Source organism: Pteropus medius, unplaced genomic scaffold, assembly GCF_902729225.1.
Source record: "Pteropus medius unplaced genomic scaffold, Ma_sr-lr_union100, whole genome shotgun sequence".
NCBI classification, from domain to species: Eukaryota; Metazoa; Chordata; class Mammalia; order Chiroptera; family Pteropodidae; genus Pteropus; species Pteropus medius.
The window spans coordinates 21,414,285-21,555,013 of record NW_024349803.1 but is presented as its reverse complement, the minus strand read 5'-3'; the positions used below and the strand labels follow the sequence as shown (position 1 = coordinate 21,555,013).

Below are 140,729 nucleotides of genomic sequence, written 5' to 3'. Positions count from 1 at the left end.
TTACAGAGAATTGTTTCTGCCTGGAAGTACAAAACATCTGATTAAAAATAAGAAAAAAAACCTAGCAACCATACACTGAGATCTGAAATATGATAGTTTAAGACTATTGATGGTAAGTCACAAACCCTGAAAAATTAACACAAACCAGACTGATTAGGCACAGTAGGTGAACTGAAAACAAGTAATAAAAACATAGTACTTTATTCAAGTCTGGGAAAAACCCTACCATTTTGTGATTTGGAAACAGTTCCTCACTGTAACTGACTGCATCAAAGGCCAACACTGATAAAATGCTGGGATGGAAAGGGTGGATCTAATCTTCATCTATTATAGAAAGCAGAATAAAGACCCTAAATCACTTCACTTAAAAACCTAACTTCACGCTTCAAGCAGAGAAAACTTGTCCAAGAATTTAATGAAAGCTATGGCCACTCTGAGAAACATGCATATAAATTCACTGACACCTATGGAAAACAGCCATTGATTTCTTTTTATTAAATGTACTAGGGTGACACTGGTTAATAAAATTATAAAGGTTTCAAGTGGACAGTTCGATAATACATCATGTGTATATCGCATTGTGTGTTCAGTGCCCAAAGTCAAATCCCCTTCCGTCACCACATATTTGACTGCCTTTACCCTTACCTCCCTCCCTCCTTTCCCCCTTCCCTCTGGTAACCATTAAACTGTTGTCCGTGTCCATGAGCCTCTGTTTGGTCTTTGGTGGTTGCTTTCAGTTTTACATCCCACGTATGAGTGAAACAATATGGTTCTCGACTTTTTCTGTCTGACTTCTTTCACTTAGCACGATAATCTCAAGATCCATCCATGTTGTCACAAATGGCAGTATTTCATCTTTTCTTATGGCTGAGTGATATTTCACTGTATATGTACACCACATCTTTAGCCAGTCAGCTATCAGAGGGCACTTCGATTGTCTCCACGTCTTGGCCACTGTGAATAATGCAGCTGTGAACATCAAGGCACATACAGCTTTACATGTAAATGTTTTCGAATTTGGGGCACAGATACCCAGAAGAGAAATTGCTGAGTCATATGGTAATTCTAGTCTTAAGTTTTTGAAGACTCTCCATATCGTTTTCCGTAGTGGTTGTACCGATTTGCATTCCCACCAGCAGTGTATGAGGGTGGTTCTTCCCGCACAACCTCTCCAACACTTGTTATTGCTTGTCCTGTTGATGACAGCCATTCCTACAGGCGTGAGGCGGTTATCCCGTTGTGGTTTTAATTCGCATTTCCCTGAGAGCTAGTGAAGCTGAGCGTCTTTTCATATGTCTGTTGGCTGTTTGTATGTCTTCTTGGAAGAAGTGTCTGTTTGGGTCCTTTGCCCATTTTTAATTGGATTGTTTGGTTTTTTTATTGTTGAGTTGTATGAGTTCTTTATATATTTTGGCTATTAGCCCCTCATCGGAGGTGTCGTTTGCAAATATCTTCTCCCATTCAGTTGGCTGCCTCTGTCTTGTTGAAGGTTTCTTTTGCTGCACAGAGGCTTTTTAGTTTGATATAGTCCCATTCATTTATTTTTGCTATTACTTCCCTTGCCTTTGAGGTCAAATTCATAAAATCCTCTCTAAAATTAAGGTCCATGAGTTTAGTACCTATGTTTTTTTCTAAACAATTTATTGTTTCAGGTCTTATAGGTCTCTGATCCATTTTGAGTTAATTCTGGTGTATGGTGACAAACAGCAGTCTAGTTTCATTCTTTTGCATGTGGCTTTCCAATTTTATCAGCACCATTTACTGAAGCTTTCTTTTTTCCACTGTATGCTTTTCGTTCCTCTGTCAAAAATTCTTTGCCCGTATATATGGGGGTTTATTTCTGGGCTCTCAATTCTGTTGCATTTGCCTGTGTGTCTGTTTTCTGCCAATACCATGCTGTTTTGATTATTGTTGCTTTATAGTACAATTTGAAGTCAGGATTGCTTTGGCTACTCAGAGTCTTTTGTGATTCCATACAAATCTGATGAGTTTTTGTTCGTTTCTTTAAAAAATACCATTGGGATTTTGATGGAGATTACATTAAGTCTGTGTATTGCTTCGGATAACATGGCCATTTTAACTGTGTTGATTTTTTTCAGTCCATGAACACAGAATATCTTTCCATTTCTTTGTATCTTCTTCAATTTCTTTTAATAAAGTCTTATAATTTTCAGTATATAGGTCCTTCACATCTTTTGTTAAGTTTATTTCTAGGTATTTTATTCTTTTTATTGCAATTACAAAAGGAATTGTTTTTGTTCATTTCCTTTTCTGAATTTTCATTGTTAGTATGTATAGGAACACAATGGACTTTTGTACACTGATTTTTGTATCCTGAAACTTTACTGTATTTGAGTGATTTCTTAAAAGACTGCAAGCATCTAGCCCTCTCGATCTTAAATTCCTGGGTCAAGCATTCAAAAACTAGGTCTTCGTGATTTATGGGGTAAACCTCTTCAGACCCTACACTCCACTATTAGTATGGAGCGTCCCAATACCTGAGAACAAATTCCTTGATGAATTACTGGGCTTTTTAAGTTGGGGAAATTAAAAATCATTGCTTCCTCTTTTCTAGCATACAGTTGGGCCATAAATTTTTTAAATTCAAATTCCAAAGAAAACTAGCCAAATACAAGCATATAATTTCCCTCTCTCCTAAAAAAAATTTAAGCCTATAACCCATAGGAGGAAGAAAATGAGAAAAGAAACAAAACCTAAATCATTTTAAAAGTGGAAAAACAGGCATGTCTAAGAAAACCAAACTCATACCAATAGTAGAATCAACCAATTTACACCTCAAAATCAAGAACTGGCAGTAATGATAACTCCAAAGTGGCGAGAAGGAGAGACGGAAGAGTTCAGGGAGGTGCTAAATTAGAAAGGACTGGTTTCAAATTGTCTAGACTGCATTTATATCATTAAATTCACCCCCTCCAACCAATATTTCAGTGTTTCCCCTTTCTTCCACTCAAGAAAATGACTGGAAGTTTATTCTCTGGAAAAGTAAATGGATTTTTACTCTGCACTGAGTGACATAAGGCACATCTGAGGACTGAGGATAAGTATAAAAATAAGAGGACCATGTGAACATACACAGAAAAAAGACTCCAGCCCTCTTCTATGTGGGCTCTCAGAATGCCGGTATCCAAAACTTTTTACCCTTCGGGCATTCTCATGTTATTCATTTAGAGTTAATAAAAAGGGCCCCAAAGACCCAACATATTGAATAAAAATAAACCCACATAAAATAACATACTGTGAAACTTGTGAACATATTGTGAAATCTCAGAACCCTGGGAGTAGAACTGTGTTTCTACTAATAAGTTTCCAAACAAAAAAATATTCTACCCAAAAGATCAGGAATCACAGACTTTTTAATACTAACACAATAAGCCAAAGGACCATGGAACAATGCTTTGAAAATGCTGAAGGAAAATGATTTCTAAAGACTTAAGATAAAATTAAGACATCCTTAGACATGCAAATGTCTTATAACCAGGACTTGTAATTTCAAAACTCAGTAATAACAAAAAAGAATGGGCAAAAGATTTGAACAGAGCCTTCACAAAAGGAGACATACCGGTGTCTTTTTTTGAAATTACAAATTACAAATTACAGGAGGAAAAAATGTAAACTAAAACAACTCTGAAAAACAATTTGACATTATCTCCTCAAACCGGACCATGCACGTGCTACAACCGGGCAATTCCTCTCCTCGTCGCAGACCCTAAGAAAAACACACATGTATGCCAGGAAGCAACACAACCAGTTAGTAACAAAAGAAAGAAAAAATAAACAAACATCGACTGACAGAGAACAGATTAATGAAGTACAATATATTAAAGCTACTCATAACTGTTTAATCTTGGACACATTAATTTTTTATTTTTCAAATTATCAAATGAAATTTTTCTTTCCGTGTATAGTTCTGTGCATTTTAGCACATGCATTGATTTGTGTTACCATCACCACAAACACTCCATCACCTCCCCTCAAAAAACTCCCTGCTACGCCTACCTTCCCCCATCTCTACCCATGGCAATTGCTGACCTGTTTTTCCATCACTATAGTTTTGTCTTTTGGGAAATGTCATAAAAATGAAATCATAAGTATCTAAAATCTTTATGAATGACTTCTTTCACTCAGCATAACCCCTCTGAAACTCATTCAAGTTGCTGCATGTGTCAACAGTCCACTCCTTTTCAGTGCTGGGTAGTACTCCATTCTATGGGCATACAACTTTGTTTATTAACTCAAGTCCCAAAGTGACCATCGGGTAATGCAGATATGGACAGATTCAATACCAATGGCTCAGCTCACTGACCACCGGTATGTCTTCTTTTGTGAAGGTTCTGTTCAAATCTTTTGCCCATTCTTTTTTGTTATTACTGAGTTTTGAAATTACAAGTCATTTGCCATACAAATGTTTTACAAATATCTTCTCTAGGACCGTGGTTGCCTTTTCATTTTCTTTACTGTTTTTCGAAAGTGAATGTTTTTAATTTTGATTAAGTGCATTTAACTGATTTGTTTTCCTTTTATAGTTTGTGCCTTTTGTGTACTATTCAGGAAATCTTTGTCCAATCCAATGTCAAAAGGATATTTACCTTCTAGAAATTTAATAATTTTAGCTCTTATTTCTCTGACACATTAGAAGTTAATTTTTCCTTAAGCAAAAGGCTGTTATATCCACCAAGTTAATGTTTTGTGTTTTCAATACTGGATTTTTCACTTATAGAATTTCTATTTTATTGTATTTTACTCATCTTAACTCTGGTGAAACACCATTTTACTCATTTAAGCATATTTTGTACTACTTCAGTGAAGACAGTTTTAGTTTCACTTTAAAATCTTTATTTGCTAGTTCCAACATCCGACTCATCTAAGGCCGCATTTGGTTGATTTTCTCTTCCATTTCTTCACATGTCGGGTAATCATGGGATTCTATCCTGGTCATTATGAATTTTAACTTGTGACGATTAGAGATTCTGTTATTTAACTGTCGCTTCTTTTGCTTCAGCAGGCAATCTATGGATGGATGATTTAAACTGTGAACTCGTTTCTTGGGCTACAGCTCCAGGCTCAGCTCAGATCTCTGTTAGCTGAGCTGCAATCAGTCTGTTCGGTTCTGGGATCAGTGAGAATTCTGGACAGAAAGAATTTCCAGGATCCTCTCTCTGGATCTTCCCCTTTCACAATTTCTGCAATCTGTTGATGGCCATGATTATCATTACTCTGGTTTCCCCAGCCAGTAAGACTCATTTCTCCACTGTCACCCCCAATATCTTATTAAAAGCCATGAAAACAGAAACGTACTTCACACAGTTCTCTCTTCAGAGTGTGTACCCCACACCAAAGTCTACAGGCTTCTGTTCACTCTCCAGTCACTTTAAGTAGCTGGCGTTTTCTTTATTATGTTGAAATATTATAGATTTCTTTTAGGGTAATCATCTGGAAGAGTCGTACTCTGTCATTACTGAAAACAGAAGCTCTGGACTGCCAATAGTCTGGTTTTTAATGTGAATTCATGGATGTTTGTTTCACTACCATGCCTCATTATCTATATATACATTACATATATTTTTGTGTTTACATTTTAAGAATTATACTTTTTTTAAAAATGCGGTTATTGTGGGAAATGTTTTAAAATACTTTGTAGTATGAGATCAGAAAGAGTGTAATGAAACTAAACAGACAGGCAAAGTTGGTTTCTCTTCTCACTTGGGAAACTGGTAAAATATTTCATCTACCATGAGAGAAATGTAAGGTAAAAAGTCTTTCAAATTTTATATACAAATTGACATACTAAAAATTACCTTTACAACTGACCCTCTGAAACTGCAGGTTTTATATCTGAGGATTCAACCAACCACAGATCAAAAATATTCTAAGAAAAAAAAAAATCTCAGAAAGGTTCAAAAAGCAAAACTTGAACATGCCACGTGCTGAGCACTATGCTGAATCCACATGAATGCAGTGATGTTTAAGCATACCCTGCTGTAGCCTATCTGCGAATACTACACCATTTTATCTAAGGAACTTAAGCATCATCAGATTTTGGTATCCACGCAAAGGGCGAGAGAGAGTGGGGCTAGAACCCATGCCCTACAGATACCAAGAGACAGCTGTAGTTAAGTTTTTGGGGAGTCGAAAGTTATACATGCAGCTCTTCAACCGCAAACACAAGGGTCAGCGCTCCTAACCCCCACACTTAAGGATCAACTGTATATAAATCAATATATGGAATCAACAGAAATATAACAATAGGAAAGAGCTTATTATAACAGCAACCAAAAGAGTAAATATCTAGAAACAAACTTAGGAAATATGCAAGTTCTATTCAGGAAAAAAAAAAATTTAAACCACCCCTGCAAGTAAAATGCATATGCAAAAGAATGCACATTCACATTTGCTTGTACCATGTACACATATAGAAACTCTGGGTGAATACGTAACAACTGTGGAAAGAGTAAAAGACTGAGTGGGCAAGGGAAACATCACAGTTTACATTTCAGGATTTTTAAGCCATCTATTAGCTTAATTCAAATATATGAATTAAAAGAAATCCAAATAAGTAAGTTAAGCATTAGGAGCTAAACCCAACAGAATGAAGTTTAATAGGAATAAAGATAAAAACCCCTAAGTTAGGCTCCAAAAGATCAACTAAACAAATACAAAAGGTCTTAAGTAGCTCACATGAAAAGCTTGGTTACCTCTGGTGATTTAATTTAAAAAAAAAAAAAAAGGGCATGAAATGATCACCAAAATGTTAGTCACTGTCAATTTCATTAACAAAAGCTCAGGCCCAGAACACAGACAGTATAAATTCTATTCTACTCTGAAATGAATAATCAGGATACCTCCTGTATGCTGTGCTCAGCTGGGGAGGCATTTTATAAGAAGCGCTGATAAGAATATGCCAAAAACTGGAGGAACAGATAAAACTATACCAACACTGACCTAAATTCTCTTTGAGACAGAGAGAAGTATAATACATAAAACATGACTTCAAAGAATGATGATTCTGCTTAGGATATAATTATAAACACCAAGTATGTCAGAATAAATAAGATAACCAGCCTTTACTCAGCTCGGATGAAATTCAGTTGCCATGGAAAGATTGTTATGCGCCTTAAATGGGATGATAATATATTTTAAGAAAAAACCAAGACACAGTAACAGTTTAATAGATGTTAAAATTCCCTACTTAATATGAGTGGTTCCCCATGCCAACGAGATGAATATGACCCCGTTCTCATCTTCATTCTCTAGACTCACCTCTCAACAATTCCTCAAATCCGCACCCTTCCCGGCTGGAACTATGAGCAGTTGGCACCCTTATGCCCAAGCTTTTTTATGCCTTTGTAGATGGTGTTCTGCAAAATGCCCTTCCTCTCATCGCTCTCACCCCACTCCAATCTTCTGAAAACTTCTACTCATCTTTCAAGCCGCAACCCATCCATTTCCTTCTCTTTGAAACATTAGAATGACCTACCCCCAAGCAAAGTTAATTTTGCCATTCTTTGGTCAACAGTCAACAAACATGCACTGGTCATTTTCCATGTATCTAGCAAGATGCCAGGTGCTGGGGATACAGTAGTAAACAAAACTAAACACTGCCCTTGCAGAGCTCAGTTAAGTGGAGAAGAAACACAAGTAATCTCTACGAAATGTGTTCAGTGCTGCGTTGAAGTTCATTAAAGGTGCAATGGGTGCATAGAGCAGAGGAATCAAACCTGGTCTAGCAGTCAGAAAAGGCCTCGTTGAGCAAACAAGCTGAAAACTAAAGGATGAATATGAATAATATGAAATGGGTGAAAAAGAGTAAAAGTGTAAGAACAGAATGTGCAAAGAGGCAAGAGAAAGCATAACTCTTAGGGACTAAAAGATTAGATTGGTAGATAACACAGCTGAAGAGAGGGAGGCTTGCAATTATGCAGTGAGAGACATAAACCAGGGTCAGATCTCCAAAGAGCCAGAGGCCAAAGAGAACATGCCACATTTTAAACAACTTAAAGGTTAATTAATCAGATTAATAAGTTGGTGACAAAAATAAATCATTTTAAGAAATTTGGACTTTACCCCAAAAAGCAGCAATAAAAAGGTTTTAAACAAGAGAGTACCAATTTTATTTTAGTAAAATCACCAGAGAAGCTGCAGTGTAGAAAAGGAAATAGGGGAGAGTATCAAAACTGAATGGAAGCAGAACAATTAAAAGACTGAAGAGCAATCCAAAGAGGTCATGGTGGGCTGCCATCCTTACTTCAAGAGATATTTAGAAGCATTAGTACTTGGTGACTACTGAATACAGACTGGCAAAATTCTAGCTTCATACGACTGATACCATTTACTTAGACAAAAAAAAATGCTAAAGCAAGAACCGATTGGAGTTCTATCTAGACAAGTAGTTAAGGTGCCCATAAGACACCCAAATGGAAATACCTAGTAGAGAATGGGATATCTGCATTTGGAGCTTAAAATACATACCTGAAATAAAGAATATTATTTATCAGACTGGAGATGGTAATACTTTCTTTGTGCCACCCATCATATCTAGGACACACCATTCTTACTAAACATTACCATAAATTTTTGAAGAAGAGCTCAACTTTCATGCCTAACACAAAATGTTCAACAAGGTTTTCATGCCTTGAAAGTGAATTTCTTTCTGCATAAACTCAAAATAAGCTCCAAAACTCATCTCTTGTTCCCACTATTCGTTCTACAAATTTACTTCACAAAAACGTTTATTCTCTAGATTTCAGCAGTTTACCAAAAAATACAAAAGCAAATAATAAACCTTAACACTTTACTTCAAGTTCTCAACCTCAGATGAAGTCCTACTAAAAGATACAGAGCCACAGATGATTTAAAAAAAAATAATAATACCTTTCTACCATAAGGAACTGGAAAAAGATTAGAAAAACATAAACCTAAAACGAGGAAGAAAATGATAAAGATTAAAACTGAAGTAAATGAAATTTAAAAGAGAAAATCGACAAAACCAAAAGTTAATGCTTTGAAAGTATCAATAAAATTGACAAATCTTTAGCTAAACTGACTGAGGCAAGAGAGACAGGCAGGCAGGCAGGCAGACAGACAGACACGGACGGATGGATAGATGGAGAGGAAAGGAGGGAGGGAGACTCAAATTACTAAAATCAAGAATTAAATATGGGATATCACTACCAACCCTATAAAAATAAAAAGCATTATAAGAAGACACTATGAACTATACACCAACAAATTAGATAACTTATATAAACTAAACAAATTCCTAGAAAGGTACAAATTACTAAAGAAACAGAACATCTGAATATGCCTAAAAAAGTGAAAAAATCAAATTAGTCATTTTAAAACTTCTCACAAAGAAAGCATAGTCCAGGAAAGCAGAGGACAGATGGCTTCTCTGGAGGATTGTACCAAACATTCCAAGTGGAATTAATAACCATCTTTCATAAACTCTTGTAAAAAATGAAAAATTAAAGAACACTTTCCAACTAATCCTATGAGACCAGTATTACCCTGACACTAAAATGTGACAAAGACACTATGAGAAAGCTGAAGACCAGTATCTTTTCATTAATACAATCAAAAGAATCCTCAACAAAATGTTACCAAACCAAACTCAGCAACATTTTTTAATTGATTATACAACATTACCAACTAGTATTTATCCCCAGAAAAGCAAAGTTGGTTCAACATATGAAAATCAATTAATGTAATATACGATATAAAAAAAGAACTAAAACCACACAATAATCAGTATATACAGAAAAAGCAACTGACAATATCCAGCATCCTTTTCTGACAAAAACAATCAACAAACTAAAAATAGAAGTGAACTTCTTCAACCTGATAAAGGGCACTGTGAAAAACTCATCGTCATAAGCTAATATGATATCATGATATGAAAGACTGAATGCTTTCCCCCCAAATCAGGAACAAGACAAAGGCATTCATTATCGCCACTTCTATTTAACAATGTAGTAGAGGTGCTAGCCAGGGCAATTTGGCAAAATGATGATAAATAGATAAATAGATAGGTAGACAGATAGACAGACACACAGATAAAATGGATGGATGGATGAACAGATAGATGAATGAATGAATGAACAGCAGCCAGATTGGAAAGTAAAAAGTAAAACTATCTGTTTGCAGATGATATATTTTATATAGAAAATCCTAACAAGTCCACTAAAAAAGTACTAGAATGAAAAAAACAAGTTCGGCAATACTGAGGGCATGTGATCAATATATAAAATCAATTGTATATCTGTGGACTAGCAATGAACAATCAAAAAATGAAATGAACAATACAATTCCCATTATAAACTGAATTTTATTAACAACTCTATAATAACATCAGGAAAATAAAATACTTAGGATTAAATTTTTAAAAGAAGTGCAAGACAATACACTGAAAACTATAAAGCATTGCTGAAAGAAATCAAAGAACTAAATAACTGAGAAGACATCCTATGTTCATGGTTCAGAAAACTTAAATTGTTAAGATGGCAATACCCTAGATTGATCTATGGATGCAACACCATTCCTATCAAAATTACATCTGATCGGTCTTCTTGCAGAAACTGACAAGCTGGTCTTAACATTCATAGAGAAACGCAAGGACCCAGAAGAGCCTAAATAACTTTGAAAAAGAAGACGACAGTTGGAGAACTCACACTTTCCTATTTCAAAGCTTACTACAAAGTAATCAAGACAATGTGATACGAAATTATAATAATTAAGATAGTATGATACTGGCATAATTCTCAATAAAAAGAAAATAATCCCACTTACAATTACATCAAAAGAATTAAATACCTAGGAATAAATTTAATCAAGGAGGTTAAAGACCTGTACACTGAAAACTATAAGACATTGATGAAAGAAAGTGAAGACGACAACAAAAGGAAAAATATTCTACACTCATGGATTAAAGGATTTATTATTGTTAAAATGTCCATTCTGGCCAAAGAAATCTACAGAGCCAATATAATATCTATCAAAATTCTAATGGCATTTTTCACAGAAAAGAGAACAGATAATCCTAAATTTGTATGAAACTACAAAAGACCCTGAATAGCCAAAGTAATCTTGACAAAGAAGAAAACTGAAAGCATCACACTTTCTGATTTCAAACTATATTACAAAGCTATAGTAATCAAAACGGTACTGTATTGGAATAAAACAAACACATAGATCAATGGAACAGAATAGAGAGCCCAGAAATAGGCCCGTGCATAAATAACTAACTTACAACAAAGGCGTTAACATTATACAACGGGGAAAGAAGAGTCTCCTCAATAAATGTTGGGAAAACAGCCACACACAAAGAATGAAACAGAGGTCCTATCCTATACCATACACAAAAATCAACACAAAGTAGATTAAAGACCTGACCTTAAACAATAAAACTCCTAGATGAAAACACAAGGGGTAGGCAATGAATTTTTGGATTTGACACCAAAAGCAAAAGCAACAAAAGCAAAAACAAACAAACGAGACTGAATCAAACTAAAAACCTTCTGCACAACAAAAGAAACCATCAATAAAATGTAAAGACAATCTATCAAATGGGAAAAAATATCTGCAAGTCATATATCTGAAAAGAGGTTAATATCCGAAATGTCTATAAAGAACTCATGCATCTCAATAGAAAAAAAAAATACAAACAATCCGATTGAAAAATAGGCAGAGGATCTGAACAGGCATTTTTCTGAAGCAGACATACAAATAGCCAACAAGTACATGAAAGGGTGCTCAGCATCACTAATCATGAGGTAAATGTAAATCAAAACCACAATGAGATATGACCTCACACCCACCAGAATTGCAATAATCAGAAAAACAGAAAATAATAAGTGTTGACAAAAAGTAGAGAAACTGGAATCCTTGTGCACTGTTAGTGGACGTGTAAAATGGTGCAGGTACTCTAGAACAGGGGTCCCCAACCCGCAGGCCATGGCCCCCCACCCCATGGATCCCTCCGTGGCCAATTAGGAACTCGGCCGCACAGCAGGAAGTGAGCATCAGGCAAGTGAGCAAACCTTCAACTGTATCTGTATTTGCAGACACTCCCCAGCATCACCACCTCAGCTCTACCTCAGATTATCAAGCATTAGATTCTCATAAGAGCACAAACCCTAGTGTGAACTGCGCATGCAAGTATCTAGGGTACCCGCTTCTTATGAGAATCTAAAGCCTGGTGATCTCAGGTGGAGCTGAGGCAGTGATGCTAGCACTGGGGAGTGGCTGCAAATACAGATTAATGTTAGCAGAGAGGTCTGACTCCACAGAGACTATAATAAATCAACTGCTTGCAGACTCATATCAAAATCCTATCGCTGAGTGGCAAAATACAAGCTGCATCTGGTAGCAGGCTTTAACAGTGGTAGGTGAGTTGATGTACTTTACTGGTACAGCCACATCTGGTGGCATCTAACTCTGCATTATAGTGAGTTGTATAATTATTTCATTATATGTTACAATGTAATAACGATAGAAATAAAGTGCACAATAAATATAATGCACTTGAATCATCTCGAAACTATCTCTCCCCAACCCCCGGTCCATGGAAAAATTGTCTTCCACAAAACCGGTCCCTGGTGCCAAAAAAGTTAGGGACCGCTGCTGTAGAAAACAGTATGGCAGTTCTTCAAAAAATTAAAAATTACCATATGACCCAGCAATTCCACTCTGGGTGCCTGTCCAAAAGAACTGAAAACAAACATTCACACAAAAACTAATACATGAATGTTCATAGCAGAATTATCCATAATAGCCAAAAACTGGAAACAATTCAAGTATCCATCAACTGATGAATAAACAAATTGTGGTACATATCCATACGACGGAACATTATCAGCCATAAAAAGGAACGAAGTGCTCATACATGCTACAACATAGGTGAACCTTGAAAATCTTATGCTCGGTGAAAGAAAGCAGATGCAAAAGGCCACAGAATTTTATGATTCCATTTCTAAGAAATGCCCAGCATAAGCAAATCCTTAAAGACAAAAAGTTGATTGGTAATTGCCAGGCGTGAAGACGAGGGAATAGGAAGTGACTGCTAATGGGTATAGGGTTTCTTCTGGGGGTGATAAAAATGTTTTGGAGGTAGATACTGGTGATGAATGCACAACTTTAGTAGTATATTTTAGTAAATACACTAAAAAGTGATATGAACTATGTGGTATGTGAATTATATCTCAATAAGGCTATTTTTTAAAAAGACAAAAATAGAAAAGAGAATAGCATTCAAAAGATGATAAACATCATGGAAGAAAACTGCAAAAAACAGAAGGAAATTTTATATAACTGATTTTTATGTCCAAAAAATAAAAACAGCACAAACTTTAAAACCTAAGACCAAATATAGTCAATTATCAGAACAAAACAGGTGAAAGCAGGTGTCAGAAGAAATCTTCACAGGAGAACTTTAAAATCATTAGAACAATGTGAGAATTACAGTCAGAACGACTGATCATATATGGAATAAATAAAAATCCATGAGTCTGTAAGGATACTAAAAGAAAAAAAAAAAGAAAAGAAAACCGCAAGAAAGTAGAAACAACTCTGTAAAAAAGTAAACCAGTAACATAAAGGGCAGGCCAAAAAGAAAAGTACATACAATGTAGAGAAAAAAAAAAAAGTTGAAATGTTTAAGGAAGTTCTTAACACCTCAGTTCAAAGCTGAACTTCAAGAAGTCCATAAATACTCTGAAATGCCTAGTTTTTTGCATATGTGGATTTTCCTGAAGAGATGGTCCGTAACTTTTGTCAGATTCCCAAAACAGAATTTGACACTCACCCCTCTCCCAACAAAAAAGCACCACTAGATTAAAGTAACAGTTGTAAAGACAAATGATACATAATAAAATTTTTACTTAAATGGTTTAATAAGCAAAACCAAAACTAGGTTTCTCAAGTCCATGCTCCCGGACAACGGCAGGTTTGTTTCAACTTGGTGGGCACAGATATGTAGGCATCTTCCCAGCAGAGCTAGTGGGTGAAGACACAGACCCCAAAAGCAGAATGCCTGGTCTGAATCTTGGGCTCCACCACATACTGATTGTGTGACCTTGGGCAAGGTGCTTAGCCTTCCTGTGTCTGTTTCCTCATCTTTAAAAATGATTATAATAGTAATATATACGTCAAAGGATTACAATGAGGATTAAAGAGTTAACATATGTAAAGTACTTAGAATAGTACCTGGTACAAAGTAAGAACTATATAAGTGTTCGAAATTATTATTCAATTATTTACTTTTTTAAAGTATGCATGTACATACATTTTCATAAATACAGAGAATCTGAAATATCAAACAATTAACAGCAGTTGCTTGAGCTGGGTGAGGGGAGAAGGAGGGATACACTTGGTGGGGAGGTACATAAATGAGTTAAGAGGAGGCTTAAACGGGTGTTACTTTCATAATTTTTTAAGAGCCCTAAGGATCTTTAAAAATTAAGGACACCATATCTGCCTATACCGTGTATAAGCAAACTGCATCTCCATAAGCATTCCATGGCATCGCTAAAGTAGTACTCTTTCAGCAAAACTAGAACAGCAATACAAAAACATCACAGGATTCAATACTAAAGTTCACTTTCCTCTGTGTGAAATAAAAGAAAGCACCATTGCTAAATCTTTTAACACAAACACTAGTCCTCAGAAAAGAATTCTGAGTCTCTGCTTTAAGATGAAAACCAGCTATTTATAAATTAAGAGCTACTGGGTTATCTTTTTACATTTCTAGATAACGGCACTTCAAGTTAGAGACGATCATTTCAAAGGTGTTTCATACACACAACAGGCAAAGAGAAATTTTCAAAGGGGTGAATGTGCCTTAATATAAACTAGGTACACCCCAACTGAGTCCCAAACAGGTTTTAGTCATGAGGTGATGAGGGGAGCACATAATGTCTGCTGAGTCAGGAGAAGAACAAAGATTTCAAAGAGCTGGTTTGTGGAGTGGGCGAAGGGAAGCCAAGGGTGAAGGCATGAAGAATAGATGGGAGAAGACAGCTCGGGCTCTATGTCCCATCATGGCCACAGAGACAGTGAATTATCAGAGACAGACAGACAGAAGAGGTGAAGTAGCTTTCTCTCCAAGAATTTGAGACCCAGGAGCACAAGCAGTGCACACAGCAGTTCCAGCACTGTTTTGGGGCACAGGTGTAAAATCCCAGTTACAAAGACCATTTGAGAATTCTTAGTAATAAAAAATCATGACTAGAAGGGAAAAGAATATCAACGCACAGCACTGAAGTTTAGTTTCAGAACTTGTTTCTGTCATTTAACTTACTGAAATAGAGTTTAAAAGAAAATGCAGCCCAAGGTATTAATTCCATTTGCTTCATGAACTAATAAAATGTATTTGTCATTCCCTCAATCAATAATCTATTTCCAACCTACAATCTCCAAATACCACAGAGAAAAACACCATCTCATATGTATCAAAGTTAATAAAGTCATTTAGAAAGCAGCGATGCCTACCACAACACAACATCCTTACTAGAATTACACGTAAGTTCTGATCTCATGTGAGGAATAATGAGTGCATTCATTTTACTGGAGAGACAGGAAGACAGTGGTTAAGTGATTTGTTCACAATCCTTACAGGATTTCCATGTTAGGAACAGTGATGCCTAGTTCTTGGAAATAAATTCCATTATCCTTTTATCTAGTTTTTCTAAATCTAAAATCACTCTTATGCTCTTCCATTTACCTTCCTAAAATATCTTTGTCCCTTGATCAAAATGTTTCAATGGCTCCGCACGGCCCAGAGAATAAGGGTCAAATGTCTTACTCTGACATTCAAGGCCCTTCACACTTCCAGCCAAACCTATCTTCCCAGTCTTCTCCCAATGTCACAGGACTTGGTCTATTCACAGTTCTCCAAAAACATCTTGCACAAGTCTCTAATTCATACACCACCATTTCCTACTGCCTGGATCTCCTCACACTTCCGCTTCGCCCACAAAAATCCTATTCACACATCAAGACCCAGTTCTTTCACCCTTAGGAATCTTCCTGGTGCCCCCAGGCTCTGAAGGCCTATGGCACATTCTACCGCTACCACACTGACACCTACTACAGCTTTGGGTACAAGGTGCATATGTGCATCAGGTAGTCTTATCTCTTTGCTATTCTGTGTGCCCAGCACTCCTAATCCTCATCTTTTATAGAAATTTTCCCACTCTCTGTGATTACAGTGGGGCTGTCAGTCAAATACCCTCAACCACTGGAGGGCACGTGAAGCAGACTGGGCCACTCTGTTCATTTCCTTAAGTCTTCCCAACAAGAAATAGCTCTTCCCTATCCCATCATGCACTGTAAAGACATAACCCCATAGCTGCCAGGAGCTGTTCCCCAAGAGTGAAAAGAGTAAATTTAAAATTATTGACTGCAAAAAACAACCCAACACATAGACAGATGCGGAAATATAAAATGGAGACCCAGAGCTCCTGATGTCCTGAGGCTCTGATCCCAGTCTAACATGAATTCTTCGGATAAACTCAAGTACAGGAATATGTCTGTTTCCACATGGTAGGTATCTGTCAAATATTTCTAAACCGATTCCTATCTTCTGATGGTTCTAAAATTAAATGATACAGAAGAAAAAGCCCTGTACAGGGAATCAGGATCTGAATTCAAGACCCCAACAGCCTACCTGGCTATTGAGTGACCTTGAGCAAGGCACTACACCTTGATAATCTCATGTGAAAAACAAGATGGTTGAGCTACAACATTATGGTAACTTCTAGATCTAAAATTCAATGAACATATAATTCTTAGCTAAAAATTCTTGTCTACTGGCTCTGTTTTAACAACTATCATCATAAAACTTCCCAAATCTAATTTTCACTATTCTCTAGATTAAGGGTCTCGAAAGTAGGCAGACCTATACTTTCTTCCTTCACTGTTTCTGAGCCCAGCACATACCCGATCTTCAATAAATGTCTACTGAAGCAATAAAAGAATTCAATGAGGTATCATAACTTTCCAGTTAAATTTATATTTTTTTCACTTCATGTTACTACCCATGCTTTTAATTACCTCAAAAAAACTTCAACTTCTCCTACTCTTGCCAAGAAACAAAGTTTAACTTTCCTTTCCCTCTGTGGTCAATATAACAACTATAGTTGATATTATCTTGCCAATCTTGTAGTATATAATCAAAGTACCATCTTTATCCTCCAACTCCTAATCATAACTAAAAATCATTTCAAATTCTAGATTTTCAGGACTGCACTTTTCTTCAATGATTTCTACCAATTTCTATCTTCATATTAAATCTGCTTGAACTGTTTCCACCAATCCTCAACCACTACAACTGCATGAGTTTCTCCCAACACTGAAATTTATTTTAAACTACAGTCTCTATGAAGTGAACAATTAGAGAATACCCAACTAGAACATCCCTAAGTGAAAGTGAGAATCACTCCAATGTGTTGATGCAAGAAGATTAGACTGACTTAGAATGACTTACGTTGGCATTTAACTTTCAAATCATTCTCATTTGATGAGGGGATTCGAGGAAGAACCATAAAATAAATATCTCAGACGTGAGATCTGGGTTAAGTAAATTTTTTATTTTTATTCATCTCTACTTGCTATTTTTCCAACAGTAACATGTTGTTAACTTGTGTAATTTTAAATTATTCTTTAAAATTATATAAGTATATAAGTAAGTTTTTAGTATCTTGACTTTGAGTATTAACTAATATGATAAGAAAGAATGAAAGAGGGCTGGGGAAGAACACAGAACTACCAGCAAAATGGGGTATGAATAATGAAAGGAAGAAAAAGATAAAATGCCAAGATTCACATGATACAATACACATTTCCACAAATACATATAAAACACACATAAGGCTATGAACGAGTAGTAGGACGGGCTAAGTGAAATGGAAACTAATCATGCTATGAAAGAAAAAAAAGAGTGAATATGAAAAATCCACAGCTAGCATCAGACCCAATGGTGAAATACTGAAAGCTTCTCCTCAGAGATCAGGAACAAGACGTGAATGACTGCTTCCACCTATTCGACATAGTGCTAGAAGTTCCTTCCAGAGCAAGGGGGCAGGGAAAAGAAAAGGCATACAAATTGGAAAGGCAGAAGTAAAATTCTCTCTCTTCGCACATGACATGATCTTATATGTATAAAACCTTAAGAATCCATAACCCCTCCCCTCAAAAAACCATCAGAGCTAACAGAGGAACTTGGCAGTCACGGACTATAAAATTAACACGCAAAAATCATTTGTATTTCTATACACTAACAATAAAATGTGAATAATTAAGGAAACCATTTCATTTACAATATCATAAAAACAAAATACTTAGGTATAAATTTAACCAAAAAGGTGAAAGACATACATGAAAAACTACAAGACACTGTTGAAAGAAATTGTAAAAAAAAAAAAGAAGAAGAAGAAGAAACAGACACCTCATTTAAAGTAGGGAGGCCAGAGAGCGGGGAGCCTGTGTCAACCGGGAAGCACAAGAGGGAAACTATTTGTAATAGCCCTTCCAACTTCCTTTCCCCTCTACAAAACGGCTTCCTGTTTTAGTGGACTTGCACATGGCCCACATGGCTGCACACGTTCTGGATTGCGATTCCTTGTTGTTCTCGAATAAACCCATTTTACTGACTTTTGGTTTAAGGTCAACATATTCTAAAGATTCAAATAGATCCCTAAGAATCCCATCCTAGAATCAATCAGTACCCCATAAGAAAAGAGGCCCTTCAAGGTATAAAGCCCATAACAGAAGATTACAAAACTCAGAGTCTCATTACCCGCTAACACTAGTCCCTGGAACACTCCCATTTTACTTGTGAGAAAACCCATTAACCCTGATACTCTTCTCCCCTCCATTAAAGCCTCTCATGACTGCTTAACACTGACAGATCATCTCCTGATCCCTAATGATGATCTGCAGAAAACTCTTTTGGGTAACTAACACATATTTTTCATGGTTTACTGATTGTTCGTATTTAAAGAGTGAAATGGTAAGTACTATGTTGGGTATGCTATTGCAATTCCTTTTGAAGTCATTGAGGTAGCACCTTTACCTGAGGGTACTTTAGCCCTACAGGGTGAATTATATGCTTACTTTAGCTTGTACTTTAGCCAAGAGAAAAAGTGCAATAGTAGATATGCTTTTGGAGTAGTTCATGATTTTGGAAAATGGTGGGAGCAACATGACTTCCTTACTTCCAGCAGAAATAAAATTTTAAATGGCCCATACATTCAGTAACTATGGAATACTATAGTTTTGCTTGCTGCTTTAGCTATCACTAAGATCCCCATGAATTCCAAACTTGTCTCTCTGGAAGCTAACAGTCATCATCTTGCTGACATTTCCTCAAGGAACCAGCAGCAATAAAACCTCTACTATGTATGGTCCAAAGGGATATTTCCCCAATTGATAACTTAGAAAAACTAGCTAGAGAAGCCCAACTGTCCTCAGAAAAAGAAAACAAGATTTGAAATCCAAGAACTGTTGATCTGATATGCAATCATAACAACATTTCTGTCAACAATAGATCGCGTATTATCACAATGGTCGGATGAGAACATAATGGAGCTGAAAAATTCCTATCACTCTGTGATGTTCACACAACGACAAAATCATCTAACGATGCACTTCTCAGAATATATTCCTGTTGTTCAGCACAGCATGACTGTAAAGAGAAAGCTCTGGTTTGGGCCAAATAATAATGCATACTCTAAAATTCCCACCCCCAACTATTGTACCTGCATTAAACCACTGGTCTACTGACAAAGAGACAGCATTCATGAATCAATATCGGTGGGAAAATAATAATAAGCCTGCAAAAAAAAGTGCCTATTTCAGCGTCCCACTTGTCCAAAGTACAACTCTAGAAAGCCTGTTTGCACCACTCGTGGACATTTTAAATTGCCTAATGGACCATTTAAGGGTCCACAGATTTCATACAGCTTCCCCCATGGATATAAATAAATACATTTTAGTCATGGTCTTTATGTATTCTCACTGACTGATGCTTCTCCTTCAAGACAGGCTACTGCCTCTTCTATAGCTAAAGTCCTTTTAGAAAAGATTTTCCCTACCTGGAGATTATCCCTTCCTGTCAGGTGTTGTTTGGCCGGTTTTACATTTCCACTGCACTTACCACCCTCAACCTTCAGTTTAGTCAAGTGCACTAACGGCATTGTTCAGACAACTGTTAAAATTCATAGAGACTCTCCAAATACCCTGGCCAAAAGCAATGCTGTTAGTCCTTTTAAATCTCAGGTCCATCCCTTTTGGAGCTCATAACTTTGATATAGTCACAGGATATCCCATGTACTTGGCGCCTACCTCTTTCCAGTTGATACAAGAAATACTTCGATATTGTAAAGGCCTAACTGCTTCTATTTAAAATAACCCTATTTTGGCAGAATAACCTTTTCACAGTGCACTCTTGGAGATAAAGACTTTGGGCACTACACTTTGCAACCTGGAGATTTCATCTACTGGAAAAGACATCTCCAGAAGGACCCTCTCCAACCTCACTTGAAAAGCCCCTATCAGGTGCTGCAAAGCAACCCTTGTACTGCCAAACTCCAAGGTTCACGTGACACATCTGGAGAAAGCACTTAAGACGGGACTGGCACAACATCTGCTGACCTGAAGGTAAAGTTTTGAAGCAGACGACATCTGAAAGACAGCTTTCTCAGATGTCCAGGACAGGGCTGCATACCTTTTCTCACTGTTGCCTCTTCCTTCTCTTTCATAGAAAAGAAAAATGCCCTTGCCCACATTTCCTAGTCCCTTGCAAAAAAAGGAAACCTCTTGTAAAAGGGAAATCTTCCCTTGATTTTATGGTCTTTCAGAAACAGTCTCATAATGATCCTTTTCACTTGCTCTTTTGATGAGTTAAAAGGCTTAAAATTCACAGAAGTTGTTTTCATCTAGATTATTAACTGACTCCAGACTCTTATCCAAAATTCACAGTCTCTGAATTTACAACCTACAGGCTATATTACAGATAAGACATTATATTCCAAAGTTTTCTTTTGCGATAACAATACTGTTTAGTTGCTTCATGTCTTATTCCCACATTATGTCTTCCCAAAGTGTTAATTCTTTCTGTTCTGAATATGCCTTAGCCATATTCACTATTTTAAGATACAGAATTTAAGAAATACCTGAGAGATCTCCCTTCTACCTCTCCTTATTACTCAAGTGTGACCACAACAGTTCCTAATCCATGAACTTTCCCTCCAATGCGGGACATGTCACCCAAGGAAGGTCCTTCCTGGCATTTAGGGACAAAAGGCTGCTGAAGCAGGAAACACCTGACTCTTAATTAGCAATGCTTTAAGAGAAAGGTCTGATCAAAATGGAGAAATGTAAAAAAATTAATAAAAAGAAAACTCATTTAAATTGAAATAGGGAAGCCAGAGGGGGAGCGCTCATGCCCTATGTTGACTGCAAAGAACAATAGGGGAAACTGTCTGTAATAGCCCTTCCCAACTTCCTTTCCTTCCATAAAAAGCTTCCACTTCTTTGTTTTAGCAGACTTGCACATGGCCTATCAGGCTGCATGTTCTGGATTACAATTCCTTGTTGTTCCCAAATAAACCCATTTTGCTAGAGAATGTGTGACTTTCTGTTAATGGTCAACAAAACTAAAGAAAACCTAAATAAATGGAAAGACACCCCATAGTCATTGACTAAAAGACTTAATATTAAGATGAGAATACTACCCAACAATCTACAAATTCAATGCAATCCCTATCAAAATCAAAAAGTCTTTTTTATAGAAAAAGAAAATTTTATCCTAAAATTCGTATGGAAACTCAAGAGACCCTGAAGAGTCAAAACAATCTTGAAAAAGAAAAACAAAGTTGGAGGCCTCACACCTCCTGACTTCAAAACCTACTACAAAGTTACAGTAATCAAAACAGTGTGGTAATGGAAGACATATATATCAGAAAACGGAATAGAGAGCTCAGAAATAAATGTTTACATAGATGGTCAAATGATTTTCAAATAGAAGTGCTGAGACTACTCAATGAGGAAGTACAGTCTCTTCAACAAATGGAGCTGGGAAAACCAGATATCCACATACGAAAGAATGAAATTGGACCCTTACCTTATACTATACATAAAAATTAACTCATGGGAGGTGAACACACAATGTGTATATATACATATGCCTTACTGTTAAAATGTACAGCTGAAACTTACTGGATTTCGTTAACCGATGTCAACATAAAAAACAATTAATTAATTAATTTTTTAAAAAAACCTCGACATGGATCAAAGACCTAAATGTAAAAGCTAAACTCTTAGAAGAAAACAGGAAAAGCTTCATGATAGATTTAACCATGATTTCTTGGCTATAATACCAAAATCACAGGCAACAAAGAAAATATAGATACAGTAGTATCCCTTTATCTGTTGTTTTACTCTCCATGGTTCTAGTTACCCACCATCAACTGCGATCCAAAAAAATTAAATGAAAAATTCCAGAAATAAACAATTCAAAAGTTTTAAATTGCATGTCATTCTGAGTAGCATGATGAAATGTTGCTCCATCCTATTCAGGAGGTAAATCGTCCCTTTACCCAGTATCTCCACACTGTATGCACTACCCACCCATTAGTCACTTACTAGCCATCTCAGTTATGGACTGTCACAGTATCGCAGTGCTTATGTTAAAGTAACCATTATCTTACCTAATAATGGCCACAAAGCCCAAGAGTAGTGATGCTGGCAATTTGGATATGACAAAGAAAATCCATTAAGTGCTTCCTTTAAGTAAAAAAGTGTGTATAGAAAAATTATAGTGTATATAGGGTTTGGTACTGTCTGTGGTTTCGGGCATCCACTGGTTATCTTGTAACATATCTCCATGGATAAAGGGGAAAATACTGTAAATGAGACTATAAGACTGCTGTAAAAAAGAACACTATGACAGAGTGAAAAAGCAAACCATGAAATTGGAGAAAACATTTACAAACCATGTATCTGATAAGGGTTTAACATCCAGAACTTAAGAACTACAATTTAATGACAAAAAAATTACTAAAAATGGGCAAAGTATTTGAACAGACATTTCTCCAAAGAAACATGCAAATAGCAAATCAGTACATGAAAAAATGCTTAACATCACTAATTATTAGGGAAATGAAAATCAAAACCACAATGAGATACCAATTCACAGCCATTTTAGATAGCTATTATGAACAAAATTTTTTTAACGGAAACAAAGAGACTTCCAGTCATGATGGCAGAGTAGGTAAATGATCTGTTCACCTCCTCCCACGACCACATCAAAATTGCAACTAAACTACAGAATCACCTTCACTGAAAACTGCCTGAAGACAAGCTAAACAGAAGTCCTATAACTAAGGACACAGAAGAAGCCACATTGAGACTGGCAGGAGAGGTAGAGACATGGAACGGATGGCAATGTGGTGTGGCAGTTAAGAGGAGGACATCTTGGCTGTGAAGGTCCCAGCCCCAATGGGATCCCTAGCCCAGGATTAGAGTGCTGGGAAGAGAGGTCCTCATAACTTCTGGCTGAGAAAACCAGTTAAGATTGTGACTGAGTGAGACAGAGGGCTGATGAAGTCCAAAGCATTCCCCTTAAAGGGTCAACACACAAACTCATTCATTTTGAGCTCCAGAGCTGGGGCGGCAACCCGAGAAGTGCCTGGGACAAACAGGGAGGATGTGAACTGTCTGGCTTCAGGACAAGGGCTGGAGGGGCAGCATTCTCCCAGATAGAAGTGCTGGAAGACACCATTGTTCCTTTGCTGAGCCCTCCCCCAACACAGCCTGCAGGCACAAGTGGACACCAAGTCTGAATTTCCATAACACCCTTCGCCCCAATCTGGTGATTCCCTGAGACCCTACCTCATCCAACTTGTGAGCCCAATCGAGATGCTTCCAGCAGCTTTTCCATACAAACAGCCTGTCTCAGTTCACACTATGGCCTTTCCTAAAGTCTCTCAAAGATTCACAAACCCCAGAGAAGCAGTATCTAGCCCAGGCATGCTCTGTAGCTCTTGCTAAGTGGACCCAAGCCCAGTACTTAGTGGTGGTGGGCCTTGGCTTGCAGCTTAGCCTCTCCTAGGCACCTCCAAGCCCAGCACAAGCAGCAACCACCCAAAGATCATTTTGTAGCTTATACCAGATGATCCCAAGCCAGGCACAGGCAGTGACTAAACTTGGCCTGCACTGGAGCCCCTCCCAAGAGGCCCCAGAACCAATACACCCAGTGATCAACTTCAGACCATACCAGAATACGACCAACCACCTCCACAAACAACATACCCAAAGGGCAGACTGAGCAGGAACCAGAGTACTGCTAAAGTGAATCCTGATCCAGCACACAGCTCTTCTGCTGTAGTTACAGCCATTCCTCACAGCCAGTCAGCCTGAGTGAGGTTCAATCCCTTCCACTGACATGCCAAGAGCAATCAAGGGTCAGGTATGATAGGAGAGCACACACAACCCACACAAGGGACACATCTAGAGGCATGTGACAGGGAAACTGTGCCACTGGGCACCACTTGGAAGACAAGGTAGCAGAAAACAATCACAACAGCAAGGCCACTCTACCAAGACCAAGAGATGTAGATCTACCTAATACACAGAAACAAAGGGAGTCAGCCAAAATGAGAAGACAAAGAAACATGTCTCAAATGAAAGAACACACTAAAACTCCAGAAAAATGACAATAAAATGGTTGTAAGCAATGTACCAGATGCAGACTTTATAACACTGGTTATAAGGATGCTCAATGAACTTAATGGAAGACTACTCCCCTAAGTACTCAGTGAGATGAATTCAGTGAGAACTTTAACAAAGAGATAAGAAACATAAAAAATGGATATATAAAACATAAAAAAGAACCAGTCAGAAATGAAGAATACAATAACTGAAATGAATAATAGAGGGAATCAATAGATTTGATGAAGCAGAGGATCGAATTAGCGATTTGGAAGACAAGGTAGCAAAAAACACCCAATCACAACAGCAAAAAGAGGAAAGAATCAAAGCAAATGAGGATAGTTTAAGGGGCCTCTGGGACATCAAGCATACCAACATTCGCATCATAGGGGTACCAGAAGGCAAAGAGAGAGAACAAGGAATTGAAACCTATTTGAAAAAATAATGATGGAAAACTTCCCTAACATGGCAAAAGAAATAGACATATAAGTCCAGGAAATGCAGAGTCCCAAACAAGATGAACCCAAAGAGGCCCACACCAAGACATGCCATAGGTAAAATGCCAAAGGTTAAAGACAAAAAGGGAATCTGAAAAGCAGCAAAAGAAAAGCAGTTAGTTACCTACAAAGGAAATCCTATAAGACTGTCAGTCGATTTCTCAAAAGAAACTTTACAGGCCAGAAGGGACTGGCATGAAATATTCAAAGTAATGAGAGGCGGGACTTAAACCAAGATTATCCAGCAAGGCTATCATTTAGAATAAAGAGCTTCCCAGATAAGTAAAAGCTAAAGGAGTTCACTGCCACCAAACCAATAAGAAATGTTAAAGGGACTGCTTTAAAAAGAAAAAAAGATCGGAAATATGAATAAAATGGCAATACTTACTTTAAGTGTAAATGAATTAAATGCTCCAATCAAAAGACAAAGGGTGGTTGAATGGATAAGAAAACAAGACCCATACATATGCAGCATACAAGAGACTCACTTCAGACTAAAATACACACACAGACTAAAAGTAAAGGGATGGAAAAAGATATTTCATGATGGACCTAAAGGGTATTGTGCTGAGTAGAGTAAGTCAGATGGAGGAAAACAAATGCCACATGACTGCACATATATGTGGAATCTAAAAAACAAAACAAACAAACAAAAAACAGAAACAAAATCATAAATACAGAGAACACTTTGAGGGTTACCAGATGAGAGGGGCCTGGAGGGGTCAGGGAAAAAGGGGGTAGGAGGAAGGGATTAAGAAGTACAAATGGGTAGTTACAAAACAGTCATGGAGATATAAAGTGTAGCATAAGGAATAGAACCAATAATATTGTAATAACTATATACAGTATCAGATGGGCACTAGATTTATTGAAGTGATCACTTTGTGAGCTATACAGATGTCTAATCATTATGTTGTACGCCTGAAACTAATATATCATATGCCATCTACAACTGAAAAGTAAAAAATATTATTTTTAAAAGGCAAAGGAACCTTAAAAATAAAAATAAAAAACAGAAACTAAGTATTGGCAAGGATGTAGAGAAATTGCAATTCTGTGCATTGCTGGTGGGAACGTAAAATGGTGCAGGCACTATGGAAAACAGTATGGCAGTTTCTCAGAAAACTAAACAGAATTACCATATAACTCTATTTCTAGGTATGTACCCAAAGTATTTAAAAACAGAGGGTCAAACATATACTTGTATGCCAGTGTTCACTGCAGCATTATTCACAATAGCCAAAAGGTAGAAACAGCCCAAGCATCCATCGACAGAGACTAAATAAACAAAATCATGGTATATACAATGGAATATTTTTCCAAAGAAGTATACAAATGGCCACTAAGCACATAAAGATGCTCAATATCACTAATCATTAGAGAAATGCAAGTCAAAACCACAATGAAATACCACTTCACATCCACTGCAATGGCTACTCTCAAAAAAAGGAAAATAAAAAGTGTTGGCAAGGATATGGAACCTTCACAGATTGCTGGTGGTAATATAAAATGGCACAGCTGATGTGATGTGTAAAATAGTTTGGCAATGACTCAAAAAGTTAAACATGAAATTACCATTTAATCCGGTAATTTCAATCCTACACATACACCCAGAATTGAAAATAGGGACACAAACAAGCACACCAATGTTCATAGCAGCTTTATTCATAAGAGTCAAGAGGCAGAAACCACTCAAGTGTACCTCAACAGATGAATGAATAAACAAATGTGATGTATACACATACAGTGAAATATTATTCAGTTATAAAAAGGAATGAAATTCTGATACGTGCTACAACATGGAAGAACCTTGAAAACATTATGCTAAATAACATAAGCCAGAAACAAAAGGACAAATATTGTGACTCCATTCATATGACGTATCTAGAATAGGATTATTCACAGGGACAGAAAGTAAAATAGAGGTTACCAGAAGCTGGAGGAAGGAGTATCAAGTTTCTGTTTGGGAAGATGAAAAAACAACTCTGGAAGTAATGGTTAGCAGTGATAGTTATTCAACAATTTCAAATTGTTGAATAACTGTACACTTAAAATGGGTAAAGTGTACATTTCATGTATTTTTCCCATAATAAAAATAATTTTAAATATTGAGCTGATGAATTACCCAGTTGAAACAGATTATTCTGCATACCCGACACAAATCTGCTAGCTTCTGAGAAGGCAAATCAATAAAAACAATGAGTGCTTTATGGGACAACCACAGTGTCATTACCTACAGTCCTATAACACTGTCTTATTAGAGCTTAAATATTTCAGTATGTTGAAATGTATGAAAGATTTCTTTTCGAAAGTTTCCTCCCCTCCATTCACAGTGCTCCAAGCATCTCTACATGCTCCTTCTCATTCCCAGATCAAAAAGCAAAACAATACCCCTCTTTCTTGGCTTTCCTCATGACAAGATAGTTGCAACAGTACCAGATGTCATGCCTACATGCAGCCACCCAGAAGGGACATTGCCCTCTGCACAGAACAATGCTGCCTGAGGCTCCATCATTCCCAGAGCACTGCCTCTGTTCCAAAGACAGGCATTCCTACAGAGCCAACCTTGACCATGAGTCAGGAAGTTCTTTTAACAGGACCGAGTCTATCATAAAGGCACTGAATCTCACTTCAAAGGAGAGGAAAGAAGCCACTTTCGTTTTGCACACAGCTGATTACCCAGGTTCCCTTGAACAGGTTCAATTAAGGTCTAGCTTGCAAATGTATGGCTGCGGAGGGAGAGAAGCAAACAGAAGTGGGAGCTGGCAAATGGGAAAAAGAAAAGGATGATATTCAAAGTAGGTACAGAGAACAGAAATGTACAGAGATAGAAAGAATACACACACACACACACCCCATTTCAAGTCACTGACAGTGAACTAGAGTCCCACATATCCCCCGAAAATTCCCTGAGAGCGTTAACAGATGAAAAAAGAAACAAACAAAAGCACCACTAATAGAATTAGTGACCCTTCTAGGGATTTCAGTGAGGAAGGAAATAAGTATCACTGTGTTAACATCATAATCACTTATTTGTTTTAGAAGTATCAAATCATCAGAAAGTTGTTAAATGACGCTCAAGAATTTGAACTGGTGCTTGGGGATTTATTCCTCTCAAGCAATTTCAATTTTGAAATTTTTTTAATTAAATTTATTGGGGCAACATTGGTTAATAAAATTATATAGGTTTAAAGTACAATTCAATAATATATGTATATTTCCCTCTTCTGGATATCTAACCAAAAAAATTGAAAAGATCAATTTTGAAATTTCTGAAAATGCAAATCTGTGGAGGAAATAATGCCCTATGCTGACAAGGGTACAGAAAAACAAGTACCCTCACTGTCCTGGCAATAGTTCATTTCCAAAAACAAACTGCTCAGGAGATTAGGTAAATTATATTACATCCATATTGTAGAACAGCTGTCATTAAAACAATGAACCTTCTAGACATAAGAAAATGTTCACAGTATAATATATTTAAAATTTTTAAAAAAAAGAAAATATATATAGTATGATCGTAAATTTTAAATGCTTACTTAAATGCATATACAGAAAAAAAGACTGGAAATATATACTAATATGTTGAGAGAAGGTATGTCTGGGTAACAAAAATAAGATACACCCTTTCTTGTGTATATTTCTATATTTACCAACATTTCTATAATGAATGCATATCTTATATAATCGGAGGGCAAATGTTACACAGAAAAAGAAAAGGCTCAAATGTATTTAACAGACTGAATCCACAGCACAGGGAAAAACAGAATACATTAGAAAAAATTCCAACAAAATCTTTTCTTGGTGCTTTTAAAGGTTTAACCTTGAGTTCTCTGGAAAAGTCACTCATCCAAAACACAGCTTCCCCAAAGATGTCAAATGAAAAAGGTACTGTTGGGGTAAACTCAAACTACATCCCAATTACCTGCTATAAGATTTCTGAATCACTATTGTAATAACTGGAACTCGAAGTGAAATGAATTCATACTGGACCCCCAAGGCTCCCACCCAAAATCAGTCATCGGAACTCAGCAGTAAACCTTCCTAACAGGCTCAAGAAAGAAAGGTCACTGGGAAAAAAAAAAAGTTTATTCATGATGTCACAATTTTCTAACAACTAAATATTAGATTTACAGCCTGCCTTTTAAATGCTATCAGGATTAACAAAGCAAAATAAAACTCCTTACTAGGTTGGACTCCTAATTAAACGTTTATTGATCATTCACTATGTCAAGGTCCTAGGGTTACAAACATGAAGAGAAAGTTCTTGTCCTGGAGAAGCTCAATCCCCTGAGGCAAAGACATGCAATTAAGCATGATCTAAAAGGATAAGTGCCATACTAGAGATTGGTCCACCTGCAGCGCTTCTTAATATAGGGCAGAACTGTGGAAGGCATCAAAGGATGACACTTGAGCGTTTTAAGCTGGCTTTCTTCAGGCAAAGAAAGGCCTTCACTGCACTCTTGTCATATTATAACAACCTGAGCAAAGTGACAAAGGAAAGTTCTAGGCTTGTCTGGAAAAGGGTGACTTGTCTAGCATATCTAGAGTGTAGGAAATGTGGAGAAAGTCAGAAGCAAAACCCAAGAAAAACGTGGTGCCAGCCTTCCTCCTGTACATGAAGATTAAAATGGACTTTATCTTTTCAATGCTAAAATTTCTTTGTTACTTTCCACACCTAAAAGTAATTCCACCCAGACCTCGTAGCAGCATCTTTCCTCCTTGGCTATAGACCACAGTCTGGCCAGGAGCCCATCCTAACTTCAAACACTATTAGGTTCACAAAGGTAGCCAGCTGGCATTGTCATGAAATGTTCAATGAGTCATCCAGATAATTTGCATTCAAAACATGACATAACAAACAAAACCTATTTGTTTATAAACTGGACACTTCCCTCTAGATGATAAAATTTTTTCTGATTCAGTTTAACATTTTTATCAGCCATTTGGAAAAGGCAGAAGACAGGTTTATCAATTGTACAGATAAAGGTTCAAAGAAAAGAATACTATGTGGGATCACAAACTCAAGCTTCAAAAAGACTTGAGAGCCAAATACATCCAGCCCCACCCACGATGTAGGACAAACGGGGACAAGCCAAAAATACTCCCCCTCAATGAAATATAATGTAACATAATGTAATATCTTTTAAAAATCAAACTAAAATTTTACATTCATGTTTATTATCAATCATACAAGGTCAGGATGGAGGCGATCTAGCTTGATTTTAGCTCATATGAAATGAAACCCGTAGTCTAGCTGTTACGGATTCAATGAGTAATTAGTGTGAAATGACAACCTCAAGTCTCCAAAAATCAGGCTTTATGCTACGTAAGTCTCCAAAAATCCAATTCAATGCTACAAATATGTGTATGAAACCTTCATGACTGATACTGAGTTATATCTGTTATATTTATACAAAGATAAATATGGCACAATCCCTAGTTTTAAGAGTTTATAGCCTAAAGCAGTGTTTTTTAAAACCATGGGTCACAAAATCAATTGAGTGAGTTGCCATCAATATGTTTTTAATGAAACAGAAGTGAATAGAAAATGTCAGAGTACACTGTGCAAAATGAGTACATCATGAAACTTAACTTTTTCATATATATGTATATGCACGTGTATGTACACACAAGAGATAACAATTTTAAATGTATTTCTATAAGACTCTATTTAAAAAAATTGAGGAAGATAACAAAGAAATGGAAAGATATTCCATGTTCTTGGATTGGAAGAATCAACACAGTTAAAATGATCTTATTATCTAAAAGCATTATACAGATTTAATGCAATCTCCATCAAAATCCCATCGGCATTTTTTAAAGAAATAGAACAAAAAATCATCAGATTTGTATGAAAGCACAAAAGACCTCGAATTGCCAAAGCCATCCTGAGAAAAAATAACGAGACTGGAGGCATCACTCTGCCCAACTTCAAATTATACTACAAAGTGACAATAATCAAAACAGCATGGTATTGGCAGAAAAAAAGAACAGAATCGAGAGTCCATAAGTCAATCCATGTTTACATGGGCAAATAATTTTCAACAAAAGAGCCAAAAACATACAGTGGAGAAAGGAAAGCCTCTTCAATAAATAATGCTAGGAAAACTAAAAAGCCACCTGCAAAAGAATGAAATTAGACTGTTGTCTATCACCACACACCAAAATTAACTCAAAATGGATTAAGGACCTGAATATAAGACCTGAAACAATAAATTGCATAGAAGAAAGCATAGGAACTAAACTCATGGACCTTGGACTAAAAGACATTTTATGAATTTGGCCTCAAAGGCAAAGGAAGTTAAAACAAAAATAAATAAACAGGACTACATCAAACTAAAAAGCATTTGCACAGCAAAAGAAACCATAAACAAGGTAGAGATATTTCCAAATGGGAAAATACATTTGCAAGCAATGTCTTCAATAAAGGCCTACTATCCAAAAAATACAAAGAACTCATACAACTCAGTAAAAAAAAAAATCCAATTAAAAAATGGACAGAGGACCTGAACAGACACTTCTCCCAAGAAGACAAATGGCCAACAAACATATGAAAAGATGCTCAACATCGCTAGCTATTAGAGAAATGCAAATCAAAGCCACAATGAGGTATCATCTCACACCTGTTAGAATAGCTGTTAACAACAGTACAAGTAATAACAAGTGTTGGAGAGGATGTGGAGAAAAAGGAACCTTCATACAATGCTGACGGGACTGCAAACTGATATATGCCACTATGAAAAACAATGTGGAGGTTCCTCAAAAAACTAAGAATTGATCTACCATATGATCCAGCAATCCCTCTACTGGGTATTTACCCCAAAGACTTGAAAACCCATATCCAAAAAGATATTTGCACACTGATGTTCATAGCAGCATTATTCATGGTGGCCAGGGCATGGAAGCAACAGAAGTATCCTACAACAGATGATTGGATAAAGAAGCTGTGGTACATAAATACAATGTGGTACATATATACTCAAGCCATGAGATGAAATATTGCCATTTGTGACAACATGGATGGACTTTGAGATAATCCTAAGTGAAATAAGCTAGACAGAATAAGTTGAAAACCACAAGATATTACTTATGTGTGGGATATAAACCTAAAAGCAACAAACAGGACAAACAAACTCATGGACATAGACTAGTGGTTACTAGAGGGTGGGGGGGAAGGAGGAGGAGGAAGATGGGGTAAAGGGGTCAAATACATGATGACAGAAAGAAATCTAACTATGGACAGTGAACACACAATGCAATGTATATATATGCCTTACTGTTGAATTGTACACCTGAGACTTAATGGATTTCATTAACCAATGTCACCGTAATAAAAATTTAAAAATAAATAAATGTATTTCTTATTGTAGATCGTAGTCAAAAGTTGGAAAGACATTAGCCTAATGCAAGAAGATAGTCTACGGCCATGCCACCCTGAACAAGCCCAATCCTGTCTGATCTCAGAAGCTAAGCAGGGCCAGACCTAGTTAGTACTTGGATGGGAGACCGCCTAGGAAGACCAGGTGCTGTAGGCGTAAAAAATAATAAAAAATAAGGGATTGTAAGCTGACAAGGTTGCCTCACCCTGAAAAAAATAAAATAAAATAAAATAAAATAAAATAAAATATAAAATAAAATATAAAATAAAATAAATAAAATAAAATAAAATAAATAAAATAAAATAAAATAAAAATACCACTCTAAGGTACAAAGTATCATAGACTATAAAAGTATAAAATCTATCTGGTTGGGGGAAGAGAGGGGCGTGGTCAAGGGTCTAGAAAAGATTTACCAAGATAGCAATACCTGAAAGGACCCTTGACAGATAGGAAAGAATATGAGAGATGAACACTGCGGGGGGAGCACCCCACATAAAAGAAACAACATGAATGAAGACATAATGCTGCAAATAACAAGTGTTTAATAGGTGGCAAACAGTCCTAGCACATGGCAGCACTAGTATAATTAAGTCCAGACAGAAGGACTTAGGAAAAGTTCGGTTTGGCTAAAGTGTAAAGTACAAGTAGGTCAACAGATGAAGCTGAAAAAGGAAATCTGAGCCATAACATGAAATTGCTGAGAACCGAGTAAATATTTAATGAATGTTAGCTATTTCAACAAATCTTAGTTCTGGAGCTAAGTTCTGGATCTTATCTCTAAGATCCCTTACAATTCTAAAATTTTATGAATTGCTGAAGGGCTATGATGCAAATTATATGTAAGTACAGAATATAAACTTGTAAGAAATTACAGAGTCTATTCTATTCAGTAAGAATATTCTAACCGCAGCTGTCTAGCAATAAAATCGACTGTCCCAAAAAGTGGTGAGGGTACTATAACTAGATGTATTTGAATAAAGACTAAATGCACTTATGTTTGAGGTATGATACAAGTCTACAATATAAAGTTCTGCATTTATCATACACTAATTATTCCATCAATTTTGGTTCTCACTCATCAATCAGCAAGAGCTCATGAATGAATTTTGAAGGGAGAGAGAGAAACAGATGGAAGGAGGAGGTTGGGATTGTATTCCATTGTAGATAAGTAGGAAAACAGGAAGCTTCTGAATGACATTTCCCGACATAGTAATTATCTTTACTAGGGTATCGTAATGGTGATAAAGCAAATCAACTGCAAGTACCTGGGCCACAGCTAAAATAATTTCTCAATGTATTTACAAAGTTTTTTTTAAGTTCCCAGAGCCTTTATGTGGAAAAAAAATCTTTCTTTTCCACACAAAATCTGTCAAAAGCGGTTATGCAAGTCTTGAGAGCATAATCATATACAGGTTTGTTCATTACAGTAAAAGCATAACATCAGAATTAAAACCCTAATATAGCATATCCAATAACTGCTTACACAGTGGGAATAATTTCAGATCAAATGTCTTTATAATCAAGAATAAAGACACAATATTTCAAAAAAATGATTCAAAATACAAACTTAAAAATTAAAATTCAGCACCAATGCAAAAATATGGTATGAATATATGGTACTTTCGACCTGAATGACCATACTCTTGAGACTGTCATGCTGCAGAATGTCTAAAAATACTAGAGAGACAATAGTGTTATGTTTACAATTTAGCTTAAAGTTTCTAAAGCACATTCTAACACTGCATGATAAAATGAACTGTAACATTTTAATAGTCTACAGAATATTGCTGTATATCTTTTAAATTACAAATGTTGATAACATCCAGTTGATGATTTCCTGTTTGCTTTACAGAATGGCAGACCAAAACAAAGACCTCTTGGTTTGGGAAGGCACTCAATAAACGTTTGCTAAATTCGACTCCTTTGCTCCCTACTAATAATGTCTTAGAAAGAGGGCAACAGAATCCAACATACTCCGCTAGGCTGTTTAAAAACCTGCCTTCTGACATGTCATGTCCTGAAACTATACTCATTTTCAATGCAAATCATTACCTTCAGAAGCAGAACACTAAATATGATGTAGTCTTATAAAAATGTTTAATATAGAAATAAAACTCCTTAAATATAACCACCCGATTGACTGAAAAGTCTGTAGAGAATCTCTCTTTTGTGACCGGAGACACACTACTGACAAATTCCTTTCAGAGACAACACCGTTCTAATAAAAGAAGCTGTGGCTGATAATTCCAAAGTCCTAGGTTCAAATCTCAACTCAGGACTTCCTGGCTTAAGTACCTTAGATCACACTCACTTAACTTCTCTCAGCTGAAGTTCCTCTCATCTGTTTGAAAAAGAGGGGAGAGGCGATGTTACGGTGTAAGGCTCGGGTAGAATTATGATGTGGAAGTTCCCTGTAAACACTAACTCGTAACACGTTGAGCACATCCTCACTTTTCAGAACAAAATAATGGATATATATGTAACACCTTCTCTCCCCCTAGAGGATGTCTTTACCTCCAAGAGGTATGGGGCCCTTTCAGAGTCTGCAAAGGCTGGGACTGCTTCATGGAGCAAATAACTAAAGAGCCCCTGCCTGCACCCTATTTCAGTGAGTTGCACCCCACTTACCAACAGATTTAGTGAAATTCTGTGAACACTGGTTCGTTCAGATCTGGTTTCATGAACCTGTTCCCTCCCCCAAAAGATCTTTATAAGGTAAATTTCTTTTAAGGTCTTAAAGCTTTTAACAGTGGGTTTTTTTCCCTATCTGAGGAAAATAAAGCAAAAGGAAATCAGGTAAAAGTAAGGCAGAAAATATGCATTACTTTTTAAATTAGAAAAAAATAAACATAACATTACAAAATTAAAATAAGGTATTCTAGTTGGTGATGAGGAAATTCTTCACCATCTACTAAGCAAGAATTAGGAAAGGATATACAACAAATGCCCTGAATTATTTAAAAATTTACCTCATGACAGAAGAAGAAGAAACAAGATGACCTCCTGAAGCTGCTTCCACCTCTAAGATGCCAAAGTCATATGCATGTACTCAAATGTTTACTGCTTTTCTATTTTAGGGGTTCAATTACAAACACTTTTATTTGTTGTTGGTGTTTGCTGCTGCTGTTAGAGGATGCGAAAAGTATTTTCTTTGTCTTTGGTTTCCATATTTGGTAGCTCAAGGGCAATCACTATGGGAAAAGACAGATGTTTCACAAAAATATTTGGATTTTTCTCACCTAATGCATTTTGTGGAACAGGAAGCTCCTTGGAAAGGTAAAGTAAATAATGAAAGGACGTAGGGCTTTCCAAGTATTCATGGCAACAGAAAGGGAAGCAGAGACTCTCTAGATGGAAAAGAGACATAAGGAGTCAGAATATGGATCAAAGGGTTCAATAAAGAACAGACCCTTGTAACAAAAGGACAGCAAGAGAGTCAAGAGTATCATGAAATACTGCCCACTGCCAGGAAGAAACTTAAGGAGAATATTCAATTGTCGAAGGACAAAGAAAGGACTAACAGCCTCTGAGATCCAGCTTCTTCATCTCTATCATGAAGGTAACATTAGGGATGCTCTGGGACGCTAAGGGGCGTAACATAAGGGAGAATCCCCAGCACAATGACTGACTGACTTTTTTGATCCTCAGAAAAGATTAGTTTCCTCCCCTCTCTCTGATGTTAATCAGATTAAACTGAAAGGTAAGCTTAGCTATCACCTTGTCCTAAGCAATAAATCAAATAATTTGAAAATTTTGTAACCTATACAGAATTCCTATTAAAAAAAATAAAAAACCTAAAAGGCAGTAAGATATTACTACTACACAATCTCAAAAACCTTACCAATATCAAACCTCACCAGTGCAGTGGAAAAACTCCTTGCACTGCTATACCAGAGACTCCTTCCCTCACCAACATCCGAGCGATTCCTCCAAATTGGTGGGAAGTGGGTATAAGTTCTCCCTCCTTGGTGTAAGGATTATGAGTTAGCAAACAGAGAGAAATCTGTGCTCCAAGTTGGTGATAAGAATCAAAGCTGAAACTCAAAACATTTTCTCACAGGAATGATGATAATGGTTAGATTTTTAAGCTAGCAATTAAACAAATAATGCAGCTAACATACCATTTTTAATTGATTATTTTTCTCCTCTTAGTACAATATTTAAGCTACTTTATAGATTGAAATGGATTTTGTGAACAGGCCTAGGAGTGTACCTCTAATATGCTTAGGGGGAAAAAAAACCCATATCCTGAGGTCCAAACAATTTCTACAAGAACTTTCAGACCGTAATTAAGGAAGAAACAGTACAAGAAAGCTAGCTGTGAGAGAAGTAGAGAGAGTTGCCTTGTTTCGCAGAAAAGGAAGCTGAATTACACTAAATCACAGCTGCTAACGACTTCAGAATAACTGCCTCTCTCATTTAACGAGCATTTAAGTCCTGCCCTGTGCCCAAGGCCGTGCCCTTCCACAGGAAATAAGATTTTTCTAAAACTAAACCCAGTCGTAGTAATGCAAGAATTTCACTGCATCTTCCTGAGTAAATCACACACCAAGTCCTAGTGTTTTGAGATTTACATATGCCTATCTTGATTACCTTGCACTGCCTCCTTCTCAGAACTAACACACCTGAGGAAATACCTACCTGGTGTTATTACTCTAAGTACTAAGAGGAAAAGAAGAAATTAACATTTATTAAACATTTGGTAGGCTCTCATTTGATTTTCACAACCCTGTAAATAATACCCAATTTACACATTAAGAAAATGTTGCCCACAACACTAGTAAAATGAAGCCAAGATTCAGAACTCTGCCAACTCCACTGCTCAAGGGCTGCCCCCACAAAGGAAAGAAATTATCCATTAGATGCCACTGGATGTCTGACCACTTTCACATCAATTACTTGTTATTCTAGTTAAGCAGTTCTCGGAGCAAGTTATGGAGAAGACTCTCCATTTCACAAAATCTATTTCGTATTTAGGGAAAGCTCTAACAGAAAGGGTAAAGCGTCCCCAGAGGTGAATCCCGGCTCTTCGCATCATTTCCCCATTCCGGCTCAACAGAGACTCATGCACTTTCCTCCCCTGCATCCGAGCGAATGTTATGTCAGTACTGCATCGCTAATTAAAAACTCCCGCAAGTTACCTTTCAAAATAAGACTTTCTCCCAGCACAGATCTCACTGCAGGTCCTTAAACTTAAATAAATTCAGTTTTCACATAACTTGCCTGATGGCATTCCTAAACATTTGTTAGCACTGTCGGTTTAAAAAGTGATTTTGTACTAAATTGTGAACTAAATCTTGATTTGGCTGCCATAAAAATGCGAAACAAAAACCTATGTTTAGACAGATTACCCAGCTATACTTTCGCATTACAACTTGGGCGGGGGGACTGTACACTCAGTATTTTGAATGTTTCTAACTGAATAAGATGACAGGTGACTTACAATAATGCAATGTGACTGAACTCTATCATGCAATTGCCACGAAACACTAACATAAAACTAACGTTCAATCCCTTAAATTGTTAAATATTCTTTTTAAAGAAGCTAAATGTTATAAGAATTATTTAGCTTCTGGAGTTTAACACTCGTAAGAGAATTTTTTTTTTTAAAGAGGATTCTGAGAGAAATAACGGTGTCGTCTAAAAACAGATTTCTTTTTAACAAAACCTGGGCTATAATATACACTAAACTGAACACTGAGACATGTCCAAAATCACTTCTCATCATAAGGTAATTGTTTCTAATAATGAAGGCAAAACAAATTAAAACCGATACACATTTGAAGTCGAATGTCTGCAAAATTCTGAATTGGGAAAATGTCAACGTGTTTTATCCTCTTTTTGGGGGTGCTTGGGGGGAGTAAGGTTCCAGTCCAAAAATAAACATTGGGCTCATCGACCCAGGTGCGGAAACTCCTTAAAACTGAGATTTGGGAGCAAAGAAAACAGATTCCCAGAATTTGGAAGTGCCCAGAGCCCCACACCCGAAATCTCCAACCTCGGACGGCCGCTGGGCCCGGCCCACCCCTCGCGCGGGCCGCACCTGCCGAGGCCGGGCCGCGAGCGCCCCCTGCCGCCCTGCCCGCGCCCGGAGCCCCAATCCCACCCCCGCGTCCCGCGCCCGCGCCGCCCCCACTCCGCGCTCGCCCCGGGCCGAGGCCGCGCAGCCTGCGGGCAGGGGCGGGGGCGCGCGGGCACGGATCGAGGCGGGGTCCGCCCCGGGCCGAGCGCACGGGCGCGTCCCCGAACCCTCGCGGCGGCCAGGCCGGAGCCTCACCTACCTACGCCGTATTTCTCCTCCTCCGTGGGGGTCCACATGGCCGGGCCGGGCGCGGCCCCGCGGGCGCGGCGGCCAGGCGACAGCGCGGCGGGGACGGCCGCGGGCCCGGCTGTGGCGCACCGCGAGCCGAGGCGGGGGCGGTCAGGCGGCGCGGGGCAGTGGGCGGCGCATCCCTCCCAGGCCGCCCGGGATGCCGCCGCCGCCACGTCCGGACCGCGAGGCTCAGCGGGCGGCCCAGGGGTCCCGGGCGGCGCGGGCGAGGGCTCGCCACCTGTCCGCCGCCGCCGTTCCCGCGCCGCCGCTCGGCTCCTCACAGCTCCGCCGCTCGGCTCCCGGCGCCGCCGCGGTTCGGCTCGCCTCAGCGGGCTCGCAGGACGCCCGCGCATGCGCCACTCCCCGGCGCGCGGGGGCTCGCGCCGCCCGGGCTCGCGCCGCCCGAACCCGCGCGCGAGCTCACGCGCCGCCGCCGCGCGCCGGCGGAGGGAAATCCGCGAGACGCGATTGGTCCGCCCGGCGCAGCTCCGCGCCGACTCCTCCGCGGACCCGGCCCCGGGACGCCCCGAGCGCCGGCGGGGAGACGGCCCCGCACGCCTTCCACGGCCCGTGCCCCCCGCCAGGCACGCCGAGATCGCCGCGGGGCCCGTGGCCCGAGGGGCACAGCCCAGAAGGGAGAGAACGAAACCTTTTTCAGACCCATCATCGTGTCACCCAAGGCCCTCTCACGGCCGCATCCGCAGAAAGGTCCGGGGAGCCACCAGGTGCTTGGTGGGGACCCGCGGGGTAGGTTCGCCGCCAGAGAACCAGCTGGGACATACTCGTGTCCCCGCCCTTGGGTCTCTGGGACGCCTTCTACGCGGAAGCCGCTGATGCCTCTTTGGTCTTTGTTTCAGTGAGTTGGCCTGCGTGCTAAAAGTTTGGAGCCTGAACAATCACAGTAGGAAGCATTTCCTCCTTGGGCACCGCCTCTGCTGCTCCGAGGTCTGTGCCTTCCAGGCCATTCCGAATTTCTATCTGGGTCCCCAAACTTTCCTCCTTTCTCTCCGCCCTCAAAATCCATTCACTCATGCCTACAAATATCACCTTGTGATCGTAGGGCATCCACAGGCGGAAGACCAGGATAGCCCTGGCAACTACAGGACTTCTTTCAATCTACGTCTGGACCACGCGGTGTTCCCAGCCCTAATACCAACAGATCTAGCCATCTGTGTCACCAGCAATACCAAGTCAAAACCCTGGTGTCACCCCTCACTATCGCTCTTAGACAACCCCCCACTCTTCCTCTCTTCAAACCCCAGTTTAGCACCTCACCTCCAGGAGACCTTACCTGATCCTGCAGCTAGCAGAATGGAGCCGTCCTTCCCTCTGTCGCCTGGGGTTCCAGCTGTGTGCAATTGTGTCTTTTTTCTCCTGTAAGACTGTCAGCTCCCAAAAGGCAAACTCCAGGCTAATGTCACCTTTCTGGTCCCTCAGCACCCAGCCTAGCACCTGACACACACTTGTTGAGTAGGAAGCAAGACTAATACAAGAATATCTTCGTAATTGATAAATCTTATTGATTCTTTCTTCACAATGTCCTTTATGATTGGTTACCCCTCCTGCTCACCTGGATTACAGCAGTCCCCCATCATTCCCATTATTTGTGGGAGACACAGCCCAAGGCCCCCAGTAGATGGCTGAAACCGCAGGTGGTGTCAAACCCTATGTTTTTTCCTATACATACATATGTTTTCACTTAAAAGAAGCGCTTTCCGCCTTCTCTTTTGCATACTCAAATTCCAGCATCACTGCTCTTGCACTTATTAAGTAAAATAAAGGTTATTGGAACACAAGCACTGTGATACCGCAACAGTCGACCTGAGAAACGAGATGGCTACTAAGTGACTAACAGGCAGAGAGCGTTACCAGCTGTCCCCAACCTGTTTGGCACCAGGGACCAGTGAGCATCTAATGCCTGATAATGAGCATCTAATGATGAGCATCTAATGCCTGATAATCTGAGGCGGAGCTGAGGTGGTGATGCTGGCACGGCAGAGCGGCTGCAAATACAGATGAAGCTTTGCTTGCTTGCCCGCCACTCACCTCCTGCTGCGCAGCCCAGTTCCTAATGGGCCATGGACCAATACCTGTCCATAGCCTGAGGGGTGGGGACCCCGGTGTATACAGTGTGGATACTGGGCGAAGGGATGATTCACATCCCAGACGGAATTTCATCATGCTACTTAGAACAGCACACAATTTAAAAAATGTGAATTATTTATTTCTCGATTTTTCCATTTGATATTTTCCTACCACAGTCGATGATGGGTAACTGAAACTGCAGAAAACAAAACCATGGGCAAGGGGGGACCACAGACTCCCAGCTCCTGACCTGCAGACTCCTCCTTTCACCCGTGAAGCCTGCCCACTACTGCCCCCAGAAAATGTTCCAAAAATGACTTTCTCGATAGCTACAGACTTTTTTTCTTTTGGTCCAAGAACATAATAAAAGAGATATTCTTATTTACGTATCTAAATGAAGATGATAGATGTCTTGACCAATGGCCACCATGGAATGTGTACCATGGAATGAAGCCACATTCCCACAAAGCTTTCTCCAAGGAGCTGTCCAGCAAGTGAGGCCAAGTTACACAGACCAGAACAGCCTAAAGCTTTCACTTCATCCTCTAATTTCACTCCATTAGCCGATGTATGTGATGACAGTCTCAGAGCCTAAGGACTGGTTTCCCCAAAGTTTCCTCTCTTCCCAGTCTGAATCTATCATAGATGACAGCTTCCTCAGATGAAAACAGTCCCAATCCACGACAGCACACCTCAGCTCAGAGGTGGGAAGACATCTAATAAGTCCCAGACTCCTAAAATCTCGCCATTTGTTCTAAATGTAGATTGTTTCCTTGAATTGAAGTAAAAGGGCATGGCACGCGTTGTGGAGAATCGGCCCTCAGCAGAACTGCACCTGCTCTCCTACACCTCCAGCATCTGCTCTGAGCCTCTCCTCAGGCTCTCAGCGCACTTGACTGAGTGAGGCTCTCGGTCGGCTCTCACCCCACACATACACACCACATCCCAGCATGTGAGCTGACCTCCGGCTTGCCTCTGAAAATCGGGACCCTCCCCTCCTTTCCACCCCTTCTTCCTTATGTTCTCACCACCACCCAGGGGCACTGTCTGCTCCTTCTCAGTATCCCCAGGACCTCACTACACCATTGTTATTCCTTTTCCCCATTTTTACTCTGTTCTGCTCCACAGCCTCCTTCTGTGGTCCCAGGAATACCTGCCCTGTTGGTACCCTCATCCCCCATCCATCCCCTCTCTCTTCTTCCTTTCTCTATCCGCCTTCAAAGGAGAATCATCCACTCGAGATCCTTTTATTTCAACACAATTTTTTTGACTTTCCGTTTCCAAAGGTCTGCTTTCTGACCCTGTCACCTCCTGGAAACTGCTCTCCCAGAAGTTCCTAGGGCCATCCCAATTCCAGATACACACGTTGGCTATTCCCTGGCTCTGGCTGGGCCTTTGCATATAGTATTCCTCAGCCCATGTACTCTCCTCTCTTGAAACATGGATCCTCCTCACCTCCAAGGTCCACTTGCCCCAGGAAAGCTTCCCCACTGTCTTTAGCTAAAGGGGTTTCGCTCTGCTATGAGGGCCTCGCCTACAGCACATACTTGTCCTGCCCTCATCCCAGAGAGCGAATGTGTCCACCTTGCACATTGACAAACATCCATTTCCTTCTTCAATGGCAAAAATTGCTCTTCATTTATTTTTAGCCCACACAGAGACTAACATAGAACCTTCTATCTAATAGGAATTCAACATATACTCTTGAGCGAATGGTGTGCTTGTGTGTTTCTTGAGACCATAATTAAATGGTTGGAAAAGAGAACTAAGAAGTTTACTTTAGCAAGCCACAAATCTCCAAATTCAGAAACTTGAGTTAATTGGAGTAAATTTCCTTGATACAGTCACATTGGCTTTCATTAAAAATCCATTGAGACATCCTATTGAGTAGCCATATAAATTATGGAGCCATTTATCTAAGAAACATAAAAGTTTGCAAATACTTTGACTAACATGTCACTATTACTTTGGGGTTGAATTCGTTACCTCAGACAATAAATTGCAATTAATGATTGAGGAAGGAATCAAGTTTTCAGCAGGAAATTCTTTAAGATTAGTGGCTATTAAAAATAACCCATAACCAAACAGATTTTGTACATAATGCAGACAGCATCATCGTTTTCTCTTAAATGGAACTTAAGTTAATGAACAGTATTTTAACATAAGCAAACTCCATAATGTTAAATCCCCCATCACCACTGGCGAATGAGACTAGCCCTCCACAAAGCTGGGTGAGCTACCTTTCACATCTTTTCTCCTTGTTTTTTGCTGCCTGGAGAATCAGACAGCAGCATTTAAGGAGCCAGCCAGTCTAATGACTCAGCTCATAAAACAATGTGTGGACACAAAGATGATGTTTATTCAGGAGCATTCTGGAGGCTCTTGCTACCAAAAGTCGGCAAGCGGTAGGCAAGTGGCACATGATGCTCATTCTCCCAGGAGTTTCTGGCCACGGTGCCAGGGCAACGCTCACTTCCCTCTCCCAGCAGTTGATCTTATCTGATGCTCTGTCCAAGCAGAATAGTGGGGAAACTTCAGAGACATGCAGTGGGGATAGAGGCAGGTCCAGGTGAAGTGCAAGTGGTAATGGCGACCTTTTGCCTTCTCTTGATCAGGAGCCGCCTGCAGCTAGATCTTATGCTCATAGCCACTCAAGGGCAGGTGGATAGGCAGCTTGGGGACATGTGTTACTCAATTCATCTCTGCCCTGCTGGATCCTTCTAGCAGTGGATTTGCTCTTGTTAGTAAAGTATCTACAGAGCCAGTTTCCTTCACGGTGGAGAGACACCCAAGCTAGTCTCACTCCTCCACCACCCTTATGTTCCCCCAAAGCAACACCTTTTAGAAAACCTCCTCTCGGGAGGCATCATTGGAATAAAGGGCTAACAGAGTCGGTTAACACAGAGATGGCTGACAATGTTAAGGTCCTTTCAGGTAAAGAGACCTAAATGACTAAGAAGCTATTATTAGTATTTTGCTTTAAATTTTGTTGCATCTGAAAATCTTTGCAGTGGGAAGGGGGATAGAGAAGAGTGTGAAAAAAGAGACAGATTAAGCAGCGCAATATTTCATTATTTTCCCTAAAATGACAAACTTTAGCCATCTGTTCCTTTTTCACCAACCCATTCAAAATATTAAAATGCAGATTCCTTGCAGTTGGCCAGGGTCTTTTCAAATGAGAAATGACCAAAGCTTCCCTGATTTCAACCACTGGACTGATGTGCACTTCTGGACGGGCCATAGCTGTCAGGCCCCAGCATGAGAAGCATCCCAGATGTGTCACAGACTCCTCAGCACTTCCTTCCTGCCCATTTGAGACTGTGAGCCACGTGGAGACAATGCCACGCTCTATCCTTTTTGGCACCCTCAGTGCCTAGCACACCGGAACTGACATATAGCAGGTGCTCAGTAAATATTGCTTGAAAGAATATCGGCAAATGAGTGGGTGTCTTTTTCCCAGAAATGTACACCTTTGCTCCAATACAGTTTTTGTTTGTTGTTTGTTTCTGTCTAGGAGAATGAGAGGAGATAGAATCAAAAACAAGATACCCCTGGCAGGAAGGGCAAGTAAATAGAAACTTGGCATTACTTAGTTCTCCTTTCCCTTGGAGAAAATAACTATGCCCTTGAATTTCTGCACTAAGTCACCAAGGAGGAGTTGAAATTAAAAACCTTGGAGAGTAATTAGCAACAAAACATTCTAATGTCAAGAAGTGAATTTTATGAGAACATATTTGTAATATTAATTGGGCCTCTGAGTAGCCAAATGGTGAAATTATTGCTCCAATACAAATAGACCCAAAAGAGAAAAACAGCCCAAAATAGCACAGATATTGCAAATCAGGACAGAGGTAATTTCTCTACCCATAAAAAGCAACCAAGTGCAATGTCTTCACCAATTCACTTGAGTTAAGCGCAGAACAAAGCTTGTTCATTTGGCATAGCACCACCTACCCCATCTCTGAATCGTTCTGGGGCCGGGGCTAGAAAGGCAAGTGAGACTTTGTTCCCACCAGCTCCGTATAGTTTTTACCTCGAAGTGTGGGAAGTTTTAATCATTCGTTCACCACATATTTATTGAGCACCTATTGTGGACCAGGTCCAGAACAGAAAATGTTCTCTCCCATCACAGAGTTCACCGTCAAGTTGAAGGGAAGAGACATTGAACCAATTATCACACAAGCGAATCTCTAATTAAAGACATAAGTACTAGGACAGGAGAGTACAGTGTACAAAGGGAGCATCCGCCAAGGGGCCTGACCTAGTTTGGTAAGTCAGGGAAGACTTCTTGGAGGAAACAATGTTTAAACTGGAACCTGACAATGCAGATGAATCAGCCAGGTAAAGAAGGAGAGGAAGTGTCCCAGGTGGTGGGAGCAGCGTTTGGGGAGGTAGGCCTGGTGAGGAAGGAGCTTGCTGTATCTGAGATATGAAAAGGCAGTTGCAACCAAGACGTGATGAGTGAGCAAACAGGTAAGTAAGCAGAGGGGAGAGACGTGGCTGGAATTAGAGGCAGGACCAAGTCTTGGGGCTTTGCTGTGTCCCCTGGCATTGGGGCAGAAATCATTACCAAGCCTTGAGTCAGAAGCAGAGATGAGAGACGTAAGACCAGGCCCCTCAAAGAGATCCTGGGCTTCTTGCTGGAACAGCCTCGGCAAAGGCTAGATCTGAGTGCTGCACTCAGAGGCCCCACTGCTCGTGCCCTAATTCTCCAAGCACCCAACTAAGGCTGTGCGGAGCCACTCCTCACCCAGGACCACTCCTGGGCTTCCCTCTTCATCTTAAGCCAATCCTTCCTTGATTCTCAAGATAGCACATGTGAGCATGGGCTGAACCCTCATCTTCCAGTCTCAATGGGGAAGAGAGCTTACCTCCTGACAGAGTTAACTCTCCAGAGCCTAGGAGGTGTTCTGGGACTTTTGCTTCAAGTGCCATCTCAACACTGCTCGTCATCCACAGCCCTGCCCATGTTAAGGGTCTAGGGAAAATAGCACCAAGCATGCCAAGAAACAACTGGCCCCGGGGCCACCCACCGCTAATTTCTTCCTTCAGGAACATTTCATAGAGGATGAAAAAAAAAAAATCCTTATAGAACTGTTTCCTGAGAGCACACCTTAGATGCGTACTCAGAAGATGCAGGACCTTGACCTAGGAGCGGCAGGAGCAGTACTCACCCTGCTGCCACTGAGGAAGAGTAACTCTAAGAAATGGGGACTATTTTGTTATCTAATTAGCACTGAGGGTGATGGATGAGCATTTACAATATGCGGTCATAAATTATGGAATGATCGGGGACATGATCTCCATCTTGAAACCTGACATACCAGGAGCCCTGGTGATTTTTCATGAGAACTTGTCACCAGGTGGCCCCTGCAGGAACCACAACCGGCACTCAGTCTTCCCCAACCCCAACTCAACCTGTCAGTCTAGACCACGGGTCCCTAAATCCCGGGGCCAGGAACCACGCAGCAGGAAGTGAGTAGCAGGAGAGCGAGTCAAACTAGCCAGTGAAGCTTCATCTGTATCTGCAGCCGCTCCCCAGCGCTGGCATCACCGCCTCAGCTCCACCTCAGATCATCAGGCATTAGATTCTCATAGGGGCACCGGTTCCCGGTGTGAAAAAAGGTTGGGGATCATGGCTTTAGTGGACTCACTAAGGAATGATTGGATCATCCAGGGCCAAGAGGATTAGTTATTTTCAGCTGGGCAAGGGATTCCATGGACAGAGCCAGGTTACGAACTCCACTGTGCCACTGGCTGATGCTTTCTAGAGGAATCTGAGCCCTCACACAGTTTGGAGCCCACCTAGTAATGCCTGGATTCCAGAGCTGTGGGCGCACACACATCATTGCACCACGTGGAGTTAGAAAAAGATTTCTCTAAAAATAACCACTGAGGAATATTTAATTTGATAGCAAGACTGTGACTAATGCATGAAACAGAGTCTGTGTGACAAGACACAGTACAATAATGGGGAGAAATTCATGTTTGACCTTTAAACCAGTGCAAAATGAAACAGAGCAAAGTAAGCCTTGGCAGCTGAAGACCCCACAGCTCTATGAGGAAACAGGCTATGAGCGGAGGATGCGATGGTCATGGAGAACTCATGCAATATGCACTTCTCAAGGAATCATGGAAATAGCTGAGGAAAATCAATTCCTTTTGGTGTTAAGTAGAGAGAAGGGGCTGGTACTGAGCTAAGCGCTGGCTGGTAGATGGCCAGCCCAGCTGTAATGGGGTGACCACATCAGCTCTCACTGGCTGGCTTCGAGGAGAAGCAGATTCCCCAAATGCTAGGCGACCCAGCATTTCTGATTTCTGGGAAGCAGTCTGAGCTGGTGGGGAGGGGAGCGAGGTTCCAGTGTTGAGTGAACGTTTACCCATGCTAGCTCTGTGTTGACAGCTCCTCAGGCATTATCCTCATAAGCATCTCCGATGTCGAAGCTGTTATTATTTCCACTTGTCAGAGAAGAAAACTGTGGTCAGAGAGGTTAAGCTACTTGCCTGGGGTCACCCAGCTGGAAAGTGTCTGGAGCTGGATGTGAACTCAGACTTTAAGCTCTATTCACGGTTGCTAGGTCACTTAAAACTTGAAAAAGTTCAAGGGCTGGCAGTAGCCTAGACCAGCGGTCCCCAACCTTTTTGGCACCAGGGACCCGGTGCTCTTATGAGAATCTAATGCTTGATGATCTGAGGTGGAGCTGAGGCGGTGATGCCAGGGCTGGGGAGCGGCTACAGATACAGATGAAGCTTCGCTGGCTAGCGTGCCGCTCACCTCCTGCTGTGCTGCCCAGTTCCTAATGAGCCACAGACCGGTACCGATCTGCAGCCCAGGGGTTAGGGACCCCTGCACTAAAGGCCCCAAAGGGGCACTTGGCACAATTCTGAGCTAAGCAAAGCATGCTTGTGCCATCCCAACCACTCGTGGAACTTGCTTCTCACTTCCAGTACAAGGGCACCAAGCGTAATTGCACCCCCATTCCCTGTACCCCCATGAAAGCCTGCTCTCAGGAAAGGGCCTATAGCCCTCCTGACTAAGACCTGAGTAAGTGACAGAGGTTACATCCCTGCCTGGTCCCATAGAGTCACCACCTCCACAGGTGGGCACTGACAGAGAAATGAGGCCCTCAGAATAGAGTTTCAGGCTCGCCTGGGGTGGCCGTGCATGTCAGAGGAGAGGCTTGCTAAGGGCAAGTCCTGTCCACCCACCTGGAGGCAATGTGCGGAGGAGGTGCTGTGGGTGCCTTATCCCTGAGGACAAGCAACAAAACCCACAGAAAGTGGGTAGGTAAGAATTTTGGGCAGGATTCAGCACTTCTCCCTTGGGTATGGACTGTGGAGGAAGGGGTTGGCTTCTCTCTCCTGATGCTCCCTTCCATGTGCTGGTGTCCACTGGCTGGGCTACCCCGGGCCTCATTCACCCAGAGCCGGTGAAACTGGGGGTGCAGGGAGGAGGTCAGAGTAATTCTGGGCTCAGTTCACAGGCCCATTTGACCTCACACTAAGCTGCTTCACGCGCCCCCCTCCCCACCTCCCCTCGCCAGCCTCCATCTGTTAAGAAGGTGGTGCTTTGGCCTGCACTGGCTTTTAATTCCTAAGTTTGTTCAGAAGTTGGATGGGGAGAAGGGGCCTACTTACTGAGTGCCCTCTCAGAGAGCCCCCGTAAGCTGTAGATGCTACAGACATTCAGAGTCAGGGAGGTCAGGTGGACTGGAAACATCCAGAAAGGCTTAGCTGAGGAGGTGAGGTCTCAGAGGATGGATCTGGTTGAACGTGGCTCATGAGGTCAAGGGGGGGAGGAAGGCGGGGAAGGGCGGGGGTGGCATTCTAGTGGTGGTCTGATAAACCAAAACACAGAGAGAAGCAGAGGTGTATAGAAAGCAGCGACAAGGCCAGCACGACCAGAGCCCGAGATTTCCTTGAGAGAGGTGGCAGATGGATGAAGGGAGATGACAGGGAATCCCTAGTGCTCAGGAGAGACTAGATTGGCCCATCACTCAAGGCGTGTTTTCTACAAGCTCTGCCAGGTCTGGGGGAAGTAACGGGGGCAGGGTCAATGATGGCTTAGAGGAGAGTCTTCAGGACAGGCCAAGAGGCTATATGACCGTCCCATGGTTCCCTAACGTCAGGATGTGGGTCTGGCCTGCAGAAGTGACATCGAAAACTAGGCAGAAGGGACCGCGTGAAGCCTTCAAGAGGAAAGATGTGGGCATGGACACTGGCTGGCAGGGGAGGAAGAGACAGTCCAGGAAGACACAAAAGTATGACCTTGGATTGCTGCAGTGAGTGAGGACAGCCCTGGCAGGGGCTGGTGAGCCACTGGGAGAGCCCATGGAAAAGGTCCAAGTGCGGATGACTTGATACGATCTGCTCCCTGCCACGAGGGGAAATAGAACCAAATAATGAACAAATGAGAAAGTGAGCAGCTTCTCTAACCATCAAAGAAAGACAGGTTGAAGCTACAGTGAGACCCCCTTCTTTGGCCCAGCAAATAAATAGAAAAATTTAAATGACAGTGTACAGGCAATTAGGATTATGAGAATAGGCTACTTCATATAATGTTTCTCAGTGGGGTGGGTCTAGTTGACCCGCACCCAAGCTATATGGCAAATGGGTATCACACACCCCATAGATCTGTGAAAATGGATTGAAGGAAAGCTCTATCCACATACATATCAATGCAATATTGTCTATAAATATTGGAAGTAACCCAAATACTACCAGTAGGGGATAAGTTAATTGAACTAGGGCATTACCCCATGCAATTTTATGCAACCAATAACAACAATGAAAGCCATTATCAACATGGAGAATGTTTATTATGTAACATTCAGTTTAAATAATCAGGCCCAAAACTCTGTTCGCAGCATAGTTATAATTATGCAAGAACAATTGCATGTAGAAACAAACCAGAGGATACCAAGAAATGAAGCTTTCCCTCTTTTCTGTAATTTCCCAATGAGTGTTGCTTTTATAACAAACTTACGTGTATAAAGCAGTGCAGCTTTCTCAGGAAAATAGCACACGTAGGCAGGACGTGGAGCTGGGCAGCAAGCACCACACTCCGCTGCCCCACACTCTGAGTCTACCCTCCCACCTTCCTGGAGCTCATCCCTCCTGGTGATGAGCGTGGAGGATTATTTAAAGCTGGGTTCTCATGATAGAGATCCAGGGACAGCACTGGGCATGGCTCCTGTGTCTTCTCCATCCTCCCCTCTCTCCCCAGCCTGTCTTGTCTACACTGGCTGACTCAGGCCTGACTTCCAGAGAGCCCAGGGCCCATTTTCTCTTTCTCCTAATGAGGCTAATGAGGGCTTCAGTCTCTCAGCAGGTGCCTAGAGCTCCTCAAGACTCCTCACTGGGTCCTTGGAGAAGGGCTGCCACTCCTCACTGAGCTCACTGCCTCACTTCCATACCTCCGGTTCCCACCCCTCCAGCTGAGCTTTCGGCCCCATCGTTCCACTGCAACGCCCACGTGAAGGCCATCAAGGTTGTCTGTGACAGAAAATATGGCGGTTATTTCTCTGCCTTTGACCTACTTTTCCTGCTTAGTGACATCCAACACAATGCCCATCCCTTTCTTGGAACCCTCGCTTTAAGAGACTTCCAAAAAAAGATACTTTTGGTTTGCCTCCTACCCCACTGTGCCCTCTCAGACTCCTTTCCTGGCTCCTTCATGTCTCCCCAACCTCCGATCCAGGATGAAGTCCCCTTCTCATCCCTTTTCACTCTCTCTTCTCTCTTGTCTGGTCTCGTGGCTTTGGATTCCATCTAAATCATGATGTCTCCCAAAAGCCGTGCCTCAAACTCCATCACTCCAGCTGCCCTCCTGACACCTTGGATCTCTAATAGTATCTTGAAATAAAAGTGGCCAAAACTGCATCCCCCCGACACCTCCGAAAATCTCCTCATCTTAAGAGACAGTACCTCCATTTCCCAGGCAGCTCAAGGTGACCCTCTGTGTCCCTCTCCTTCCCCCCAACACCTATTCCACAGTGAGTCCCACAACTCTGACTTGAAAAACATCCCAGGCCAAACCACCTCCCTCTCTCAACGGAACTCTGCAGTCTTCTCGTTGGTCTCCCTGCTTCCACTTTTGTCCCTACAATTCTTCCCAGGCAGCCAGAGGAATTTCTTTTTTAAATGTAAATCACAGCATGTCATTCCTCAAGAAAGAATGGCCTTCCAAGAAACAAAACTTCAGCTACTCACCCTGTCTCATTCTGCTGTCTACATTGTATCGGACAGTCCCAGCCAGGGCGCAGGCAAGAAAAATAAAGGCACGAAGATCGGAAAGGAAGAAATCAAGCTGTCTTTATTCATGGATAACATTATGGTGACTGTAGAAGTCTACCAGAACTGATAAGTAAATTTAGCAATGTCACAGAATATAAGATTAATACATAAAAATTAATTGCATTTTCGTAAACTAGTAAAAGCTATTGGGAAATTTAAAATGCTCCCTAAAGAGTATCCAAAAACCAAAAATACTAACGATATAATGTAAGATGTGCAAGACCATAAAATATTGCTGAGGAAAGTAAAGAAGACCGAAATAAATAGAAAGATATGCCACATTCATGGATAGAATGTAATCAATACAGTATAGTATTGGCAAATATACTGATGACCAGGTGATCAACGTAAGAGAATCGAGTCCACACACATACCGTCTTGACCCACACATATATAATCAAGTGATTTTTGATGAGCGCCATAGCAATTCAACAGGGAAAGAAATATTTTTTTTCAAGAATGACTGTCTAGATAGTCATATGGAAAACTATAAACCTCAATCTGAGTTCCCACCAGGCTCAAAAATCAATTACAGATGGATCATGACCTCAAATGTAAAAACTAAAACTATATAGATTCTAGGAGAGGGGAAGAAAAAAACATAAAAGGATATATTTGTGACCTTGGGATAAGTAACGATTTCTTAGAGAAAACGTGAAAGCACTAATCATAAAAGAAAAAAATGATAAATTAATTTTGACAAAACTGAAAACTCCTGCTCATCAAAACACCATTAAGAAAATGAGGCGGTAAGCCATAATGTAGGAGAAAACATTCCCAACATATATAAATGACAATGGACATGTATCTAGAATATATAAAAAGCACCCGCAACTCAATAATAAAAAGGCGAACGACCCAGTGTTGGAAAATAGTCAAAAAACTTGAACAGATATATGAATGGCCAATAAGGACACGAAGAAGTTCCCAACCTCATCAATTATTAGGGAAATGCAAACTAAAACTACAATGAAATACCACTACATATCCATCGGAATAGCCAAGATAAAAAAAGACTAATAACAGCAAATGCTGATGAGGATGTGGAGTAACTGGAAGTCTCGTAAATTGCTGATGGAAATGTAAAATGATACAACCACTTTTGAATTGGGCAGCTTCTCAAAAAGTTCATCGTACACTTAATGTATGTTCAGAAATTTCACCTCTAGGTATTTATCAGCCATTTCAGTCCTAAATATTTACCCAAAAGAAATGAAAGCAAATATCCACACAAAGACGTGTATGTGAGTGTTGCTAGTAGTTTTTTCATGATAGCCGCAAACTCGAACAACCTAATAACCACCAAATCGTGGTATATTCATAAAATGGAATCCTACTGAAAATAAAAAAGGAACAATAAAAAAGAAAGCACTACTAATTATATAACACAGATGAATCTCCAAAAGAAGCAAAAGCCAGACACCAAAAGCTACATCCATCCATACTATATCATTCCATTTATATCAGCTTCTTAGAAGGCGAGACGTATCGGGGTCTGTGGTGGAGGGTTACTGGGGACCTTCTGGGGTGATGGACATGGTCTGCATCCTGACGAGGATCCTGCTTACGTGAGTAGATACATTAGTTTAAAGTTTTCTAACTTTACACTCAAGATTTCACTTTTCTAAATTATACCTTAAAAACAAATTTTGGAAGCTATTAGTTTGGCCAAAACAGTGGCCGACTGACAAACCCGTGGGCTGCTCTTAGAGCCTGTCACAGACCCGATGCTATTCCTTGTGGGAACAGAGACGTGGATATCTCCATAGCTCCCCCTCGGATGTGGTCTGAGAGGGTTGGATAAACCAGGCCTGGGAACATACTGCCTGTATTTGACTTGATTCACTCATCAGGCTCAAGCCAGCCTTTGGCTGCTGGCCTCAGAAATCCAGCCTTGGACAGCAGGAAGGGGTGTAGATCTGTGCTCAGGCAGATAAACCAAGACTGTCAGGGACAAGCCTGGAACGAGGGGCTAAAGCCTTTTCCTCCTTGGGCCTAGAACCAGGCGGTACCTTCAGGGTTTGTCTTATGCTTGGAAGGTGGTCCTTGGCCCTCCCCAAATCTGAAGCTTTAATATACCTGTCAACTGGTCCTGGGGGCAGGAGATGACCTGAGGGATGACTCAAGTTCAGGAGCACATGTGTGGCCTTTAGAGAAAAGGAACCGTCCCCAGCTCTCTCTACCAGCTTTCTCTTTCCTCCAGGATGGCTGTCGGCTCCCCAATACCATTTTCTCCTGGACCCCAGGCTTTTGACTATTAGAAAATCTTCTGTGTAGATGGCAGACCACCTTCGATGTTGGCACTGCAGAGGCCTTGGCAAGGTCTTTTTAGTCCCAGGGCGTTTACATTTGCTATTCGCTCTGCTTGGGGTCCCCTTCCTCCTGCTCCTCTAACAGCCAGTTTCTTGTCATTCATCCTCAGCTGAGTGTGTCCTTCTCAGAGACCTTCCCTGATCCTCCTGTCCCTGTCTGTCACTCCACTTTAGGGATGGGCTCTGTCATTATACAAGGAGTCCCAACTATTTAACTTGCCCCAGCCTATTGCCCAGGGAGGCCTGCCCCCAGCAGATACTCTGGGCCAGTCTATCTCCTCATCTGACTTGTGCAGTGATCCACCTTGTGCCTCACAGTCCCTGGATCCCTTCATGACCCCGAGGAGGGGTTCTCTCAGCCTGTCTGGTTGCCATTGGACAGAGTCTCCTCTGCCTCACCTGTCTCCCCCAGCAGCCCTGGCCAGCCCTGCCAGGGACCTTCAGAGAGAGAGAGGCCCCAAGGGAGCTGAGCAGCTCAATCAGACAGGAGCTCTGACTGCAGCTGGAATGCCCTTTTCCCAAATCTTTGTCTATCCAAATCTGGCTTGCCCTTCAAATTCATGTCACCACCACTGGGAAGCCTTCTATGATTACCTCCAGTGAAAAGAAGCATTCCTTCTTCTGACCTCCTTCAGCAGAGAGGGCAGTGGCTAAGGGCTGGGGGCTCAGTTTCTCCATGTGTAAGATGGGAATTTGAGGACTAAGTGAGGTGATACAGGTGAAACCCAAGCACCATCCTGGTACATGGTAGGCGCTCAATAAACACCTGCTCTTCATTATGATGTTGTGGTCTCCCCCTCCACCCAGACAGGACCACAGCTCCCTCAAGCTCGGGCACACAGTAGGCATCTACTGATTGCTCACTCAGGTGACCAGCAGGTGGCTCCACACCCCAATTAACTTGCCTTGACAGGCTGCTCTGAGCCCCAGGAAACCAGTTCACTGGAGTCACTGGCTCCTCCTGGTCAGGGGGAACAGAGAGGGCAGAATTGGCAGCCCTGGCAGCTCGGTGTCACCCAGCAGACACTTGGACTGCACTTGGGCTGCCTTTAAACTTGGCCATCGCAGCCCTGCCCAACCTTGTGAGGATTACTCCCATTAAAGAGATAAGAAAACGAAGTCCAGCAAAGTGCATGATGTGCCTGAGACCATGGAGCATTCCCACAATCCATCGACTGGGGGCAGCTTGTCTGTCAAGGGTGCTGGAAGGATTTGGCCCTGATTAATCAATGTCTCATTTTACCGACAGGGAACCTCAAAAATTGGAGCAGCTTTGCCCGAGGCTTCCTGTAAACCAAAGCTCGGGTCTCCTGGCGGTAAATGAAATAACCTCACCCACCCCACATACAGGGTGGGAGGTGGGCTTCCCAGACCTTTCCCTGCCTTTTGGCCTCCATTCCAAGGGGTGAACAGGCAGGCTGCCCAGAGGGACGAGGGGCAGAATTACCCTGATGGATTTGGTGGCAGCTGTGATGAAAACGCTCAGCCCAAGGCAGCCAGGTCTCGAGAAAGCTACCCTCCACCCACCTGTGCCTCTCTCCGTGCCTGCCTGAGAGCTTCAGACAGGCCTGGAAGCATTGAGACCCCTGCGGGGGTTGTGACGCTGCCGTGGAGGGGTCGAATCAAGGGTGGGGAGGGGCTGGTGTGAATAGCAATGAGCCCAGCAGGCTGGAAGCCAGCCAGTGCCAGGTTTGCGAGACAGAGAACTCTGCTGTTGGCTGGGTTGGGGGAGTATCACTGGGAAGAAACGTCACACACACACACGCACGCACACGCACACACAGCACTCACACATGCACACGTGCGAATACACCTCTTATGGATTCTTCACTGAAAGTTCCCAGGGAAGCCACGTGGAGCCATGCAAGACCTGTGTCTGAACAGGCTGATGTGAACGTGTAGCCACCTGGCTTCTTAGCTCACCTGATACCAGCGGACAGGAATTTGCTCCCACTTCGCAGACAGCCACACTGAGGCCCAAATAGGGGGTGACTTGGCCAGGCATCCAGCCTCCCAGCCCTGGCTGTGACAGCTGCACTCGATGCCTAAGATGAGGGGGTCCTGGGCTGGGCTTGCTGTTGGGCCAGATTCCCCATGGGGCTTCGAAGTGGTGAATTGGAGGCAATCCTTCCATCCGCTCCTCTGCTAACTAGCCCCCCCACCTGGTCACGGGAGGGGGAATGCTCTCTTCCCCACAACGATGGGCCAAGTATGGCCAGTGCAAATCCTTCCTTGGGACTGGCAGGCAGACACCGAGAAGAGGCTGGGACTGTTGAAGTCGGTCTTGCATGTAAAGGCCATGCAGGCGGAAGATCGAGGCCAGCCCTAGGGAGAGGCAGAGCTGAGGGGTACACAGAGTCCCTCTGTCCCTAAGGCCCTGGTCCCTAAAGTTCTGCCTTCAACCCTGTAATCTCTCAGGCACCCTTCCCAGCTACTGAGGTGCATAAATTCTCTTGGACTTAAACTGGCCCAAGCTACAGCCTTCCCTCATGGACTATATCAAGCCTGTGATTCAACACACATTCGTGTGATATTCTATCCTTCTCCCTCACGAGTGTAAACTCATGAGACTCCTGTCCACAGCATTCCCTGCTGCCTTCCTTGCACCCAGCATGGGGTCTCAGGCACAGCGGGTGTCTTTACCTCTGCGGCTTTGTGACGGGACACACTCTATCTGCCTTCGCATCTGGGCCAGCATTTCACTGGACAAAGTACACAATGAGGGTTGGTCTGAACCACAGGTTCCACGAGGCCCTCAGACTTTATGTGAGAAGCCAGAGGCCCTTCAGAAGGGTGGGTCACCCTCCTTGAAGCCTAGGGCTGGAACCGAGGTCCAGGAAGAAGCTCATGTGATACTGCTCTGGGGAGGAGGCCCCTTGGGAGTGAGACCCCGAAGGTGGAGAAAGCCTGATTTTCTGCTTGGAAAGTCTCAGGGGTAAATTTAGGACTGGACTGCTTTTCCCTCGAGCAACTGCAGGCACTTCTCTCCCTCCTGATGGCTAATGGGTAGCAAATAGGCGCTGGACACGAGCCATGCACCAGGCACCCCCCTCGGGACTTCACATGCATCATTAGCCGGAGCCCCCAGATGACTCCCAGGGTCAGCACCGTTGCCCCCACTACACACTGGGGGAAACTGAGGTGGAAACGCTGGGGATGCCAGGCTGGGAAGCGGCCTGTCCCTGCCTTCCAGCCTCTCCACATCTCCCCCACACCCCGATGGGAAGGGAGGTGGCGGGGTGCTGCTGAGGGAGCTGGATGAGCTCTCGGAAATCTGGGAGGTTTCAAGATAGGAGCTGGAAGAATATGCCACAGCCAGGGCCCCCCTCAGGGCTGCCCACGAGGGCCCCTGAGGGCTGAGGGTGCTCTGTTGCTGGAGTAGTCAAAAGACAGTCTCCAGCGTCCCGCCCCCTCCCCTCCCCAACATTCCTGCTGCCAAATGAAATCTGGCAGCTTCTGAAAATAGCTCAGCGCTGCAGCAGGCACTTTGCCCGCCCTTCAGCAGGCTGGCACGCAGCTGGAGGTGGCCACTGTGGGCAGACGCTGGCACACGCGGGGCCGGGGGTGGGTGTCACACACACAGTGCACCGGGGTGGCACAGAGCTGGGGGCATGAGGCAGCTGCCATCCCTCAGCTCTTCTGACCTTTCCATGCCTGGCGAGGAGTCGGCCTGGCACGTCCGCCAGACCTGAGGCTCCCGCTCCAGTAGGGTGAAACCACGAGTGGGTGTGAGTAGCTGCCCTTGGGCCACTTCTGTCCACTCATAGACAAAGAGAAACCCGCGGACCAGGGGAAAATGCCGAAATGGTGTTTATTGATATCTGAATGTAAAACCCAGCAGTGTTGTCCTGTGTGATGTGGTTCCAGCCAGTAAAAGGATCAGGAACCAGAAAACAGGCTAGGTGTCAGGCACTTGTTGGGCCCATACCAGGCACTCGGCACCCCCGGGCTACCGTGGGCAATGTGGGGCTGGGTAAGCCTGGACTGGCAGAGAAGGGATGCTCTCTGCTCTGACTCAGGCTAAAGCCATGACCAGACCTTCCGAGCGACACTCAGCTGCCCTCCACTGCCTCGGGTTGAACCCAGAGTATAAAATGAGACCCCTGATTAACGAGGAGCCTCTGGGCCCTGCCTCCCGCCATCCACTCTCACAAAAGACAGCTCCTGCCATCAACCAGGACAGGGCGGAGGACAAACCGTTAAGGAGAGAGGCTTTCCTGCCCAGGATCTGATGGGCAGGTAGGGGCAGGGGAACCGTACTTGCTTCTGTCATAGTGACATTTTCCAAAGTAGAAAAGGGTTAAAAATACCTCCACCCTCAGTTGAGATAAGAGGCCACGCTTAGGGAGGGCTGGGCCCAGGGACTGTGGAGAGAGAGCACTGCCACCGCCCTGCGGGATGGGGTTGCAGCAAGACAGGGCTAGACCATCCAGCGAGGCAGGCGGACTGACCCTGTGGCCTCAAGGAGACCAACGAGGGCTGAGAGGGGCAGCAATGGGAGAAAGACCAGGCTCCCGAGAAGGCCGAGGCGGACCGTCCACTTCCCCTTCTCCCGAGCTTGCTCAATCGGCATTCACAGACAGCAGCTCCGTCCCTGGTCACCATGGTGACCAATGGCTGAATGACTTTCCCAAGGCCAGACCCATCTGCCCACCCGATGGGGAGGGTCTCTATGGAAGGAGGGAAGCCCAGCCACAACTCCAGTGGCCCAGAAGTCTAATGCCATGGCCAAGGGCAGACACAGCCATGGCTCCCAGGCTACTCTAGGCAAAGGCCCTGCAGCTGCAGCAGGTGGCCCCCTAGCCCGAGGCCCTGGCCCCTCTCTAAGGCCTGAGCCTGAACCGGGGCTCCGAAGGTTTGGGGTCACGGTCCCCCGTCCTGAAGTTCCAAGTGACAAATTAAAACACAACAGAATAGTCCCTTGGTTAAAAAATGACACTGGGTCAGGGCCTCAGCCCACTTCAGTCTGTCTCTGGGCTGAAGGGCCTGGCTTCTCTGAGGCCCCACAAGCTACTGGTTGCTGCAGCCCTGTGAGGCCGAGGAGCCGCCTGCCTGCTTCTTCCTCCGCTTGTTGAGGAGCCGGTTGTTGGAGGTCTTCAGGTCCTTGATCTTCACCTGGTCGTAGTCTACCCGCATGGTTGCCAGGGCACTGGTCATCTCCTCCTGGGGACAGATGTCCAGATGCACTGACCTCAAGAGCCATCACCCACCTGGCTGGGCAGCCCCTTAATAATGTCGGTGACGGCAATGACAAGCTTTGCTGCCCGAGTACCTTCTGTGTTCCCAGCACTGTGCCTGTCTGTTTGCCTCAGATAACCCTCGCTACGGTCCTTTGGGGCAGACCCCGCACCTATCTGCTAGGGTGTAGAAAGTGCCTTAATGACTCTCTGGGACCACAGCAGGGTAAGCAGGACAGGGACCTGGACCACTGTCACCTACTCAGAGCCACAAGGCCTGCAGGGAATGTCATCTTACTGGGCACCCAGGCCCTAAGGCCTGAAGATGGTGCCATGTGTGTTCTGGGGCTCTGAGCTGCTGCCCCATGTGCTCAAACCTGGCCTCTGCTGAGTCTAAAACCAGGCTGAGCACCCTCCCAAATGCTGTAGGTCATAAGATGAATTATGGCCAAAGCTTGGGGCCAAAGCCCCTTCACTGAGCCCCTGGCCCGAAGCCCGTCTTTGCGGAGGGAGCCAGGAGCATCCCACGAAGTGGGGTGCAGCCCACTGCTCTGTATGCCACGATGGGACCTCTGGTGCAGTCACTGGCACCCTCTGCTCCAGACACGGGGCATGGGCCGAAGACCCAGGCTCTGAGTAGGGACACCACCCTCGAGTCCCTTTTCCAAAACCTGGGAGCCTGCAGGGAAACTGAGGCCGAGTCCACCCACCTTGACTTCGTCCCAGTGGTCTCTGTCCTCCTGCAGGACGCGGGCCGTGTGGAGTGGGGTCTGTGGCACCACCATGGATTGCTGAAAGGAGCCCCAAGTCCATGGATTAGAACCTGGGACAGAACCGGCTCCGCGCCCCACCCCCTTCCTTCCAATCTCAGGGGAACCGAGGCCCAGGGAGGTGGGGAGCCTGACTGGCACGGTGGCAATGTTAGATTGTAGATCTAACTTTGGCCCACGCCGGGGCCTCCAGAGCCGCCGTCGTCCTGCCTGGCAGCCCCACTCGCCACCCTGCCGGCCACAGGGCGCGATGGCGCTCACATTGATCCAGGGATGGTTCATGAACTGTGTGATGGTCAGCCGCTCCGTGGGGTCCGTCTTCAGCAGGAGGCGAATCAGCTGCTTGGCTAGGGATGAGGGACGGGGTGAGGCTGCAGAGCTCCTCAGAGCCAGTCCCCCCGCCGTTCCCCAGAGACCACAAGCTCTGTGTGTGCCCCAAATTCCTAGCCCACAGAAACAGTGAGCTCCTGTTTCTTGTTACGAGCCTCTGGGTGTTTGGGGTCCTTTGTTCAACAGCAATAGATAACTGATATAGGGCAGGCTTGTTTGTTGTTCCCCAAAGGGACAAAATGAATGAGGGACAGGAGCTGGAGAAAGTTTCAAGGAGGCAAATTTTGAGCCCATTTGGCGGATACAGAAACCGAGGTTCAAAAAAGTTAGGTGACTTGCCTAGGGTCACACAGCTGGGACGTGGGGAGCCGGGACTTGAACACAGGTCGGTTTGACACCGAAGTGGTGTCTCCTAGAATGAAGGCTGATGGGGTCCGGTGCAGAGGTCACTCACCATCCTCCGAGACCTCGGACCACTCAGGGTTGGGGAAGCCATACTGGCCCAGGCGGATCCTCCTCTTCATCCCTGGGGAGATGGCCTGGCCCGTGTTGGAGTAGAAGGGCGGGAAGCCGCACAGGCTGGGGGAGGGCGGAGGTCTCTCGGCTCAGGCGTGGGGGCAGCGCCAGAGCGGACCCTTGCTCCTCCCTGAGTCCCTGACTGGGGAGACAGGCGGCCAGGCACCATGGCAGCATTACCAGCCCTCTGGCCTGCTAGGCTCGTCCCAGGAACAGCCTCTGCCCTTGGCATGGGGAGGCCTGCACGCAGCCTGAAGGGTGGCCCATGACAACAAAGGAAGCACGGGCTGCGCGATCAGTCTCAAGGACTCGCCAAGCGCACGGGGGTGGGGGAGCAGAAGGGGTACCGAAGGTACAAGCCGGGTGGCGGTGCGGCAGGTGGAGGTGGAGGTACTCACAGGATGTACATGATGACGCCCAGGGACCACATGTCACACGACTTGTCATACTTCTCTGGACCCAGGACCTCAGGAGCTACCAGGGCAGAGGGCACAGGAGGGTACTCAGTTCTAAGAGTCCTGGAGCCCAGGTAGGCGCCTGAAGCCTCGGCAAGGTGGGGGAGCAGGTGCCTGGGCTGGGGGGCAGGGCAGAGCAGACTGGTGTCTGGCACCTTCTGGGAGGCAGCATATGTGTGAAGTTAGGGGAGGAAAAACAGCTCCCAGAAAAAATAAACCTGCTTTTAAGCTGGGAAGGAATGATAGCCTCCTAGCAACTTTGGGCCAGTCTCAGCCTCAGGGAGGGAGGAGAAGGAGAGAAGGCCGTCTGGAACTTGCTGGGGTCCTGCCTTAGGGGAAAGGGCTCCAGCCCACCAGCTACCCTGTGACCCCTGCTGTCCTGAATGCACAGGCGAGGTCAAGGGCAAGGAGGGACCAGTCAGCATGGCTACCATCCCATGAGGCCCTGGTCTTCCCCTCTGGGCAATAAGATGGGCAGGCCAGAAGATTTCTAAGTTAAAATACTGCAAACACATCCTGATAAACAGAGGGCCATTTCATCCGTCTCAGGGGGCTTCCTACCCCGTAAGCAGCTCTTTCTCATTTTTAATCTCGTATTAGTTTCAAGTGTAGAGCACAATGGTTAGGCACTCGTATAATTTACGCAGCGATCCCCCCAATTAGTCTAGTACCCATCCAGCACTACACGCAGCCATCACGGTATTATCGACTATATTTTCTGGCCTCTGCTGGGAGCAGAGCCATCACCCCACTCTCAGGTAAGAGGCACTTTCAGCAAGGACTTTTCTAGATCTAGGGGCTGCCTACCTACAGGGGAGTGAGAAGCTTTTCCAGGAAACATGAGTGTGTGCCCACCCCTGGGTCTCGCCCATGCCTTGGCCTAAGGGACCCTCTCCCACAAGGCAGGTAGCTGGCGCTCTGTGTCCCTCTCATGTCTGCCCACTTTCTGAATACGAATCCCAGGAAGATAAGAACCGGAGAAAAACAACCACGGTTGGGTTCCGTCCAGAGCTGATGGCAGCCTTTTATCACATATATATTTAGAGCTGCTGTGATGTCATTCAGCTCACAGGCCATAGCCAGAATTTTCCTGGATCTATTTTCAAAAGCAAAAGCTGAAGTTTGGAAGAATATTTTTGCAGCCTCTGGCCCCCCACATCACCACCTCCACATGGATAGAATCCCACTCCGCTCCTTGCTGGGCGTTAACGCTTTGACTTCCGCAACCCACCGGCTGTCCCACACCGCCGCAGGGGCCAGTGAGGGTAGGGAGGTACACGCCACGTCCCGAGGACTCACCCACATAATAGGGAGTGTAGCAGGGTGTCTGCAGGGCATTCTGGGTGGTCTCCTTGGCAAAGCCAAAGTCCGTGAGCTTGAGCACTGAGTCCTTCTCCTTGGACGTGTAGAGCAGGTTTTCAGGCTGGGCCAGGAAGAGAAAACATTGATCTGGAGTTAGGCACCAGGTGAGGGCAGAGTCCCAAGGTGCTATCCAGCCACACTCCTCCCCATCTCCCCGATCGATGGAGGAGGAGCCAGGCACATCTTGTTAAAAGGAACTGGCCACCGACAACATGGACCAAACATGGCAAAGACTGAGGTGGCTGGGAGGTGACACCTCCTTCCACAGAGGGGAAACAGAGGCAGGTGTTCAGCTAAAGCTGTGAACAACCAAGTGCCATAGAGAGCCCAGGGGCAGGAACTTCTGAGCCTGGGTTGGGGATGCTGCCATGAAATGCTAAAACGAGGGCTCCAGGGGAGGGCAGGCTGCTCATGAGCCAGTGCGGCCAAGCACACGTCCTGCACCCAGCCCAGAATGCGCCGGCAGGGCAGCCCCGCTGAGGCTGCGCGGGGAGGCGGGCCCACTTCTTGGGCCCCAGGAGCTACAGAAACAGTTCCTCCCAGTTGCAGAGCAGAGTGCCCGAGGGATGAGGGCAGTAGGGAGGTCGGCATGGAGGAGACGGCTGTGAAGCTGGTTTCTAATAAATGGGTAGGACCTAGGCCCATGGAGAAAAACCGGAGGGATCCCCAACCAGATCAGGGGTAGAAAGACGGGGTGTTGGACAAAGTTCCAGTTTAGAGCCAATGAAAGCTATTTTTCAGGTTCTATTGAGATGATCCGACCTTGAATTGGGATAAAAACAGGGAAGCAGTTTCATCTGTACAAGGGGACCTCCTCTACAGAAGGCTGTCCCTGCCTTGGGAATAAAGGAAGCCAGGGCCAAAATAAAGCAAGGGTTCAGAAGTGTCTGTCATGGCTACACATGCATCCAGAATCCAAGGATAGAGCGCAGCAGAGGAAGGCCCTGGAGCAGCAGCTGGACCCACAGCTCGCCTTGGACCAGTCGCGGGAGGGAACAAGCCTGGGTGGCGAGGGCCCAGGACTTACAGATTCCGCTCTGAGGGTGGCCGGCACGTGTGTGCGTGGCTGTGTGTGTGCATGCATGCGTGTGCAGGGCTGCCTCAGTCTGCATTTCATCTGGCTTATCCTGATGACCTCTAAGACCCATCCCTCACTGGATAGGAAATTGGGAGATCTGAGCCTGCAGCACATCTCTGAAGCCCATCCACGGAAAGGGCCAGCAGGCCCGGCAAACTGGGCCAGCCGTGGCTTCTTCCTCCTTACCTCCCAGCAAATGGCTTCTTGCCCTTAAAAGGCTGGAGTTAGAGGGTCTAATGTATCAAAACCGTGGCTGTTACTTCACAGAAGCCCCAACAGTGTCAGGCAGGCCCTGTGAGGCTCCGCACATTATGTGCTCACAAAAATCCTTGCTGCATGAACAAGAGAATGAGTGAATCCCAGTGTGGCAACTGCGTGGCCTTGGACAAAGCACCTAATCTCTCTCTGAGCCTCAGTCTTCTCATCTGTCAAATGGGCAACGGCATTCAGCTCACAGGGTTAGGTGAGGGTTAAATGAGATGCTTGCCAGGGCCTACTGGCTTGAGGTAGGCACTCAGTTATTCTTACAGCTATTGGGGTTACACAGTTTAGAAGACTCAAGGAAACCATCTGACTAGAGCGGAATGAGAATGCTGGAGCCAGGTGAGAAGACGCTGAGAAGACCAGTCTGGGCCAGAGCAGAGGCCTTGAAGGAATTTGACCTCCATCTAGCGGGTACTAGGAGCCATCTTGGGTTGCGGATGGTACGCCCTCTCCTAGTCCCCCAACCTGGGTCCTAGAGTGTCACCTTGACGTCTCGGTGGGCGATATTCTGGCTATGCAGGAACTGGATGGCCGTGCCAATATCGCGCATGATCTCTGCAGCTTCTGCAGACACAGAAGAGGGGTGAGTGATGCCAGTCAGAGGTCAGTTAGCCTGGGGGCCACCACCCTATTATTCCTCTTGGACAGCACAGCTGGTGTCAGCACTCCTGCCAAGCAGGACCCCCATTCCACATACCCCCAGTCACCCTAATTTCCTCTGGGGATGCCCCAGCCTACCAGAACCTCTTTCCTTAGGCCTGGGCTACCACTCCTCAGGTCAGCTTTGCGGCCTCCATCTCAAAGCCACAGAGAGCCCGTGTGCAACAAGGCGTTACAGACTCACGGAACTCCTTGGGGTAGGGACACTCTGTCTCACCCTCTCTTGTTCAGCTGGGGAGAGGGAGGCACAGAGAGGAGCCGGGCCTCGCCCAGCATCACAGAGCTGCTCTGTGATCCACCTCAGTGCGGACCCCGCACCGGTCCAGCTGCACACACGTACCTCTCTCGGTGAAAGCCTGGTCGCCACGCTCCTGAATCCGGCTGAACAACTCGCCGCCTTCCATGCTGCAAGAGAAGGCGACTGTAAGCAGGGAGGGGGAGAACTGGGTGTCAGCTGCCCTTCCCCGAATTATCGACCCCGGGCCCTGCGGCCCTTCCCCTGGGGAACTGGCACTGTCTGCCTCCCACGCCTTGACGGCTTAGAGTGTGGTGGGCTGTCAGCTTCGGTGGGTTGAACTGAACTCTCAGAACGAGGGGAGGGTGGTGGACTCAGATTCTCCCCAGGGAGCCCTTGTATTTCCAGTGGCACTGCCCACACCCGGCTGAGACCTCGGCAGCCCCGCCCCCATCCAAGTCTCAGTTTTTCCCCAAATGAGGGATGAGAGATGTCAATTATCATCTTGAGCACTGTTTTCTGAGCACCTACTGTTGTGCTGTGCCCAGGACAGACGCTTTGTGTGCATCGCTGTGTGACCCTGGGCCAGTCCCTTCACCTCTCTGCCTCAGCTTCCTCTTATAAAACAGGGATTATAGCACCAAGCTCACAGAGCCGTAAAGACTCAATCAGCAACACACACGGAGCACTTGGAGTGGAGTAAAGCACAGGGTGAACGCTACATTGAGATCTTCCTCCACACGTTACATGGGAGTTACAGAGATTCAGAGAGGCTAACAGCTACCCAGGGTCACACAGCCGCTGGGTGGCTGAGCCAGGGTCTGAACCCCAAATCTGACTCAAGAGATGCTAACCTGTAGGGCGAGGGGAGACCCAAAAGGCAGATGGGGAGGAACCGGAGGCCCAGACACGGGCCCAGGGCCTGCGGGAGGCTGGGGCCAGGCCACGGTGTCAGTGGGAGCAGCCCTGGGTGGCAGAGGCAGCTGGCTCCTGGGTCTGGGCCCTGGTCACCCAGCATCTGGTGGGAGCATGGGAAGGAGAAAGCTGAAGGGACTATGTTGGGTGTCCTGCTCGTCCCCAAACCTCCCCCCACCCACGTTCAGGCTCGGTGGCCTTCTCTGACTAATCTTCCAGGTCCCCTTCACAGAGGTGGGTGGGGGGGTCACGCCCCAGGAGGCCATCTTAGACCTCCTGCATTTTTCTCCCACCCCGTGAGCATGGCCGTGTGGCCGCCGCTGTCCCCTCCACTACGCCTCAGGGGCGGGGGTGCCTCCCAGAGCTACTCTCCCAAGGACAGACAGGGCCTCTGGAAGAATGGCAGAGCCTGGGGGCCGAGGCGGGCGGGCCGGCCTACCATTCCATGATGATGAGGAGACAGCGCCTGCCGTGGTGCATGTTCTCGTACACGTCCAGGATGCGCACGATGTGGGGGCCGCCCGAGGCCTGCCAGTGGTGGTCCACCTCCTGCCGGGCCTTGGGGCTGTCATACAGGAGCTGGGGGCCGGTCGTCATAGAAAGTGTCAGGCTCACAGCAGCCACCCAGATAGTGCCACTGCCCTCACTTTGCAGAGAAAGACATGTAAACTCAGAGAGCCCTGTGACTTGCCGAGGTCACCCACATCGCAAAGGGCAGAATGAGGCTTCGAATCCAGGTTTCCCTGATTTGTGGTCCAGTGAGCCTCGGGACTTGATCGAAGGTCAGCCTTAAACAGCCTGACTGGCAGCTCGGGGAAGGCCCTGGGAGGTGGCTGACAGCTGGGAGGGGCTCAGAGGCCAGAGAAGCCCCTGCCTCCCTTCTTGGGGCAGCAAGTGAAGCGGAAATTGGGTGGGTTTTGTAGTCCAATCACCCATCAGCTGTGGGACTCCGGGCCGGGGGACACACGCTCCCTGGGCCTCATTTTTACAATGGAATGGCACAAGGGTTGTGGATCCAGAAATAGAGTCTGGGGCAGGGCGGGCCCTAGTTGAGAGAGGTAGTAGCTTGGTGTGGGGAGGTCTGGGTTTGGGGCTGAACTCCTCCAAAGACTCAGTGTGACCTCAGGCAAACATTCGCAGCTCCAAGCCACAGCCCACAACTCTATGAAATGCAGTAATAACAGAGTCATCCCCACAGATGCATCACAGCAAGGCGGGCAGCAGGTGCGCAACACCAGATCCCTGCTCGGGATAACTCAGCCCTGGGCTATGGCTGCCAGCCGCAAGGCCAAGGCCAGTCACCAGGAATGAGCAAGGCCCTAGGGGGTCCTGCTCAGAGGAGGTATGGGGGAGGAGTCGGCATGCAGGGGGAGGTGGCCTAGAATGGGGAGAGCAGGGACGAGCTGTCCCCTGGCAGGGCCGCTCACCAGAGGCCCAGCCACATTCGTTTTGCAGCTGAGCAGGGCTGAGGACCAGGGAGGGATCAGCTCCATTTTGCTCCGCATCAACAGGACCCCGGGCCGCCCGTGGCCTTGGTTTCCCCCTCTGCCAGGCTCTGGGCCCGAGCCCTCTAGGCAAAGGCGAACCGGGGCAGGGAGGAAGGCAGCGGGTTCTCTGCCACTATCCTGGGAGTGCAGAGCTGGGCAGGCCCACCACCAGCTCTGGGGTCCCCACTCCATCATCAGTACAGGATGGGGGTGTGCGCGGAGGCTGCTGTGGGCAGACACCCCCAGCCAGGAAAGCGTGGACCCCTTGCTCCTGCTGCCTTTGGCCCCCACAGCACCCCTCGGTTCCGTGCTCAGAGTGCTGGGGGCTGGGGGCAGAGGCTCAGCTACCCCACTTGCCACATCAGCTTGTCTTCGCTTTTTCCTGAGGTGGCTCTAGCAAGGGGTACCCCAGTCTTTAGGCACAGGACCCCAGGCTCTGTCTCTCTCTGCTCTGTCCCCTCCGCTCCCCTTTTCTGCTTGGCCTCCTAACACTGCTCCTTGTCCCCAGCCTGACCTGACTGTCCTGTCGCGGCCCCGGGCTGGCTCCTGGACTCCCTCTTCACTCTGCCCTGCTTCGGGCATCTCCCCCGCTACACCAAAGTGCCCTCTTCTTCAGAAAACCCCGAACCCACAGCTGGAACACCTTTGGTGTTGTCCTTAGCCCCACCTCTCCCTCTCTGGCCCTTCTTCACTTACTCCCCGCCCCCTCTCTTTAAATTACGCCCCCGCTTTGTCCTCTAGACAAAGGCCACCACCTCCCCTGGCATCCAGGGCTTGCTTTCCTCTCCCGCCTCATCCCTGCTACCCCAGGGCCCCAAACACTGTTTGTTCTGGCCATAATGATGTACTTGCTGGTCCCAAACAGGCCTCATTCTCTCAAGTTCATGCCGATGCCACGGACACTCTTGCCCCATCTCCTCCTCCATCGGGTCAACTCTCTCCTCTTGAGGAACCTTCTGGGCTCAGTTTGGATGTCTCCTCCTCTGGAAAGTCCTGCAGCATCTTCCCCAATTGTTTTTGCCTATGTACCTCTCACCAGGACGGAAGGTCAGGCTAAGTCAGGGGTCCCTGGCTGGGGCCTAGTAAGAAACACTGGGCTCCTGAACAAAGGAGACGGGAGGTGTGAGAGGGGGAGGGGGAGGGCCAGAGAGCCTCACAGCGGGGCCTGCACCCTGTCCTTCCCTGAGGACAAGTGGGAGGAGCGGCCCTGAGCCGGAGCTTCTCAATGCCTCCCTCCACTCAGTCCACACTTAGGAACTCATTTCCCACACGGATTAAAACAGTCCTTCTCTGAGAGCCAAGGCCCTGAGAGCAGGCATAGGAGGGGGAGAGGGCTGCCCCTAGAAAACACAATGAATGCCCCATGGGCCTCTCTGCAGGAGCCAGAGCTCTGGACCCACCCATGCCCAGCCACCCAGAAATCTCCTGGGCTGTCACTCTTGATCTCTAGGGCTGACCTTGTGTGTGGCCCCAGACCTCTCAGAGCCTCTGTTTCCGCACCCGTCCTCCCCACGGCCAGAGCCTTCTCTCTTCCAGTAATCTCCCCGGTGTCGTCCCCTCTCAGGAACCCTCCCTGAGGACCCTGTCTAAAGGGGACATCGAGGGTCTCTCATTCTCTCTCCGCCCTTTACTCCTCTTCCTGTACATGTGTGCTTTGCACACTTTACATACAGTAAAACGCACAGATCTCAAGAGTCCAGTTCTATGAGTTTTGACAATTGCACGCACCCCTGGAAACCGCCCCCCCCCAAGACAAAGCATTTCCAGCCTTCTGGAAATCTCCCTCCATCGGCCTTTACACTTCCCTCCTGCGTACTTGCTCATACCTACAATTAGCTTGTTCCTTTGATAGCTCTTTAATCTCTCTCTCTCTCACACACACACACGCGCGCGCGCGCACACACACACACACTGCACTTTCAACGTGCCTGGCTCTGTTCTGAGCACTTTATGAATATTAGGAGAAGGGACTTCGTTGTCACCATTCTGTAGCTGAGACATTGAAGCACAGAGCGGGCAAATAATTGGCCCCAGATCATGTGGCTGTTTCTCCAGCCAGGCCACCACCATGCTGCCTCCCTCATCAGACTGTGGGCCCACAAGGGCGGGGCCAGTCTGCCTGGTCACCTCTGGGTCCCATTACTGGGGTACAGGGCCTGGCACAGAGCACTGGCTCGCATAATATTTGTAGATCTAATGACCAAATCTGTAAATTAGGGGCGAGACGAGGAAACCTTCACCGCCCATCATGAGAGCAGAGTAAGATTAAATTGCGGAGGACCCGGGAAAGCTTAACACATGAGACACGACGAGCTGGCCAAACTTGCTCCCCACGGCACCTCCCCGCCCTCTCTGTTCAACCAGACTTTTGCTTCCTCTTCTAAGGAGCCCATCCTGACTGCTCCAGCCCACAAGGCCATTGCTACAAGTTGGCTTCATTCACGCCGGTACATGAGTCCACACCACCCTTCGCGGAAGGTGTCCCTAAGCAAGAGCCCCACCTTCCCAGGCAAGGCAATAAGCACAGGGCTAGGAAACGTCAGATTCTCAGTGTCACCCCGGGCCAGGCCTTCGCTGGGCCTCTGTTTCCCCAATGCTAAGCTGCAAAGCTTGGGCTAGATTGGGGAGAGGGGGACAAAAGGGGGACCTCTGGTCAGGGGCTCCTTGCAAAGGGCCTACTGTAGCCCCACTCCCACATCCCTGCCGCCACGGAGCAGCCCCCGGGTCTCCGTGGACCCCATGTCCAAGTGTCCGAACCCAGTGGGGGCCACCTAATGTCTTGCTCCCCAGTCACAGCTTGGAAGAAAAGAAGATGGGGTGGCCTTCCACCCTTCTTTCACTCCCGTCCTATGTCCCCTGGGCTTTCCCAGGGGTCCCCCAAAGCTGGAGGGTCCGTGATGGCTCCTGGGCCTCTCCACAGCTTCGGCTAGCAGCCAGCAGGAAGACCACACACGAGAAGGACCCCCAGCTCTCCTAAGGGAGGGGGCTCCGGGCTGTACTGAGGTGTGGGTCCCACTGAAGTGAGACCAGCATGGAATGTGAGATGACGTTTCCTTGAACAAAGGACACTGCCCTAGCCTCAGGATGTGATCCAGGGGTTTCCACCTCGCTTCACCCCTCCCTCTCTTTTGCCAAATTCCCTTACCTGTCCCCAGAGTCCGCAGCTGGATGGCAGAGACCCCCGCCAACCCTCCCAGACAGTGGACCCTCGCAAAGGTTGAGGGCAAAGGGGCCCACGCCCTCCAGCATCACCAGGTGGAATGGACGCCTCAGATCTGGCCACCGTGCCCCTTCCCACCCAAGGACCAGGTGGTTACAGCAGGGGGCACAATTCTTCAGCCCAGGAGCGGGAAACCACAGCAGTGTTTGACCATTTGGGAAACGATGTGCAGTTTATAGAACACTTTCCTCTCCTGTATCTCATGGGAACGCTCAGGCCACTCTGTGAAGTAAGCAGGGTGGGGACCGTCAACTCCGATACACAAATTGAGGAAAGAGAGGCCCAGGAGGATGAAGTCACTGCCCTGGGGCCACCCAGCTGGGGGAGGCCAGGCCACGGCCCCTCCCTGAGGGGGAATGGAGGGGTGGCCCCCGGCTGGAGAGGCGCTGGCCAAAACCTCAGCTCGCAACACTCGGGAAACCTGTTCTGAAATAAGCGTGTGCAGAGGTGCATGGGTGTGTGCACAGCGGGGCGGGAACATGGCACATGCATGTACAGAGGTGTGTGCATGGGTGTGTATGAGTGTAGGGAACATGGGGAATGCGTGTGAGCATATGCGCAGGTCTCCAGCCTCTGCGATGTCGACTTTGAAGCCCCATGAAGTGGGACTCATCCATCTGTCCATTCATTCATCCAATATTTTCTATTTCTCTGAAGAACCTAGCAGAGAACTGGGAACAGAGAGGTTTCCAAGAAAGAGCACTCCGTCTGCCTTCCCCGAGCATCGAACAAAGCTGGGGTGTCCACACTGACTCTGTGAAGACACGGCCTTGGGACCAGCCCCCAACAGGCTTCTCCAGCCTCCTCCCAGCCCGGGAAGGACCGCTACACAGGCCCATGTGCCTGCCAAATATCCAGTGTCCACATCCAGCTCACTCAGGGCTGGGCTCTTCCCAGGCAAGTGTGCACAGTAGCTCCATCTTTCACAACATAGGAGGCCCCAAGGCCACCAGCCTGGACAAGCAGCTACCCTCACCCACCCCAACCTCCACACTCCCAGTCATTTAATGCGCAGCCTGGGCCACACTGCTCTGTGGCCTCTGCCGGAACACCCATTCCTTCCGGGGGAAGTCAGCTGGCTTGCAATCTTTCCCATCAGTGAGGCACAGGCAAATTAAGAAATATGAGTTCTGAGTTTTAGGACAACCCACAGCCCGAGAGGCATCATCCCCACAGCAAAGGGGACCTCCTGGAAGCCAGGGATTCAGTTCCTCTCACTGCCCTGTGGGCCACTACAAGTCCCATTATCTCCACCTCCCTGCTCAGTGACAACAGGATTTCGGGCATTTATTATTCTACAGGATGAAAATAGCCAAATAAAACCAAAAATGCTTGATCCTCTTTAGCATGAAGAGGAAGATAAAATGTACCAGAAACCCACGTACGTTCACAACTGTAATCAAGCACACACTTTAATTCTGAGCTTCCTGGGTGTCTTGGCGAAGAAGGAAACCAGACAGGCTCTGGGGCTTTTATCATCCCACAAAGAGAAGCAACATTTTCCAAGACCAAATTCTTAAATGGATTTCACGTCAGATCTTATATGAGGGAAAAGTATAACATTCTGGCAATGCCTTCAACAATAACTTTGCAAAAAGATACAGAAACATGAAATTACCTAATATGGACCCCCCATAAGGACGGGCCGGCACAGGGCTCAGCAGCCTGGCACGCTTGCCAGGAGTGCTGAGGTAACATCACCAGGCCCTTCGCTTTCTTGAAATCCCAGCTTTGTTCTGGGCCCGAGTATGGAGAGAAGAGAGGCAGGAAGGACTGGTATGTCCCCCGACCCCTTCTCTCCCACCTTGGGGGGTCTCCTCCCAGCCTCAGTCAAGGGCAGACACTGCAGTGCGCACGCTCAACACCAAACACTCAGCCATCAGAACTGAACAGAACGTCACAGGAATATATAGGCGTTCAACTCTTTTTTTTTTCATTGCAGGGAACCCCTGTTCTCCAGAGAGGGAAGTTATAGACAAGAAAAAGCACTTCGAACCTGCTACACCCCCTGCTTGACGAGTGTTTTCGACTCAGCCATACCTAAGGACCCTTCCGGCTCCTAGTTCTGTGGTTACTTGGGGTTATTTTCCCATGGGGACATAGCTCTCATTTTATGAGACACCCCTGGTGTGAGAGCCTTCTGCTGTTAGCCCCCGTGAGAGTGAACGGCACACTTCACCGTGGCCCCGAGCCAGCCAGTGTGAGCCTTGCTGGCTACTCTGCCCACTCGGAGCCTGGGACAGTATAGACTGACCTCGAGGTCAAGGTTCAGCAGCAAGAACTTCCTCCCAAAGGCCTCACAGGATTGTCCTTATAAAGCCAGAGTCCCCCCCCACCACATTCTGCCTTCACTCCCCGCCCCACAAGGGTTCTCGTGTCTTCAGAGAGTTGCCTGCCGGGAGCGGCAAATCTAACTTTTTAGCCACAGTTTCAAATGAGCGCCTCAGACGAGTGCCACTATGCTCTCCCACACTCATCCTCCCAGCCTTCCCAGCTCATTACAGGACCTAATGGAACCAATTTTGCAGCTATGGATTAGCTGGCCTCACGCCAGATCAGACCTCGCCTCATTAAGTTCTGACCATCTCGTCCATTCACCTCTCCCCCTCAGAGGCTGAGTTCCAGGGAGGTCGGCTCACAGCCAAGTCCCCAGGCCCCAGCTGGGTGTTCACACTTCAGGTCAGTGTGACTGGCTCTCCCTGGTGCTCGGCCAGTGCTGTGTTGGCCACGGCACTTGGTCACATGACCTCATTCAGTGCTTACCATACCCTGAGAAGAACCAGCATTGCCTTTCACCTGCAGGAAAGCTGTGCCTCTGAGAGGGTAAGTGACTTGCCCAAAGTCACACAGCTGAGTAGTGAGCATCAAGACTTGAACCAGGACCTGGTGGCTTCTCGACAATAGGGATCATACAGACAGCTGCAGTGCTCCCTTTATATGTGGAGCTTGGCCCTACAGCCCTGGGTTGAGACCAGGCTCTGCCACTGGTGGTTATTACGGTAGCGGCAGATGTCCCCAGACCCTGCCGTGGACCAGGCACGTTGCAGTCAGCAGCTCTTGCCCGTCAATACCCGCATCACCAGCCATCATTTTCATCCGAGACAGAGGCACAGGGAGGTTTTGGCTCCTCTCGGCCACACAGCCCACGCAGGCCACAGGAGTCTGGCAGTCCTTCAGGAGCCAGGCCTCAGCCCTCATGCCCGGGAGGCCTGCTCATTTTACAGATCCCTTCCCGACTCCTGCGAACATTTATTGGCCCTTCCGGGGGACCAGCCCCAAGGCTGGGGCACCTGCTGCCACAGGTGCTCTGTTCTCAAGGACTTCAGAATCTGAATGAGTTACTGCCAGTCAGGGTGCTTGATGAGGACGGAGGGCCTAGGAAACTGATCCTGGCTCCTTCTCATCCCTTCTCCTTTCCATCCAGAGCCTAACTTGGCACAGCAGGCACGATGGGGAAGGGAAGCCAGGAATGAGGAGGAGCCCCAAACAGCCACTCCCCTCCCGGGCCAAGGCCTGGGCCCCTGACTGCAGTGGGGTAGGAGCAGTCCGTCTGACAGGCTGGGAGCCTCCCAAACCACCTCCCACCAGCGGCCTGGGAGGGGAGGGAGTGGCTGAGGCTCCAAGTCCCTGTCTTCTCCAGAAGCTCTGCCCTTCCCAGAAGCGATGCCCACGAGAGAGCCAACATACATTGTGAAATTGTCAAGTCTCAGGAACACAAGGCTCCTTCCATTCACTACTAAGTTTTGGTGGTTTCTGTTTATCTGCTGCCCACCAGCCACAGATAACCTAGAAACAAAGGCAAAAGTGCCAGGTCTGGGGAAGAATTAAGGAGGTGGGGGAGGGGAAGAATGCTTCAGAAAGAGGGAGCTGAGCGTGGCTCTCAGGTAGGAGGTTGGGGGGGACATAGGTGCTACCTGGGGCAGGCCCAGGGGGCCCAGTGCCCCAGGGCTCCTTATCAGACAGACATGGATGCCAGATGCAAAGGCCAGTTCCACCCTCCACTTGTCTGTGCACCTACCAGCCCAATCTGGAAAATGGGGACAGTGACAATACTCATCTTCCCCGGTGACTAGAGGATGGAATGAGAATGCAGAGAGAGCTCAGATTAGCAGAGCGCCAAGTGCATACTGAGTAAAAATGGGCTTCGAGGTTTGCTTGGTTTCAGGATTCCCTTGGGTCTTCCCTGAGGCGGCCTCATGCTCTTCACCTTCCTGTTCTCCAGAACTTGGGAACCTCACGTGCAGCCTCTGGAACCCAGGGGAGGCAGACCGTCCCCTCTAAACCAGCAGGTCAAAGGAAATGGTCTCAGATGCTGAGAGGGGCAGGCTTGGACCGGGTTTGCGAAAGCGGATCAAGGACCAGGAATCTATGGATCCTGTTTTGCTGTGAAAGGCTCAGGGAGGAGAGGCAGATCCTCAGGGTAGGGAGAGGGTAGTACGCTGATCTCAGGGGAGGGACCCTGGCGGGTGGAAAGCAGGGCTGAGAGCTGGGGTCTCAAGCCACGGAACTAACCCAGCTGTCAGCTTGGGCAGGCCAGAGAAGGGACGCATCCCCACTTTGTCAGGTGGCAGTCACCTCTACACCCCTCAACTCCTCCATGCATCCTTTTGACCAATGTTTCATTATGCAAAGTGTGTGGTGACCCTGGGCTGGTCCCTTAACCTCCCTGAGCCCCAGCCCCCCCCCATCTGTGAAATGGGCGTGCACTATCCTCACAGATGACACTGGGGGAGAGGGGCAGGCAGCTCTGGGACTATCGGCATCTGCCTTACGGATGGAGAAAGAGGCCCAGGAAGCTGAGACGCCCCCCCGTCTCCTGCAGGACACATGCTGCGTAAGGTCAGGATCCCCACATTCTGCCCATGGTCTTCCTGGAGGGACGGAAAGGCCACGCTGGCACCTGTGAGCCCCCTGGGTGCCTGCTCAGAGGGTCCGGGTTCAATCATCCTTCTTTAACTTCTTAGAGGAAGAAAGGATTTTTCTGTCAAAACGGCCACACAATCGGTGAAACATTACTGTGGTTCTACTTCTTCTATAACAGTATAAAAATAGGACATTTTCATCGTAAGACTGGAAAATTTTAGCAAACACAAGTGTTTTATTCTAATTTCAGAAATGATGTCCCTTCAATGGTCCCTCCTCATGCACAGACCTCACCTGTGCCTAAGAATCTGTGTCCCCGACTGGCCAGTTGTGTGGCACTGTTGCCTGCATAGCTGGTACAGGGCTACGGAGAGCAGTGGCCGCCTTCCCTAAGAAGGGGACAACTGGGGCCAGTGAGGCCAGGCCTAGGTGATCCCTGCTCAGGCACCCGGCAGTCCATGCCTCTGGCTAGCTCTGGAAAGAGAGGACCCCACAACCTCTATCTGTCAGGAGAATGACAGCTGGTCCCTCTCCTCTGGAGGAGATGTCACAAAAATAACAGAAATAAGAAGTGGGGTGCTGGGAGAATGGACGGAACCCCCAGAGGCACAGCGCAGAGACCCTAGGGAAACTTCTGACTCTCCCCTCCAGACCCGCTCTTCTCAAAGCCAGCATCACATCTGCTGGCATCTCTCTCACTTCCCTTGACTTCATCCACGGCCCTGCAGCTCCCCACACAGGCCCAGGCAAACACCGGCAGCCATCGCCCTACTCAGGCTCCTCCCAGCGGAGGCAGGGGCACTGGCTTCCAACCTCCCTTGGTCCCTGGACCCTCTCTCTCCTGCTCCTGTTCATCTAGAAGGTTCCCAGGGCTCCGACACCCAGTCAGCTCCTGGGAAACTTTCCTGGTCTCTGATCTTCCGTGGAACCACGGCCATGAGGAAGGGGAAGCGGGGAGGGAGGAAGGCCCTGCGCTCTGGGAGACCAGCGCGGTGGCCTGGAGCACTGAGGGACGCTCTTGCCATGGACTCACCCCCACTCTCTCAGGCCTTCCTCGCATAAAGACGCACTCCCTACCTGCAGCCAGGGAATTCTTGGGAGTCGTACGCTCCTGCTCTCACGCCACTGTCCCAAGCAAGAGTTTTAAACCACTGAGCCATAAAAGGAGACCCAGCAGCAGAGGCTGCAGCCGAAGCCGACTTCCCGCACTCCACGGGGGACGCTTGGATTACAAACTTGGCCCAAATGCTCCTGACTCCATGGCTCTGGCTGCCAAGGTCACCAGCACCTGGTCGAAGCCAGCAGCAGGAAGGGACACTGTGAGTGGCATGGGCACGGCCAGGAGCTCCTCTTTCCTGTCCTACCCACCCGCCCCCACCCTGGGTGACTAGGATGAATCTCCAGCGCCTGACCAGCCTCCATCTGTCCTCTGCCTGCCCTCAGCCTGCAGGCTGCGGAGAAGAGGCCCAGCCGAGCCGGAAACCGTGAGACAGAGAGTGGCAAGGCCCGAGAGGGGAGGGGTCGAGGGACAGCAGGAGAAACAGAGCTGAGAAAGAAGAAATGAGAGCGACAAAGAGGCGGAGAAGACCGAGCGGTAGAAAGCACCACAATGAGAAAGCAGCAAGGACAAAGCCCGAGAGAAAAAGGAAACAGTGCCAAACCCACAAGACGCCGCATTAGCACTCGGCGTCCCGGGCCTGCCCGGTGCCCGAAAGGCCTCCGGAGGCTCCTGTGCCCCCAGACAGCCGCCTTGCACCCCTGCACTAAGCAAAACCCCCACGACTCCCACACAGCAGGATTTCAATCACAATTACACAGGCCCCGATCCACTTAGTTCCAAAAGGGCAGGAGGGTGGGGAGGAGCCCGGGACCCAGAGTTCCTTTCACGCCATTCTTTCCCATCCCGCAAGGGACTGGCTGCCCAGGTGCAGGGTGGGCGCCAGCGGGTCCTCATAAAGGCCAATAACGTGCCACCAAAATTCACCCGGGCCACCCCAAATGACAGCTCTGCTCTCTGAGAGTATCTGCTGGCCTGTGCCGTCTCATAGGGGGAACACAGAGATAGTTACAGCCACCAAGACTGAATGAATCCTGCTTCCCGCATGTTCAAAGCCAGGGTTCGACAGGACCACAAAGACGATGATTTTGCAGAAGATTCCAAAACTGCCTCTGGTCCAAGGTCACTTGGGGAGAAAGATGCAGGAAAGACTTCAAGCCCAGAGCCCTGCTCCCTTCCCAACCCCAGGCAGCCTCACCTGTGGGGCCACACAAGATTTCAAACAGATGGGAGCGGGGGCGGCAGAGCCAAAGTTCTCTTGGGAATACACAGGAACCCATGGGAGCTGTGCCCATGCTGCCCTGAGAGCAGCAGACCCACCCGCGTAGGAATGACTTGGTGTCCACCTATGGCACAGGTGTGCTGGGGACGCCCCTCGCTTCGGGGTCTTGCCTGATGGCTATCACCTTTGAATACACAGCAGCCAGTCACCAGTAAGGTGAGGGATCCAAGTAGGAAGACAGCTTCCCCAAGTGCAAACCTCGGCAGACATTACAGACCTTTGCTGTCCTAGAGGCCGGGCCCTTCCCGCACGGCCCGACCTGAAGGACAGCCCAGGCGACCCAGAGCCCCGGGGCGTCCCTGGCAGCAGTGCTCCACAAGGGCCCTGGTGATGCTATGAAAGGGAGCTCTAGGAACAGCAGGGAAGGCACCAAAGACAGGGGCCTCCAGTAAGGCGAGGTATGAATCAGAGTTGTGGGCAAACGTCTCGAGAGGGAGAGTCGCTGCCGACCGTTTATCCTCATCCTACACAAATGCCTCTTCTCCCAGAGCCCTCTGTCCCCCACGGCTCCCCAGGGTTTGTCAGGGTCTGGACACCAGCCCCGCTGAGATTGGCCACATCTGCCAGGACACAGGACTGACATTGGGGAAGTGGTACTCCACAGCAGGCACTGGGCTATCCACACCAGGCATGTTGTCACACACATCCTGTGGTCTCCCCTGTCATCCACATTCTTCTCAGACCAGAGACCTGAATTTAAAGCAAGCACGCTCTTCCAGGAGCCCTCCCCCCGCCGGCCCAGCCCTGACACAGTACCCTCTCACGCACTCACTAATCTGACTTTCTGCCTGTGGCAGTCTGGACTCACAGGGCTTGGGATGAACCACACAATCTTTCTAACTTAGTTGGCCCCACAGCCATCGTGGTCTTTGTGCTCTACCTTGTGGGGATACCACATGTCCATTCATGGGCATATAGAGAGTCCTGGATAGGGAGGAGATGTTGGCAAAAACCTGGCAGCCATGGAGGATGATGCCAGCCTCCATGGCTGCCAGGTCTGCCATGGAGGGGCCAAGTCTCAGAGACCCTCTGATGTCCCCATAGACTTGCATGAGGCATGACAAGGTGACTTAGCTGCTAAGACTCTAGCATCAAACTGCCTAGGCTCAAATCCTCGCCCTGTCACTCACCAGCTGTGCACTCTGGCCAAGTCATTCACCTCTCTGAACATCAGTGTCTTCATCCGCAAAGTGGGAATGACAGGAGTTAGGTAAGATAACGCGTATCATGCATGGGGAACATGGCTTGCCGGACAAGATGCTCTGGAAAACTGTTAGTCCTTTATGGGAATACTGGAATCCACAACATCAAGACCTAAAGCCTAGAGACCTAAAGCGGGTATCAGCTCCTGGATGGGATGGGAAAAGATCATGGACATCCCAGCAGAGGGGACCTTGACAGTAGGGTGGGAGAGCAGCCTCTAAAGCTGTGAGTAAGGCCAGCTGGGCAGGGTGTGAAGCATCTCAAAACAATCCACCTCTGCGGGGGAAATTCCACTATGTGCATTTCTTAGGGTGTGATGCCCTCCCTAGCAATTTAAAAAGCAAGTTGCCCATCTTTAGCAGTTCAGGAAGCTTCGCCAGCACAGAAGCACCTACCTGAGCACCTCAGATTCTCTCCTTCCAGGAGAGGGGCAGTCTGGGGAGCAGTTCGGGTACAGTGAAAATACTACTGGGGACTCTGTTGTACAGGGCCACCAGCCCCTCCACATGCTTCCTGATATGTTAACTCAGTAACAAATGGCCCTGCAGAGGCTGATCCGACCGGTCTGGAGATGGTAGCTGAGGGGGTGGCAGCTGCCTAATGAGAAAGTACCTGGCCTGCGTGGCAGCCCCACCCAGCCTCAAATCCAGCTCCACAGCACCAGCTCCAACAGGCCAGCCCCGCCCATGGAGCAACGCAGGGACCTACTGGGCATGTGGATCCGGCACTCCGCCACTCCACTCTCTTTGATGAGGACAGAGAAGGGTACTGGGAACCCCGAGGGCCCCCACCAAGCCCTGGTCAGAAGGGAGGGCCTCCCAGCCCCAAAGCCCAGAGAGCAGGGGCAAAAAAGTAGACTCTATATCCCCATCCTCTCACGCCTGAACCCCTTTGTCTCCTCAAGGCCTTTTATTGCTTTTATTTATATAAGTGCCCTGGTCACTTCTGTCTGCCAGGAGGCTGAGAACCACATGTGAGCTGGACAGGAAGTCCGGAGGGGAGGGGATTCTGGACTCTGCTATCATCCCCCATCCCAGACAAGCCACGTCACTTTCTGACCACTAACTCCAGGTCCCAATTTTTCATATATGTGATTAGGATTGAGGGCCTGGGTCTCAAATGTGGTAGGGTGACTGATGGGGGACAGATCTACAGGGCTGTGCCCAGATAGGCATGAAGCCAATTAACCAGTTAGACCTGGGAGGGGGCACAAGGGGTCAGTAGGGGACAGTCCCTGATGCCCATACTGGGCAAGTAGTCCTCCGATTCCTGCCACAGGGACAGCAGCGAGTACCTAGGGTGGCATGGTGAGTGACCGCACTGGCTGCGGAAGCTGGCCTTGGGAGGGAGCCGCCGACTGTGGGCAAGGCCAAGATGGACCGAGCTGGGGCCACGGGCTGAGGGGAAGAGGCCCAGCTACCCAGGAAGGAGGAACCTGCTCCTCTAGGGCCCCCACAGAACAGCAACAGCTACAGGGACGATGACCACAGCTCTTCCTGTTCTGTGAATGCCTACTGCATTCCAGGCTTCATGCTAAGCAAGATCTGCCATCTTGCACAACAAGGCCGAGAGGATGGGCCTGGAGAGAGGCCAGGGCACTAGGTCTGGACCACCAAGAAGGGGAAAGGTGGCCTGAACAAGTCCAGGGTATGAGATGAGGACAGGTCAGTCTAGGGACCTGGGATGAAGGTCTGTGGAGGCAGAAAGACACAGAGCCCAGGCCTCCACCTAAGCTGACCTGGGAAGCTGGGGAAAGGGCTGGGGAGAGGCAAAAAGAGGCTGAGAGCCCTTCATGGACTAGCTGAGCTCCCTGGGCCCAGACCTGTCCGTGTGCTGAGGTGCCCAGGTCCTGGCCCTCCTGGGCAGGGGGTAGAGGCTGCAAGTGGAAAAATGCTACCTCTTTCTTGAAGGCTAGAGCCACTACTCATTGTACAATGTGCCAGAGGAAGGTGTAAGGACCTGTCTAACTGGGTAGGAACTTCCAGGGTTGGCCACTGCAGTAGAGGCAAGAGCAGGAAGGTGGGGGCCAACTCCAATCCACGTTCCCCTTGAGGGCCAACTTAGGACCAGGTCCTGAAGGTCCCAAGCCAAGAGCTCTAGCTACTCTCATAAAGACTAAAGGGATACAGTAGGAGAATCTGTTCTGGGCCTGCCCCCCAGTCCAGGTCAGAAAAAGTACTGAGGCCCTACATTCAAAGAGAGGTACTTTGAAGTCGCTGCACTCAAAAGGCCCCCCCAAGTCACTTGTCAGACATAGCATCTACAGAGAAGGGCTTAGGTCCAGCCCACTTAAAGCTGGTGCTGCCTGGGCCCCTGAACTGCAGCCGCCCACTCCGCACCTGCCTGGCTCGTGGTACCCAGAGCAGCACAGGGGCTGGTCAGAGTTCAGCCCTGGCTCACAGCGCCAATGCCTCGGTATTAAGAGGTTCTCCAGCTGCATGCAGACCGCCCCTGACACCAGCACCGGTGAAAGGGCTAAGATGGTGTTGACGGAGAGGGTAGAAACACTCACTCCACCCCCACCCCCCGAGCCTCATCGCTTCTCAGAAGAGCCATCTTTTCCCTGAAAAACTCAAAGGATCCCCTGTCTGGGGTTCACAAAAGGCCCCTAATCCCACTCCGCTGCTGGATTAGTAGGTAAAGAAGTTGTGCCTGAGACCTGGCCTCACCAGCCCAGCCCTGAGCCTCCACCACGCCCATCCTCATGATCCCCTCCAAGACCACCCTGGGGAGAAAACCCCTCTGTGAGCCCTAGTGCCCCTGGGAAATACACCAGGAGCTGAGCCCAGGTACCTGCTCAGACACTTACAGACCCTGCACCCTATAAAAGTCCTGTAGCCTCTCCAGGCTTGCATCGGGCTCCATATCAATTAATCTATGCATGTCATCTCATTCCAAACTCACATCAGTCCCTGCCTAACCCCTGAACTGAGGCAGAAATCTGGTTTCAAGAGTCCAGGACCTAGTCCAAGGTCACGGAGATGGCAAATGCAAGCCAGAGATTAGAGCCACTGCTGCAGAACACTGAGCTCAGGCTCATAATTGCAATGTCTGTAAAACAAGAAGGTCCTTTACTGCGTTCTAACCTCCAAGGGCCACTCTCCTTGCCATGCTCTACCTGTCCAAGTCGCCACTGGCACAAGCTGCAATTGAGTGACGTTCCCAGATTCAAGGAATTCTGGGTACGGGGCAGAGTCCGGGGCCCAGAACTAAGTGATTTAAGTCAGGACTACACAGCTAGATCAGCCCCTCCCAGAACTCCCTGGATTCCACCTGTATCAGTGAGGTCTTAGCCAGGCCCCTGGGGAGCCTGTGGTGTGACATGGCTGGCCCGCCCTCTGCCCAGGAAGCAGAATGGGCCAGGCCTAGTGCAGGGCTTGCCCCTTTCAACATGGGGCCCGTGACTCAGCTGGAGCCCATAAGCAGCTTCCTGCCCACAGTGTGATGGGCACCTGCCTTGTCCACCAGCCAACCCTGGGAGGTTCCCACCACTCCAGCCCAAGCAGGCAGGGGTCACAGGAGAAAGTAGCCCCAACCTCAAGCTTTGGCGTTGACTCAGCCTCAGACAGAGGAAAACACAGACCTGTTCCAGTCAGAAGAGCTTCTCATGGAAGGAGGCCCCCCCTCCCACCGCCCCGCGGGGGCGGGAACACATAGGCCCAGCCAGAACCCCAGTCAGGAGCCACTCCTTCCCTGCTTCCGGGTATGGCAGTTTCTACCTATACAAATTCCACCCGTGGCTCCCTGGAACACCCTGAGCCTAGCTAGGCTAAGCCTCAGTTTCCCCAACTCTAAAGCAAGGAGAATCAGAAGCCTGATCTCACAGGGGAGCATGAGGATGAAATGTGATGCTGGGCATAACGAGCTTAGTAAGGGCCCTGGCTATATCGTGCACCCACAGGCCTCTGCCGTTGGGCCCTCCGGGTCACCCGGGAGGCAGTGAGAGGGTCACTGACCTTCAGGGCACACTTCCGCCCAGTGCGCCGGTGGAAGCACTCCAGCACCTTGCCGTTCACGCCCAAGCCCAGCACCTGCTTGGACAATCGGTAGTCTTCACTCACTGCGTACTTCTTAGGCTCCCGCCGCCCCCCGAGGGCCGCATTGCCAGCTGAGCCAGGTTCGCAGGGTGCACCGGGCAGGGGCACGTGGCCCCCCTGTTCCTCTGCTGTCTCGCCATCCATGGCCCCCGCGGGGCGCTCAGAGGCGGCCCCAGCCTGGCGGGTCCAGGGCCACCTGGGGGAGACGAGAAGAGTGAGTTCCGCCCAAACTCCTCCCACACACTCCAGCCTTGGAGCCTGTGAGCCAGACTGGGCCGAGGGCTGCAGACAGCACCAGGATAGCGGGGCTAACTGCTGAGAGCACAGCCGCATGGCGGGGGGCAGTGGTCACGCAGCCGGGCACAAGCGAGTCAGGCCCTGGCGCTAATCAAGAGGAGAAAGGCCGAGCCGGAGTGGCCGCGAGGTCCCGGGAACAGGAGGCTGAGGGGGCCGGGTGAGGGCGTACCTGGCGAGCGCGCACCTGACGGCAGTGCACCTGGTGGCAGCCCGACGAGGGCAGGGGCGGCGGCACCGGGAGCCGGCGGCCACCGCGCGCGGAGCAGCGAGTCGCACCGCCTGCGGCCCACGTGACCGTACCCCCTCCCCCGCGCGTCCACGACTTGGGGCCGGGCTCGGTCAGCCTTAAAGGGCCAGGCGTTCCTAGGCGGAACGAGGCGGGGCGGGAGCCCTAGGCAGGCCCCGCCCCAGAGCCTGGATCTACGTAAAGAGGGGGCGTGGCTTCCCGAAGGGGCAGCAACCACTAGGCTCCCCGGATCGCACCCGGAGACCTCTGCGTGAATGCCGCAGAATCCTGCATGCGCTATGCGAGCCCGGGATTTTACTAGCGACCTAGGAAGTGACAGCTCAAGAAGTCTTTTGTCTCTAGAAACCTCAGGTAGCCACTGAGTCCGGTGTCTTCTCTCCAGGCTGCTAGGGGACCCTCCAATACGGCTAGTAAGGCCGACCGCCAACTTTCCTAAATTCTTAATTTTTGCCAACGTACCTAGTGAAAGAGCATTTCGTTGATTCGCATCTCTCTAGTCCCAGATGGCTTTGGGTGTCTCTCTAGCACTGGCGTCTATCCCCTCTCTGCATCTCCACATGTCCTTGGCTTATTTTTTCCCTTGGGATAACAGCAGCCTTAGATCAGAAATCCTAAATTCCCGTTTGGTCAGATCCATCAACTTTTCACCTTATAGTTTGGGCTTTTGGTGTCACGTTTAAAAAGTCTCCTCCTCCTACCCCAGACAGATATTCTCTATTTGCTGCGTTGTTTTCCCTTTCACATTTAGGTCTAATCTGAGCCCATCTTAGACTACCTTAATTATTTGGAGCTAGTTTTCACATCACAAGCTGTTAAACAACTCTTATTTCGCAAATGAGGAAACAGAGGCTCCCTGAGAGGAAACAACTTGTCTAGAATCGCAGGAGGTGTTGCAATCTCCTTGGACAAATATGCACGACTTACGCACGCACGCACGCACAGCCCCACGCGTCACCCCTAACCCCAAGGCTGAGGGATCTCGAGGAGTTGGCTCACTTGGACTAGGCAGGTGCGACCTGGGGCAGGATCTCTGCACGTGCCTCTGCTACCATCTACAGACCATGTGCAGAACTGCAGGCACCGGGACTCCTTCCCACCCATAGGTGTTTCTGAGCCTTCTTCTGGCTTTGGGCTTAGGGACCAGTGATCCCACTCCACCGTTCCCCAAAACATATACCTCGTAGACGCCTGGGCTTCAGGTTCAGGCTCTTCAGAGCAGCAGCTCCTGGACAGTGGGTACTCACTGTGTGCAGGCATTGAATTGAGTGAGGGTGTAGGGGGTTCTGCCCTATCTCCTTAAGGTGACCTTCAAACTAGCAGGGTTCAGTGAACAGGAGGCCCTAATAATAGCTTCAACTGACCTACTGAACCATTCTTTCAGATCAGATGCTGAGCGGGTGCTCTATCTGGGTGCCCCATAAACTCACTGGGTCTTGAAGAAGGAGGGCTGTATCCATCCCCTGCACCCTACATGACAGACACACAAGATAGACAAACCCTGAGAGGTCAAGTGACCTGTCTGCAGTCAGTAGCTATCATGGCAGAGCCCCCATCCCAACCCCAAAGAACAACTCCAGGGCTCAACTCTCACCCTTAAACTATATCCTCCTCTTGTGTGCCTCCCACATCCACATATGCACACACATACGCACACATGTTTACATATGTGCACACACACAGAGACACTGGCATGCACAAGCACACAACACACACTCACACACATTTATGCCCAACTGGACGCAGGACCTCTGTCCCTGAGCCCTATCTGAGAATCTCATCTAAAATCTCAGATCTTTGGAGGCAGCACCAAGATCTGGAAGCTTCCGCTGGTTGGAAGCAGCTCCTGGAAAGCAGGTACTCTCTGCAGGCATTAAATTGAGTGAGGGTCCTCCCTCTGGAGGTGACTGGTTTGAGCCGGATGAACCTGAAGCTAAGCAAGCAGAGTCCCACTCATAAGCGGAGGGCGAGGCAGCTGAGAGTCGTCTGGCTCCGTGTCCCAGCCAAGGGCATCTCAGTGCATTCTCTGAGATAACTTACTTTCTAGAAATGGAATTAGATTACAGTTATTCTAAAAATTGTATAATTGTACTTTTGAACTGGTATCCTTTTTTAAAAATTATAATTGCATAAGTAAAACTCATTATAATAAATTCAAACTATACAGAAATGTAAAAAGTCAGCCATGGCACTGCCTCACGCTTACAGTCTCCATAACCAAGGCCAGTGCTTACCCAAGCGCACACAGGCCCCACATGGATGCGGCACAGACAGATGTTTTGCAACCACTCACTTAACCTAGGAGAGTCAGAACGCATGGTTTCCCCTCACTGCTCATGTTCCAGCAGCCATCTGCCACATCCACCTTCATCCTGATGGGAGGATTCAATATCTGGGGTGGCTGGGTCAGGGTAGGGGTGGGTTCATTGTGGCAGACTCTGCCACACGGCCCTCATGACAGCTGTATGTCCAAGAAGATGGAACTGAAGCCTTTGGAATAACTTACAGTGACCAGGGGGAGTGCCTGGAAGAGCCAAATACACCCACACCCACACATTCATACATCCATAAATACACATGTGGACTGTCCTTCGAAGAGAGGTGAGAATATAGAGACCAAATGAGCCAGACTTTGAGGAAGGCACTGCTGTGTATTGTTGTGACCCATCTTGTCACTGTTCTGGGTGGTGAGGGACAGATCCTACAGCAAGGCCCATCCCTGCGGTACAGGGTAGAGGTTACCCTGGGAGAATCTGTGGGTTTGGCTGGTGAAACCATGAGAGGAATTGCCACTGGGTGGCAGTGTGAGACCAGCAGTCAGCAGGGGCGCATGGGAGCTGCCAGGGCTGAAGAGGTAATCATGAGATGGCCAAAGGGACTCACAATACCTAGCACAGGCAGGCACCTGGGACAAAACAGGGGTATATCACCGTTCCCAGCACCAGCTGATGTACATAGTGCTGTCAAATTCACAAAGGATAGTTGGAGAGCAAAACCCGTGGGGCCTTTTAGTTTACACACAGAACTGCAAATCACTGACTTCTGTAGGGGACACTTTCAAGGAAATACCCATGATGTTCTAATAGGGAAGGTTCGCTGAAGACCTTTCAGCTGGATCCTGAAGGATGCCTAGGAGTTGGCATGTCATGGGCATCTACAGAGGAAGTGGGGGAGAGGTTAGGGCCCTGGGCATCAACTCCCAGCTCATCACCTGCCAGCTGTGAGATCTAGGGTACATTGTAACCTCCTCACCTATAAAGAAGGAACAGTAAGTAGCAGTTAGACAATAAAATGAGGATGGATACTGCTGAGAGTGCCTGGCACATAGTAAGTGTTCAGTAAAGTAGTTATAGTTAGAAGGAAGAGGGAGAGCCTTGGGGTAGAGAGCCTAGAATTTGGCCCCGTAGAGACCCTCGAATCCTAGCACTGCTGCCTGGCAGCTGTGAAGCTGCTTGGTCTTTATAGCAATGGGGCAGTAGACAGTTCCTACTGGAGCGACAACATCTTACCCGGGGGCCCCAGGCTTAGCTCTCCATCAAAGTGGGTGATAAGGTCTCCACACCTGCCCACCTCCCAAGAAACTAGCTTATTTCCCGCTCAGGAGGGGCTCACAGGGCTACACTGAAATTCAACTTCCTTTCAGGAAATTTACAAGGAAGTGGGTCCCCTGAAGTCATTTCTCATCTTAACCAAATAGTTTTTCCTGTTTCACAGGGTTTTGCCCTATGTTCTACCACCCCCCACCAAGTCAGGGCAAACTCAGCCCTGTCTGCCCTGTAGAAAGCCCGGATACTATCATTCAGGCTTCTGAATACTGCCAAGAGTCTGTCACCGCTGTCAGGGAACCTGAGCCTTCCTTCCTTCCAGGGAACCTAGGGGTATACACTGGGCGGTGGTGGGGAGTGGACTCTGTCATTTCCCCAACTCTCTTTCCCTCCTTCTGTCCAGAGGGCTTGGAGGAGGTGTGTACAATCCCTATCGTCTTTCAAGACGCTCCTTGGTGGGTCCAGTGAACTGGGAGAAAGTGGAGAGGGTTGCAGGTAGGAGTGTGAGCTTATGATTCAGGGTTGGGATCAAACTCCGGCCCTGCTCTTTCCTAGCAAGGCATTTTGTTCCCTGGGACTCAGTCTTCCGGTCTGCATAATGGGGCAATACCAGCTGCTGAGGCTCCGCGTGTGTCACTGCGCTGTTCCTCTCCGTGTATCACCCTACCTCAGTGTAACTCTGGTGTTTGGAGCTCCGGGTCTTGCTCCCGCATTTTTGGGAGGCCCACCAACCCAGAGACGCAGTAGACTGGCCTGCGGGGTCAGTTGAGGGCTGAAAGTCCCTGCCTGCCTCCCCAAGTCGGTAGTCACTTCTTCCCTGATTAGCGCACAGGCCAGAGGCCGACGCGGGCTCAGACAGGACGGCCCTGCCTGGCGCACAAGGTTGGGTTGTGTGCCTTTTCCCCCAGTTCTTCCAGAGAAAACGTTCTCCCTGGATCCTTTTGGCTGTGGTGGCCACAGGCATCACTTCTGTGAACCTGCCCGGATCTGGGCACCCTCTCCGCACCCCTCTCTCCTCCCATATCCCTCTCCAAACCCCACCCCATGCCACTCACCTCCCCACCACCCCACACAGTTAGGGGCTCCAAGTGCGGCCCACAGGGGGAGCCTGCACACCAGACAGACCGCCTTGGAGTCCCATGACCCTGCCCCGACGCTGCCATCATTCTACAAAGAAATAAGGGAGCGTGTCCCCACGAAGTGGAGTGCCCGAAGGAAGTCTCGTCTCCGGTCGGTAGAGCCCCAGCCCCACCCTGGTTTTCTCCAAACTGGGTCTTTCCCTACTATTCTCCAGGTCACGTTCAACCCGGCATGGTTACGTCAGCCTCGGGTCCCTGCGCTGCAATTGGCCCACTCCGGCCGCTCGCCTCCGCCTCCTGCGCTGCGATTGGTCAGCGCGCGGGGCCCCGCCCCATTTTCCTGGAAAGTTCTTGGAAATCTGTCAAAGGTGTTTTCCTTTAGAGGCCCACGGCCCCAGACGCCGGAGTCGACGCCCCAGCCCGCGCCCCTCCGCTGCTTGGCTGTACAGCCGGCGGTTCTAGGAAGACGTCGCTTCCGGGAAGGGCTGGGACACAGAGGACAAAAGATTAGGCGGCTCGCCCCGCCTCGCCCTCCCGGCCCGCCCCCTGCGCTCTCCCAGCCTGCGGGCGCCGCCGCCGCTCAGTTCCTGCCCGCCGTCTGTGCGCCCCGGTTGCCTGCCCTGCGAGCGCCACCTGCGCCCACTGGCTCTCTCCAGCCGCCGCCGTCCGGCCGAGCCCCAGCTCCCGAGCTGCCGCTGCTGCTGCCGGGACATGGTCCTCTGCGTTCAGGGGTAAGCGCGACTCTCCGCCTCCGCCCAGCCTCCGTGCCCGGGACACTGAAGAGTGCCGGCCTCGTGCTAGCTGCCGGTTATTGAGAGGGCTTGACGGGTAGGAGATGCCCGAGCGTGGAAGGACCTCCGGAGTGACAACAGGAGATGGTGACAACACCGTCACCACCTCTGCTTGCTCTGTAGATAGGGAAACGGGGGGTCAGCTGGCGACAGGAGGAACACAGGGTTGGCTAAGCCTGGGTTCTGCCTGGAGCAGGTATATGCCAGTGGCAGCGCGACCTCCAAGACGTGGCTCATCTGCCCAGACCCTCTTCTGGGCCCAGAGAGCTCTACTGTAGCCTGCCGGCCCTGGGCCTACTGGTGACCTTGAGCCAGACCCTGCCCCTCTTTGTCCTGTCATCCCTCTCCTGCCACGGGCTAGCAATTAGGATCTTCTTCCGCTGGGAACCAGCCTGAGACCCTTGCCTCTCCTTAGACTGGTATCTGCTGACCAGCAGCTCCTGGGAGAGCCTGGTTTGGCCTGGTCCTGCCTGGGTCACCCCCACAAATGCCTCACCCCTCCTCTCAGCCCAGTCTGGGATCTCGCCTCCCTTCTCCAAGTTTCCCAAAGACTTGCAGGGGAAGGAGGGGTGGCTGATATGACAGAGGCTTGGCCTCGCCTGAACATTCTTGGCACATTCCTTCAGCCAAGAACCTCAGCCTCGCCTTCAACCAAGGGTTCTGACACTCTCCAGACTGATCTGACAGGAGCTCAGAAAGCCCCAGGGAGAGCTGGGTGGCCCCGTGGCTACTGTTATCACAACTGGGTGACACCAAGTGAGGAAGGGTGGAAGGTGGGGCGAGGCTGAAGTGCCCTTGCCCTTTGCTCAGAGCGGTTCTGTTTCCAGGGAGGAGACCCGGAGGTGTTGGGAAGACTGTACCGTACTTCCCCGCATCGTCTCCAGCATCTCCCTTCCTCCCTCTGGATTCTGGGACTCCTGAATCCCTCACCACCCCCTCACTACTGCCTTCATCCTCAGACCCCACCCCCAATTCTGGGGTCACATACCCTCTTTCACTTTGTTCCAGCTGAACCTAGGTGTCAGGGAGCAAAATTTTAAGACTTACACACACACAGCCACAGAGAGCTCGTGCCCTCCTGGGGTCGGGGCAGGGGTTCCCCACTGTAGGTTTGGGCTGCCAGCTTTGCTGAGGGGTTCCACCCTCAGGGCTGAGTTTGCCCCACTGGCATGTGTTCCCAGATGAGACTCACAGGCTGGGCTTCACAGCTGGCACACACACGTACAGGCCACCCACACCTGGAATGCACCAGCCACTGCCTCCGCCATGGATGACACAGCCATGGACACACCCCTCCCCAGAAACACAGTCACTCACCAGGAGCGTGTGTAGCCTAATACGGCCATTCACACACCCAGACACCATATCAGCCCTAGAGGTGCCTGTACCCACATGGGCCCTGCCAAGTTGTCTAGACATGGCCACCCCTAGGGGCCTGACTGGCCAACTCCCTACCATGCTGAAAGATTCCTAGACCTGAGTTGATCTCTGAGGCCCAGCAGGCACGTCACCAGCCATTTCCTTGGAATTTGGCCCCTGGCTCCCTGGGTGGGATCCCAGAGCCCCCATAGTACAACTAGAGCGGGTGTGGAAAAGTATTAGGCAGACCGTGCTGTGCCAGGGTCTTGTGGCCCCTTCTGCTCATGAAAGGTCATGGGCCTGATGTGTTAAAATCTTCTGAGCCCTTGCTATTGGCTCTGGCTTCTGCCACCGGCTCCTGTGCCCACCTCTTCCTGCCTCATGAGCGATGCCTGACATTGTATCCATGCTGTCATCTCTGCCCGGAGTGCCTTTCCCACTAGTCCTTCCTTTGGCCTGGCAGACTTGGTTCAGGAGCAGGGAGACCCTGATGCCCCCAGACATCTTTTGCTTTAATTATTGAGTTATAAGTTCTCCTTGAGGGTTGGGCCCCTAGTTTCACATCTTGTTGTTCTGAGGCCCCGAAGAGGACCAGACCCAGAGCTGAGGCCTAAGGATGTATTTTGTAAGGAGCAAGGGATGACCAGCTGTCCCTTCCTTGGGAACCAGGGCCACGTCCCTTGCTCCCAGGAAGCCCAGGATTACCCTGCTGAGCGGGCTTCCCCTGGTGAGAAGCTAGGGGTCAGATCGGGGCCTGCTCAGCAGCCCGACTCCAGCCAACTTAGAACGTGGTATGGCCAAAGCCCTTGTCTGGGTCGGTAGCCCCCTCATTGAGGTGGGGAAGCAGTCCAAGTGAAGAGCAAGGTTTGCGTAAGATTGTAGAGCCTAGCAGGGCTGGTCTGCAGGCTGGGGTCTAGAATGCAGGATGAGCCCCTACCCTCTGGCAGGAGCTCATATTTATGGGAGGTGGGACTTGCCAGTCCCTTTAGAGGCCATTGTTCACCCCAGACCCTCAGCTGGGAGAAGCAGAGTGCATGATGGGTGGCTGACCTGTTTAAGCCCTGCCCAGTGTGGACCTAGGACCCCCAGCAGACACTCCTATCCATGGGGAGGTAGTATGTAACCTCAGGTCTCCTACCACAATCTTGGGCCTTCCTGGAGGACCCCACATAGGCCCATCCCATTGCTCAGCCAGGACCAGTGCCACTTAATCACCCTACCTCAGCCAGGAGGGCACCAATGTGAGGCTTCTTTGCACTGGATCCTTTCAGTGTGGTGGGGTCACCAACTGACCCCTGTGAGCTAGAAATGCCTATGGAGAGTGATCTGTGGTTTTCATTGGTGCAAAATAGAGAGATTACTTACTATTTCATGAATGCAGGAGGATGGAGAAGTCCCTTTCAACAGAGAACCCACATGTGGGGAAAGCAATCCAGGGGACTTCTGTGATGACAAGTGGGAGGTGGGGTATAGGACTCAGTGAGCCCGTGGGTAGGCAGAGGGGAAGCTAAGGCTCATAGTGAGATGGACTGGCCAGAGGTCATGTAGCAAGTCTGGGGTGCAGGGGGTCTCTGGAAATGGGGAGAGCACAGAGTCTCCACTCACCATCAGTCCACTCCCTTCTAGACTTTGTCCTTTGCTGGCTGTGGAGTGGATCGAGCGGCGGCCCCTGTGGGCCCAGCCCCTGGAGCTGCCTGAGCCAGCTATGCAGCCTTTGCCTGCTGGGGCCTTCCTGGAGGAAGTGGCAGAGGAGATCCCGGCCCAGTCAGAGAGTGAGCCCAAGGTGCTGGACCCAGAGGAGGATCTGCTGTGCATAGCTAAGACCTTCTCCTACCTTCGCGAATCCGGTGAGTCTGAGGACGGGGGCAGGCCTTGTCTCGGGAAGTCAGAAAGGGGAAGCTTCACTCTGCCTGTTAAGTCTGATTTGAGAGGCATGGCCCTGCCCAGGACAGTCTGATAGGAGAGGTACAGCACTCCCCAGGGAAGCGTGGCCGGAGCGGGGCAGAGCCCTGCCCTGCCCGGGATTGGTGCCTCCAGCTAATTTCCACTGTGACCGTTCTCTCGGCCCCCTCTCCACTTGCCTAGGCTGGTACTGGGGTTCCATTACGGCCAGCGAGGCCCGGCAGCACCTGCAGAAGATGCCGGAGGGCACATTTCTAGTGCGGGACAGCACCCACCCCAGCTACCTGTTCACGCTGTCTGTCAAAACCACCCGAGGCCCTACCAACGTGCGCATTGAGTACGCCGACTCCAGCTTCCGCCTGGACTCCAACTGCCTGTCCAGGCCACGCATCCTGGCCTTCCCAGATGTGGTCAGCCTGGTGCAGCACTACGTGGCTTCCTGTGCTGCTGACACCCGGAGTGACAACCTTGACCCTGCCTCAACTCCGGCCCTGCCCGTCCCCAAGGAAGATGCACCTGGTGACCCAGCGCTGCCTGCCCCTGTGGCCACTGCCGTGCACCTGAAACTGGTACAGCCCTTCGTGCGCAGGAGCAGCACCCGCAGCCTGCAGCACCTGTGCCGCCTGGTCATCAACCGCCTGGTGGCCGACGCGGACTGCCTGCCGCTCCCCCGGCGCATGGCCGACTACCTCCGACAGTACCCTTTTCAGCTCTGACCCGGCCAAGCATCCTCCTCACCTCACCCGGCCATCCCCTGGAGGGGACACTGGCCCCAGCTGGACTTGGGCTCTCACTATCCTCCTCCAGTCATCCTGGTACCCGCGTGCATCTGGCAGCTGGACCAGGAGGAGTCAGCAGGAGCGAGGCCGGGGGTGTCACACAACTTAGAAGTCACGCCCCCTGCTCCCATGTGGCTCCATTGTGGTGAGCCACATGTCAGAAGAGAGGGAGACAGGCAAGACCTCATCTCACCCTATGGGCCGAGCCCAGGCTCACTTGCCTGCTGTGGCCTCCCGAACTGTGTAGACTTTGCGAGCCCTGGTTTCCCAGTTCGCAGGATGGGGCGGGCCCCCTCCTTCCAGCCCACCTTTCTCAGGAAGGATGGTGGCCAGAGGAACTGAGGTTGACAGTGACAGTCCGCTGGTGGGGGAGCAGACCGGGCTGGGGACTGCACAATTACACAGTATTTATTTTATTTATTCTCCTTGGGTTAGTCTCAGGGTGAGCCAACCCCAGCTCTCCGCCCTGAGCTCCGTGCTCCAGAGACGCCGGCTCTGCCCTAGCTTCTGTAGTTCCTCCCTCCAGAGAGCTCCATCCTGAGACAGGTTGCTGGACCCAAGGCAGTTGTGGATGTCCCAGCATTGACCCCCCCTATCTGTGAATGTGTTCACTCTCTTCTGCCCCAGCCCTGTTTTGGGAGGGTGAACAAATGGACAAGAAAATGGAGCCAAAGCGCCAGCGCCCGGCAGAGCCTGCCACTCGCCTGCTGGCAGGGCAGAGCCCTATCTGCACAGAGCTGGTCTCTCTGAGGCGCAGGCCTGCTTGAGCGCATGTGCTGGGTCAGGAGGGCATGCAAGGGCCGCTGCCCACTCTGCCAGGTCTGCTTTCTGCCCAGGAAGATGCCTGCCATGAGAAAGGAAAAGAAATACATATCTGATAAGATTTTATAAAATAATTATTGTAATCAAAAAAAAAAAAAAAAACAGCAGTTTGGTAGCCATTTTCCTTCTACTGATTTTCCTGTAATGACATTAAAATCATACCTTTTATTTGTGGAGCCTTGAGTGGGTCCTCTTGAGTTCTAGAAATAGTTTGTCCTTTTGATCTTATTACCATTTTATTATCACTTTATGTCTGGGTCAGCAGAGGCCTGGGGACCCGATGTGGCTGAGCAGGCCCTGCCAGGGAACCCACTGAAGAGCAGAGGGGTCAAGGAACAGCCTTTCTCCTCTCAGTTTCTCTTAGAGGATGGGAGGCAGGAGGTGAAGGCCAGCTAGACTGTGTACAGGGTCACTGCCCAGGCTACTGCCTGCCAGGTGGGGGGTGGTGGCAGAGGAGCACCAAACCTGAGCACAAACCTCCTATAAACAGGAGATGCCAATTAAAGATTAAAAGTGGAGAATTCTGGGAGGATGGATGCTCTGGACCACTCCCAGGACAGCATCTTCTGAAATGAAGAGGTCAACAGTCAGAGAAGTCGAGGCCAGTCATCCGGGGGAGAAGGCACAGGGAGCGCCGAGGCACCGGGGCGTGACTGGGAAGCCCAACCACGGGGAGGCCTGGCTCGGGCTCATTCTGTTCAGTGGGGCCAAACAATTGAGTTGGGGACGATGGCCAGTAAGCCAGCAGGGTCTTGCCTGAGGTGGGGGCTTGTGGAGTTCTGGCCCAGGCTTGTCGGGGTTGGGGGGCCCTCTCCTCTCACTTAGGGTCCTGCACACCAGAAGTGGGTGGAAGAGTGATTAAAATGGAAACACTGATAGCCTGACGGGACCATTACAGCCCCTGGAATCGCACTAGGTCCTGACATTTTCTGCACGTTTACTCAACTACCTCACGGAAAAGCTCCTCAGAACCTCATTCGTAGCCTTCTAACCCTTAGTTTAGAAGTTGTTTTAGCTTCCTGTTTTCTTAGCCTTTAGATAATTCGAAGTTGCAGGTTAGACGAGGCATTGGCAGATGGAGAGCAAGAAGGTGTGAGGTGTGACATGTTGATGACAAGGATAACGAGCAAGAACTCTGGAGGCCCAGGACCTTAGTCGATCTTAGGTGAGCACGAGCCGAAGGTGGGTAAGGGCTCCTGACTGGGAGTGGTGCCTAGGCCCAGGTGTATATTCTCAACCTCTCTGCCGCTGGCCGCAGGGCCTGAGGGCACCCCTCGTCCAGGTCATCATGCCCCTGCCAGGGACGCCTGCAGTTCCTCATTGCTTCAGCCTGGCTCTTAGCCCCCTTATGACTCCCAGAATGCCTGAGGTGACTCTTCTGTCTGCTCCCGGATACGAGTCACCCAGTGGGAAGGCAGAGGACACGGAGGGGCCAAAGGCAGGCTGTCCCCACCTGGTGCTATGGCCTGGACAGAAAGCTTCGTGGCCAGAGAGTCAAGAAACTTCATTGTCCACAGAGGGGAGACATCTCGGGGTGCCGGCTAGGTGCTGATAATGGATGAGGGCCTTGTACCTCATGTAGTGCTCACCATACCCCTGGAGTGGATCTAAATACCATCCATACTCCACAGATGAGGAAACTGAGTTCCAGAGGGACAAGGGGCAGGCCAAAGAAGTGAGGCACAGAGCAGGGCGAGCCCCGAAGGGTCCCGACTTCCTATCTGCCCCTGGACTGCCACATAAAACGGTGAGGACAGGCAGCTGGGGAGGTAGCTTTCAGGCAAGTTGCTCTTGGATGTGGGTTTTTGAGTCTCTGCCCGCTAAGGTCTCTGCCCGCTAAGGTCTCTGGAGCCACTGGCCCGGCCAGCAGGCTCTTCTCTTTTTAACCCTCGCCTCAACTCAAGCCAGGGGCCAAGCTCTCGCCTGGGGAGGGGCTGCCAGCTACTTTTGACCACCAGTATTTTTCTGCTCTGATCTTATTTTCACGTTTCCCTGTGGGGGAAGTGAGCGGTGCCTGCCCAGAACAGGGACCGTGGGCAGCATGTCATTAGGTCCCAGAACCAAGATAGAAACCCAGCTTAACAGATGCTGAAAATCCTCTGGTCCATGAGTCACCCCTGGGTGGTCCTGGGCTAGTGAGAGGGGTGCGCTCTGCCAGCACCCGCCGGGGAGGAAGAGCCATCCAGTGGGTGCACAGGACTCCGCACAGCGTACAGTGGCTGATGGTGATCCTATAGTGATTAAGTCCTTTACCAGCTCACATGCTGCTTGGCCTCCTGCCCCCAGGCCGCGTGGGACACAGCAGGGAACAAGATGGACATGGTGCCATCTGTAGGAGGTTCATGGGCTGGTGGGTGAGAGATAATAAACAAGAGAACGAATGGGCACTCGGGACAAATTTGAGAGTAAACAGAGCAAAGCGGAGGACGGGGTAGAGAGTGGCTTTGGGTGTGCGGATGCCGCCGCAGGCAGGAGGACCAGGGAAGGCTCCGGAGCGGGGTGGCCCTGAGCCTGGACACCGAGGAAAGAGCAGGAGCTGGCTATGCCGACAATTTAGGGCAAACACATAGCAGGTGGCAGGGACCACGAGGACCGTGGTGCTGAGTCAGGAACAGACTTGGTGTCACAGGAGTAGTGAGTCTAGAACGGCCGCCCGGGGCTGGAGATCGGGTCGGGGGGCACATGGTCGGGGGGAGGCCTCTTCAGAGTTTAGCAGGGACATGCTCTGATACAACGTTCATTTCTAAGGGCGGACCTGTCACCTGGGTGGGAATGGCCCCACGGGGCCTGAGGACAGGAGGCCAGAGGAGGTTGAGAGGTGTGGGATAGGCAGGGTGGGGTGGGTAGTTGTGGGAGGAGGCAAGGGCGCAACTTGGTGATCCTGGGCGGATTCATGCTCCGTTGAGTTCCCAGGGCAGCCTTGCACACCGGCAGAGGTTTGTCCCCATTTACAGCTGAAGAGGTAAGACTTAGAGAGAACTGGTGGCTTTTTTAGGGTCACATGGCTTGGAAGGGGCAGAGCCAGGGTTCAAACTCTGACTCGAGAGCTTGTGTGTGTACCCGCTGCTCTGTTCTGCCTCCCAGAGGATAGCAAGCTAAAGCTTTGGCACTCACAAGGTGCTGAGGGCATGTAGAAGGGGCGGGGAGATTCAAGAGGCCTTCCTGGAGGAGGGGGTAGGGGTTGGGGCTGGAGGCTGGGCCCTGGATGATTCTGCCAGGCCACGATGACGTGGGTTTGGAGATTGATCCTGTGTGGTGTGCCTCCCTGGACTCACAACACCCCTCTGGAACAATTTTGGGGACAGAGATCTTGCTGGGATGCTTTACCATGATTACTGAGTGTATTAACACCCCCTGGATCATGAGGCCCCTGCACCTGGGCCTGGTTTTTCATCTGCCACCTGAGCAAATCTTATTGGGCCAAGGCTGAATCCAGGTCTGAATGGGGCTGGGGGCGTGGCCAGGCTGGCTGCGCTCTCAGAGATGAATCCCCCCACCCAGCCCTGCACAGCCACCCACAGTGAAGTAGAGGGGCCAGGGCCCTGAATAGGCCTGAAAGAAGGCAGAAGGCTTCTGGGGACCTCACAGAGGCCCTCTTCCTCCAGGAGAAGTGAAGCCAGTGCAAGCCTGAGCAGTGCTTTCATTCCAACCTGTTAGACCAGTTTCAATATAAATCAGGTTGGAGCTTTGCCAGAAATTCAGCGGCTATGAATGTGTCCTCCCCAGCCCTGACTGCAGGGTATGGGGCTAGCCACAGAGTCAGCCACCCAAGAGGCCACTCCAGTAGTCACACTGGGGCAGCAGGCTGGGGCTCCCGTGTCTGAGACTTGAGACAGAGGAGGCCCCTGGAACTTTCACCCTCCTAACTCATCCCCACGCCCTGGTTTTACCCCAACTTGGTGCACTTGCTTCTGGGGACTTTCCCTCAATCTCACCCGGAGACTGACAGCACTTCTCTCAGAGGAAACATGGGGGGGCCCAGGGGGATTTTGAGGAGATGCTAAGGAAAGCCTGATGAGTTTCAACGTGTCAGCTATTGCAACTGTCATTGTAACTAATCCTTGTCCGTTTCGATCCCATTTGAGAGGGGGCCCGGGCAGGTATTGATGTCCCCTGAGGTCCCCGCATGGGCTGCAAGGCAGCTGGGCTGGAGCTCCTAAGCCCATCAGCTCTGTCACTGCCTCCACGCCCAACTCTCCAGCCTCAGGCATCCACAGTCTTGGGTTCTAGTCCCAGCGAACAAACTCTTTGGATTGGTCTCTGTGTGAATCGGGGTGAAGGTGAGTCCAACCCAACCTTCTAGCAACTTCTTTCCCAGCTCTAGTAGAAACTAGGCCATCCGCTACCCTCGCCCCAGACCCAGGGATGGGTCTCTGTCAGGCCTGTTACCCGCCCAGCCCTCAGTGGTCCGTGCCCTCCGGGGTGAGTCACTGGTGAGGGAGGTGAGCTGGGCAAGTGCCCCTAGACCTGCCCCATCTCAAAGATGAAAACCGAAGACCCAGAGGGGCAAAGTCGCTTGTCCATAGCCACCCGGGGAAGAAGTGGGCATAGGACGTTTGAATGCCAGGCCAGAGAGCTTGTCCCCCTCGCCCCAGAACTCATGACCTAGACTCTGCTCCCTCAGAGACTGAGGAGAGAAGGACAGTGGGAGAGACAGTAAAGAGCACAGAGAGAGAGACACAGAGGGACCCAGAGAGACTGGGAATAAAGGCGGTGGGAGGGACCCCGAGTGTTCCATTCTGGGACATAAATTTATATATCATGTTTTAGTTCCTGTGAGTTATGGTTTAACGACTTTGTTTACCTATTTCCTTTGATACGCACATACCGTGAGGGAGGGCAAGAGTTTGTAGCGTAAAAGGCTTGCCAGCCTTTAATCCTTAGGTTTCCCGCGGTTTTAGCCGTAGGAAATGAAAGGATTTTATTTTGTGGAGGGCAGCCATTTAGAGACTCTGTTTTCCCCTCCCAGTGTGGGAAATGGGTTGTCAGCCATCCCAGCAGAAATTTCCTTCTGTTCTGCAGCTGCCCCTGTGGCCCTGCTGCAGAGCTGATCCGCATATTGGGGTCTCCGAACGCAGCTTGATTTACCATTTTGATTCTCTTGCCTCCTCTGTACATTCGTCCCTCCCAAGCTGCCCTCCTGCAGCTTCCATGGCTGCCTTGCCCAGATCTAGCCTTACTATCACTCACTCACCTGGCTGGACCATCCTGATGGCCTCCATCTCCAGAGCAAGGTGCTTACAAATCCAACCTCGCCCCGCCTTCCCCACTTAGCGGTGTCCACAGGCTTCTCCCATATCTTGCCAACGCCTCACTCCAGGCTCCAGGATACGGCTTTCCAAACCGCCAAACCATTCCATTCCGCTTCCCTCCAGACAGTCCATCATCATGCTGCGTCATTCATCCGAAAATGTCATTCTCCCTCAGTTCTGCCAGGATAAATTCTTACTCACTCTTCGAAGCCCAACTCAAATGTTCCTTTTCTGAGACGTCTTCCCTAACATTCCCAGCCTTTATTCATGCCTGCTTTAGGTACCCCACTGCATCCTGGGGGATCGCCCTGGAGCCTGAGTTCCCCCATGTCTCTCCAGCCTGGGGAGGAAACATGCTTTTCATAGTGGATTAAAAACAGCCATTATTTGGCTTCCTGTGAAATCTCTCTCTCTCTCTCTCTCTCTCTCTCTCTCTCTCTCTCTCTCTCTCTCACACACACACACACACACACACCATGCTTCCCATGAAAGTCCCCTGAGGACGTCTCTGAAGAGGCAAATCAGACAAAAGAGAAGAACACAGACAGTGTTCAAAGCTCAGCCCCTCCAAAATCTCTCCGGGGCTTCAGGCAAATAGCTCAATCTCTTGGAACCTCAGTTTCCCCTTCTGTCTAACTATCTAAGAGATAGGAGTAGAGCCCTGGCCATGGGGTGGTTGGAAAACAGTGGGCCTGGCTTTGGGGGATACAGAGTGAGTGGGAGCTGATGCTCATGTTATCATGTGTGCCCAAAGCTTTATGCACAATGGAAAGACGGCTGCTTCCATGACCCAGACCTGGCTAAGCACCAGAGGCAGCCTCTGAGCGCCGAGGGAACTTGGGACCGCCATGACTCCTCCAGGCAGTCCTCCAGGACTGTTCTACCACACAGGTCCCAGTAGTAAGACCCATACTCCAATGGTATGGCTGGAGCGAGAGCGGCACCCAGCAAATGTTCCCAGGCAGAGCCCTGTTCAGAGACTTTCCCCACACCCAGCACCCAGGAGCCACACTAGGCCTTTCCTGTCACCAGAGCTGGGCTCCTCCTCCCTGAGAGGTGAGGATTTCACTCAGTCTGGGGCCAAAGCTTTGTTCTTAAAAGTTCCTCTGCCCGCAGCCTCCTCCCAAGAAGCACTTCACTTGCCACCCCAGCGCAGCCCGCTTCTGAGCAACAGCACTACAAGCGTGTGTGTGTGTGTGTGTGTGTGTGTGTGTGTGTGTGTGTGTGTGTTGACCTTTGCACTTGGCAAATATTCCTTTGTTTTTCTCAGCTCCTTCGGGTGAACGGCCATGGTTGGAGCTGTTAGGGGAGCAGGTTCTCAGGAAACCTTTTCTCCAAAGCCCCAGGGAGGTGAAGCCCAAAGAAACACCAGAAAGCAAAGGCTCCTCCAGAAGGGATGGGTTAGCGGGACAGTCAGTTGTGTAGGTAAGAGACAGGGGAGCCTCCTAGCAGAGAGCACTCTTACCCTGTCATGAGTGGCTGACGGGGCTGGCCGTGGGCATCCTTGCCAGGTCAGCGTTGTCAGCCTGGCATCTAGTAGGCAGGCTGAGCTTAAGCAGGCACAGGAGGTGACCTGGGCAGGCTGCTTTATCTCCCCGAGCCATAGAAGTCTCAAAATAGACCAGAGTCCTGGCTGTGCCATCAGAGCCGTCAGCTCCCTCTTTCCCTACCCTAGAGATGCCCAGACTGGTCTCCACGGCCCTTGACCTCTTCACTCAGAGCCAGCAGGTGCCTGATTGGGGACTGCGGCCTTTGGAGGCTGTAGGGCCCCCCTCTCAGCACTTTGACAATTACCCCCTTTTTCCTCTGGGTCTCAGTCGGTAAACTGGGGCCTGCTAGGCTCCAGGAGATCCCTGGGCCTTGCAGAGAGCAGAGCAGGCTTGGCGCGGGTGCCCTGCCCCCACCCGGCTGAGGTGTTTTCGCTAGAATCGCAGCAGCTGTGGCTGGAGGCCTCTTCCCAGGAAGAAAGAGCAGAGCGCCTCTTCCAAGAACTCCGAGGAGGCAAGGGAGGGGCACGCGGGGGAGTTAATTTTAAACCAAACAGCTTTCAACGCTTCTCAGGAACTGGTTGCTCAATGTGATCTGGCATGTCCCAGGCGGGTGGGCAGGCCCGGTGCCAGCTCAGAGGTGGTGTGGGTGGAGGATACGCTTCAGAGGGGGAGGCCTGGTGACCTTGAGGGAAGTTGAGCCCTGTCCTTGCCCACGAATCAGGGCTCGTCACCCCCGACCCCCACCAACCTCCGTCTTAACCAGGGAATATAAAATTACAACAGGATTAATAATACAAGTGTCACGCCCTTCCAAGAGCTCCAAGACTGACTGTCCTGTCCCCCCTTCCCTGCTCAGAACCTGCCACTCCTGTCTCCTGGCCTGTCCCTCTGGAGGTTATCTGATGAAGTTCTGCTCAGACGCCAGAGTGAAGCCTGTGGTTAGCCTGTGGGATGGGACCCCGGGGTGCCAGGCTAGTAGGGGCGTGGGGAGATGGAGGGTGGAGCGCGGCAAGCTGGTGGAAGTTCTGGGCCCACAGAGCGAGCCTCCTGTGTGTTTAGGGAGCCTCAGAGCCGAGCTCACTGGGCCTGCGTCCACAGCCGACAGAGTCAGAGTGTCCTGACACACACTAACCTCCTGCCCTCCACCCAGGGTGGCCGCCCCCTCCTGGCGGACAGCCTGAGCTCACCTCCCAGTGTCTGGTTCCAAAAGAGGCCCCTCCCAGTCTGCCTCCTCCCCCACTCCCTCCCCCGGCTGCCCAGTGAGACCCCAGCAGCCTGGGCGGCGCAAGGCCTCTGTTCTAGGAAAGAATCCTGAGCAAAGCGTGCCAGGAGCTGGAGTTCTTGGAACCAGCACTGCAGGGAGAGGGGACGCTTCCTGGAACTTGCTGGCCACTCCAGGGAGAGAGGCTCAGAGGACGAGCAGTGACCTAGGTGAAGGGGGATGGGATGCTGAGGCCACGGCTTGGGTCCTCGCTTCCAGGAAGCCCTCCCTGACTGCAGGTGCCTCCTTAGACTCCCCCATCTCGGCAGCGAGTCTGCTGGGCCCTTCTAAAGAAGGGCTCTGCCAGCACAGGTCCAAGTGTGGCATGGCTTCTGCAGAACCCAGATTCCAGCTTGGGGGTGGGCACAGAGTGGACAGCCAGGCAACCGTAGGGAAAAGGTGGGGCATCGTGCGAGGGTAGCAGCATTGTGTGGGTGTGGGCACCCAGGGATGGTAGGCTCGAGTGTGTTGCCCAGGCTGGTGAACAGCCACGGGTAGGAAGGGCTAAGGAGAGTAGGAGGCAGGGCAAGGGGGGTCAGAAGCATCAGGCCCTGCTCACTGAGTCCCCCTTGCTGGCGGACAGGCGGCCTCTGGCCAGGACTCTTGTCACTCTTTCAGACCAGTCTTTTCCTACAGGCTCTTCACCTAGATCCCAGGCCCACAGCTGGGGTACAGGCCCCGCCTTCGACGTCAGGCCACCTGGAGTGGTCCCAGCATTAGTGTCCAGCGGTGCAGCCGTGAGCACGCGTCTGGTCTGTCGGTGCCTCAGTTTCCCTCCCCAGAGAATGGAGAGGAGAAGCTGCAGGAAGGATGCGAGGGGTGTGACCTGGCTCTGGGGCTGGATTCGGGCCCAGCACACTTTGAGGGAGGGGCACGAGTGGTCCCAAGGTCAGCACCATCGGAGCAGGGGTCTTGAGGCCCAGCCGACGGGCCTGGGGCAGGTCAGGACTGGCACAGAGGGGAAGGGAGCGCTGCCCTCTCTGGCTAGGTGGCCTCGGGGCAGACTTTTCACCACTCAGAACCTGTTTGCCTTCAGAAGGATGGAGAACTCTTCCTGGCCAAGGCTGCACAGAGGCGCAGGCATGGACTTGACCCCTCTCACCCCCTCAGGTCACTTCTTGGCTCTCACTGAGCACAGCACCAAGCCTGCTGCCCGCTCACCCCCGACATGTCACAGGAAGGGGGCCCCTAGCCCGTCCTCCAGGGGCCAGTTGAGAAGGGCTGACACTCTGCCCAGGAGGGAGCTGTGAGGCAGTGCTGTGACAGAGAAGTCTTTTGGCCCTTGCAGGAGGATGGTGGGGCAGCCTAGTGACATAGTTCAATAGAGTGCTGGTTCCTCTGGGGCAGCTGGCAGTGGGTGGGAGGCCCTGGCGTCTGCACCAGGTCAGGAAAGAACTAAACCTAGACCCCACCCAACCTGGGTAGGCAGAGCTGCTAGGTGACATCTGTTGGGTTTGTAGGTACCCTGCTACAGGTGGTTCCAGAGCCAGGCAACCTACATGACTTGAGCCAGTCACAAATTCTCTCTGAGCCTCATTTTTTTCTTGCTTTTATTCCTGTAAAACTGTTGTTTACTGGAATAAAATCTTGTTATAATCAAGATTTTTCACATAATTACTATTCTGTTGGCAGTAATGATTTAAAAGATTAAAATAAAATATTTTATTAAAAGTGCACAAAATAGAAATTAATTTAAAATATTAAAAAATTTAAAGTATTAAAATATATTTCAAAAGTTATTTTTATAATAATTAAAATTAGTAAAATTAAAAGGCGAAATACAAATTATCAGTTATAATAAACTGATGTCAAAATTTTAATTCAAAAGATTTAAAACTAAAATTTTACCTAACTTTTTAAATTTTTTATTAACTGTAAATATTTTCATAGAAATAAACCATCTCAATTCATATTAAAATCTTCCGGGAACGCAGTAGTAGGTTCACAACCTCCCTGCATGGCCCTTGGACCTGAATGGTGTCATTGTGAGTGGGTATTTGGGTTTATCTCACACTGTGCCAGCACTGAGTGTCAGATCCGCAGTGATGGTGCCACCCACGAGTTCTTTAGCTTATTTACTGTGAATTGATTGTTTGTGATACGTTCTAAATGACAGGCCCCAGGCAGACTAGAAGAGAGTGGTGACAGATCGGGTGCAATTTCCAACAAATGGTAATGGAACAGTTTGGAAAGAAATTAAGTCCACCTCATACAGGCAACCACGAGAAATTCCGGATAGACTAAATATTACAACGTGAAAAATGAAACACTATGAGTCCTTCAGAGCGTCTCCCTAGGAGTCACAACAGTATCGATTCTGGGTGAGGAAAACTTTCTTCCTCAGTGTGGCTCCCTGCATTGCTGCAGGACAGGTCCAGAGAAAGGAGAGTCACATCACAGATCTATTAATGCCTGTTTAGTGTCATCTCCCCAGCTTGGGAGGTTTCCCCTAGAAGCAGGCTCGGGGACAAGGATCCAAATTTGGGAGGTGATGCCGGAAAACACCAGCAGGGCGTCGGGAGATGACTCTCCATGGTTCTCTCTCATTTCCGTTCACCTGCCAGGAGAGGCCCTGATGGCTCCTGTTGCAAACAATCCCTTCAAGGGTGATTATTATAGTGAACAGCCTTAGAAGACAGAGATAGTGTCACAATCCAGGGAAAAAGGCAGATTTGTTTATCGTCCAGTATAATAAAGATAATAGCTCCCTCTGGGGCGAAGTTGGGGCAGGTTTGCTTGTAGCCTATAATAAAAGATTTGGGTTATCTCCGCTCAGGGTTCCTCTCTTGTGTTGCAACCCTCTGCATGTGCAAGCATCATCTGGCCCTGATTGGGTCACCCTGTGGGAAACTGGGTTCAGGGAAATGGTGCAAGAAAATGCTAATCCTCTTTCTACTGCTGTTACCTTGAGTAATACACTGATCTTTGTTTCTGAACCGGGAGTCTCGTGTCTTCTGCTAGCTCCTTGGGAATACGGCAGGCTCACTTGTTCGCTTGCAAGTTGGGTGAAATCTCAGAGCCTTCTCAGTTCCTGACAGAGATGAGAGAGAAAGTGAGACAGGGAAGGAAAGGAAACCAAAGCAGGTGTGTGAACGAGCGGGCTCCCTCTGTGGGCAGCTGAGGCTCAGCCCTCAGTGGAGAGATGGTATAGGACACAGCTCAGAGTTGTCCCGCCCACAGGGTGAGGAAGCTGGGGTGCGTATCCACCAACTCCCACCCTTTACTGGCTCAGGGCTGCTCAGAAGTGAGCTCCCTTGCACTTTTGTCACTTATCGAGTTGGCCTCTGCAGCAGAGAACGTCTCTGGCTGATCATCACGACTGCTGTGTGGGAGCTTGAGTCCAAGGGGATGTGAGCTGCTTGGACCCCACCAGACTGTGGGCTCTGGGTGAGCAGGGCCTTATCTAAATAATGCCCATCCCTGGTGCCCGGAACGATGCCAGGCAGACAGTGATCAAATGCACGCCACATGGTTTAGGGAGAAGGGCCTGTTCACTTGCCTCTATCCTCCATCAGGCCATGAGCTCCTTATGGGCCATTTCTACATCGATTTTTCTTGCATGTTCTGGTACCCAGGGACAGGCTTAGCAATCAGCAAATACACTGAATGTTGCATGAGTGATGCAAATCAGATTCTAAAATAAACGAAGAAAGCGCTGAGCCATCCAGGACTAGACTGAGCCATCTTTAACCAGAGAAAAGCTATCTATCCAAAATCAGTGGCACGTATACCAGATAGGGAGGCACCAGAGGCATCCCAAGTACATGAGAAGCAAGATACAAATGCTCTAGCCATCACTATTTTTCAGTATTATATTGAAGGTCTTAGCCAAGCTACAAGACAAGGAAAATAAATAACAACTATATACATTAGAAAGGAAAAGACAAATTTGCTATCGTTTTCAGTGGTAAAAGGTCAGTATGGAAATTCCGAAAGAAGCAATGAACCACAGATCTAAGAGAAACCAAGAAAGTGGCCAGTTATAAGCTAAATCACATAAATTAAGAGCTTTCCCAGGCACCAGCAAGAAACACTTAGGACATCTCCCTGTATAATCAATAACAGCAAACACTGTATAACCCGGGGAAGGTTGAGCAGCAGAGCTCTCTTTTCATTGGGAGCATGAGCCTGCGCTGCTGGGAGGGGAGGAAACGAGGTATGGGGAGCTGCAAGCCACCTGCCTCCTGGAATTTTACCCTCCTGCCTCCCAGAACCCACCAAACCTTCTCCGGGGCCCCGAGTCGGAGATACAGGCAAGGTCGTGATGTCCCGCCCTGAGCTGGCCCCTCTGCACACCAGCTGGCTGTTCCAGAGGGCAGGTCGGCTGTGACCATTGCCTGAGACACAGCAAAGCCAGCAGCTGCAGCCCTGGACAGTCAGGGGTGGAAGAGTGAGGGGACAGCCAGGTAATGATGGGCTCAGAGCCTCATGGGGCAAAGACAGCCTCTCTGCCCCATCCCAAGGACAAGTGGGCAGAAGGGCTTTGCAAAGGATCAGAGAACTCTGGAGCCACTGAGTGAGAGCACCAGCAAACCTGAGGGTTCTCTCCACTTGGTCCAACTCTATCCTTGACCCCCGCCCCGCCCCCTCCGCCGCCCCAAACACAGACAGAGGCTCAGCACACAGTTGAGGGGACTTGGGGTATGGAGGGACAGACACAACTGGGAATGGCGAAGCCTGAGGGGTCCATCTTGCCTAGAGCACAGTATTCCAGGCCTCCTCTGCCCTTGGAGGGTGCCTTCGGGGCTGGGCCTTCAGGGGAGAGGAAAAGTTGGGGGCACGTGGTGACACTGCCAGAGGCGCTGTTTCCTCTTCCAGCTCCAGGGCCCACCCCACTGACAGGCAAAGTCTGTAGGACTGCGCTGGCCTGGGCATGGCTCCCATGGTCTCAGCCTCAAAGAACCCTCCATCCCAGCCTAAGGCTCTAGGGCTCAATTTTATGTTTAGTAGGTGGGTGAACAGTGGGTGGAAGTGACAGGGACACTCCCCATTGGTAAGGACCAGCCAAGGACCCATCCACTCATTAGGGACCTGTCAACAGGAGTCTATGTCCAAATCCACAAGTTCATCGAGGACAGGGCCCCACCTGAGCCGCCCCACCTCCCTGTGCCTGGCTTGCAGTTGGTGCTCAATGCCGTGGGTGACCAGTGGGCCTGGCGATAGGAGGGGAGACAGGACAGAGGACCTCGATCACCCCTTCCACAAGCTTGGGAGGCACCCTCAGCTCTCAGCGACCCGGGGCCCTTCACAGAAGATGTTGACAGCAAAAGAGGACTTGTCCCAGAAGCTGTGTCCTCACATGACCCTGAGTTCCACCCCACCCTGGTGGCCCCAAGAGGAGGCTGAGGTGCTGAGCTCTTGACTGTGACTCAGCGGAAGGAAGACAGGAAGGGGGGGTGGTGATGGCGCTGGGGCCCTATGGTTTTGCTTCTCATTTCTCTTTCCAAAGCATATCAAGTTCCCAGAAACGAAGGTACCTAGAACCACAGAAAGCCCAGGCTTTCAGGGGCACAGGGTTCCCCAGTCCTCCCACCCTCGGAGGCATCACCATAGGGCCCAGGGAAGACCCTAGTCCCTGTCCCCTGCTTGGGGACTTCTTCCCTGCCCCAGAACCAGGATCGAGTACCTGGAAGGTTCACACCAGAGCCAGGAGGGGGTCGTGGACTCTTGAGACTTTCTAGAAGCACATGGCCCAGACTCATTTGCTGGAACATTCCTCTGAGTGAGAGGAGGCGCTGGGAACCTCCAGGGCATGCATGGGTGGAGCAGTGCGGGTGGGCTTCCCAGGAAAGGCAGAGTCCGCCTCTGCCAAGGACCTGAGGGAGGTCACCCTCAGATGCTGCACAAGAATTCTTTCTCCCTCTCTGTCCCTTCCCTTCCCTTCCCTGTCCTTTCTTTTCTCTCTCTGTCCCTCTCTCTCTTTCTTTCTTTTATATTATTAACTATTGAAAAAAAGCCCAGCTGAAAAGCACATACACACAGACCCAAACAGGCACAACACCAAATGATGACACATTAGAAACCTGTGTGTCCAGAGATCCGAGCTAGCACTGAACTTGAAGTGAGCCTTCTCCTGTGGAGGAGAGAGCCTGCCAGGTGGCCCTCGGACACACGGCCACCATTTGTAAGCACTTATCAGTGAGAGTCAGGGGTCTCTTGGTCCCATGCAACCAAACTCAAACACCAAAATAAACTAGATGCCAAGGTGACAAGACCGCAGGTCTCACCGCAGCTTGCGTTCACTGCTGTCCTTGACGGACCTATTCTAAGAAAATGCTGAGCATTCGAATTTAGAACATGCATTTGTTTAAGATGCTGCCTTTATCTTTCTTAAATACACATTGAGTTCCATGTGAAACTTGATTTGAAAGAACGAACGTCACAGCTCTAGGGCACAGCCGAGAGGACAGCTGTGGGCAGCCTCCGAGCTGTGGGCTTCAGGCACCGGCACCGGGGCTTCCTCCAGGAGCGTCCCGGGCCTGGGCACCTGAAATCTTCCCGCCACGTGACCCCGCAGGCTGCATAGCCCTTTATGCCGAGATGGGACTCACTCTCCTCACCTGCCTGCCCACTGAGAACCAGAATCTGGGTGTCTGTCGTCTTCCCCACATCTGGAGTACATGAAAGCCTCATTTCATAGCAGCCACGTTCACTGTCCTCCTGTCCCCTGCACACAGGCTCTCTGCCCTGCTCCTTTGCTGTGGGGTGTGGCACCCAGGGGCAGCTGGGAGGGGAGTGAGCTCGTTCCACGTCTGGTACGTTCTGATTGACACTTCCCCTTTGCCCTGGAAGTCCATGTCCGTGCTGGGGGTACCTCACTTGGGCGTCGGGGACCTCTGGGAATTGAGGCCCTAGGCTGCAGTCAACCTCTGTGGCCTCCTCACCCCATTTCCAGCTGGGATGTCAGCGGACTGGGTTCAAATGCCAGCGTGGCCACTTCCTGGTTATGTGATGCTAAGCACGTTAAGTCTCAACCTCTTCATCTGTCCAGTGAGCCAAGGAAGGCGTCCCTGACATGCAGACAGACGGATTTGTGCAAAGCGTGTGGCACGGCCCCTGGCACTAGCTGACACATGGAGGTGGCAGGTTACTCTTGTTGGCGGCGCTCAGGCCTGGGAGGGTGACCTTCCCAAGCCCACCTCCAGCGCTGCCTCTGGGCTATGTCCCTACATTGTCCCATTGGGATCACCAGATACCCTGGACGCTGGCCCCTGACACTGCCTCTGGGATGTTCTGAGGGCATCCCATACTCTCGAGATCACTGACTATCCCCAGCACTCCAATCCCCAGTTCAGGGGAGCTCCAGGTTCCCTGGGCTCCAGTCAGTCTAGCCTGGCCACGCCCCACCCTACATCCAACCCATCAGCAATGGCTGTAAGTTCCCTTCCTGAATGCCTGATGCCACTGCTACAGCCCCTAGCCACCTCCAGGCGTGGGGTAGTTGCTGCCCCCTGCCCCAGAACTCCCTTCCTGCAGCCAGAGAGAACAACCTCAATGCCCACCTGACCCTGTAACACTGCAAAACCCACCTCATACTAGGCCCTCGGGCACCCTCCCCAGTCCGAGTGTCAGGGCTCCTCTGGGAGTTGAAACCCTGGGCTGCAGTTGGCCCTCTGTGACTCCCCTTATAGGCCCTGGTACCCAGAGATGCATTTGGAGCTCATCCAAGGGCGCCCACCACCATCACCACCTTGCCCCTATACATCCCTGCCCACGTGTCTTCAGGCCTCTGGGCTTTTGCCCCCACTGTCCTTGCTGCCTGTTACATCCCTGTCCTGGTCCCTATCCAATCCGAGCCCGGAGTGACCACCGAGGCCTCAGACCTTGGGTCACTCTGCCCGCCTCTGCTGGAACCCAGCTCGGTCAGCGCACAAGCAAGTTCCTTTGGCTTTCTCGATTTCAGTTTCTTCGTCTGTAAAATGGAGGGTCCACAGCCTCTGCCTTGTGGAAGGTCACAAGAGCGGAGTAAGATAATTCCAGAAGCACTCGGTTCAGAGTGTCCCTTTCAAGCTCTGTATATTACAGGCCCTTCCACCTGGTGTCATCGCCCCAGAGCCTGGCACATTGTAGGGCTTGGGAGACAGGTCCTGGGCCTATGCTGCGCACACCTCAGGACAAGGGCCACCAGGGTAGCTGCTGGGCTCTAGAAAGCCCTCTGAGGACAGCCCTGGCACCCCCGGTCCTGCTCCGAGTATCCGTAAACCCAGAAGGATCGCTGCACTGAGCTCTGTGGAGGACAGCCCAGGACCTAGCCGCGCTGACTTCAGTGTCTGACAATCGTACAGGCACCGATGGCAGCCTTCCCTTCCCTTCCGGTCTGGCCTGCAGCGTGTCGTGACTGCACTCTACTGAGCCTCTGTTTCCTCCTCGGAGAGATGGTTAAAAGCCTTGTCTGTAGGGTGGTGTGAGGATTAAAACTAATAGATGCAAAGCAGATGCTTGGGGCCCAGAGACCAGCAGGAGCTCAAGAAGTGGCTGCAGGGAGGCGGGGGAGGAGGAAGGCCCCGGGGGCTGCCTGGACACTCCACTCAGCTGCAAGGTCCAAGGGAAAGCAAGGCTCACGCCGCTCTGCTCGCCATGTGGCTTAGCTTCACGCTGACTTCCAGAAAGGACTTGGCTGCCTCTCCCAGCAGGCAGGACTATTCCTGGAAAGCAAGGCAGGGTGGGGGTCCACAGTAGATGATGATGCGCTGGAGGCTGGGAGCCAGAGAAGAGACCCGAGTTCCAGCCCCGGGCCTGCCCTGCTGAGCCTCAGTTGTCTCATTTGTAGCACAGGGATCTTTGTGGGTGCTTCGAGCCCCCACGATCTGCTCCCTGGGCTCGGGAAGCTGGGATATCTGACCTCCCGCTCCCCCAGATGCATGCCCCAGGAGGGTTACAGACCCAGCACAGCAGGGGGCAATAAGGTGACATCCCCTGCTCTGAGAGGTCGAGTGTCTGGGAGAGACCCCAGCTCCTGGGAAGGGGCCACACAGCCAGGTCACCTGCCATGGGGCAGAGCTGCTCTGAGCCATCTCACCCCTACCCCTCAGCCATGGCTAAGCCTCAGTCAGGGTCCCCAGGGGGGCTGAGGCGGGCTTCCCATGCCTTTCCCTTCTGTGAACTGTGACATTGGCTGGTTCCGACCCTCTTCTGGCAGGATGGTCTGAGGGTGTCTTTGGAAGGGGAAGGGTCTTCGAATTTGAAACTCTTGTACATCTGATTCCTGGTTATGAGGCCAAAGATGCCCAAAGGTCCTTCTGGGGGTGGGGGGCGTGCATAGCCAGTTCTTTCAGAGGGGGCGGTGCTTGCTCATTATTGGAGGAGGAACCCTGCTCTCCTCACAACTGCCAGGGCTTCAGAGGGGACCCAGATCTGGCCACACGCACCCCCCCGTGAGCTGCAGTTGCGCTAATATGGCTGATGTCAGCCATGAAACTGGCTTCTCTGGAAAAAGGAAGGATCGGAAAATGGACATGCGATTTGCTACAGTCCACTCCTTTCAACACAAACAGGCTCCGTCCAAAGCATATCAGGGGATTCGGGGTTAGGCTGACCTTTGAATGTAGGTGTCCAGACTGTCTCTTCCCCAGAGTCTCAGTTCTCAGACCAGCATGAGGCCCATCGGCCTGGGTCTGGCCTCCAGTAGCTCTCCACGTGGCTCCTAAGTTGGCACTGTGGCTTCAGGAGCCCAGGCCTTGGCGAAGTGGGATGGGGCCTCCAGAACCCGAGACCCCTCATCTGTAGTAGGTCCCTGGTCCCAGACTGGAAGGGGACAGGGTCGAAGGCTCTGGTCACTTCAGCTTTGGGGATCATGAGGCTGAGAATCCCAGGAATGACCCAATTCTATCCCAGCCACACAGCCCAGTCCAGGCCAGTAATAGGGGCTGGGCACTGACGGTCTGGTGGCTGGAAGGAGCCGAACCCTCACAGCTTATGTGGGGGACACAGGCCCACTAGCTTGGAGTCAGGGGCTGCTGTGGTCATTTCACAGATGTGGCACCTGCAACCCAGGAAGTGCTCACTGTCACACCCTGCTCATCCTCACACGCTCAGGAAGTGCTGGGCCAGCCATGTGACTCCATGGGGGCCAAGACCAGGCTTGGATCCAGGCTCTGAGATCTTCTATGAAGGCCTTGGTGACCCCCATGCCACTGGAGATGGGCCATGGAGGCCAGCCTTACTCCCTTCCCCACCTGCTCCCAGTGCCCGGGGCCAGCCTCTCTGGGGCCCACCCTGGGCAGCCGTCCAGTGCTCTCACTCCACGGGCCAGTTCTACCATGTCAGACATTTGGATAGAGGGTCTCAGCAGCTCAGGTCTCCAGGTTGAGGATGGTGCGCCATCCCCTGCCCCAGCCACCTCCCCGCTCAGAGGAGAAGTGTTCCAGCCAATATTATCATTACCTCAAAATGCTTCCAGCCTCTGCCCAATTCCAAAGTCATTTCCAGTTTTTGGTATTTGTTAGAGCAGCTCTTCACTCTGGGTACCATAATTGGCATGAGTTTCCTACTGCTGCTTTAACAAATTACCACAAATTTAGTGGCTTAAAATGACACAAATTTATTATCTTATAGTTCTGGAAATCAGAAACCCAAAATCAGTTTTACTGGGCTAAAATCAAGGTGTTGGCAAGACTGCATTTTTTCTTGAGGCTCTGATGGAGAATCCACTTCCTGGCCTTTTCCAGCGTCTAGACACCGTCTGCGTTCCTCGGCTCCTGCCCGCTTCCTCCGGCAACTTCCTCGGCTCCTGCCCGCTTCTTCCGACAACTTCGTCGGCTCCTGCCCGCTTCCTCCGGCAACTGCCTCACTCTGACCTCTGCTTCCATCATCACATGTCATCACTCTGACACGCCTGCCTCTCTCTTATAAGGACGCTTGCAAATACACCGAGCCCACCCGAATAATCGAGGACAGTCTTTCATCTCAAGATCCTTCATCACATCTGCAAAGTCCCTTTCACCATGTGGAAAACACATTCACAGGTCGGGGATCTTCTGGAGGCCATTATTCTGCCCACTGCAGGAGGTGTAGGGTTGCTTTGCCAGTCCCAAGCCACGTCTACAGGGCTTGTCCAGGACTGAGGGGTCATAAGGGGTGATCAGGCCACTCACTGTTCTGGCCAACACTCTGGCTGGGGGCTGGCTGGGAGCTGGCTGGGGCCCAGAGCTCCAGGAAACCTGGCGCCTGCCCCTGCTGCCGCCAAGGACAGCCTGTGCTCCTGGCGAGGCCACCATGCAGAGATCAGGTGCACTTGATCCCAGAAAGTGGCCATGGCTCAACTCAAACAGCTGCCCGGCTCGGGTGGGAGGCAGGCCTTCGTGGCTTCCTCTCCCTGCTGACCAGAATATGCGAGAGCTGCTGTCAGGTCGGATGTGAGCCACGTGGGAAGTTCCAGCTCCACTCTAGAAAATGTACACGCTGCCGGCTTGTTGGTGGACATTTGCTAAGCCTGGGGTATGCCAGACCGCACGGAGCCCCAAAGAGATGAGAAGACAGGAAGGTTTCCAACTGCAAGGGGCAGGATGCCATCAGAGCTGGCCGAAGTTTGAGCAGGTGCTGGCCGAGAGAGAGAACAGAGGTCAGGGCGTGCTGTTCCAGAGGTAGTTAGTGCCGGAGCTTGAAGGAGAGGATCATTTGGTTGGCAGGGGTAGGCAAGGGCACTCCTGACAGATGCACTGTCTGAGATGGGCAAAGGGGGCGAGGCGTGGCTAGGGAATGGAGTTCTGCAGGAGGCGTGGAGTCCAGGGCAGTGGAGAGAAGAATCCAGAAGTAGACAGGGCAGACACACGGGCCTGCAGAGGCTGAAGCGCTCCTCCGAGCCTGGCAGCGGTACAGCCCCTTGTTCTGATGGGAGCGTATTCACAGCACCGAGGGGCCTCGGGAGGGGTCCCCAGGGCCTTTCCATAGCCTTCCTCCTCTGCCTGTTCAGACCTGGGCTCTGCAGGATGCAGACACCACACTTGGGTCATGGGGAGCAAGCCAAGAGTTTAGGGCAGCGGTTGAGAAGTAGATGGCTGAGGCTTGGAAGCCAAGGCTGAGGGAGATGAAGGCGTCTGCCCAAGGTCACGTCCTGGTGAGGGGCAGATGCCAAGATCTGCACCCAGGCTGGTGCGGCTCCAGCCTCCAAGCTGAACGTCCAAGGCCCCATCAAGCCAGTGGTTGCAGGCTTGAGGCCCCGCCTTGCCAGTCTACTTGGCCTGGACCTCCTTCCCAGGGGAGTCAAACATCACGGTTTTCTGGGAAGGAAGTTGTTCTCAAGGGTGGCTCCTGCTTCAGTGGCCCCAGCTGTGCCTACGCTGTCACTCTGTATCATTATGCTCTCTGGGGGTGCCATATCCACAGGCTTGCCAAGGCCTTCCCTCAGTGAGGGGCCTGAGAGCAAGCATCAGGGATGCCAGCACTGGCTGAGGTGTGGCTCAGGCTGTGGGACAAGGGGACAGCAGAATGCTAGGTCAGAGAAGCTGACCTGAGATGCCACTGAAGGCAGCAAGAGCCAAAGGGCACAGGCAGGAGGAGAGCAAGGGCGATGCTGGTGAGGACCTTGGCAGACAAAGGTCTAGGAGCACAGGGAGCTCGGAATGCCGGGATCTCGCTCTGGCTGTGCCCGACTGGCCCTCCCAGGCTCCTTCTGGAGCTGCCGTGAGGTAGAGTCCACGCCTTCTCTTCAGAGGAAGACAAGGGCAGCTTGGGGTTCACGCAGCTGGGGCTGGCCAAGGGGGAGGATTCCGGGGCCCTGGGAGCTACCGTGTGGCCTCTGCTGAGGCAAAAGTGACTCCCAGCCACAGCATAAGAGTCATTCAGGCCAGGTGTAACCCCAATAATCCAGACTCCCCAAAAGCAGTGACCTAATTTCCAGTCTCCACTTAGCCACCTCCCAGCATGGGGAGTGGGCATTCGGATGCCAGCTACACACCACCTAGCTGACAGGAAAATGAGGCTGCCACCTTGCTCTGCACTGGAACCAAAACGCCAGCTCCCTGTAAGGAAAGGAGCTGCCCAAGGTCCCACTATAAGACACAGCCCCAGAACCCAGCATCCTGGCCCCAGCGGAGAATGCTGTCACCTGACCGCACCGCCTCTGGTCCCTGTACCACCAGGTCAGGCCCACAAAGGTGCTGGGGGTAGGGGAGGAGTGGCCTGGCAGATGAGCCAGCCTGGTCTGCCACATTCCTCAGGACCCACCCTGACGCAGGCTCGCACCAGCGCCTGCCAAACTGGAGATTTCCTGTCCCTGTGGACAGGAGGACTGGGCCCTCAGGCCTCCTGGCAGCCTTGAATCTGCACAGACCAAAGCCGGGGCGGAGGTGACAACCTGGTGCCCACTCTCTCCAGCCCCAACCAGAGACAGATGGCTTAAGTGAAACCCTATGACCAACTTGAAAGGGATGTCTCAGCTAAAAGCTATGGGAATAAAAAGTAAACAGATGCTCTGCTCACCCCTCACTGGCTCAAGCCCTCAGTTGACTGAGTGTGGACACATGTCCCCAAACTGTACCGCAAGGACCTTCAGCCCCGTCCCCTTCAGGAAGCAGGCGGCCAGCCCCCAGCCGAAGCGCAGATGGGGTTCCTGTGCTCAGCACCTAGTCCTTGCCAGGGAGGGGTGCGGAGCACACCCAGGGCAGTGGAGGGCAAGGCCAACCCTCGGAGCGAGCGCACCCAGGCCAGGAGCAGCCCCGTGCGCCTTCCGCACGGCTCTCCCAGGCCACGCTGCCGGGGCAGAAGGAAGCTCTTACCCCAGCGCTGCTTGGGGTTGAGGGGCTGGAGGACCCACAAATCACGGTGATAAGACATTAGGCCACCACTTGTCGGACTTTCAATACTTTATTGGCCACATCGCCCAACGTCTCCAGGGCAGTTCCACCCAGAGACCCTGAGCGACCTGCCTTGGCCACACTCATGTGACGGAACCGGCCTGGGAATCTGGGTCTGCTCAGATCCTGAGCCGGACTGCTCTTCGCTGCCCAGGAAGGACAGCCTTGCCCTTGCTTCTGCCCCAAATCACCTATGAAGGTAGATCACGGGGAATCCCAGAGCCACGGAAAATGCCACAAGCAACTGGGGTTCTGGACAGCATCATCTACCTCCCTCCAAGGAGCGTTCCAGGAAGAAGTGTCAGCCAGGCACTCTGGCAGCTGGGGCCCTGGTCAGGTGTCTGCATGGCAGCCATGCTGTGCCTCAGACCTCCGAATGTGAAGGAACCGGGGCCTAAGGAGACGGGGACAAGGCGCCTGTCACTGCCTGGGCCCCGGAGAATAAGCAGAAAGTGGGAATAGAACATTCTCCCCACAGCTGGAGTGGTGATGGCCCGAGTGGAGGGCCAGCCCAGCTGTGGGGGCTGCGGGGAGGGGAGAGTCTTACCTCCCACAGAAGTCCTTGCGCACAGCCACAAGATTGAGGGACAGGTCCGGCCGGCTCTGAAGCCAGCTGCCGACAAGCTCTGGGTGTCTTGGGTCTACTTCTAAGAAGACGCTTCTACATGGGGGAGACATGGGTCACCTCAACCGGGCAGAGCTGGGACCTGCACTCTGGGGCTGCCGGGGCTGGGAAGGGTCGGGGCAGAATGACGGCCAGGGCATGCCCAGGACACACTGGGAGGGGAGGCGGCTGCTGAGGATAGAAGCAGGACACTCGCCCACCCTTACCCAGAGTCCTTCAGGAGCCGAGGCGCCAGGGCCAGGATGTGTGCGATGATGTCCATGCCCTCCTCCCCGCCGTCCAGGGCTGCGGGGTCTTCGTAGCTGCAGGGGAAGCAGTGGGAGGTGAGAGCCTGAGACGGGGGGTGTCTGCAAAATGGGAGAGCTGAGCGGGGTTTCCATGGAAGGCAACCCAGGGAACTTATACTCCAGGCTGAGAGGAACGCGAAGACCCAGAGGAGGGGCCCTGAATGACCGCAGGTGGCCCACACCAGCCAGTGCCGCGTGTACTCCGTGAACCCCCCGACTAACGGCCCCCACGGCAAGACTGTCTCCCCACGATGAGGCTGTTTCTCCTCTTGGTCTGGGGAGGCCTAGAGCCGGCCCCGACCACCCTGGGGAGCTTGGAGGGAGGGAGCCAGCACCTTGACCCACACTACCACTGCCTCATCTGGGGGCTCCTGGCTACCCCTGGGTCTCAGCCCATCTGAGAGCAGATGGCTCGGTGCAAAGCCTGGAATAGGGTGTCTTAATCCCAGCTTCCCTGCGAAGCCCCCACACGACCTTGGACGAGGCACCTTCCCTCTCTGGGCCTCAGTCTTCTGTAAAATGACACCCATCTGAGCACCTTCTACGCACGTTGCACTCTGTCTGGCATTTTCGTCATCGCTGAGTACCCCCAAAGCACTGCAAAGATCCAGCCCACCCCTTTCACGGGCAGAAAACCGAGGTGCAGAAAGGTCCGGTGGTCTTCCATGGGAAGGCAGCGGCTGAGCCCTCAGCGCGTGGGCTCTAGAGTGAGCATCTCCTTCAGCAGCACAGCCCTTTCGGCCCTCTTCCCACACGCCCCATCCCCCGGGAGGCTGTTTGCCTCCAGGGCAAACCCATCCCACTAGACTTCTCAGGCCTGGCCTCCCTGTCCCACCTAACCCCGCACCTGCGGATCTCAGGGGCCAGCTGCTCCATGTCCCGGCTGAAGACATACGGAGGGTTGCTGACGACCAGGTCCACGGGGCCCCAGGACAGAAGGTGCGCCCAGCTCCCCTCTGTGGTCAAAGGGAACACAGCAGAGAATGAGAGGTAAAGGGAGGCAGCTCCACCCACCACCATGTCCCTTGGGTAGTCCCTCTTCCCAAGCCATACCTTGGGCCTGTCTCTGGACCTGATAAGCCAGACGTGCAGACCAGTGCCCAGGGTCCCCAGCCAGCAGTCTGGCAGGGAGTGTGTAGCTCTTCACCTAGAATGTCCTTGCCCTCCCCTCTTCCTGTCAAAACGTCCTCGATAAGCAAGATTCAGCTCAAGTGCCACCTTCGGCCTCTGACTGCCTGGGCAAAGCAACAGCCTCTGCCTTCTGCAGCCCCACAGGCCTTGTCACACTGCCTCACAGCCAACACGGACTGACTATGGATGGCAGCCCTGGCCTCAGTCCATTCCCGGTGGCTTTGTTTACAAGTCCCACCCTGTGCCAGGTGCTATACCCGGTACGTCACATTCCATGGAGGGGGCACATGAGGCTCAAGGGTCCTGCATTTATGCGATAGAGACAGAACTAGAGCCAGAACCCAAAGGACACTCTGTAAAGGCTGCGACCGAGCAGCGCCGTGCCTGGGCCAGGCGGGGACAAAGGTGCATTCAAGTATTTTGGTCCTAAATGCAGTCTATTGAGCTTCTGTTTATCTCTTGACAACAAGCAAGCCCGAGATAACTCATGAGTTATGAGAGAGTCAGAAGATAAGAAAGAATCTGTGCCCGGTCCTACCGTGGGTCAGGTAAGCCCAGGAGGCAAGAGGGACTTGCCTGTCCTCAGCAAGAATTGGTCTGAGATAGCTTGCGTGTGCGTGTGCGTGTGCGTGAATAAATGTCGGAAAGCCCTCCCTCCAGCTCTGCAGAGTGCCTCACCCACCCAGCAGCAATTGCCCCAGGATCCCTACCACAGTGGAAGGTACCTAAGGTCACATCGAGGGGGATGATCCGAATCCTGTCCTGCAACCGAAGCCTGGAGAGGTGGGAAGGTAAGGTGAGTGTGGGGGGCAGAGTCCCACCATGCTACAGGCACTGGGGATAAACCTTCCATGGACCACAAGGCCCTTGTGCCCACCATCCATTCTAACCCTGTGGGAGCCACGCCAGGCTGCCCCCAGTGCCTCCCCCTCCTTGGGGTGGACATCGGTGGCTTTGATACCTGGATAGAAGCTGAGATCAGGTCCGAGTCCAGTTCCCCCTACCCTGACCCTCTGCTCCCCCAGCCCACCTACCTCTGAGCATTCTCATGGGTCAGGCAGATGGCGGCTTCTCCCTTATCCACAGCAATGACTTGGCTCTGTCCCAAGAACAAATGGGTACATGAAAGACAGGGTGCTGAGAGAAGCCAGGCCTAGGGACCAGAGCTGTCCTCCAACCCCCTGCCAGAAGAGGAGGGAAATATCCACAGCTTTCCCCTCTCTTTGCTCAGACAAAAGGGGATGAGAGTCAAAGGCTGTGACCACAGCGCCTCCAGCAGAGACGGGTGGGGCAGGGACAGTGAGTACCAGCCCAGGGTGGGGTGGAAGGATGCCCAGGCAGCTCACCTGGGGGAGGTGGCTCAGCAGGCTGAGGGAGATGGCGCCCGATCCACAGCCCACCTCCAGGATGAGGGGTCCGCCTTGGGTTCCTATCACACGGGGCCTCTGGGCCACCTCCTCCAGTACCCATTCAACCAGTTCCTGCAAGGCAGAAGGATCTGGATCAGAGTTGGTGCCAACCTGGCCCCTAGGGGTCTTGCACAGAGACACGAGCATAGTTAGCCCCTGTGTGGATGCAGAAGTGGGGGCGGCTAAAGCCAGACTGAACTTCCTCTCTGCCGGGGCCATGAGCAGGTCACTCTGCCTCTCCACACCTGTTTCCCCACCTGTAAACTAGAGCACTGTTGAACACAACCCACCTCGTCAGGGTGCGGCGGGGAGTAAACAGAACCCCGTTCATGAAGCGTGTGGTACTTCGGTACGTGGTTCGTGAATATGGTACGTAAGTGTCCAGCTAAGCCCGTCACAGATCCTCCTGTTTTGTGCTCACTGCAATTCTAAGAACTGTGCCTGCTGGTCCCAGGCCACACCCTCCATGCCTGGCCCTACGTGCAGAGCTTTCCCTGTAGTAATCTGATGGGGCCTCACGACTGGCCATGAGGACACTCAGGCCCAGGAGTCAAGGCCCCACCTGGAGCCTGGCCTGCAGCTCATGGTGGCTAATTATCAGGGGCTGGAGTGCCCCAGCTTCCAAACAGAGCTGAGCTTAGGAGGTCCCCAGGAGGCTCCTAGGCCAAAGGGACAAAGAATTCCCTCTGTAGGAGGTGAGGCTCGAAGGGGACAACACGGTCCTGCCCGAGCACATATCTGAAGGGGGCTGTGGCATACATAGAGCATGGGGTCAGTGGGCTGGGAGGTGCCTGACTGCACTGTACCCACCTTGGTTGGCAGCAGGGGGACACCTGTGGACACTGTCACTTTGGACACAACAGGGTTTTGAATCTCACCCAGCCATCTGCCCCTTGCAGGGACTGTGCATGAAAGCCAGCACAGGGCGGAGGCAAGCACGCAGGGCCGCTGCTGCCCAGTGGCCAAGCGTTTCTAACCAACAGTAAAGTCAGGGGCCCGAGTGGCCAGGCACAGAGCAGAGAAAGGGCGATGGCTCCTTCTCAAAGGCATCTGTTTGAATGAGGGCAGGAAAGACTCCTCTAGAGGCTCAGGACTCCCAGGGCCCAGGCCTGGCTGGCTCACGGAATGGGGGGAAGGGTTGGCAGGTGGGTTTCCTTCATCTGGAAGGTCCGCCTTCTGTAAGAGACTTCCTCGACACCCCTCTAGGCTCTCTCTACCATGGTGTTCCTCACCGGGGGTCTAGGGTCTAGGACAGGGACCCCTCCCACCAGATGCAGGCTCCATGGCAGGAAGACCAGGGATGTAATGTATCGCGGTATGTCCCACATGGACAGGGCTTGGCCTAGAGGGGCCTCTTGGCCACTTCCCAAGTGCCGGGCGAGCTCTCAGTGGCTGTGCGAAGCTGCTCTATGCGTCTCAGACTCCAGGTGTCCGCCCCGCCCCCCGCCCCGCCCCATGTCAACAGTCAGGCCCCAATGGAGCAGAGGGCTCCAGATCACTCAGACCCACTTTCCACATAAGCTCCCCAGGGTTGAGTCCCAATAAGCATGTCACCCCGCCAGGCACCCCAACACTAGGAGCAAAGCTCACCTGTCCCCAGGATAGAAAGTCCAAAGCAGGCAGAACTTGGCCAGAACCTCTCCTGTTCCAAGCTGCTGCCTTTGGGGGAGCCGGCCTGGCTGCAGCTGGAGAGGGCTGCCCTTGCTCGCTCCCACCGGCCCTGCACCGAGCACTGCCGGAGACTGGGAGTGCTGGCAGCAAGCTGGGCCCACAGCACTGGGACTGGCACAGAGCGAGCAGTCTAGGGCTGTGGAGAAGAGCCTGCGGTCTCAGTGGTGAGGCCATGTACCGAGTGGCTAGCAGGATGGCTGAGACTTGTCGGGGGTGTGAGCTTTTCTTGGTTTCCTGGCCACCGTCAGACCCACCCTGGCTGAAGAATGACCCCTCAGCCGACCACACTAGCCAACCACCTCACAGACACCCCCAACCTCAGAGACACACACCACATATGTGAACGGCCACCCTGGGCAGGGTGTGAAGCTGAGAGACTGGGCCACACCGCCACAGGTGCCCCGTGGCCTTACACTCCAGAGCATGGGAGGATCGTCTTAGCTATGCGACAACCTGAGGGGCTGGGGTTGGGGGAAGGGGTGGAGATCACCCCCAAGAAGTCCAGAAACTCTCTCCTCCTCACTCAGTGAAGGGCCTCCCTCAACGCTAACCTGGTGGCTCCTTGGGGGAGGTGAAAGCCGAGCTGGTCGCAGCCCCGCCCCCCCCAGCACCTTTTCCAGGTAATCAAGGGACGAGCCCTTGGCTCTGCCTGGAGCCACTGCCTCCGCAGGACTCTACACACCCTCAGGGGGTAGGCCCAAGGCCTCGGCAGGGCCTGAGTGCCATGAGCTCTCTCTACTAGGACAATGTCCCTGGTGGGGCAGTGGCATTGCCTCCCTCAAGCCAATCACAGATAAGGCACTGAGCCTCCCACAGCCCCCAGAGCCTCATCCACCAGGCTGGGGGGGATGGCTCCCACTGTGCCCGCTGCAGGAGGGACTAGGCTCCCTCCCCGCTCCCAGGAAAACCCGACTCCTCAGTCCACACGCCTGCAACTGTGCGGTTCGGACTTCGGCACCCATTATCAGAAACCACCCTTCAGTGGATGGAGAGAACATAAGCAGCACACTCCCTCCCCTGCACCCATTCTCCCCACTCCCTGCCACAGGCCACGTCCTCTCGAGTTCTTGGTAAGGCACCCCCCAAAGTGGCTTCATGTAAGGGCAAACCTGGCAAGTTCTGAGAAATGTCTGCACAGTGAGGTAACGACCTGGCCTCCCAACCACAGCCTCCCCCGTCCCTCCTCCCCCTGCCACCCTGCAGCAGAGCTGCTCTCCTGGCCCAGACCCAGCCAGGAAGGGGGAGCGGGGGTGGCACATGGGAGCCTGAAGTCTACACTCAGAACCCTGGAACACATGGCTGGTGCCAGGTCAACTGTAAGAGGACTCAAAGGTCATCATGGTAGCTTCCATGTCCTGACTCTTGGCAAAGCCTGCACATGGCAGGCTACATCCTACTCTGGGTCTCAGAGCTCCTTCCCAGGTCAGCCTACCCTAGATGGGACAGCCCTATGTGACATATGGGACCTTGACGTGAGTCAGGGTATCCAAGTGGTGACTCCATGCTCCCCACCCCCTGCCTCCCCTTGGCAGCCCTGTGACTTCAGCAAGGTCTCAAATTTACTACTGCGCCTGCCCTGACCCTGGGCAGAGAGGCGAGGACCTGGTTTCTCACCGTATGGTGTGGGGGTAAGCGGGGTGAGGATTTCTGGACTGGCAGAGAGAGGCTAGGAAAGTGAGAAGGGGCCCTGGGTCCCTGGCTGAGGCTGGCAGACAAAGCCTGACCTTTCCCAGGAATGTCTGTGTGCCTGGGTGCCTTGCTAGAAGTACCCCTTCTCAGAACCTGGTGCCCTCTGGCTTGCCCACAGGCCTCACTCAGCCCCATCTGCCTGCTCTGCTCTGGCTCCCAGCTCTGCCACCTTCAAATTCAAAGAGAATTCTAAGAAGAGCCATAGAAAGCATCTTCCAGGGTCAGGGTGCCTCAATCAGTGAGGACAGCATGCTGAGGCCACGCATTCCCCAATCTTAGCAATTAGAGGGACAGAGGTGATGACCTGACTAGATAGTAGATTTAAAAGGACCACCAAGTTACAAATTCCCTAGCCTGGAGGCCCAACCTCTCATCATCCAGGCCCAGAGTGGGCAGTGACCTGCTTGAGGTCACACAGCTGCACCGGGCCTCTAGACATCCAGCTGGAGGCCCCTCCACTTTGCCTGCCTCCTGAGGACGTGAGCATTTGCTTCCCATGGGTTAGGTAGGCCAAGGACCGAAGGGACAACTCCTAGGGAAACGAAAAAAGGCTAAGCACTTGGTGGGCAGCACCAGATGGGGCACCCTGAGCCACTGCCAGCTCTAGGGACTGGGGAGGTGGCTTCGAATATGAGGACAGTCAAGGCCAGCTGGAGACCTCTGTCCTCTTGGCCCCACCTATCCAGCCAGCCAGGAGACACCAGTTTAGAAGGACACTGCCTCTAAGAAGATCAGCAATGGGGCACGAGCGCCCCCTAGAGGAAGTCTGGAGCATTCCCACCTTGCTCTGTCCTGGCGGCATACCTACCTCTGTTTCTGGCCGCGGGATGAACACTGGAGGTGCCATCTTCAGACTGAGCCCTTGAAAGTCCCATTCGCCAAGGATATACTGCACAGGCATCCTGCAGAGGGGGTAGCTAGGTGACCATCAGTGCCAGAGCCTAGACCAAGAGGACTATGCCTGGGTTGAAGGATAACACTTGTGGCCAGAAGTATAAGGTAGGGTCACATCTCCTGTGCCCTGGGACTCCTATCCAAGGCCTTCCCTCTCTCCCTTCTTCCTATTATTATTTACACACACACACACACACACACACACACACACACACACCCATCATTTCTCTCATCCCAAAACCTCCCTAGTCCTTGTACACTTTCCTCCTCCCTGACCATAACCATAAACTTGGTGGAGCTGGGGGAAGCAGGACCCCTGCTCCTCATACAGAGCCCTCGGGTCTGTTCCATGGAGGCTCACCTTTGCAGTCGGTGGCTACTCAGCTCCTGGATGCACTGTAGCTGCCAAGGGGTCAGGGGCTGGGTCCAAAGTACTGGCTTCAGGCTCTGAAACTGTCCCACAGAGAATGTGAGCAGCTGGCTTCCCTGACCCAGAGGCCCTGATCCAGGTTTCTTATGTGAATAATGCCTGTGGCCCCAACACTGGCCACCTTGATCATCCCTGAACCCCTAATGCCTGGCACACAGTGTAATAGTTTGTTGGATGAATAAGTAGCTGCCTAAGGCATTCCTTGAGAAAAATCCCAGTACTCTAAGTGGGGAGAAAAACCCAGAAGTCTTTTTCCCAAGGTCCTCCCTCCCACCTTTCTGCCCTCTTGACAAAATTGCACTTAACTGTTTTGGCTCCAAGGACATGAGCCACAATGTACTCACTGGATTCCCGGGCCTCAGGAATGCCCCTCTTCTCGAAAACTGCCGTCCAGTGACTGACCAGCTCTGTGGCCTTCAACGAGCCAGCTGGAGGCAGATGCGGTTGCCATGAGCTGAAGGCCTGGTCCCAAGTGCCTCCCCTCCTCCCGGGGCCAGATAGAAAGGCCCGCAGCATTCCACCCCAAAGTTTCATGTCTCAGGGGAAGGCTCCTCTGAGCACTCCCAGGTCCCCAAGTCTTCTTTGTGATGTCAGCTGTAGAGGAAAGTCACTGGCCCCAGCTTAGCGGAGATGGAGAGGTCACAGGTTCTAGCTCCTTAAAGTGGCTCTGGTCCTCAGATGTGCTGCCACCCTGACAAACAGAACCAGAAGAGCAGCTGAGTCTTATGTGATACATTCCCCTCTGACCTGCCTGCTGCCTGAGCGAGGGCACGCTCTTGCTCTGTCATCTCCCTGACTCCATTTTAGATGCCGACCCACCTATTTGATTCTTCTGGTCTTGGCCAGTGATGTTTTCTTCACGTTTCTGGCTGAAGTGGGCTGAACCCATAGGTCATCAGTCCCTGCTGATAAAATGGGCTGTTGGTGGGTCAGGGCTCAGGCTTGGGAGGCTGGACAGATCTGTTTGACCCAGAGTGTGTGACCTTGGAAAGTCATTATTTCTGAGTTTCAGTTTCCCTGACCATAAAATGGGGAAAATAATACCGACTTCATGATGAGCAGTGCGTTAGTCAGTGAACGTCAAGGGTCCGGGAGCCAGCTCAATCAACAGACAAAAGGGACTCAGTGTTATATGCTATTAACTAATGTTACAAGGGAGAGGAGGCTGCCTTGGCTTGGGGGGGTTTGCTTTTGATAGTTTGCTCGTACTGTCACTGATTTGGATGCTGAAATGCCATGCCCCGCCATCGGATCCATAATCCTAAATGTCAGCATAAACTGTCAGCTAAAGAATTAACAATTTTTGTTAATTTTATAATTGTTATCACCAACAAGTTTAACCGAAAGTTTAAAATCAATGGCCCCCTTTCCTTTCACATAGACCAAGGTCCAAACAAGTGCTTACTGAACATCTGCTAGGTGCCACATCTTCCGATACAAGCAGGGAGGAAAAGGAGGCTGCGAGGCAGCGAGTGACTTACCCAAAGTCTTCCTTGTACCTGTCCCAGGCAAGACACAAAGCTAGGTCCTCCAGACTCCAGAGAAGGCGCTGCCCCAGGAGGAGCTCAGGCCTGAAGTCAGGGACGCAGCTTCCCTCTCAATCCAGCACAGCAACGTTAATGATCCAGGCGAGGTCGCCTCACCCCAAGCCTATTTCTTCATATGTACTATGGTGAATTGGGGGGTGTGGGGAGTCTTCGAAGGTGATACAATCCAGGGGAGCCCATCTCGATCCCCACCTCTAGCGCATACCTGTCGCGGGAGGGGGTACCAGACCTGCCCGCCGACCTGGAGAAAAGGCCCGGGTATCGGCTCCCGGACGTGCGTGGCCCACGGTGAGCTCCCTCCGACGCCTTGCTTCCGGGGTCGGCGCAGCTGAGAAAGGGCTCGGGCGGATCCCGTCGCCCAGCTCCAAGGTTCCTAGAGCCACTGGGTTGCTGCTGGGAAAACTGTGAACGCCACGCCCACTACGTTCGCAGGTCCACTCTTAAGAAAGTGCATGACTGTGTGGGGTTACTCCCTGGGGGCCCAGACCGGCCAATCTTCATGAAGGTCACGGCTCCAGCCCGCAGTGACTACTCCAAGTTGGCGCTTGGGTACCCGGCCGGGGCCACGTGTAGCCAGCAGGAAAGGAGGCGTGTCACCAGCCGAAGTGTAGGGGCGTGGCCTAGCAGAGCTTATGGGCGGGTAGAGCTGCACGTGGGTGGGTCTCAGCGTTGGGGTACCAATTTGGGGGGCGGGACCCAGAGTCCAGGACCAGGGTAAAGGAATGGTGCGAACCGCGCGGGGACGCCAGCTAGCGACCGGACCCTAAGACGGCTCTTGACGGTCTCGCTCCTGCTTTAGGGTTTGGAACAGGGAGCTCGAAACCGGACGTAGGAGACCAGAGTTTGAATCCTAACTCCGTTGCCAACTCGTCGTGAGGCTTTGTCCAAGTGCTGGGCCTTCTGTGGGCCTCAATTCCTCCTATAAAATTCATGGCAGTGTCCGCAAAGTGTGGCCTGCCAACACCCCCCTCCCCCACCAGAATCTATTGTAAACTAGTCCACTGTTCGCCAGACTACTATTAAACACGCAATTTCCCGGGCTCCATCCCAGACCCATGGAGCCGCAGCGATCAGTATCTGTTAACAAGCTACTTCGGGGATCCCCATAAACCCCTTTGAAAATCTGAGGATTAGAAGGTATGTGAGGGCCCCTCTGAGCTGGTGGCACCCTGGATGGAGGCTATTGTGAGGGTTATGTGTAGGCTTGCCTGGGTCGGGGTGCCCAATAATCCCACTGCAAAAATACCATCCCTCTCCCAATTACTCTGAATATGCTCCATTTCTAGCCCCAGGTGGGTGTCGTTTATCAAAAGCCCTCACACCAGAGCCCATCCGAGCAGGAAGCCGAGACCCAAGGAGGGGAAATATCTTGCTCTAGGTCACAGAGCCAGTAAAAGGTCGAGCCAGAGTTCAACGCAGGCCCAAGGACTCGGTCCAGTGCACTCATCAACCCTCCCGTGTCCGTCTGCGCTATGGGAGCGCGAGTCTCTCCTGGCGGAGGTGGAGCCCAGGCTGCTCTGGGCCCGAGTTCTGGCCTATAAAGGGTCAGGCCACCCACGGTGCTCCGGGGACTCCGGCAGAGGTCACCGGGAGTGAGGGGTGGTCTCGGAAAATATCACTCGGCTCCCGCTGGGGGCGGAGCCAGGTCCGAGCGACAGGCAAGCAGACCAATGCCGGGCGGGCTCTGGGCCTGACAGCCAATCGGGGCCCGGGGGCGCGGAACCGGCAGGGAGGAGACGCGCTGGAGCGTCACGAGCCCGCGAGGCTGCTCGCCTCGGCCCCACCCCCGCGGTGGGTCTCGACCCTGCTCATCCCCGCCAGGCTGGCAGAGCCCGCGCTCGCGGCTGCGGCCAGTGTAGCGGAGCTGGCGCAGCGCGCGGCTGGGAGCGTACAAGGAGGGCGGACCTCGAGGCGGACCCGCTATTCCCCACTCCGGGCCTGGGGGTTCTCTCCCACTGCCCCGGCCTCCTGTCGGTCGCCACCACCGCTAGCCTCTCCGGCTGAGCTTGGCGCCCCAAAGAGGATTAAGTAAGTGCTGAGGTCGCCGCTTCTTTACAAGAATGTAAGAATCAGAGTCGTGGAGGCAAGCGTGGGGATTGAGGCAGGGGGGCCTGAGGAACCCGGTAGAGAACGGTATGCGGGTTCTTGGAGGTCGTGGCGCCCACCCCTTTCACCCGGTTTCCTTCTCTTGCCCTTTGGACCCTGAGGCAGTCGGACAGTGATGAGAAGGGCCTTTTCTCTCCTTTGGACACAGGAGTAAACAGAGCCCCAGAGCAAGAGTTAAGGATCTAGCCCAAGGTCACTCCTGGGGTCAGTGGCAGGGCCAAGAAAGCCTGGGACTCCCAACCTGCCCAGCCTCACGAGAGAGAGAAGGCAGAGTGATGAGCCCCTCCCATCCCATGTCCATCTGCCAGCCTTGCCCCTTCCTGGGCAGCCGGCACACCTCTCACATACCCATGCTCCTGCACAAGGACGCACTCCGCACAGGGAGGTATGTGTGCAACTGTGTGTCCCTCCTCTCCCTAGGCCTGCCCAGCAGCTTGGCTGAGACCCCTTCCCACCCTGTCTTATCAGGGCCCTCTGGCCTGGGAAGGCCTAAGCCACACCCTGGGCTGGGTAACACTCCCACCCTCTGCTCCCAAGGGAGGAGGAAATGGGAGAAGGCACCTCAGGGTGAAAGCGTGAAAGCTTCGTCTCTCCCTCTGAAGATATGCTCCCCTTGTTTTTCTCCTTGTCCCTGGCAGCTGCTAGCTCCCCTATAGGGCATCCAGTGACCCCAAGAGCCTGCAGAGAAGCCCTGCCGGAGGACCTGACTTTAACCTCTCTCTTCTTCCCGTCTTCTAGACTTGCCATACCTGTCCCGGCCCCTGCTCCGAGTGCACTGTGTCCAGGGGCTTCTGTGGCTCCCCCTTCCTGAGGTGAGTGGGGGAGATCTTACTGGGTGCTTACTGTGGTCAGGGATTGTGCAGAGCTAAGTCTTTCCTAGGGACTGGTCCATTCTGACACTGCTGTGACTCTCTGACCCTGTGTGGGAGGTGTTCGTAGTATCCCCAACTTAGACTCAGGAAAACTGAGACACAGGGAGGTGGCACGACTTGCCTAGGGTCCTTCAGTTAAGTGACTGAGCTGGAATTCAAAGACAGGCCTGTCTGATTCTTGGGCTAGTATTTCCCTCCAGAAAAGGAAAAAGTGACAGCAGTTTTCTCTCCAAGCAGGAGGTAAAGGCTGTGGGCGCAGAAAGCGAGGGGGTGGGCAGCATGGGGAGGAGGGAAGGGGGATAGGGAATTACTCAGGGGAGAGACTTTCTTTCTGACCTCTCCACTACCTTTCATATCTTCCAAGTATGATCACGATGGTCACCTTACCCACAGAGAGGGGCAGGGCTTCATTTTCCCGTTTCTAAATCTCCATAAGAACGTCAGTTATATAGAGCACATGTCCTGATGTCCCCTGAACTTGCTCTTTGCCCTCCAACTTTTATTTCTCCAGTGCCTTTAGAGCTTAGAGGGGCTTCATCTCACCGCCAAGTCCCATTCTTAGCCTCATGTTTTTTATTCTTTCCTTTCCAGCTCCCAGGGAGGCATCTCACCCTTTATCCAAGGAGGTGGCCACCTGCACAGGCAGCAGGGCCACAAGCTGGGACACTCCTGATGTCAGAAGTGCATGGGCAGGTTGACTGACCGCAGGCAGTCTCCCAGCGTCAGCATGAACTCCAGGATTCCGTCTGCTAGGGGCTGGTTCAGCAGCTGCCCACCCACCTCTGAGCCTAACCTGGAATCTGCCACGGATGGGCCAGCCTCTGAGACCACCACCCTCAGCCCAGAAGCCACCAGCTTTAATGACACCCGAATCCCTGACATGGGTGGTGGCACAGCCGGTGTGGGCACAATGCTTCTGTCCTTTGGGATCATCACGGTGATTGGCCTGGCTGTGGCCATGGTGAGAACTGGGTCAGGCTGGGGCTGGCCCACATGGCCCTCAGTTGCAAGAAGGTGGTCAGTGTTTAGATTTTAGATGATCTAATCAAAGGCAATGATAATGCAATCCTCCCCTTCTCCCAGAGATTTGCCCACTGGGACCCAGAGACCAGAGAGGCGTGGAAGAACCAGAGAAGTTTCTGAGGAATAAATACATGGCATTTTGAGCTGGGCCATAAAGGCCACATAGGAGTTGGGGAGGTGCTCCAGGTGGAGGTTCCTGGTGGGCAAAAGTTCGGAGGCAGGCAGGAGTTTCTGCGAGCAGCAAGCAAAACAGTGAGGCAGGTGAGCGTTGGGGTGCAGTAGGAGTAGAGGCCAGAGGTGACCGGGACCGATCTGGGCTGCGGAGTCTGAGTGGGGTGCTCTGGGCATGGCACACCACTGGCAGTCTCTATTCATTTGTTTACTTGGCAATGATTTATTGGCCACCTGCCCTGGATCAAGCCTTCAGGACCCCAGGGACCAGAGAGACAAGTTCCTGCCCTGGGTTCTTATGGGGAGTAGGAGACAGATAAAACCAAGGGTGCCAAGGGAAGCCCAGCGAGACTGGATTGAGGAATTGGACAGAGGGACTTTCTAGGTTGGGTGGTCAGAGCCAACCAAGGAGGCAACATTAGAGACCTCAAGGTGGAAGCCTGGCCCCCACGTCACAAGAAGGGCAGAGCTAGGCAGACATCAGGACAGAGGTGTGCCAGGGTGAGGGCTGCAGTGCCCTGATGATGATGGTTAGAATGCTTCCAGATCTGGTACCTGCCCCTGAAGATACGGGCTCTTCCTCTAGGATGATACGTGGAAACTCAGAATGTCACTGACATGCCACTAGAGATTGTGCAGGCTGAGACCAAGAAGGGTGAGGGGGTACCTGCGTTCCCTCAAAAGGCCTGGCAATGGTGGCATTCTGCCCACTGCCCCTCTCAGGCTCTAATGGCTGGCCCGAGGCTCAGGAGCATGTCTCTCTGACAAACAGGGCTCTAGGTGGTCCCTCCGCGGCCTGACTGGAGCTGCTGTTTAACCGGAGTTGCCATATGGGTCCCGCAGGCTCCGGATTGCTGCCAGGGAACAACTGTTGGCCAGCACGCAGGGCCAGGAGGCAACACAGAGCGAGGCCAGGGCCTGAGCAGTCTCCTGGGGAGGGCGAGGCAGAATGCCAGCACTTTCGCTTGGCACCCCTGTGGCAGTTAAACAGACCAAGGCACCCTAACCCCAGGGGCCAAGCAAGGCCGATAACCTGCCCTTGTAACACTCCATGAAAGATTTCATCCCAGGAGCTTGGGAGGATTCCCTTACGCCTTGTTCTGGAGGAACATTCAGAGGCCCACGGTAGATAGCCTTCTTGCCACAAGCAGAGAGGTAGGGGGTGATGGGACAGTAGAGAGCAGACAAAGCTCCTGGGCACCAGGGGACAGGTCCAGAGATGTTCCCTGAGTGCTGCTTCCTCTCCCCTCATGCCAGCCCTGAGCCGGGCATGCTGGGTAAAAGGAGGATCAAATCAGTGCCAGGCTGTATGTCACACTGATGAAGCAATGGGGGAGGGCTTCCTGGAGGAAGTGGGCTGCAGCTGGACAGTGAGGGGTGCGGAAGATTTGGAAAGGAAATATTTTGGAGGGAGCAGTGTCTGTAGTTGGGGCAGAGGGAGCAGCAGGGAAAAGGCATGAAGATAAAGGTTCTGGCCTCTCTTGAAGACCCTTGGTGTCACAGGGCCACAGGGCCAGGAGGAGGATTTGGGGCAGGGCTGGAGCTGCTGGTTCAGGGTGAACAGGGGCTGAGCCAGGCACTCGAACCTCCTGTTCCGTCCAACCCACCAGAGAGCAAGGGGCACCACCCACATGTGACCTCTGGAGGGGATGAGGGAACAGGGGACAACTCAGGTTTTTTTAGGCCTGTGGGGTCCCCCAGGAGCGAGCAGCAGGAGGAGCTCTGGGCCAGCCTGGAAACCAAATCAGATTCAAGCTATAAATGGGCCACAAAGAGTGTGAGAGCCACAGAGGGTTTGGGGCAGACTCCAGGGACGTGGCTCTCCCCCAGGCGTAAAATCGTGCTTCTGGTAGTCAGACACTGCCAGTCTAGGGGAGAGCAAGATAGTGGCAGAGGTCCTTGGAGTCACTGCCCAGTGGTCACTGTCTTCCTCCTTCCTCTCAGTGCTCGGACCAGGACTTCCTGCTCCAGCCCAGAGCTCTTGGGTCTTGGGTGTTTTCCCAGGCTGCCAAGGCCTCTCTCTACCTTCGAGTCTTTACAGTGGGGGTTAGGGCCCAGGGGCCTTCCTTGGTTCCTCCAGCATTGGAATACTGGAGTTTGGTCTGGGCTGATGTCCAGGGGCTCAGGCCCTCCTCCCAGCCCCTATCCACTGAGGGCCACCAGCCTCCCTTGGAAACCCCAGGAGCCCAGCCCAGAGCTTTGCCTAGAGCCACTGCCTGTCTCCCGTTCTTTTTGCCCATTCATGTCTTTGGGCAAAAGTTGAAAGGAGGGGGTGTGCTGAAGTCTGCCCCTCCCCTTCAGCCCAAGGAGTGCCAGGCAGGCGCCGAGTGCCTGGAGCCGCAGTCAGTAGAGCAAAGGTGGGGCCCACCGGCCCCCAGGCCAGGCCTGACTGTGATCTTCCCAGACTGGGCTCCTGGAGGGCAGGCCTGCTCCTTACCTCCGAGGCCAGGCACTGTCAGCATTTAATAAGCCTCAAAGGGAGGCATGACTCTGGATGTGGGTATCCCCAGGACGGGCTCCCTAAGGACATGAGGCCCCATAGTTTGACATCCATCAGCCTCAGTGTGTCTCCTGTCCCGAGGGACTGCTGAGGGCCTCCGTCCCTGGCCATTTGACACTGGTCCTTCTCTTGCAGGTTTTATACATCAGGAAGAAGAAGAGGTAACTCCCCAGCTGCCACCCAAAACTCCAGCCCATGGGCAGTGCTGGGCTGAGCTCCCGGGGATGTGGGTGGGAAAGGAGAGCCCCCCAGATCCGCACCCCTCTCCCTGACCAGTGAGTCAGGGCTTCCTTTGCCCACTCAGGGTAGGGGGTGGCCACTTTCTCTCGAGGAGGGTTGAGCACCCCACCCCCAGAATGTCACAGGCAGGGCAGGCAGGCATGACCTGAGGAGGGGAGGAGGTCGGCATTACCTCCACCCAGCTGCCCAGCCACCCTTGCCCCGCTGCCCTTGGCTAACTGCCACTGACCCCCTCCCCTCATTCCAGCCACCCAGAGGCTGTGGATCACACAAGGCCCTGGCCTAGGCAGCCCCCGTGGACCCCACAGATGATAGCTCTGTGGTCCATGGCCCCAGCTGGGCCCAGGAATGGGTAACTGTCCCTCTCAGGCTCCCCATCTGAGAGGTAGAGCTGGTACGATAGGTACAGAAATGGTTTTCACTTCATCCCGAGGGAAAAATCTTAGGGCCCTAAACGTGGGTGAGTGCTGTGGCTCAGCTGATCAGTCCCCAAGCGCCCAAGGGGCTGGTGGGAGGGGAAGGGCCGGCCCTGCCCCCCAGCAGCCTCTGACCCCACCCCCAGGCTGGAGAAGCTTCGCCACCAGCTCATGCCCATGTACAGCTTCGACCCCACGGAGGAGCACGACGAACTGGAGCAGGAGCTGCTGGAGCACGGGAGGGCCGCCGCCTCCGTGCAGGCGCTACAGGGCAAGGTGAGCACGGGCCGCGCGGCCCCCCAGCCCACAGCCTGCTCGTGACTCTCCTTCCTCAGGCAGCTTTCCAGCACCTGCCATGTGGGCAGGCGGCAGCTGTCAGGTATATGGGTTTCGTCAGGTTTGTTTAGAAATGGGTAGAATTGCTCTGTGGCCACCCACAGACTCACCGTGAAAGGCCAGGCCAGGGCAGCCCTGGCACCCACTGGCCTCTCCGAGCCCCAGCTTCTCATCTGCAAGGGGAAACCCGAGTTCTTGCTCTGTGCTTCACGTACTGACGGAGAAAAGAGAGGGCTGCTGGGGGAACTGTTGGGAGCTGAGCCCCTGGCTTCCTCTGCTCCCTGAGGGTCCCTGGTCCTGACTGGCTTGTGGTTGGGGTCACTTGAGGCACTGTCACCTCTGAGTAGACCAATGGGTTCCTAGTAACCGACGGACCCCGGGCATGTGGGGATCCAGGCACACTCGCCTCCTATGTCCAAAGGGTCAGGTACCTGTGTGGTCATCTTGCCAGAGCCTTTGGCTGCCTGGCCTCTTGCCACCAGTCCCCCGAGTCCCCAAGGGCCAGAGCACCATGAGGAGGCCTGGTCTCCCCGTGAAGCCCCTTTGCACCCCTCCTTCCCTTGACTCCAAAGGTTGCTGGGGCATCTGGCCCCAACAGAGGCAGAATTAGGAGAATGGACTCAGGAAAAGTCCAGGCTGGGAGTAGAGACGCCCTGGTTTTTCCACCAGTCCTGTGTCACCTAGATTAGGACATGTTCCCCCCTCGGGGTAGTCCCCCCAGTCCACATGACTACTGACCAATCACCAGTAGTTTCCTGTGCACCTCCCTGTGCCAGCCCCTGTGAGCCCTGCTCTGCTGAGAGGCTGGTGCCTGCGTAATTAATCCAGCCCCTGGGCCTGCGGGGTAAGTGCTGCCAGGGCGAGCTGAGGTGGCTGTGGGGGAGGCGTCGTCTGAGCCAGGTCCAGTTTCCAGGCCGAGCTTGCAGGGAGAGCTATATCTAGGCAGAAGGCGCAGCTGATGCCAAGTGCAGGCAGGCACCCGACAGTGAGGGCAGAGGTGACTGGGCCAGAGAGTGCACGGCCGTGGCCAAAGTCCCCGATGCCCATGGCTCTCTCCCTGCAGACCACTGTCCCCTCTCAGGGCCCGCTGCAGAGGCCCAGCCGGCTGGTGTTCACTGACGTGGCCAGTGCCATCCACGCGTAAGCGGCCCAGGGACGGGCCTGGGCATCTGAGGAAGACAACTGCCTCCATGCCCTCAGAGCTGCCTTCTCTCAGGACCTGCGCTGCCGAGGACCCAGCTGTTCTGAGGACGCACCTACTGACTCTCCAGGCCCTAGAGAGGCCCCTGGCCCGGCTGGACATCTGGCCACCGATGTCCCCTGATGTAAGAGCCCCAGCGTGGAGAGCGTCCCTCCTGTCGGGAAAGTCGGGAGCCACTGCGGGCTCCCTCATGTCCCGCCCAGACCCCTCCCGGGAGGCGCAGGAAGTAAGGACGGCGCGGGCGGGTGGGGAGGCGCGAGGGGCAGGTCGCCCCTCTGTCAGGGAGAGACCTGTCTTTGCGATCCGGAGCCTCTGGGGTGGAGAGGTAACCAGCCAGGTCTGGAGGACAGGGCGTGGTGACACCCGGGCGTGGCGCTGATACTGCCCAGCGGGCGAGGATGCCAGGAGGAGGGCCGCTCGTACCCAAAGTAGGGCCATATCGCAGCGCGGATGAGCTCTCCCAGCCGTCCCTTCCTGGCAGCCCGCCGTTGGTTGGCCCGAGCTAGGACGGGAGCTGAAGGGACAGGGAAGTAGGGGGGCAGGTGTGGAAATGGGGGGACAGATGCCGTGCATGCCCAGACCCGCTGAACGGCCTTGCGCATGGTGCATAAACGTGACCCGTGGGGACGTGCCCGTCCCAGCACGGGGGGCGGGAGGCAGACCCCTGCACTGGCTCCGCTCTCCAGTCACGACCCCGGGGTGTGTGGAGGAGCGAGGCGTGGCGGGGGCCACCTTCTCTGCCTTCAGCGTGCAGGGATGAAGGGAGAGGGCGAGGGCCCCGTTTCCCACCACGTTTCGTCACTGGGTCTGAAAGCCGGGGAGCCGCTCCTGCGAATGGTCCCCTGTCTTGCTGTGTACTGGAGACCTAGGGCTGGGGGCGCTGGGGGTCCAAGGGCCGTGGTCATGGGCTGGGGGCTCATGAGAGAAACTGACCGCCTGAAACGGGATGGGGATCACCCCTTGAGAAACAGACCCAAGAAACCTAGTCTGTTTTTTGATTGCATCTCCCACCCACCCATTGTCCACCTGCCCCGTGTCCCTCGGGAATTCTACCGGTCTGGGGCCTGTGGGCAAGGCATAGGGCCAAGCCAGACCCCAAGAGCTGGGCACGTTTTCTGCTCTGGGTATGCAGAATACACGAGCACGCACAGAAGCTTGTCCCCCATGCCCAGCCTTGTCATCATCGCTGTCCTCCGCTGGTTGGAGGGGACGTGGGCACAGCATGTACAACTCGGCTGGGCAAATACCACGTGTCAGGATGCGAGGGCCTGGGTGGCCCACATGGGGAAGATGCTGGATGTATTCCCTCCTCTAGTTGCTATAAATACGTTATCACTTGAACCACTGGAGGGCTGTGAGTAATTTAGGATGCACAGAAGCTGTAATTTAATTCACAGCATCTCCATGTGAGAGCATTAAAGACGTTATTAAGATGTTTACACGAAGAGAGCGTGAGCCTGTGATACTTGGGGTGTGAAACTCTGGGGAATGGGTGAGGGGCTGTTGGGGACCTGGGGATAGTCGCTTGGATCCCAGCCAATGGGTAGCAAGCAGCCCAGTTGGTTTTCCTTGATCCATCTGACGAAATGCCTCTGGCCCTGAGTTCGAAGCTGCTCTGGGACCTCATGTCAACTGTGCAATGCAGTCACAGAGCCTGCCATCCTCTGGGGTGGAGAGGCCAAGTGAACAGGAGCTATGGACCAGAGAAGGGAGGGCGCTTGAGCCCCAAGGGCCAGAGGAGGTGTGGCCCCTCAGGACACATGGGAGCTGGATCTGAAACACAAAAAGGGTGACCAGCCTTCCTGGTTTTCTCAGGACTGTCCCAACTTTAGCACTGAAAGTCCTGCTCTAAATGACCCAGACCCTCCCCTAGAGAGCCGAGCCTTCAGGCTGATGTAAGGGAAATGAAGAGAGGGTGAGCCCCCCAGTTCCATGGTGAAGGCCTGGGCTGGAGGTGGGGGCTGCGGGACAGGCTTGAGTAAGGAAGAGGGTCCCAAGCACCCCGTGGGCCACCCACAGAGTGGTTAGACAGCTGGGCCTGTCAGTGGCAACCCTCAGCAGATGGGCAGAAGGATTCAGGGGCTGAGAGGAGAGGGGTGGGTGGGCTAGGCACTCCCACCCTTTTGGGTAGCTCCTCTGCCCAAGAATATGGGAGCTGCAGAAGACCCCATGTCTGGGGACCCTAGGAAAACAGGGCCTGAAGAGTGAGGCTGCCACCTAAGGACCAGGCCTGGGGATAGGGGCCCCAGGAGGACCCCCGTGCTCATTGTCCCCCACTGCCTGCTCCATGCCCCTTTCCCGGTGGACGGGTCTGGCTAGCTGATGGACACAGGGCAGCTTGTCCCCTCACAGTCACCTCCTCTTCTCTTCCACCCACCTTCTGTTTTCTAGCTCTTCCCCAGGCCTGGAGGAAAACCAAGTTCCCCACAAGCTCCCTAGGCTTCCATACAGTGCGGGATCAATAAATATGACAGGAGCGAAAGGTTCTGGTTGACATGTCCTCTGTGTGACCTTGGGCCTGGTGGGATGATCAGAACTCTTCTCTCTGCCCTCAGCCAGGCAGATGGAGTGAGATAGAGCCACCTGCCTCCCATTACTGCTCCTGAAATCGACCCTTGAAGGGAGCCCCTTGGGAAATGCTGCCTGCCCAACACACACACACACACACACACACACACACACACACACACACACCACCCACCAGCAGGAAACCAGTCCGTGAACAGCCAGCAGGGCTTTGGGGCCAAAGCTATGGCTCTGGCGTTTGCAGTGGGTAGTATCAGTGGACATGGATGGCTGCCATTAGAAGAGGCCACCTTGTTTAATAAAGTGAAGTGTCACCTTCGAACCACAGTGAATACAATAATCTCGTTGCCTGGCTGCAGGCAGACACAAGGGACGCCTTCGGAATGTAAAGGAACATTCTCGTGGGGGCGGCCCAGAAACTCCAGTAGAGCAGTCTGATCTTGACATGATTTCCTTCCAGAAACGTCACCAAACCCCACCGTGGGCCCGGCACACGGTCCTGTCAGTGAAGCTGTCCGGTCGCAGCATCTCCATTCAAGATGGGAGGAGACAAACATCAAAAAGGAAAAAAGAATGAGTGTGTGTGTTGTGTGTGTAATGACACACACAATACACACTCACTACATGTCTGTATCTTTATAGAAACGTCTCCAGCCATCCTTCGGTATCCCTGGGGGTTAGTCCCTGGGTGCCAGCATCTCCCACCAGGAGCTGCCCTAGCCCCACAGGCCACTGTCAAGGAGCATCCGGTCCCCCATCTCACACCACTGGCTTCTGTCTTCCTTGGATGGCAATGTGGGCGGATGTGCCTACCTGCTGGGGCATCTTCACTGTCTCCCAGTGACAACCAGCCTGAGGCCCAGCTGGTCCCCTCAGCTTCTCCTACACCCAGCTGCCCCTGAGGTCTGGCCTGCGAGAATGTAGAGAGGGCACAACAGCAGATGTCCTAGCCCTTGGAGCTGATGGGCCTCCCGTCCTCTGGCCACTGGTGAAACAGGAGAGGAGGAGGTGTTCGCCCTGGCCGTCCCCACCCACCAGCCCTGGTGCACTTCTGCTGGGGGCCTGGCGGCCTGGGTTAGGAGAGGTAGTCGGCTTACTTCCTGGGGGTGCAATACATGATAAAGGGGCTCAGGGTAGTAATAATGCCAATAATAATAGCAATAGTGACAACACATTATTGAGCTCATGCTACGTGCCAGATGCAGTGGACCAGCTCAAGCAGGGAGCGCCAGGCCAGTCTTCCCCACAGGTACCCAGGGCTGGACAACGAAGGGGCCTTGGCATTGGGCCTTGGGCTGCCTCGAGGGCCAGAATCTGATCCAAGTAAGTTATCCTCATTGGCACAATCTCACTTTATCTCTACTGCCCTTCGCAAGGGCATACTGTCACCCATCTTAAAGAGAAGAGATGGGTCATCAGGCTCTTCTTCTGCACCATTCCAGAAAGGAGTCTGGAAACAGGAGGATGCTGAGCCTAACCCAAACACTTGGCTCCCCAATCTGCCTCCAGCCTCCGATGCCTGCCCATGCTGCCACCTGCTGGCACCTACAGGCACTACAGGAGGCCTTCCTGCAGGGTCACCCTCAGCCAGGTCACCTGCCTGGTGGCCCCACCCTCGCCTCCCTTCCCCGCACGCAGCCTCTCCTCCATGTGGTGTGGAGAGCAGCCCTCACATGGAAGGCTCTATAGGGTAGGGCCAGGACTAGGGCGAGGTGAATGGGGATCACGGGTTCAAAGCATAAAGAGCTGCTCATTCAGGCGCTGACGCTGCACTTGACCAACCTGAGCGTGAGTGCCTCTTTAAACTTGTGCCCTGCGTGCCTCACTTGCCTCATCCTAGTCCCAGCCCTCTAGGTCAGAGACCAGCAGGCAGGACCCCTGCCCTACCCCACTCCATTGCCAAAAGGTCAAGCGTTGCGAGTGTGGGTCCCTGCCTTGGCCAGAGCGTACTGAGATGCCCTTTGCCGGGCAAAGGCTGAGAACACCAGACTAGGAGAGACTTAGGGACTTAGCAGTGTCATTAATAGGTTGGAACGGTGACCCTCTGAAGCCCTGGGTGAAGGAGGAGGGCAGGCTTCCTGCTGCAAATCCCCGTGGGTGCTCGGACTGAGCTGCGTGCATGACCCTCTCCTCCCCTGAGGCACTCGCAGGTGGAATCGGAGCCCATTAACCCCGCAGCAACCCGAGAGCGTGGGCACCACTCGTGCCCCCATGTTACTGATGGGGAAACTGAGTCACGGAGCAGTAGGTTTGCTAAGCACGTGGCAGGATCCAGATTTGACAGGAGGTGGGCTAACCCCAGAGCTCACATCCAAGACTCCCGAAGAAGGAAAGAATGTTCTCTGAAGACAGAGCTGCCTCCTCCTCTCACCACTCATTCATTCTCTTCAAATGTCCCCAACTCGTCCACATCAGGCCCTCCGCCAGACTCCGGAGCCGAGCCGAGGAGCACGCAGATGGGGCTGGCCTCGGAAGAGCCCCACCCATCCGGAAGCAACAAGAGAAGCAGGTGAGGTGGCAGGAAAATTCGGAGGGAGATTCATTACTTCCGACTGGGGCAGGGCAAGGCTTTTATTGTGCTAGGCCTTGCACTGGATTTGGACACAAGGTGACCGGGGGCATTTCAGCCTGGGCAGGGGGTAAGTCGTAAGGGATAAGGAGATGAGCTTCCTCACAGCCAGGACACTAACGGTGGAGATGTCACCAGGTGACATGGAGAGCCTGCACTGTGTTGGGCCAGCCCTACGTGCCATAGCCACACTTCTCTACTGGGGACCCCCTTGTCAGCCGTGCTGGTGCCGGTGGAGGAAGGGGACTGTCAGACACTGCTCTGCGAAAATCCCCAGGCTAATGGTGCTGCCAATGACCCCCTCCCCCGAGAGACCACACCTATTCCACTCCCCCCAGAGGGACCCAGGAGGCCTGTTCCCACCACCAAGTGATGACGTCCTCAAATGGGAGAGGGGTAGTGGACGCGATTGCCCTTAGCGGAGCCCTTTCCAATGTGACCACCAGGTGGCGGTGCAGGCCCGGGTTACAGAGTGTGAGGCCAGGTGATGGTGGGGTGGGGGGTGTGCCCGGGTGAAATTTGGCCTTGAGGCTCTTTTCAGGAGTCCGGGAGGCTGGTGCACCTGGGCTGTTCGCTTCCCGCAGCCAGGAATGGGTCTGCACTGGGTCCGGGTCAGGGCTGTAGCCTGGGCTTTCTGAATGGAGCCTGAATGGAGCAGGTGCTCAGGGCAGTTCACTGAATGAAGAGTTGATAAGGGGGTTTTACCTCGTGGGAATTAGTGCGTTCATATATTAAAAGCAAGTGGTGAGCCTTTAGTAAATGTATGCACTTACTTGTACTTTTATTATGGAGAATTGTTCTTCCCAGAGCACAGACAGGACCCGAGAGCCCCCATCCCCCCCAGGTTTAGGGAGTCTAAGCTGTGAGCCCCACCCTGCGGTCTAGGCAGCCTCCCCCAGCAGGGGATAAAGACCGAACCCTAAGGCCTCACCATTCAACGCATCAACCCTGATGAGTGTTTGGGGGCAGGAGGGATCTGTGCCAAGTACTGAGGGTGGCTCAGCCTCACCAGGTGGCTTTCACAGACAAGGGAGAGACACCTTTCTCTTGTCCCTGACAGGTTCAGCCGGCTGGAGGGTGAGCAGGGGCGAGGCTGGGGGACATGGTGATCATGGCCCAAGCTCATAGTGTCTGCAGATCACTCCTTCCCAGAACCGCCTCGCCGCCACCTGTGCCTACCCAGGGACCCCCACCGTGAATGCCTGTCGCATCTTTTCCTCAAACTCTAGCTCCTCCCAGTGCTCATCGGGGAGCCGTGCTGAGGGATGACGAGCGTCTCTCTTCTCCCCACCACGGGCTCCTCTCCACTGAGCTCTCGTGGGATCAATCAGCTGTCCCACCTGCAGCTGAGTTCAGCAAAGTCGAGTGACTTATCTTAGGTCACGCAGGATTTGAACCCAGCTCTGTGAGACTCCTAGGCCAAGCTCTGAATGCGTCTGGTTGGTCCCTGCATCTCTCATGGTGTGTCTGGCTCTGGTCCTGGGCTCTGGGTGGGTTCCTGGGTATGACACCGAGAGCCCCCTCCTTTTAGCTCCTGAGTCAAACATGTGAGATGGGCGTTTGCTGCCTGCAGCAGCCAAGCTGTATGGCTGGGGTGAGCAGGAGCCGCACCTTCTCCCCTTACATCATCTCCGACCAGGCAGATAGCAGGCAACAAACAGCTCTCGCAACGTGACTACAGGTGATCCAGGGCAGCCTGCGACTGGCTCCGAGGAGAAGGCGTGGCCATGTGCTAGAGCTCCGCCCCCTTCCCCTTCCACTGTCAAGAGGAGGTCTGCCTAGTGGTGAGTCAGGTCTGCCATCCACCGTGGTGCCAGTGCCAGGCGTCCCGCAGACCTCTGCCCAAGGACCCTGGAACAGCTGGACTCACCTGAGTGCCTCTTGCTGCGTGAGGGAGCCGGTCTGAACCCCAGCTCAGCCACTATGCGACCCCAGGCAAGTCCTTGAACCTCT

At 50.7% G+C, this 140,729-nt stretch overlaps 5 protein-coding genes, 1 long non-coding RNA gene and 1 pseudogene across 17 annotated transcripts in view; 3 read left to right on the top strand and 4 right to left on the bottom strand.

Moving 5' to 3' along the window:
• Positions 1–39,245, bottom strand: part of DOCK3 (dedicator of cytokinesis 3) — a 313,424-nt gene extending 274,179 nt beyond the window's left edge. Inside the window, exon 1 of the mRNA XM_039837883.1 lies at positions 38,884–39,245. Coding sequence (XP_039693817.1) covers positions 38,884–38,920 — 37 coding nt within the window. The 5' untranslated portion in view covers positions 38,921–39,245. The remainder of the gene's footprint in view (positions 1–38,883) is intronic.
• Positions 32,640–32,758, top strand: LOC120582581 (uncharacterized; annotated as a pseudogene).
• Positions 39,246–57,405: 18,160 nt separating the features above from the next.
• On the bottom strand, positions 57,406–83,133 carry MAPKAPK3 (MAPK activated protein kinase 3). Of its 2 annotated transcripts, none has more exons than XM_039837881.1 (11): positions 82,986–83,133; positions 82,439–82,715; positions 65,810–65,949; positions 64,561–64,625; positions 64,045–64,124; positions 62,156–62,279; positions 60,800–60,875; positions 60,340–60,464; positions 59,817–59,902; positions 59,496–59,576; positions 57,406–58,771 (listed from the first exon to the last, which is right to left on the bottom strand). In XM_039837881.1, exons 2-11 carry the CDS (start codon positions 82,661–82,663, stop codon positions 58,619–58,621), a joined length of 1,155 nt encoding a protein of 384 aa, XP_039693815.1. In that variant the 5' UTR covers positions 82,664–82,715; positions 82,986–83,133; the 3' UTR covers positions 57,406–58,618. The 2 variants fall into 2 exon arrangements, with proteins under 2 accessions (XP_039693815.1, XP_039693816.1); XM_039837882.1 differs by having other exon boundaries at positions 58,510–58,771; positions 83,001–83,101.
• Positions 83,134–88,089: 4,956 nt separating this feature from the next.
• On the top strand, positions 88,090–93,544 carry CISH (cytokine inducible SH2 containing protein). The gene is made up of 3 exons (XM_039837880.1): positions 88,090–88,415; positions 91,461–91,681; positions 91,920–93,544. Exons 1-3 carry the CDS (start codon positions 88,396–88,398, stop codon positions 92,450–92,452), a joined length of 774 nt encoding a protein of 257 aa, XP_039693814.1. The 5' UTR covers positions 88,090–88,395; the 3' UTR covers positions 92,453–93,544.
• Positions 92,899–99,723, bottom strand: LOC120582399 (uncharacterized). The gene is made up of 2 exons (XR_005647553.1): positions 98,532–99,723; positions 92,899–93,359 (listed from the first exon to the last, which is right to left on the bottom strand). It is a non-coding gene; the product is annotated as an uncharacterized LOC120582399 (long non-coding RNA).
• Positions 99,724–112,102: 12,379 nt separating this feature from the next.
• HEMK1 (HemK methyltransferase 1, mitochondrial release factors N(5)-glutamine) lies at positions 112,103–125,397 on the bottom strand. Of its 9 annotated transcripts, none has more exons than XM_039837871.1 (12): positions 124,751–125,397; positions 124,089–124,174; positions 123,576–123,960; positions 123,201–123,292; positions 122,754–122,847; positions 118,523–118,657; positions 118,211–118,275; positions 117,902–117,951; positions 116,893–117,001; positions 115,965–116,060; positions 115,681–115,794; positions 112,103–112,878 (listed from the first exon to the last, which is right to left on the bottom strand). In XM_039837871.1, exons 3-12 carry the CDS (start codon positions 123,801–123,803, stop codon positions 112,851–112,853), a joined length of 1,011 nt encoding a protein of 336 aa, XP_039693805.1. In that variant the 5' UTR covers positions 123,804–123,960; positions 124,089–124,174; positions 124,751–125,397; the 3' UTR covers positions 112,103–112,850. The 9 variants fall into 9 exon arrangements, with proteins under 9 accessions (XP_039693805.1, XP_039693808.1, XP_039693809.1 ...); XM_039837874.1 differs by lacking the exon at positions 112,103–112,878 and adding an exon at positions 115,125–115,527 and having other exon boundaries at positions 122,754–122,906; positions 123,614–123,960; positions 124,751–125,395; XM_039837875.1 differs by lacking the exon at positions 112,103–112,878 and adding an exon at positions 115,125–115,527 and having other exon boundaries at positions 122,754–122,886; positions 123,614–123,960; positions 124,751–125,395.
• Positions 125,398–126,538: 1,141 nt separating this feature from the next.
• Positions 126,539–135,126, top strand: CUNH3orf18 (chromosome unknown C3orf18 homolog). 3 transcript variants are annotated; one of them, XM_039837877.1, is made up of 6 exons: positions 126,539–126,949; positions 127,661–127,734; positions 128,386–128,755; positions 131,624–131,649; positions 132,291–132,420; positions 133,697–133,833. In XM_039837877.1, exons 3-6 carry the CDS (start codon positions 128,480–128,482, stop codon positions 133,802–133,804), a joined length of 540 nt encoding a protein of 179 aa, XP_039693811.1. In that variant the 5' UTR covers positions 126,539–126,949; positions 127,661–127,734; positions 128,386–128,479; the 3' UTR covers positions 133,805–133,833. The 3 variants fall into 3 exon arrangements, with proteins under 3 accessions (XP_039693811.1, XP_039693810.1, XP_039693812.1); XM_039837876.1 differs by having other exon boundaries at positions 126,540–126,844; positions 133,697–135,126; XM_039837878.1 differs by having other exon boundaries at positions 126,542–126,844; positions 133,544–135,126.
• Positions 135,127–140,729: the final 5,603 nt, after the last annotated feature.

What these genes read in the sequence shown, in the direction of transcription:
- HEMK1 (XM_039837870.1), bottom strand. Translation starts at nt 123,803, where the DNA reads ATGAAACTTTGGGGTGGAATGCTGCGGGCCTTTCTATCTGGCCCCGGG. An exon ending in TGCTGAGCCACCTCCCCCAG is followed by an intron (nt 118,276 to 118,522) that starts GTGAGCTGCCTG and finishes TTCTTGGGACAG; the next exon opens with AGCCAAGTCATTGCTGTGGA. An exon ending in CTGGCCCCTGAGATCCGCAG is followed by an intron (nt 116,061 to 116,892) that starts GTGCGGGGTTAG and finishes CTTCCCCTGCAG; the next exon opens with CTACGAAGACCCCGCAGCCC.
- CISH (XM_039837880.1), top strand. Translation starts at nt 88,396, where the DNA reads ATGGTCCTCTGCGTTCAGGG. An exon ending in ATGGTCCTCTGCGTTCAGGG is followed by an intron (nt 88,416 to 91,460) that starts GTAAGCGCGACT and finishes ACTCCCTTCTAG; the next exon opens with ACTTTGTCCTTTGCTGGCTG. An exon ending in CTCCTACCTTCGCGAATCCG is followed by an intron (nt 91,682 to 91,919) that starts GTGAGTCTGAGG and finishes CCACTTGCCTAG; the next exon opens with GCTGGTACTGGGGTTCCATT.
- CUNH3orf18 (XM_039837876.1), top strand. Translation starts at nt 128,480, where the DNA reads ATGGGCAGGTTGACTGACCGCAGGCAGTCTCCCAGCGTCAGCATGAAC. An exon ending in TTGGCCTGGCTGTGGCCATG is followed by an intron (nt 128,756 to 131,623) that starts GTGAGAACTGGG and finishes CTTCTCTTGCAG; the next exon opens with GTTTTATACATCAGGAAGAA. An exon ending in TGCAGGCGCTACAGGGCAAG is followed by an intron (nt 132,421 to 133,696) that starts GTGAGCACGGGC and finishes GCCTTCTCTCAG; the next exon opens with GACCTGCGCTGCCGAGGACC.
- MAPKAPK3 (XM_039837881.1), bottom strand. Translation starts at nt 82,663, where the DNA reads ATGGATGGCGAGACAGCAGAGGAACAGGGGGGCCACGTGCCCCTGCCC. An exon ending in GGCGGAAGTGTGCCCTGAAG is followed by an intron (nt 65,950 to 82,438) that starts GTCAGTGACCCT and finishes ACCGGCCCCCAG; the next exon opens with CTCCTGTATGACAGCCCCAA. An exon ending in ACCACTGGGACGAAGTCAAG is followed by an intron (nt 58,772 to 59,495) that starts GTGGGTGGACTC and finishes ATCTGTCCCCAG; the next exon opens with GAGGAGATGACCAGTGCCCT.